The sequence below is a fragment of the Lepidochelys olivacea genome, assembly GCF_965140295.1.
Source record: "Lepidochelys olivacea isolate rLepOli2 genome assembly, chromosome: 5".
Classification (NCBI taxonomy): Eukaryota; Metazoa; Chordata; order Testudines; family Cheloniidae; genus Lepidochelys; species Lepidochelys olivacea.
The window spans coordinates 135,955,324-136,089,092 of record NC_140415.1 but is presented as its reverse complement, the minus strand read 5'-3'; the positions used below and the strand labels follow the sequence as shown (position 1 = coordinate 136,089,092).

The 133,769-nt window shown below is 51.7% G+C and overlaps 1 protein-coding gene across 1 annotated transcript; it reads left to right on the top strand.

Moving 5' to 3' along the window:
• Positions 1-28,107: 28,107 nt before the first annotated feature.
• On the top strand, positions 28,108-92,934 carry B4GALT1 (beta-1,4-galactosyltransferase 1). The gene is made up of 6 exons (XM_084628570.1): positions 28,108-28,467; positions 69,952-70,187; positions 82,776-82,963; positions 84,394-84,516; positions 88,557-88,661; positions 89,403-92,934. The coding sequence occupies exons 1-6, from the start codon at positions 28,203-28,205 to the stop codon at positions 89,536-89,538; spliced, it is 1,053 nt and encodes a 350-aa protein (XP_084484696.1). The 5' UTR covers positions 28,108-28,202; the 3' UTR covers positions 89,539-92,934.
• Positions 92,935-133,769: the final 40,835 nt, after the last annotated feature.

The window sequence follows — 133,769 nt, the reverse complement described above, 5'->3', positions numbered from 1 at the left end:
AGGGGGCGACACCCATCGCCTCAGATGCTCAACTCCGGGGGAGGGAAGCTCCATCACTGCAAGTTATTGTTTATTAGTTATTAAATCTCTGTTCAAAACCCCCACCAATCAGCCAGGCGTGTGTTCTGAGCTGGCAGCAGGAAGTGAGGGGTGAGTCAGGGACTTAGCATTATATGGGCCAGTGAATCCACCACAGTATCACTCTGGGCAGGCAGGGGCTGGGACTATCCCTGTTCACAGAGGAGCACAGAGGAAACCACAAGGGTTATGTTAAAGGAACCAGTGATAGATCCATTAACTGGTCAAACCTGCTGCCTACAGAACTAAAGCACAGATTCAGGACACAGCAATGGGCAGAACAAGCCATTCTGGTACAGCTGGGGAAACATTCTGAACCCACCCTGACTCCTCCACCAAAGTAAACCCCTAGCAACTCCGAGCAACATAAACTCTTTGAATAGTCTGTGAATCCTGGAAACCAGAAGGAACCATTACAAACCTGCAGAGAATGTCGCCTAGTCGTGCCTGTATCCAGCCCATCATTTCTGGTTGAGCTAGAGCAGATTTTTTTTAAAAAATGACAATCCAATCTCCATAAAAAGACACCCAGTGAGGGAGAATCCGCCCCATAGCTAGGTTCCAGTGGTTAGTGACCCTGTGTTAAAAATGGGCACCCTATTTCTAGTCTGGATTTTCCCAGCTTTGACTTCCACCTGTTGGATCTTGTTATGCCTGTTACTGCTAGATTGAGTCCTGGTCTACACGTAAAATTTAGCTCTACCTAACTACATTACTCAGGGGCATGAAAATTTCAACCCCCTGAATGTCACAGTCACACCGACCTAAGGGCCCCATAGATGTGGCTAGGCTGACGGAAGAATGCTTCCATCCCCCTAACTACTGCAGTGCAAAGAGGTGGGTTATCTACATCAGCGTTCAGGTTCGGGTCAGGCTGCAAGGCTCTACCCCCCCGGAGGGGTTTGGTTTCTATTGATAGCCATTCTAGAAATGCCCGTCACCTGTGTATCTAAGTTCTATACTTGGATTACCAAGAACAGTTAGGGCTTAGCAAACACTAAGCCAAAGAACAAGATGAGGCGTGACCTCCTTTGTGCCCGTTGTATTAATTAGGGTGAATTTGTAGGCCCAATTAGCACGACACATCCCCCGCTGATGCGTCTCCAGGTCCTGTGCGTCTGGACTGCCTGAATAGCAAGTGGGTGAGAGTTCTTCTCTTCCTGGCCTGTCTGGGCTGAGAGGAGACAGAGAACTTTGCCTGCCGGGGGGTGGCTAGTGGAAGCAGGTGGGCCTCGTTACCCTGCCAGCCAATTAAAGGATGTTTACATAGGTCTTGCCCTTCTCAGGAGGCTGTACTGCCTAGAAGCTCCAGAGGGGGAAGCATTGCTCTGGGGTGCTCTTTCTGACTTTGGGTCTAAGTGGCTATTAAGCTATATGAAGGGAACTCTGGCCAGAGACTTAGCTGCCTTGTTTTCTTTTTGTTGCAACAGGAACTAAAACCATAAATAACCACAAAACCCACATGAAAATTTTGGTGGATTGGTTTTGTTCAGCTGGGGCTCCCAGGGTCAGGTTCAGCCCCGAGGGAAGCAAGTGGAATTCTACAGAAAATAGTGGGGCTGTAATAGTGGGGAGGAAATAGTTTACACCAGGGCGAAATCTGTACCATAGTGTCCCCAGGATGCTCAGCAAAGGCCTCCCACACAGACCAGAAATGTGTGTTAAGCTTGTTGTGTGATTCTCCGACAATGTATGTGAAACACCTCTGGCCAGCCCCACACTGCCTCCTTTGTTCACAGAGATTCAGCTGACCCCTCAAATCCTGAGCTCATGCTTCTCCACTGTGGCTCTAACATGCAACATTGTTCTTTGAGGGTACAGTGAGCTCAGCACTGTGAGTACCTGACCATCCCCACAAACCTACCATCAGCTGGTACAGCAGATGATGTTAAAACCCCTTCAATAACTCCCCCCCACAACATTGCCAGGAGACAAGGAAACAGACACAGCCAAGAGGAGGTACATTTCCATATGGGTCCCCGTGTGCACAGAACAAGGGAATGTTCCACGCTGCAGGGAAGTCAGTGGAAACAGTCCCATTCATTTCAATTGACTTTGCACAGGCCCAAGACCTGCTCACCTTCCTCGCCGGAGTGCTTTCCCGGCTTGGTGGAACAGTTCAAGTGGGGAAAGCAAGCAGGATTTGGCTCTTTATACCAGAGCCTTCTGCCAAGAGCTACCACTGCTGGTCCTTTGATTCCACACTGTGGCCTTCACCACAAAGTGTGGAGAAACAATTTCACCAAGTTCATGCTCAACAAAGCCCATCTTGAAAATGTCAAGCCCACTGGTCCCTTCAAGGGGCAGGAATCCCTCATGCTGTTGAGAACCCCCAGACTTCTCCAGTCACCAGAGCACCTGTTTTCTCGCTGCACTGATGCGAATAGTGGTTTACCTGTCTACACCAGGAGTTTGAATTAGAGCAGCAAACCTGCAGCTGGCTGCTGATGAGTGAAATTGGGGAAATTTCCAGTGCTGACAAGGCCTAGGAATTCTATATTCACACAGGTTGAATACCCATCATCACCATGCCAAAAAAGTGCTTTGTCTAACCTTTCCCAGAGAGACAAAGGCCTCGCCTTTGTGCAGATCGAGATGAAACAAGCCAACTGTGCTGTCCCTGATGATGTCTTCCAAAACTCAGAGGTGTTTCTTTCCCTCCCACACTAATAATTACCTAAAAAACATCTTAACTATTAAATCTGCAGCTGTAGGAGAGGTTGTTCAAGGTGCTTGCCTACTTTTACAACCTGCTAGGTAATTTTTTCTATCAGCTACCCCCAAGGCTGTTGAGTCACATGGACAGACCAGATTTTAGAGGGGTAGCCGTGTTAGTCTGTATCAGCAAAAAAGAACGAGGAGTCCTTGTGGCACCTTAGAGACTAACAAATTTATTTGGGCATAAGCCTTCATGGGCTATAACCCACTTCATCGGATGCATGCAGTGGAAAATACAGTAGGAAGATATATATATATATATTTTCATGTTCTCTGTGTATATATATATCTTCCTACCAGGGGGAGGGAGAGCTCAGTGGTTTGAGCATTGGCCTGCTAAACCCAGGGTTGTGAGTTCAATCCTTGAGGGGGCCATTTAGGGATCTGGGGTGAAAATTGGGGATTGGCCCTGCTTTGAGCAGGGGGTTGGACTAGATGACCTCCTCAGGTCCCTTCCCACCCTGATATTCTATGATTCTACTGTATTTTCCACTACATGCATCCGATGAAGTGGGTTTTAGCCCACGAAAGCTTAAGCCCAAATAAATTTCTTAGTCTCTAAGGTGCCACAAGGACTCCTGTTCTTTTTATGGACTGACCACTAGCTCTGGCATGGGTGAGACAGGCCAGAGATACAAGTTGGGAAAGTCAGAGTAGCACTCTGTTTGCAGTTACCCAGGCTGAGATCGTGGATTTGACTTGAATAAACAGTGGGTTCAGATCATCCTGAAATACCAGCACTTCCAGACAGCCAGAGGGATCCAGGAAACAGCCCATGCCTCATTAGTTGCTTCAGGCTTTCATTATGGACCAGGAGACTGCTCTGTCTCTGGAGTTTGGTTTCATAGCAGACAACATATTTTCCTCTAAAAAACATATTTTCATAGTTTTATAGAATTGAAGGCTTGAAGAGAACAGCGAATTTTACCAGTGATTCCTGCATGAAGGCCCTACCCTCTAGCTCAGCCAGACGTTATCTGTTACACAGATGTCCAGCCTTGGTGATAGAGAATCCACCCTGTCCCTTGTACCAATAGTGAATCATCCTAGCTGTAAAATGTGCACCTTATTTCTAATCTGGTTGCGTGGGAGACTGCGTAGCTCCTGCTTATGTCAGCCTTCATTGTTCCTGGGCTTGGGGTATTCTCCTTGTCCATTTACAGTCTCTAGCCATCATCAGAGCAGCTCCAAGAAGTCAGAACAGGGGTCAGAGTGGGCCCCAGTCTCCATGAACACAGAGCTGGGACAGTCACCAAAGGGACAGAGAACTGGGGAATGGTTCTGACTTTATCAGTTTTAATCAATAAAAAAAATAATTCTTATTCCTCTTCAGTCTCCTTTCCGACTTTAATTCCTATTTCTATTCATGACTACTGAGTTTTTATGGAGAGATGTACAGAGAAGCAGTCCCACATAAAAGCACATTTCATTACTCAGGAAGTGCCCATTTCCCTTCAACAGAGGTGGGCAGGTGTCTGACTGGGAGTTCAAGCTGTCAACTATGTCTGGTACCGTCATCTATTTCTTGTTTCCTTCTTCACACTCACACTGTCACACTCTCACCTCAGGGCTGAAAACCAACACCCTAGAGAAAAAATGAAGAGACCCAGTTAGCCCAAGTAACCCAGCCAAACAAAGGACATGGGGTAGTTTTATCTGGAGAAGGTTTGAGCCCCAAGCGATGTTTCTTTATGGAACCATATTGCCATAATCCTCCATTCTGGGCTGAATGCTTTCTGCTCGTCCTACAGATAACCCTGTCCTGAGCAATAGTAGCTAGGTGCAAGCATTTCCCGGGCATGTTTTATATGCTCCTGGTGCTAAATCTGGTCTCAGGGGATGGACTGCTGCTCTCAGCGATCAGCAGCAGGAGAGGCAGGCTGGGATACGAGGGTTGAGAGGGAAGGAGAAGTGCTGGTGTGTAAGCTCCTTGGGACAGGGAACACACTTGCTGGAAAGCCTGGAAACCACTTAATACATTATCCCATAAACAAAGAGGGTTGATACATGTGTGGGGCAGTGTCAGATACCACTGATATTGTGGATGTCATATCACTGGCTGGAAACACCTTACACACCAAATATTTGGCAGGTCTATGCACAACAGGAAGTCTGCAGCCTGCAGCTGCAAACTTCCGTACCAGCTTCCCCCTTGGCATCTGTAGCACTGCAGATCCAAACCACAAGGCTATTCTGGGTTGAACATGCCTGCCACCACAGGGAAGCTGCCTGTTGTCTCAGCAGAACATTGTCTGTTGCTATTTCAGCTCCTTGAGGCAGCATGAAGGACAATGAGGCTCCAGCTGGTACAAGAGCAGACCCTTATGGACAGGTTAATTCCTATCCAAGATGAACATTCCCCCCCAAATTCTCCATCATCAAAACAGTCTGGAAAGTCAGACCTGCCCGAAGGAACCACTGGCAAGGCAGGTACGTAGTTTGGTGGTGTGAAGGTTACCCTGAGGGAATTTTGCACCATGGTGCATGTGCAGAATTCATGTTCCTTGCAGATATTTTTTCTCTGCAGAAAATACATTCTGCTGGAGAGGCGCTGCAGTTATGCCTTTCATCCACCAGGTGCTGCTGTGTCACCAGAACAGAGAGGAGCTGGCTCACTGCTCACCAGCAGTAGCAGCCATCTGCGTTCCTCACAGTGGCCTGTCTGCAGGGCCAGGTTAGGAGGCATGGGGTATGGGAGGGGACAGAGTGGAGCACACAAGGTTGCTGGCGGGGGGGGGGGTCACATAGCCTGGGGTTCAGAAGGGCTAATGGAGGGGACAGACTGGGGCAGGGGATGAATGGGAATGGGGGTGCAGGAACACCTGGGGACAAGGGATGCAGGGACACATGGGATTGGGAATTGGGGTTGGCTAAGTGGGGATGCAAGGACACACAGGGACCTGGGCAGATGTGCCTGACTGAATGGGAGAGGCTAGAGGTCAGCCAGGGTCTGTATGGGGGAGGCTCCCCAACTCCCTAACAATCCCTCCCCCCAAAAAAACCTGTTCCATTCTTCTCCCACCCACACCCAACAACCCTCCAGGTTCACTCCCAGGGTCCTTCCCAGCAACTACTTCCCTCTCCCTCAGCTCCTCCATTACCCCCCGACTCCCGTAAGTCTTTGTACTGTTTCTAAGGGGTGCAGGAAATACGGTTCCATATTGTTTAAATGAACTATGTCTCAGATTTCTGTATTAACATGACTGGTAAGGAATTTATTTGTCAAAATCATTTGCTGAATCTTTTTCGTTGTCTACAAAATAATTGAAACTGGTATGATTATATTGTGTGATTTTGACAAATAAAATATTCAAAATTTTGCAGAATTTTAAAATATTGTGCACAGAACTTTTAATTTTGTGGTGCAGAATTCCCCCAGGAGTAGATGGTTATATAGGGTTAATGTATTATTTATAGCTAACCTGTTAGAACGTCTGCCACTCAGGGGACTAGAACGTAGGCTCTGCTGGATCCCTAGGCATAACTAACAGCATGAACCAAAGGCTGTGAATCAGCCTAGGCCTGGCCTTGGCAGAGAAGTGTCACCAATGGCACTGGCTAACCAAGTAAGACATTTCTGACTGGAGAGGATGATAAAAGAACAGCCAGATCTCTCAAGTAACTGCGTAAACACATTCCCAAGAGACAGTACAGGAACACGCCTACCTCCTGTAAGACACGAATGGGATGGTAACAGGGCCGTCCTTAAGCATAAGCAGCATACACAGCTGCATAGGGCACCAGAAAATTTGGGGCACCCCTGGGTCTTAGTGTCCACATCCACACCCCCCTTCTCCCCCCACCCATCCTGGCCTCTTCCTATCCCTGTTCTGACCCTTCCTGCAGGCTCCCACAGCTGGCTGCTGCAGCCTGGTGACTCTTACTCCAGAGAGGATCTAGTAACTTAAAAGAGAAAAAGCCTCCAGCCTGCCAGCCCTATTAGCACAACATTGAAACTGTTAAAGAGCCACTCAAGTGGTAATGGCAATAAATTGGTTAGTCTCTAAGGTGCCAAAAGTACTCCTTTTCTTTTTGCGAATACAGACTAACACGGCTGCTACTCTGAAACCTATCAAGTGGTAATGAAGCCCTTTAACAGGCATTTGCCAACCCCCAGGTATATACTGTCAGTTTCTGAATTTACTGCAAAACAGTTGTGCGTTATTGTAGTGCTTGGATCTTCAGACATATAATTTTTTAAATAAATCCTTCAAAAGACCACCCGCATCTAAAATACACATTTTAATTTTAATTATTATAGTAGAAAAAACTTGCTTCCAAAGTCTTTGTGTCCTTTCTGTCCATCCCTTTCTCCCTTCACCCCCTCCTGCCCTGTTAAAGAGAGCCCTTAAAGGGACAACACCCCTTTCCTTCCAGACAGCTGGACAAAGAGTTTCCCTTTCTTTACTTCTGACTATCTGATGAACTAGTTTTAAGTGAACCCTCCAGCAAAATCAGTTTCTAGTAAGATATAAAATCCTTTGTTATGCCTCAAATCTTTGGAAACATATTTTTTAAAATTGATGAAATTTCTTAAACATGTCTATTGTTATGGAGATCACACAAAGTAAATTAGTGTCCCCTTTTTTTAAAAGCAGTAAACATTGTTACGAACACACTAAACCTCTGTGACTGATTAATTTAAAATAATGTCTTTGTTTCAGTGAGTTCAAGATGTAGTAATCTGGAATGATTACTTTATGAAGGCTTAAGAGTACATTTAAAATATCAAATCAGCTTAGAAATACTGATTAAGAGACATTTTGCCTCCTTGCTGTAGTACATTCTGTCAAATCATGTTTTTCCAGATCATTAAACCTTGGGCCTGGTCTGCACTGCAAAGTTAGGTCAGCATAAGTTGCCTTGTGTCAACATATCTGGGAATGTGCCTACACTAAAATTTGCAGACATAAGCGCCCTATTACAGCAATGCAGTAAAACCACCTTCTTGAATGGTGCAGACCAGTGGTCACCAGCCAGTCGATCACAATCGACGATCCTAGAGGATCTCCCACTTAATCGGCGGCTGCTAAGGCAGACTCCCTACCCCGGCCCCATGCCGCTCCCAGAAGCGGCCAGAGCGGCCCTGCAGGCAGGGGGGCAGGTGCCTCCTTCTGTGTGCTGCTCCTGCCTGCAAGCACCACCCCCATGGCTCCCATTGGGTGGGAGAGCTGCAGGGGCGGTGCTTAAAGAGAGGGGCAGTGGGCGGAACCACCCACCCCCGCAGAGGCGCATAGGCCCCTTCCAGGAGCGGTGCGAAGCCAGGGTTGGCAGGGAGCCGTCTTAGCCTGAGCAGCACCCATCCTGCACCCCAACCCCCAGCCCTGAGCCCCCTCCCAGAGCCAGCACCCCAAACCCCCTCCTGCACCCCAATCCCCAGCCCTGAGCCCCCTCCCAGAGCCAGCACCCCAAACCCCTTCCTGTACCCCAACCCCAGCCCTGAGCCCCCTCCCACAGCCAGCACCCCAAACCCCCTCCTGCACCCCGACCCCAGCCCTGAGCCCCCTCCCACAGCCAGCACCCCAAACCCCCTCCTGCACCCCGACCCCAGCCCTGAGCTCCCTCCCAGAGCCAGCACCCCAAACCCCCTCCTGCACCCCGACCCCAGCCCTGAGCCCCCTCCCAGAGCCAGCACCCCAAACCCCCTCCTGCACCCCGACCCCAGCCCTGAGCTCCCTCCCAGAGCCAGCACCCCAAACCCCCTCCTGCACCCCGACCCCAGCCCTGAGCTCCCTCCCAGAGCCAGCACCCCAAACCCCCTCCTGCACCCCGACCCCCAGCCCTGAGCCCCCTCCCAGAGCCAGCACCCCAAACCCCCTCCTGCACCCCGACCCCCAGCCCTGAGCCCCCTCCCAGAGCCAGCACCCCAAACCCCCTCCTGCACCCCGACCCCCAGCCCTGAGCCCCCTCCCAGAGCCAGCACCCCAAACCCCCTCCTGCACCCCGACCCCAGCCCTGAGCTCCCTCCCAGAGCCAGCACCCCAAACCCCCTCCTGCACCCCGACCCCAGCCCTGAGCTCCCTCCCAGAGCCAGCACCCCAAACCCCCTCCTGCACCCCGACCCCAGCCCTGAGCTCCCTCCCAGAGCCAGCACCCCAAACCCCCTCCTGCACCCCGACCCCAGCCCTGAGCCCCCTCCCAGAGCCAGCACCCCAAACCCCTTCCTGCACCCCGACCCCAGCCCTGAGCCCCCTCCCAGAGCCAGCACCCCAAACCCCCTCCTGCACCCCGACCCCAGCCCTGAGCCCCCTCCCAGAGCCAGCACCCCAAACCCCCTCCTGCACCCCGACCCCAGCCCTGAGCCCCCTCCCACATCGTGAACCCCTCGGCGCCAGCCCAGAGCCCACTCTCTCCCAACCCCCAACCCCCTATCCCAGCCCTGTGAAAGTGAGTGAAGGTGGGGGAGAGCGAGTGACGGAGGTGGGGGGGATGGAGTGAGGAGGGGGGAAGGGGCGGGGCCTCGGGGAAGGGGCGGGGCCTCGGGGAAGATCTGGGATTGATGCAGAAAGTGATCTTGGGCATATAAAGGTTGGAGACCCCTGGTGTAGACCTACTGAGGCTGACACAGTGCACGCGTAGACACTACACGACCTGCGTCAGCACTAACGGTCCTCCGGAAGCTGTCCCACGATGGTCTGCTCCCTGCAACCCTGATCGCTCTGACCGCAATTGTAAACTCCGTCGCTCAGAGGTCACGGAGACTGGAAGCAGCAAAGCGGCAGTAAATGGCTTACTGCTTTGAACCAATGGAGGAATAGGTGATATGCTCTAAACCAGGGGTGGGCAAACTTTTTGGCTTGAGGGCCACATCGGGGTGCAAAACTGTATGGAGGGCCAGGTAGGGAAGGCTGTGCCTTCCCAAACAGCCTGGACCCCGCCCCCTCCCACTTCCCACCCCCTGACTGCCCCCCTCAGAACCCCCAACCCATCCAACCCCCTCTGCTCCTTATCCCCCCTGACCACCCCTTCCTGGACCCCACCCCCTATGCAACCCCCCTGCTCCCTGTCCCCGACCCCTATCCACACCCCCGGGACTCCACTCCCAACCCTCCCCGTTCCCCATCCCCTGACTGCCCCCCCAGAACCTCCAACCCCCCCCCCCCGCTCCCTGACTGCCCCCCGGAACCCCCCACTCCCTGATCATGCTGTTAAGAGCAGCAGGAGCTCGCAGCCCCACAGGAGCCAGCTGCGCTCCCCCCACTGCCCGACAGGAGCCGCGGGCCAGAGCCCTGCCTGCCTGGTGGCGGGGGGACAGCAGGGGAGGGGCCAGGGACGAGCCTCCCCAGCCGGGAGCTCAGGGGCCGGGCAGGATGGTCCCGTGGGCCGGACGTGGCCCGTAGTTTGCCCACCTCTGCTCTAAACATACAAAGATTTTACACTTCACATATTTTTCATGTGTTTTTCTGTGTCTTTCTTTGGAACAGATGTAACATCTTGCTCATTTCTTAGGCTCTGGATTAGTACCCAGCACACTAGATGCTGCTTCCCTCGAAGCCTGAGGCAAGACGGCAATGTTCCTTTCCTGCACCAGTGGTTTCACCATTTCTCTACCCAGGCCCCTGAGAAACATCCATTTCTTACTCAGAGATTTATAATAATAGACTCACGGAATCATAGAGCTGGAAGGGACCTCGAGAGGTATCTAGTCCAGCCCTCCGCACTCACGGCAGGACTAAGTATTATCTAGACCGTCCCTGACAGGTGTTTGTCTAACCTGCTCTTAAACATCTCCAATGACAGAGACTCCACCACCTCCCTAGGCAATTTATTCCAGTGCTTAACTGCTATTATGCCATGTGCGGTTCAACAAAATCCAAACAATCTATGCACTGAGACATGCAGTGAGCAACAGAGTCTGTCAAGTGTGAGCTTGTCAGAAAATGTATCTGACAATTATGGCTTATCCAGAAACTGTTCCTAGCAACCATGAGCTTCCCTGAAAATCAATTTCACAGTGTTATTGTCAAAGATACCCTGTTTGCTGGACAGTTGTGCTGATACATGACGCAAATGTCATCTGGGGTCTTACAGACCCCGCGACACTTTTGGTGCTTTAAAAAAAAAACCCCCACTGAAACTATGATGCTAAAGACCATACTGAAAGATTCATGTGATCCTATCATAACTGCAGCCTCAAAGTAAAAACAATCTGATGCTGGAATACTGCATAATTAATTTGGGGTCTAATTTACCCCATGACCTTTTTAGGGATTTTTTTTTTCTTACACAAAACCCACAACAGGTAGGATGATAAAACTAATGGGGAAAGATTGACTTCATCCTACCTGAGAAGAGGCACGGGTGTTGGCGTAAAACATTTTCTTTACATTGTTGTGAGCATTAGGGTCAGATAGACCAAAAACATTAGAAGGGTTAAATCTGATCACACAGACAGCTTCCAAGTGTACATTATGTGTTGTGGGTGTGACATTATCTTTACTGCATCTGAGTAACACAGCTCTCCGTTCCACAGGATTAGCTGAAAACAGCCACAGTCCAATTTCAGAAGTCAGCTGTCTGTGTTTCTATTTCATTAGTTTCCAGACTCAGTGAAATGAACAGGCAGGACTATGCCATCGGGAAGCATTGGCACTGACTGCAATGGGTACAGGCCTGGGCCCTGAATGCACCACGAACAGCCTCCTTTGCTTTGAGGGAGATAAAGGAAACAGTGCAGAAACGCTGGCTCACCAAAGCACGGCTGCCAGGAGTAAGTGAATGCCCTTTGGACAGAAAACACAGGAGTTGTCAGACCTGCCCATGCCACAGCTCCCCTTGCCTTTGACCATGCCCAGTAGAGGTGCCAAGTTTCAGGGTGGTAGCCATGTTAGTCTCCAAGGTGCCACAAGGACTCCTCGTTTTTCCTGTGTGATCCTTAGACAAGTCAAAAGTGAAGCAAGAGGCACCAATGCTGTCTAAAACTTGTAGAGGATTCCATAAAGTGGAGCTTTGCTACAAAATGACCCCATTTGACTCAGAAAGCCTACATCAATATTGTTTTTGTCACATAAAGCAACTTCCTCCTAAAACAGATACAGAGGGGTAATTTATCATAAGTCATAGGGTCTTGCGAAAGAAGATCAGGCTGAGTAATCTGTTCATATAACTTGTGATGAAAATCTAAGTGTGTAAACATGAAATGCATCAATATCAAGGAGAGAAAATATTGAGAACCTACATGAAGTGAGAATTGTTGAGGCATTTTACAATCACTGGGGCATTGCATGCCATCCATTTTTACCTAAAAATGGAAGGCATAAAATGACTTACTGTTCTGAGCACTGGGTTTTGAATAAAGAACGACCACAGAATCTTAAATCCGCTTTCCCATGGTGGAGCAGGTACTTGAATGTGAATGACTATGAATTGCCACGACGAATGACAGTGAATAGTCATTTGGCTACAGAAGGCATGAGAATCACTCTAGTGCCAGGTAGGTTGGGCACTCCCTTTTTTTTTTCCGGCTAAAACTATTCAGCAGATTCATATCAAATTAACCAATAATTTTCAGCTTGACTGAAACTGCAAGTAAACTGTTCATCCAAAACAAAACAAAAAAAATCACCCAGCTCTAGCTGGGCTGGCGTGCTCAACACAGCTGGTGAAATATTTCAAACAATTATTGTTCTCATTTTTAAGTGATCTTTTTTCTAAAACTGAAATTTTCATGTAAAAAATATTTTTCCAAGAATTTGTTCTTTTAACAAATCCCCAATATTAATAATGTGCAGTTTGTTATTCTGGTTTTCTTTTTCCCCTTTTCCTTCTGTTTCCCCTTTTCAATGGCAAAATGGAAAGAAGAAAGGGGGGACAAAGGGAGAACTGGGGAGAGAGAATTGACACTGGAAAAGTTCTACTTTAAAAAAAATTCATTTTTGAAATTTGTAGACAAAAATAAATTTCAAAATTGTCAAGCTTTATTGCAAACGCCCATTGTCCAGCCAGGTGAGTGCCCTGGTTGCAGAGCTACTCCAAGTGATGAAGAAGGGGTTGGCTTGTTCCAGTAGGAGCTGCATCTGCTCTTCTCACCTGGAAGGAGTCTCTGAGGGTGGGGTGCAAAGACAGAAATATGGGGACTTGGGAGGGGATCCCACAGAAAATGAAATGTCCTGAAGCAGCCATTCGGGAACAAACACCTACAAATTACAGAGCTTAAACAAGTCTACATGAGCTCCAATCTGATCAGACTTGGGGCAAGGACTGTCATTCTGTTCTGGATTTGTGCAGTGCCCAGCACAGTGGGGTCCTGGGCCATGACTAGGGCTCCTAGGTGCTACAATAATAAACAATACAGATCACAATGGTTCCCTTCTGGCTTTGGGGTCTATTACTCTGTATCAGTGGCTCTCAAACTGTGGGTCAGGACCCCAAAGTGAGTCGCAACCCCATTTTAATGGGATCACCAGGGCAGACTTAAACTTGCTGGGGCCTGGGGCCAAAGCCAAAGCCCGAGTCCCACCACCTGGGGCCAAAGCCCAAGGGCTTCAGCCCTGGGCAGCGGGATTCCGGTTACAGGCCTCCTGCCTGATCAGCTTTGTCCCCCACCCCCGAGCAGGGTGGAGGGCTTGGGCAGGCTCAGGCTTCAGACCCCCTTCTGGAGTCTGGTCGTGATATCTGTTGTCTTGGTGCAGTGAAGTCTGAGAACCCCTGCTCTATCTGACCACCTCTCTTCCCCAAAGCACTGCAACCCGCCTCCCACGCTGGCCCCCTTCCTACCACTTCCTGACCTTACTCAGTGCTTTAAGGAAGACACTGCCACTCTTGACCTCTTCTTTGCCCTATTGCTTTAGCCCATCTCCACGCCCTTGTACCCTTTGTTATCTGATTTCCCTGAGCTTTCCCAACTCTCTTTCACCTGCCACTATGTATCCCTGTTCACCTGAAACAACCTCCCCTGTGCGCCCCCGTTTCCTCGACTGCGCGACGGGGACGGCGACGCCGCTCTCCTCCGCGCCCCCATTTCCTCGACTGCACGACGGGGACAGCGACGCCGCTCTATTCCGCGCCCCCGTTTCCTCGACTGCGCCACAGCGACGGGGACGCCGCTCTCCCCCGCGCCCCCGTTTCCTCGACTGCGCCACGGGGACGGGGACGCCGCTCTCCCCCGCGCCCCCGTTTCCTCGACTGCGCCACGGGGACGGGGACGCCGCTCTCCCCCGCGCCCCCGTTTCCCCGACTGCGCCACGGGGACGGCGACGCCGCTCTCCCCCGCGCCCCCGTTTCCTCGACTGCACGACGGGGACGGCGACGCCGCTCTATTCCGCGCCCCCGTTTCCCCGACTGCGCGACGGGGACGGCGACGCCGCTCTCCCCCGCGCCCCCGTTTCCCCGACTGCGCGACGGGGACGGCGACGCCGCTCTCCCCCGCGCCCCCGTTTCCCCGACTGCGCGACGGGGACGGCGACGCCGCTCTCCCCCGCGCCCCCGTTTCCCCGACTGCGCGACGGGGACGGCGACGCCGCTCTCCCCCGCGCCCCCGTTTCCCCGACTGCGCGACGGGGACGGCGACGCCGCTCTCCCCCGCGCCCCCGTTTCCTCGACTGCGCGACGGGGTCGGGGACGTCGCTCTCCCCCGCGCCCCCGTTTCCCCGACTGCGCGACGGGGTCGGGGACGCCGCTCTCCCCCGCGCCCCCGTTTCACGACTGCGCGACGGGGTCGGGGACGCCGCTCTCCCCCGCGCCCCCGTTTCCTCGACTGCGCGACGGGGACGGGGACGCCGCTCTCCCCCGCGCCCCCGTTTCACGACTGCGCGACGGGGTCGGGGACGCCGCTCTCCCCCGCGCCCCCGTTTCCTCGACTGCGCGACGGGGACGGGGACGCCGCTCTCCCCCGCGCCCCCGTTTCCTCGACTGCACGACGGGGACGGGGACGCCGCTCTCCCCCGCGCCCCCGTTTCCTCGACTGCGCGACGGGGACGGGGACGCCGCTCTCCCCCGCGCCCCCGTTTCCTCGACTGCGCGACGGGGACGGGGACGCCGCTCTCCCCCGCGCCCCCGTTTCCTCGACTGCGCGACGGGGACGGTGACGCCGCTCTCCTCCGCGCCCCCGTTTCCTCGACTGCGCGACGGGGACGCCGCTCTCCCCCGCGCCCCCGTTTCCCCGACTGCGCGACGGGGACGGGGACGCCGCTCTCCCCCGCGCCCCCGTTTCCCCGACTGCGCGACGGGGACGGCGACGCCGCTCTCCCCCGCGCCCCCGTTTCCTCGACTGCGCGACGGAGACGGGGACGCCGCTCTCCCCCGCGTCCCCGTTTCCTCGACTGCGCGACGGGGACGGGGACGCCGCTCTCCCCCGCGCCCCCGTTTCCTCGACTGCGCGACGGGGACGGGGACGCCGCTCTCCCCCGCGTCCCCGTTTCCTCGACTGCGCGACGGGGACGGGGACGCCGCTCTCCCCCGCGCCCCCGTTTCCTCGACTGCGCCACGGGGACGGGGACGCCGCTCTCCCCCGCGCCCCCGTTTCCTCGACTGCGCCACGGGGACGGGGACGCCGCTCTCCCCCGCGCCCCCGTTTCCCCGACTGCGCCACGGGGACGGCGACGCCGCTCTCCCCCGCGCCCCCGTTTCCCCGACTGCGCCACGGGGACGGCGACGCCGCTCTCCCCCGCGCCCCCGTTTCCCCGACTGCGCCACGGGGACGGCGACGCCGCTCTCCCCCGCGCCCCCGTTTCCCCGACTGCGCCACGGGGACGGCGACGCCGCTCTCCCCCGCGCCCCCGTTTCCCCGACTGCGCCACGGGGACGGCGACGCCGCTCTCCCCCGCGCCCCCGTTTCCCCGACTGCGCGACGGGGACGGCGACGCCCCTCTCCCCCGCGCCCCCGTTTCCCCGACTGCGCGACGGGGACGGCGACGCCCCTCTCCCCCGCGCCCCCGTTTCCCCGACTGCGCGACGGGGACGGCGACGCCGCTCTCCCCCGCGCCCCCGTTTCCCCGACTGCGCGAGGGGGACGGCGACGCCGCTCTCCCCCGCGCCCCCGTTTCCCCGACTGCGCGACGGGGACGGCGACGCCGCTCTCCCCCGCGCCCCCGTTTCCCCGACTGCGCGACGGGGACGGGGACGTCGCTCTCCCCCGCGCCCCCGTTTCCCCGACTGCGCGACGGGGTCGGGGACGCCGCTCTCCCCCGCGCCCCCGTTTCCCCGACTGCGCGACGGGGTCGGGGACGCCGCTCTCCCCCGCGCCCCCGTTTCCTCGACTGCGCGACGGGGACGGGGACGCCGCTCTCCCCCGCGCCCCCGTTTCCTCGACTGCGCGACGGGGACGGGGACGCCGCTCTCCCCCGCGCCCCCGTTTCCTCGACTGCGCGACGGGGACGGGGACGCCGCTCTCCCCCGCGCCCCCGTTTCCTCGACTGCGCGACGGGGACGCCGCTCTCCTCCGCGCCCCCGTTTCCTCGACTGCGCGACGGGGACGCCGCTCTCCCCCGCGCCCCCGTTTCCTCGACTGCGCGACGGGGACGCCGCTCTCCCCCGCGCCCCCGTTTCCCCGACTGCGCGACGGGGACGGGGACGCCGCTCTCCCCCGCGCCCCCGTTTCCCCGACTGCGCGACGGGGACGGCGACGCCGCTCTCCCCCGCGCCCCCGTTTCCCCGACTGCGCGACGGGGACGGGGACGCCGCTCTCCTCCGCGCCCCCGTTTCCTCGACTGCGCGACGGGGACGGGGACGCCGCTCTCCTCCGCGTCCCCGTTTCCTCGACTGCGCGACGGGGACGGGGACGCCGCTCTCCTCCGCGCCCCCGTTTCCTCGACTGCGCGACGGGGACGGCGACGCCGCTCTCCCCCGCGCCCCCGTTTCCTCGACTGCGCGACGGGGACGGCGACGCCGCTCTCCCCCGCGCCCCCGTTTCCTCGACTGCGCGACGGGGACAGGGACGCCGCTCTCCCCCGCGCCCCCGTTTCCTCGACTGCGCGACGGGGACGGCGACGCCGCTCTCCTCCGCGCCCCCGTTTCCTCGACTGCACTACGGGGACGGCGACGCCGCTCTCCTCCGCGCCCCCGTTTCCTCGACTGCGCGACGGGGACGGCGACGCCGCTCTCCTCCGCGCCCCCGTTTCCTCGACTGCGCGACGGGGACGGCGACGCCGCTCTCCCCCGCGCCCCCGTTTCCTCGACTGCGCGACGGGGACGGCGACGCCGCTCTCCCCCGCGCCCCCGTTTCCTCGACTGCGCCACGGGGACGGGGACGCCGCTCTCCCCCGCGCCCCCGTTTCCCCGACTGCGCCACGGGGACGGGGACGCCGCTCTCCCCCGCGCCCCCGTTTCCCCGACTGCGCCACGGGGACGGGGACGCCGCTCTCCCCCGCGCCCCCGTTTCCCCGACTGCGCCACGGGGACGGGGACGCCGCTCTCCCCCGCGCCCCCGTTTCCCCGACTGCGCCACGGGGACGGGGACGCCGCTCTCCCCCGCGCCCCCGTTTCCCCGACTGCGCCACGGGGACGGGGACGCCGCTCTCCCCCGCGCCCCCGTTTCCCCGACTGCGCCACGGGGACGGGGACGCCGCTCTCCCCCGCGCCCCCGTTTCCCCGACTGCGCCACGGGGACGGCGACGCCGCTCTCCCCCGCGCCCCCGTTTCCCCGACTGCGCCACGGGGACGGCGACGCCGCTCTCCCCCGCGCCCCCGTTTCCCCGACTGCGCCACGGGGACGGCGACGCCGCTCTCCCCCGCGCCCCCGTTTCCCCGACTGCGCCACGGGGACGGCGACGCCGCTCTCCCCCGCGCCCCCGTTTCCCCGACTGCGCCACGGGGACGGCGACGCCGCTCTCCCCCGCGCCCCCGTTTCCCCGACTGCGCCACGGGGACGGCGACGCCGCTCTCCCCCGCGCCCCCGTTTCCCCGACTGCGCCACGGGGACGGCGACGCCCCTCTCCCCCGCGCCCCCGTTTCCCCGACTGCGCGACGGGGACGGCGACGCCCCTCTCCCCCGCGCCCCCGTTTCCCCGACTGCGCGACGGGGACGGCGACGCCGCTCTCCCCCGCGCCCCCGTTTCCCCGACTGCGCGACGGGGACGGCGACGCCGCTCTCCCCCGCGCCCCCGTTTCCCCGACTGCGCGACGGGGACGGCGACGCCGCTCTCCCCCGCGCCCCCGTTTCCCCGACTGCGCGACGGGGACGGCGACGCCGCTCTCCCCGCGCCCCCGTTTCCCCGACTGCGCGACGGGGTCGGCGACGCCGCTCTCCCCCGCGCCCCCGTTTCCCCGACTGCGCGACGGGGTCGGGGACGCCGCTCTCCCCCGCGCCCCCGTTTCCCCGACTGCGCGACGGGGTCGGGGACGCCGCTCTCCCCCGCGCCCCCGTTTCCTCGACTGCGCGACGGGGACGGGGACGCCGCTCTCCCCCGCGCCCCCGTTTCCTCGACTGCGCGACGGGGACGGGGACGTCGCTCTCCCCCGCGCCCCCGTTTCCTCGACTGCGCGACGGGGACGCCGCTCTCCCCCGCGCCCCCGTTTCCTCGTCTGCGCCACGGGGACGCCGCTCTCCTCCGCGCCCCCGTTTCCTCGACTGCGCGACGGGGACGCCGCTCTCCCCCGCGCCCCCGTTTCCCCGACTGCGCGACGGGGACGGGGACGCCGCTCTCCCCCGCGCCCCCGTTTCCCCGACTGCGCGACGGGGACGGGGACGCCGCTCTCCCCCGCGCCCCCATTTCCCCGACTGCGCGACGGGGTCGGGGACGCCGCTCTCCCCCGCGCCCCCGTTTCCCCGACTGCGCGACGGGGTCGGGGACGCCGCTCTCCCCCGCGCCCCCGTTTCCTCGACTGCGCGACGGGGACGGGGACGTCGCTCTCCCCCGCGCCCCCGTTTCCTCGACTGCGCGACGGGGACGCCGCTCTCCCCCGCGCCCCCGTTTCCTCGTCTGCGCCACGGGGACGCCGCTCTCCTCCGCGCCCCCGTTTCCTCGACTGCGCGACGGGGACGCCGCTCTCCCCCGCGCCCCCGTTTCCCCGACTGCGCGACGGGGACGGGGACGCCGCTCTCCCCCGCGCCCCCGTTTCCCCGACTGCGCGACGGGGACGGCGACGCCGCTCTCCCCCGCGCCCCCGTTTCCCCGACTGCGCGACGGGGACGGCGACGCCGCTCTCCTCCGCGCCCCCGTTTCCTCGACTGCGCGACGGGGACGGGGACGCCGCTCTCCTCCGCGCCCCCGTTTCCTCGACTGCGCGACGGGGACGGCGACGCCGCTCTCCCCCGCGCCCCCGTTTCCCCGACTGCGCCACGGGGACGGCGACGCCGCTCTCCCCCGCGCCCCCGTTTCCCCGACTGCGCCACGGGGACGGCGACGCCGCTCTCCCCCGCGCCCCCGTTTCCCCGACTGCGCCACGGGGACGGCGACGCCGCTCTCCCCCGCGCCCCCGTTTCCCCGACTGCGCCACGGGGACGGCGACGCCGCTCTCCCCCGCGCCCCCGTTTCCCCGACTGCGCGACGGGGACGGCGACGCCCCTCTCCCCCGCGCCCCCGTTTCCCCGACTGCGCGACGGGGACGGCGACGCCCCTCTCCCCCGCGCCCCCGTTTCCCCGACTGCGCGACGGGGACGGCGACGCCCCTCTCCCCCGCGCCCCCGTTTCCCCGACTGCGCGACGGGGACGGCGACGCCCCTCTCCCCCGCGCCTCCGTTTCCCCGACTGCGCGACGGGGACGGCGACGCCGCTCTCCCCCGCGCCCCCGTTTCCCCGACTGCGCGACGGGGACGGCGACGCCGCTCTCCCCCGCGCCCCCGTTTCCCCGACTGCGCGACGGGGACGGCGACGCCGCTCTCCCCCGCGCCCCCGTTTCCCCGACTGCGCGACGGGGACGGCGACGCCGCTCTCCCCCGCGCCCCCGTTTCCCCGACTGCGCGACGGGGACGGCGACGCCGCTCTCCCCCGCGCCCCCGTTTCCCCGACTGCGCGACGGGGACGGCGACGCCGCTCTCCCCCGCGCCCCCGTTTCCCCGACTGCGCGACGGGGACGGGGACGTCGCTCTCCCCCGCGCCCCCGTTTCCCCGACTGCGCGACGGGGTCGGGGACGCCGCTCTCCCCCGCGCCCCCGTTTCCCCGACTGCGCGACGGGGTCGGGGACGCCGCTCTCCCCCGCGCCCCCGTTTCCTCGACTGCGCGACGGGGACGGGGACGCCGCTCTCCCCCGCGCCCCCGTTTCCTCGACTGCGCGACGGGGACGGGGACGTCGCTCTCCCCCGCGCCCCCGTTTCCTCGACTGCGCGACGGGGACGCCGCTCTCCCCCGCGCCCCCGTTTCCTCGTCTGCGCCACGGGGACGCCGCTCTCCTCCGCGCCCCCGTTTCCTCGACTGCGCGACGGGGACGCCGCTCTCCCCCGCGCCCCCGTTTCCCCGACTGCGCGACGGGGACGGGGACGCCGCTCTCCCCCGCGCCCCCGTTTCCCCGACTGCGCGACGGGGACGGCGACGCCGCTCTCCCCCGCGCCCCCGTTTCCTCGACTGCGCGACGGGGACGGGGACGCCGCTCTCCCCCGCGTCCCCGTTTCCTCGACTGCGCGACGGGGACGGGGACGCCGCTCTCCCCCGCGTCCCCGTTTCCTCGACTGCGCGACGGGGACGGGGACGCCGCTCTCCCCCGCGCCCCCGTTTCCTCGACTGCGCGACGGGGACGGGGACGCCGCTCTCCCCCGCGTCCCCGTTTCCTCGACTGCGCGACGGGGACGGGGACGCCGCTCTCCCCCGCGTCCCCGTTTCCTCGACTGCGCGACGGGGACGGGGACGCCGCTCTCCCCCGCGCCCCCGTTTCCTCGACTGCGCGACGGGGACGGGGACGCCGCTCTCCCCCGCGTCCCCGTTTCCTCGACTGCGCGACGGGGACGGGGACGCCGCTCTCCCCCGCGTCCCCGTTTCCTCGACTGCGCGACGGGGACGGGGACGCCGCTCTCCCCCGCGTCCCCGTTTCCTCGACTGCGCGACGGGGACGGGGACGCCGCTCTCCCCCGCGTCCCCGTTTCCTCGACTGCGCGACGGGGACGGGGACGCCGCTCTCCCCCGCGCCCCCGTTTCCCCGACTGCGCCACGGGGACGGGGACGCCGCTCTCCCCCGCGCCCCCGTTTCCCCGACTGCGCCACGGGGACGGGGACGCCGCTCTCCCCCGCGCCCCCGTTTCCCCGACTGCGCCACGGGGACGGCGACGCCGCTCTCCCCCGCGCCCCCGTTTCCCCGACTGCGCCACGGGGACGGCGACGCCGCTCTCCCCCGCGCCCCCGTTTCCCCGACTGCGCCACGGGGACGGCGACGCCGCTCTCCCCCGCGCCCCCGTTTCCCCGACTGCGCCACGGGGACGGCGACGCCGCTCTCCCCCGCGCCCCCGTTTCCCCGACTGCGCCACGGGGACGGCGACGCCGCTCTCCCCCGCGCCCCCGTTTCCCCGACTGCGCGACGGGGACGGCGACGCCCCTCTCCCCCGCGCCCCCGTTTCCCCGACTGCGCGACGGGGACGGCGACGCCCCTCTCCCCCGCGCCCCCGTTTCCCCGACTGCGCGACGGGGACGGCGACGCCCCTCTCCCCCGCGCCCCCGTTTCCCCGACTGCGCGACGGGGACGGCGACGCCGCTCTCCCCCGCGCCCCCGTTTCCCCGACTGCGCGAGGGGGACGGCGACGCCGCTCTCCCCCGCGCCCCCGTTTCCCCGACTGCGCGACGGGGACGGCGACGCCGCTCTCCCCCGCGCCCCCGTTTCCCCGACTGCGCGACGGGGACGGGGACGTCGCTCTCCCCCGCGCCCCCGTTTCCCCGACTGCGCGACGGGGTCGGGGACGCCGCTCTCCCCCGCGCCCCCGTTTCCCCGACTGCGCGACGGGGTCGGGGACGCCGCTCTCCCCCGCGCCCCCGTTTCCTCGACTGCGCGACGGGGACGGGGACGCCGCTCTCCCCCGCGCCCCCGTTTCCTCGACTGCGCGACGGGGACGGGGACGCCGCTCTCCCCCGCGCCCCCGTTTCCTCGACTGCGCGACGGGGACGGGGACGCCGCTCTCCCCCGCGCCCCCGTTTCCTCGACTGCGCGACGGGGACGCCGCTCTCCTCCGCGCCCCCGTTTCCTCGACTGCGCGACGGGGACGCCGCTCTCCCCCGCGCCCCCGTTTCCTCGACTGCGCGACGGGGACGCCGCTCTCCCCCGCGCCCCCGTTTCCTCGACTGCGCGACGGGGACGCCGCTCTCCCCCGCGCCCCCGTTTCCCCGACTGCGCGACGGGGACGGGGACGCCGCTCTCCCCCGCGCCCCCGTTTCCCCGACTGCGCGACGGGGACGGCGACGCCGCTCTCCCCCGTGCCCCCGTTTCCCCGACTGCGCGACGGGGACGGGGACGCCGCTCTCCCCCATGCCCCCGTTTCCCCGACTGCGCGACGGGGACGGGGACGCCGCTCTCCTCCGCGCCCCCGTTTCCTCGACTGCGCGACGGGGACGGGGACGCCGCTCTCCTCCGCGTCCCCGTTTCCTCGACTGCGCGACGGGGACGGGGACGCCGCTCTCCCCCGCGTCCCCGTTTCCTCGACTGCGCGACGGGGACGGCGACGCCGCTCTCCCCCGCGCCCCCGTTTCCCCGACTGCGCGACGGGGACGGGGACGTCGCTCTCCCCCGCGCCCCCGTTTCCCCGACTGCGCGACGGGGTCGGGGACGCCGCTCTCCCCCGCGCCCCCGTTTCCCCGACTGCGCGACGGGGTCGGGGACGCCGCTCTCCCCCGCGCCCCCGTTTCCTCGACTGCGCGACGGGGACGGGGACGCCGCTCTCCCCTGCGCCCCCGTTTCCTCGACTGCGCGACGGGGACGGGGACGTCGCTCTCCCCCGCGCCCCCGTTTCCTCGACTGCGCGACGGGGACGCCGCTCTCCCCCGCGCCCCCGTTTCCTCGTCTGCGCCACGGGGACGCCGCTCTCCTCCGCGCCCCCGTTTCCTCGACTGCGCGACGGGGACGCCGCTCTCCCCCGCGCCCCCGTTTCCTCGACTGCGCGACGGGGACGCCGCTCTCCCCCGCGCCCCCGTTTCCCCGACTGCGCGACGGGGACGGGGACGCCGCTCTCCCCCGCGCCCCCGTTTCCCCGACTGCGCGACGGGGACGGCGACGCCGCTCTCCCCCGCGCCCCCGTTTCCTCGACTGCGCAACGGGGACGGGGACGCCGCTCTCCTCCGCGCCCCCGTTTCCTCGACTGCGCGACGGGGACGGCGACGCCGCTCTCCCCCGCGCCCCCGTTTCCTCGACTGCGCGACGGGGACGGCGACGCCGCTCTCCCCCGCGCCCCCGTTTCCTCGACTGCGCGACGGGGACGGAGACGCCGCTCTCCCCCGCGCCCCCGTTTCCTCGACTGCGCGACGGGGACGGCGACGCCGCTCTCCTCCGCACCCCCGTTTCCTCGACTGCACTACGGGGACGGCGACGCCGCTCTCCTCCGCGCCCCCGTTTCCTCGACTGCACTACAGGGACGGCGACGCCGCTCTCCTCCGCGCCCCCGTTTCCTCGACTGCGCAACGGGGACGGCGACGCCGCTCTCCTCCGCGCCCCCGTTTCCTCGACTGCGCGACGGGGACGGCGACGCCGCTCTCCCCCGCGCCCCCGTTTCCTCGACTGCGCGACGGGGACGCCGCTCTCCCCCGCGCCCCCGTTTCCTCGTCTGCGCCACGGGGACGCCGCTCTCCTCCGCGCCCCCGTTTCCTCGACTGCGCGACGGGGACGCCGCTCTCCCCCGCGCCCCCGTTTCCCCGACTGCGCGACGGGGACGGGGACGCCGCTCTCCCCCGCGCCCCCGTTTCCCCGACTGCGCGACGGGGACGGCGACGCCGCTCTCCCCCGCGCCCCCGTTTCCCCGACTGCGCGACGGGGACGGCGACGCCGCTCTCCCCCGCGCCCCCGTTTCCCCGACTGCGCGACGGGGACGGGGACGCCGCTCTCCTCCGCGCCCCCGTTTCCTCGACTGCGCGACAGGGACGGGGACGCCGCTCTCCTCCGCGTCCCCGTTTCCTCGACTGCGCGACGGGGACGGGGACGCCGCTCTCCTCCGCGCCCCCGTTTCCTCGACTGCGCGACCGGGACGGCGACGCCGCTCTCCTCCGCGCCCCCGTTTCCTCGACTGCGCGACGGGGACGGCGACGCCGCTCTCCCCCGCGCCCCCGTTTCCTCGACTGCGCGACGGGGACGGGGACGCCGCTCTCCCCCGCGCCCCCGTTTCCTCGACTGCGCGACGGGGACGGGGACGCCGCTCTCCCCCGCGCCCCCGTTTCCTCGACTGCGCGACGGGGACGGGGACGCCGCTCTCCTCCGCGCCCCCGTTTCCCCGACTGCGCAACGGGGACGGCGACGCCGCTCTCCTCCGCACCCCCGTTTCCTCGACTGCACTACGGGGACGGCGACGCCGCTCTCCTCCGCGCCCCCGTTTCCTCGACTGCACTACAGGGACGGCGACGCCGCTCTCCTCCGCGCCCCCGTTTCCTCGACTGCGCAACGGGGACGGCGACGCCGCTCTCCTCCGCGCCCCCGTTTCCTCGACTGCGCGACGGGGACGGCGACGCTGCTCTCCTCCGCGCCCCCGTTTCCTCGACTGCGCGACGGGGACGGCGACGCCGCTCTCCTCCGCGCCCCCGTTTCCTCGACTGCGCGACGGGGACGCCGCTCTCCCCCGCGCCCCCGTTTCCTTGACTGCGCGACGGGGACGGGGACGCCGCTGTCCCCCGCACCCCCGTTTCCTCGACTGCACGACGGGGACGGCGACGCCGCTCTCCTCCGCGCCCCCGTTTCCCCGACTGCACGACGGGGACGGGGACGCCGCTCTCCTCCGCGCCCCCGTTTCCCCGCCTGCGCGACGGGGACGGCGACGCCGCTCTCCTCCGCGCCCCCGTTTCCCCGACTGCGCGACGGGGACGGCGACGCCGCTCTCCTCCACGCCCCCGTTTCCCCGACTGCGCGACGGGGACGGGGACGCCGCTCTCCTCCGCGCCCCCGTTTCCTCGACTGCGTGACGGGGACGGCGACGCCGCTCTCCCCCGCGCCCCCGTTTCCTCGACTGCGCGACGGGGACGGAGACGCCGCTCTCCCCCGCGCCCCCGTTTCCTCGACTGCGCGACGGGGACGGCGACGCCGCTCTCCTCCGCACCCCCGTTTCCTCGACTGCACTACGGGGACGGCGACGCCGCTCTCCTCCGCGCCCCCGTTTCCTCGACTGCACTACAGGGACGGCGACGCCGCTCTCCTCCGCGCCCCCGTTTCCTCGACTGCGCAACGGGGACGGCGACGCCGCTCTCCTCCGCGCCCCCGTTTCCTCGACTGCGCGACGGGGACGGCGACGCCGCTCTCCCCCGCGCCCCCGTTTCCTCGACTGCGCGACGGGGACGCCGCTCTCCCCCGCGCCCCCGTTTCCTCGTCTGCGCCACGGGGACGCCGCTCTCCTCCGCGCCCCCGTTTCCTCGACTGCGCGACGGGGACGCCGCTCTCCCCCGCGCCCCCGTTTCCCCGACTGCGCGACGGGGACGGGGACGCCGCTCTCCCCCGCGCCCCCGTTTCCCCGACTGCGCGACGGGGACGGCGACGCCGCTCTCCCCCGCGCCCCCGTTTCCCCGACTGCGCGACGGGGACGGCGACGCCGCTCTCCCCCGCGCCCCCGTTTCCCCGACTGCGCGACGGGGACGGGGACGCCGCTCTCCTCCGCGCCCCCGTTTCCTCGACTGCGCGACAGGGACGGGGACGCCGCTCTCCTCCGCGTCCCCGTTTCCTCGACTGCGCGACGGGGACGGGGACGCCGCTCTCCTCCGCGCCCCCGTTTCCTCGACTGCGCGACCGGGACGGCGACGCCGCTCTCCTCCGCGCCCCCGTTTCCTCGACTGCGCGACGGGGACGGCGACGCCGCTCTCCCCCGCGCCCCCGTTTCCTCGACTGCGCGACGGGGACGGGGACGCCGCTCTCCCCCGCGCCCCCGTTTCCTCGACTGCGCGACGGGGACGGGGACGCCGCTCTCCCCCGCGCCCCCGTTTCCTCGACTGCGCGACGGGGACGGGGACGCCGCTCTCCTCCGCGCCCCCGTTTCCCCGACTGCGCAACGGGGACGGCGACGCCGCTCTCCTCCGCACCCCCGTTTCCTCGACTGCACTACGGGGACGGCGACGCCGCTCTCCTCCGCGCCCCCGTTTCCTCGACTGCACTACAGGGACGGCGACGCCGCTCTCCTCCGCGCCCCCGTTTCCTCGACTGCGCAACGGGGACGGCGACGCCGCTCTCCTCCGCGCCCCCGTTTCCTCGACTGCGCGACGGGGACGGCGACGCTGCTCTCCTCCGCGCCCCCGTTTCCTCGACTGCGCGACGGGGACGGCGACGCCGCTCTCCTCCGCGCCCCCGTTTCCTCGACTGCGCGACGGGGACGCCGCTCTCCCCCGCGCCCCCGTTTCCTTGACTGCGCGACGGGGACGGGGACGCCGCTGTCCCCCGCACCCCCGTTTCCTCGACTGCACGACGGGGACGGCGACGCCGCTCTCCTCCGCGCCCCCGTTTCCCCGACTGCACGACGGGGACGGGGACGCCGCTCTCCTCCGCGCCCCCGTTTCCCCGCCTGCGCGACGGGGACGGCGACGCCGCTCTCCTCCGCGCCCCCGTTTCCCCGACTGCGCGACGGGGACGGCGACGCCGCTCTCCTCCACGCCCCCGTTTCCCCGACTGCGCGACGGGGACGGGGACGCCGCTCTCCTCCGCGCCCCCGTTTCCTCGACTGCGTGACGGGGACGGGGACGCCGCTCTCCTCCGCGCCCCCGTTTCCTCGACTGCACGACGGGGACAGCGCCGCCGCTCTCCTCCGCGCCCCCGTTTCCTCGACTGCACGACGGGGACAGCGACGCCGCTCTCCTCCGCGCCCCCGTTTCCTCGACTGTGCGACGGGGACGGCGACGCCGCTCTCCTCCGCGCCCCCGTTTCCCCGACTGCGCAATGGGGACGGGGACGCCGCTCTCCTCCACGCCCCCGTTTCCTCGACTGCGCGACGGGGACAGCGACGCCGCTCTCCTCCGCGCCCCCATTTCCTCGACTGCGCGACGGGGACAGCGACGCCGCTCTCCTCTGTGCAGTGATTTGAGCTGCACTGATGACACGCACTGCGTCAGGGTCAGGCATTATTAATGCAATAAAGACCCTAGGCAAAGCAACTGAGCTCTCTCACCCACCAATACATTTCCAGAAGGGTTTCACTTGCACCCTACTCGTCTGTGTGCAGTGAACGAACTCCTTCCCACCACGGTTGGGGACACTGGCCCATTCCCTCACCCTGGCTGCCTTCATCCCCACGCAGGTGTCCGGCTCTCTGCTGTCCTGGGGTCTCTTACTGCCTCTGCACTGACCATTCGCCTTTCCACAAGGGTCAGCACTCTGCTCTCTCCACTTCTACTTCCCGCCTTCCCCCGCCCAGCCCCCAGCTCTCTGCTTTTCACTGTAACTACCAAATGCCCCTGTTGCCGGCTTCCCGCCGTACCTGTATGTGGATGCCCTAATTGGTGGCTCCACCTCCGTGTCTCAGACTGGGCTGCCCTGCAGATGCTGCAGGACCATAGTGCTTCAGTGCGGGCACCACCGGCGTGGGGGGAGGGGGCCCCGCTGGCCTGGGGAACCCTCCTCCCCAGGGAGCGGCAGCCGGGTTGATGGAAGAATCCGTCCGTCACCCCAGCGCTGCCTACACGGGGGCTTGGGTCAGTTTAACTGTGCTGCTCGGGGGGTGGGTTTTTCACACCCCGGGGCCGAGCTGAGCCAAACTAGTTTTCCAGCGCGGAGCAGGCCTCAGAGGGAACAGTGCACCGCTGGGGCCAGGGGCAAACACAGCTCCACCTCCGACCCTCTCCTCTGCCACTGGCCACATCCTCAGTGCGCTCCTGACCCCCAGCCTCTCGCCTGGAGGCCAGGGGTGGCACAGGCCCCCAGAAGCCCTGGAGGTCATGCCCTGCCTGTCACCATCTCCTCAAGCCTGCTCAGGTTAGGTCCCGCCTTCACCTCTGCCACTGCCTAGCCCCTGCCCCCCCGGACACGGCAGCAGCCCCCCGGAGAGGTCACACCCGGTTCCAGCCCCCCATCGCCGCCAGCACCATTGCAACCCTCCCCCCGGGCGGGGTGGACAGTAGGGGCCGAGCAAGCGGGGAAGGCTCCTCCCGAGACCGGGCCACGGGCACCCCACCCAGCCCCTCCGCATCGGGGCGCGCTGGGTCCCAGGGCCGAGCTCCCACTGGGGGCTGCGGCCGCCCCCGGGCCAGGCGGGGGCCAGGCGCCCAGGGCAGCCCGGCCCGCCGCTCGGCTCGCTCCGCTCCGCTCCGCCCCAGCCCAGCCCCTTCCTCCGCCGCAGGGGCGGAGCCCGGCCCGGCAGGCCCCAGCAGCGGGACTCGCGGGAGGCGGGCCGGAGCGCAGCGCAGCGCAGAGCCGGGGATGCGCCCGCGCGGCTGAGCGCGCCGGGATGAAGGAGGCGCAGGGCGGCGCGGCCCTGCCCGGCACCTCGCTGCAGCGGGCCTGCCGCCTGCTCGTCGTCTTCTGCGCCCTGCACCTCTCGGCCACGCTGCTCTACTACCTGGCGGGCAGCAGCGCCCTGCGCCCGCCGCGCAGCCCCGAGCCGCCGGCGCGCAGCCCCGGGCCGCCGCCGCGCAGCCCCGGGCCGGCCAACCGCTCCCGCGCCCAGCCCGGGCCGCCGCCGCCGGACTGCCCCGACCCGTCCCCGCTGCTGGGTAAGCGCCCCCCGGGGCCCTGCGTGCGCCGCTCGCTGGCCTCGCCCGTCTCCGCCGCCGGTCCCAAGGGAGCGGCTGCCCCCGCGCCCGCCCGGCGCGCCCCGGGATCTGTAGCGCCGGCAGCCCGGCCCGCCTGGGTAACGCGAGGGCGCTGGCCGGGGGCAGCAAGTGCGCGGCGACCCTGGCCGCCAGCTGCCGTGCCCGTTGCAGGGAGCGCGAGGGTCGTGAGCGCTTTTGTCTTCGGAAGCGGGGAAACGTGGGCGGAATCTGCTTTGGAATTAGTCTGATCACCCAGCGCGCCGCTTCCCCCCCATTCCGGTCTCCGCTCCAGACCCCGTCTTGCCGGAGTTCCCCTTTTATACATGCAGGCAGAGCCGGGCGAAGTTCAGCAAACTCCCTAAAGCCCCCCTTGTCCCGGGCGCCCAGCGGGAGAGACGGCCCATGGCCTGTTCCAGGAGGTCTACACGCGTTTTTCACCCGCTGAGAGCCACATTTATTGCCTCTGTTCTCTGAAATTGCCCATGGTACAGCTTGTCCTGTTTATCTCCCGTAATACCCCATCCACCACTCCAGCGCGGCCACGCAAAAACCGAATCGGGGAGCATCAGATCGCCTTCTCCAGTCCTCGGTCTGCGTTTAAAATGTAACATCCCAGAGGCTAAAGTGAGCCTAGCTTGCGTTAAATATTTACTAATGTCAGTAGCGCACAGTGAGACAAATATATGAATCCATATCGAGCTTATGTTGGAAAAACTCCTTAAAATAGGGCTCATGAACATGTATGCAAAGGAATAGATAACCGTGTTAGGCCTTTCACTGTTCCACCCAAACCAAAGTGAACTGCTCGAAACAAAGCCCTGGGTCCTGGGCGCCATCCTGAGCCCAGCTTGTCTGAGTGGCTGCAGCCTATTCCCAAATGTTCCTTCCAGAGCCTGTTCCCACTGTGTCTTCCCTGAAGTTTAGTTGTGACCATTTTAGCTTGCTTCAATTACCTAAACTCATTGAAAGCTGTTTACCCACAGTGGAGATCGTGTTTCTTTCATCTCACTGCAGAAAGGCAGCATATCAGAATATAGATTACTAGGGCTAGTCTAATTTCATATTAAATGCTACCTTGCTTATTTAATTTTCAAATAATAGGAAGTTATGGGTGGTGCTGAGGAGAACTAAAAATTGTTTCCCTGCTTTGCGTGACCCATTTCTTGGTTCTTTACCTTCTGATTAAGAGCTGTCTATGCTACTGAAACAACTGTCGGGCGACCTGGCTCTGACAGGGTTATACCCCTGACCTGCTTACACCATTCTAACCTGTAGTGTAGACAGGGTCTTACCCACTGTCCTGGAAGTTGGGGCCCTTTGTAGTCAGAACAGGACCCCTGATATGGCTGTGTTTATAGGATAAACAGATCCTTAATAGTAACATTTAGAAGGCTGCTGAAAAGCATGTCTGTTTTTCAAGATGGCATTTTATTGAAAACTACAAAAATAGAATAATTTTAGAAAAAGTATTATTTACACATTAGAGAAGTCATTGGCTCCAAATACTCTTTCAGTAACAATTGTGTGCTGCTGAGAAGAGAGCAATTTAAAAAAATTATGAATGACTTATATTTATACATACGTTACCAGGATTCTTCATGGTAGTCTTAATGAGATGCTGGTGAGAGAGAGAGAGACTTTAAAAATAGAGTATTTTTTCCTCTCAGACTTATAAATATTTTACTTAGTCTTGTACTTAGTGTTTCACCATCACACTGCTAGGGTTACTATTCAGTTTCCTATTACAGAGCCACAATTCTTAGGACTGTTGTGGTTTTTTGTTTGGGGACTTGGGTGGGGTGGGGGGGAACGTGGTGGCTTGTTTGTTTGTTTTCCAAAAGAGTGTTATTTCTTGATTGTTCCCTTTCACCAGTTTCAGTAGATTCTAGCTAATTCTCTATCTACTATTCCAGCGGTTCCCAAACTTGTTCCGCCGCTTGTGCAGGGAAAAGCCCCTGGCAGGCCGGGCCGGTTTGTTTACCTGCCGCATCCGCAGTTTCGGCCAATCGCGGCTCCCAGTGGCCGCGATTCGCTGCTCCAGGCCAGAGGGAGCTGTGGGAAGCGGCGCGGGCCGAGGGACATACTGGCCGCCACTTCCAGCAGCTCCCATTGGCCTGGAGCAGCGAACTGCGGCCCCTGGGAGCCGCGATCGGCTGAACCTGCGGACTGGGCAGGTAAACAAACCGGCCCGGCCCGCCAGGGGCTTTCCCTGCACAAGCGGTGGAATAAGTTTGGGAACCACTGTACTAATCCATTAAAAACCTGATAGTTTTCACCAAAAAACAGTGTTCTCACCCAGCTTCTCAGCAAAGATTAAATAGTTCTTGTATGACTATGACTTTGGAACTTCTATAATTGGTGTATTTGTTTGGACAGCATTTACCGCATTGTGGGCAGCATGGAATTCTACAAATACATGTTATGACGTGCTATCATAAATAAATACATTCAGGCAACAATGATCAGAATTCAGAGTAACAGCCGTGTTAGTCTGTGTTCGCAAAAAGAAAAGGAGTACTTGTGGCACCTTAGAGACTAACCAATTTATGAGAGCATGAGCTTTCGTGAGCTACAGCTCACTTCATCGGATGCATATCGTGGAAACTGCAGCAGACTTTATATATACACAGAGAATATGAACCAATACCTCCTCCCACCCCACTGTCCTGCTGGTAATAGCTTATCTAAAGTGATCATCAGGTGGGCCATTTCCAGCACAAATCCAGGTTTTCTCACCCTCCACCCCCCCACACAAATTCACTCTCCTGCTGTTGATAGCCCATCCAAAGTGACAACTCTTTACACAATGTGCATGACAATCAAGTTGGGCCATTTCCTGCACAAATCCAGGTTTTCTCACATTCCCCCCACCCCCATACACACACAGACTCACTCTCCTGCTGGTAATAGCTCATCCAAACTGACCACTCTTCAAGTTTAAATCCAAGTTAAACCAGAACATCTGGGGGGGGGGGGTAGGAAAAAACAAGAGGAAACAGGCTACCTTGCATAATGACTTAGCCACTCCAAGTCTCTATTTAAGCCTAAATTAATAGTATCCAATTTGCAAATGAATTCCAATTCAGCAGTTTCTCGCTGGAGTCTGGATTTGAAGTTTTTTTGTTTTAAGATAGCGACCTTCATGTCTGTGATTGCGTGACCAGAGAGATTGAAGTGTTCTCCGACTGGTTTATGAATGTTATAATTCTTGACATCTGATTTGTGTCCATTTATTCTTTTACGTAGAGACTGTCCAGTTTGACCAATGTACATGGCAGAGGGGCATTGCTGGCACATGATGGCATATATCACATTGGTGGATGTGCAGGTGAACGAGCCTCTGATAGCGTGGCTGATGTTATTAGGCCCTGTGATGGTGTCCCCTGAATAGATATGTGGGCACAATTGGCAACGGGCTTTGTTGCAAGGATAAGTTCCTGGGTTAGTGGTTCTGTTGTGTGGTGTGTGGTTGTTGGTGAGTATTTGCTTCAGGTTGCGGGGCTGTCTGTAGGCAAGGACTGGCCTGTCTCCCAAGATTTGTGAGAGTGTTGGGTCATCCTTTAGGATAGGTTGTAGATCCTTAATAATGCGTTGGAGGGGTTTTAGTTGGGGGCTGAAGGTGACGGCTAGTGGCGTTCTGTTATTTTCTTTGTTAGGCCTGTCCTGTAGTAGGTAACTTCTGGGAACTCTTCTGGCTCTATCAATCTGTTTCTTTACTTCTGCAGGTGGGTACTGTAGTTGTAAGAAAGCTTGACAGAGATCTTGTAGGTGTTTGTCTCTGTCTGAGGGGTTGGAGCAAATGCGGTTGTATCGCAGAGCTTGGCTGTAGATGATGGATCGTGTGGTGTGGTCAGGGTGAAAGCTGGAGGCATGTAGGCAGGAATAGCGGTCAGTAGGTTTCCGGTATAGGGTGGTGTTTATGTGACCATTGTTTATTAGCACTGTAGTGTCCAGGAAGTGGATCTCTTGTGTGGACTGGACCAGGCTGAGGTTGGTGGTGGGATGGAAATTGTTGAAATCATGGTGGAATTCCTCAAGGGCTTCTTTTCCATGGGTCCAGATGATGAAGATGTCATCAATATAGCGCAAGTAGAGTAGGGGCTTTAGGGAACGAGAGCTGAGGAAGCGTTGTTCTAAATCAGCCATAAAAATGTTGGCATACTGTGGGGCCATGCGGGTACCCATAGCAGTGCCGCTGATCTGAAGGTATACATTGTCCCCAAATGTGAAATAGTTATGGGTAAGGAGAAAGTCACAAAGTTCAGCCACCAGGTTAGCCGTGACATTATCGGGGATAGTGTTCTTGACGGCTTGTAGTCCATCTGTGTGTGGAATGTTGGTGTAGAGGGCTTCTACATCCATAGTGGCCAGGATGGTGTTATCAGGAAGATCACCGATGGATTGAAGTTTCCTCAGGAAGTCAGTGGTGTCTCGAAGGTAGCTGGGAGTGCTGGTAGCGTAGGGCCTGAGGAGGGAGTCTACATAGCCAGACAATCCTGCTGTCAGGGTGCCAATGCCTGAGATGATGGGGCATCCAGGATTTCCAGGTTTATGGATCTTGGGTAGTAGATAGAATATCCCAGGTCGGGGTTCCGGGGTGTGTCTGTGTGGATTTGATCTTGTGCTTTTTCAGGAAGTTTCTTGAGCAAATGCATTATTAAGGATCTACAACCTATCCTAAAGGATGACCCAACACTCTCACAAATCTTGGGAGACAGGCCAGTCCTTGCCTACAGACAGCCCCGCAACCTGAAGCAAATACTCACCAACAACCACATACCACACAACAGAACCACTAACCCAGGAACTTATCCTTGCAACAAAGCCCGTTGCCAATTGTGCCCACATATCTATTCAGGGGACACCATCACAGGGCCTAATAACATCAGCCACGCTATCAGAGGCTCGTTCACCTGCACATCCACCAATGTGATATATGCCATCATGTGCCAGCAATGCCCCTCTGCCATGTACATTGGTCAAACTGGACAGTCTCTACGTAAAAGAATAAATGGACACAAATCAGATGTCAAGAATTATAACATTCATAAACCAGTCGGAGAACACTTCAATCTCTCTGGTCACGCAATCACAGACATGAAGGTCGCTATCTTAAAACAAAAAAACTTCAAATCCAGACTCCAGCGAGAAACTGCTGAATTGGAATTCATTTGCAAATTGGATACTATTAATTTAGGCTTAAATAGAGACTTGGAGTGGCTAAGTCATTATGCAAGGTAGCCTGTTTCCTCTTGTTTTTTCCTACCCCCCCCCCCCAGATGTTCTGGTTTAACTTGGATTTAAACTTGAAGAGTGGTCAGTTTGGATGAGCTATTACCAGCAGGAGAGTGAGTCTGTGTGTGTATGGGGGTGGGGGGGATGTGAGAAAACCTGGATTTGTGCAGGAAATGGCCCAACTTGATTGTCATGCACATTGTGTAAAGAGTTGTCACTTTGGATGGGCTATCACCAGCAGGAGAGTGAATTTGTGTGGGGGGGTGGAGGGTGAGAAAACCTGGATTTGTGCTGGAAATGGCCCACCTGATGATCACTTTAGATAAGCTATTACCAGCAGGACAGTGGGGTGGGAGGAGGTATTGGTTCATATTCTCTGTGTATATATAAAGTCTGCTGCAGTTTCCACGATATGCATCTGATGAAGTGAGCTGTAGCTCACGAAAGCTTATGCTCTAATAAATTGGTTAGTCTCTAAGGTGCCACAAGTCCTCCTTTTCTTTTTAATGATCAGAATGAACAGAGTCACACTTGTGAGGCAGTATTAGTGTGCCTCTGACTTAGGGTGACCAGATAGCAAGTGTGAAAAACCAAGACGGAAGGATGGGGGAAGAATAGGTGCCTATATAAGCACCTAAGATCTTGACGTCTGATCACCCTACTCTGACTTCTAATACTGGTTAATCTGCCATAAAGTTGTTTGTGTATCTATAGGTTTGCAGGATTGTGGCCCAGTGATGTTCTAATACATCCCGTTGTTCGGGGACAGCTGTACATCTCCGTTACTTTGCATGTTAGTGTAAGATAAGACAAATTTGAATTCTCTCTGCTATCCTTGGGTTTCTGGCAACTTGTTATTTGTTAACAGCTGCTGCTAGAGGCCAGATACTATTTGAAACTTAAATAATGAAGCTTGATACGTTGACCTTGTAGTGCCTTTTAGATGATTATGTATTACTACTGGGTAACCATAGGCATTTGGGATGAGAAGATTAGAAAGAGAACCTGGCCTGTTACTAGTGCGTTATGTTTACATAAGGGCTCTTTTTAACCAGAGATGTTTTAAAATGCTTTTGAGAAGCTTCATGTGGTTTTCAACATATGCAACTCTCAGGGAAGTTCTGAGCTGACCACTTACTGCTAAGTGAGAGGCTGTTTATGGATCAACACATCTGCATAACAAATGACTGGTTTGGAGGTGGTTTTGAGGTCACTAAAAGGAACTGTGTTCAGTGCTTTGTTTTGTTTTTTGTTGCAGGTCTTTCACTTTCTCTTCATCATTATAGAAACCAGTTGTGTGGCCAGTACTGTGCTGAAGTCCTGTCACCACAAAAAGCACAAATCAGAATCCTTCTGGAAAATGGCTTAACTTTACACTATTTGAACTACATAGCTAAGCATTTTAACCTAGTATGACTATCAGAGCTTTCCATTGCCCCTCGAAGGAGCAGGTCAAATGCGTCAAATCCTGAGACAGGAAAGAGAGTACCTCATGATTCGTTGCACTCTTTTCCCTGCCTGAACCAGGAAGCTGAATTGTCAGCCATTTTAGTCCACTTTTTAAAAATACTAGTTTGTACTCCATATTCATTGCAACTTACTAAATCTGCTTGCTTCCCTCTTAGGAAGTAGCCACTTTGTATATATACAGTGTGGCGGGGCGGTAGGGTGTGTGATGTGAATTGTGGGATTACCTGGAAAGACTTGCCTGGTTGTGACGTACGGGTTATCCGTGCTACAGCTTCACAGTTTTAAGCTGAAGTGTGTGCAATACTGATGTACAATGGCCTGTGGCTGCATGTTTTTAAACTGTTATTTACTACAGGGGTTCTCAAACTGGGGGTTGGGACCCCTTGGGGGTCACGAGGTTATTACATGGGGGGTCGCAAGTTGTCAGCCTCCACCCCAAACCCCGCTTTGCCTCCAGCATTTATAATGGTGTTTAATGTATAAAAAAGTGTTTTTAATTTATAGGGGGGGGGTGTCGCACTCAGAGGCGTGCCATGTGAAAGAGGTCACCAGTACAAAAGTTTGAGAACCACCGCTCTAAAGGCTGTAGTGTAGCCAGGGACAGAGACCAAAGATCCTGGTGGCTCATGGGTGGCTGGAATTCTTCCTACCTGTTTAAATATTAAGAACATAAGAAAGGCCAGACTAGGTCAGACCAAAGGTCCATCCAGCCCCGTATCCTGTCTACCAACAGTGGGCAATGCCAGGTGCCCCAGAGGGAGTGAACCTAACAGGTAATGATCAAGTGATCTCTCTCCTGCCATCCATCTCCACCCTCTGACAAACAGAGGCTAGGGACACCATTCCTTACCCATCCTGGCTAATAGCCGTTAATGGACTTAACCTCCATGAATTTATCCAGTTCTCTTTTAAACCCTGTTATAGTCCTAGCCTTCACAACCTCCTGAGGCAAGGAGTTCCACAGGTGGACTGTGCGCTGAGTGACAAAGAACTTCCTTTTATTTCTTTTAAACCTGCTACCCATTAATTTCATTTGGTGGCCCCTAGTTCTTATATTATGGGAACAAGTAAATAACTTTTTCTTATTCACTTTCTCCACACGACTCATGATTTTATAGACCTCTATCATATCCCCCCGAGTCTCTTCTTTTCCAAGCTAAAAATCCTGGCCTCTTTAATCTCTCCTCATAGGGGACCCGTTCCAAACCCCTCATCATTTTAGTTGCTCTTTTCTGAACCTTTTCTAATGCCAGTATATGTTTTTTGAGATGAGGGAACCACATCTGTACACAGTATTCAAGATGCGTGCGTACCATGGATTTATATAAGGGCAATAAGATATTCTCCGTTTTATTCTCTGTCCCTTTTTAAATGATTCCTAACATCCCGTTTGCTTTTTTGACTGCCACTGCACACTGCATGGACGTCTTCAGAGAACTATCCACGATGACTCCAAGATCTTTCTCCTGATTAGTTGTAGCTAAATTAGCCCTCATCATATTGTATGTATAGTTAGGGTTATTTTTTCCAATGTGCATTACTTTACATTTATCCACATTAAATTTCATTTGCCACAGACTAACATGGCTGCTACTCAGAAATTTGCCATTTTGTTGCCCAATCACTTAGTTTTGTGAGATCTTTTTGAAGTTCTTCACAGTCTGCTTTGGTCTTAACTATCTTGAGCAGTTTAGTATCATCTGCAAACTTTGCCACCTCACTGTTTACCCCCTTCTCCAGATCATTTATGAATAAGTTGAATAGGATTGGTCCTAGGACTGACCCTTGGGCATGGTGGATATGAGTCAGCAGTGTGCCCTTGTTGCCAAGAAAGCCAATGGCATTTTGGGATGTATAAGTAGGGGCATAGCGAGCAGATCGAGGGACGTGATCGTTCCCCTCTATTCGACATTGGTGAGGCCTCATCTGGAGTACTGTGTCCAGCTTTGGGCCCCACACTACAAGAAGAATGTGGAAAAACTGGAAAGCATCAGCGGAGGGCAACAAAAATGATTAGGGGTCTGGATCACGTGACTTATGAGGAGAGGCTGAGGGAACTGGGATTGTTTAGTCTGCAGAAGAGAAGAATGAGGGGGGATTTGATAGCTGCTTTCAACTACCTGAGAGGTGGTTCCAGAGAGGATGGTTCTAGACTATTCTCAGTGGTAGAAGAGGACAGGACAAGGAGTAATGGTCTCAAGTTGCAGTGGGGGAGGTTTCGGTTGGATATTAGGAAAAACTTTTTCACTAAGAGGGTGGTGAAACACTGGAATGCGTTACCTAGGGAGGTGGTAGAATCTCCTTCCTTAGAAGTTTTTAAGGTCAGGCTTGACAAAGCCCTGGCTGGGATGATTTAATTGGGGATTGGTCCTGCTTTGAGCAGGGGGTTGGACTAGATGACCTCCTGAGGTCTCTTCCAACCCTGATATTCTATGATTGGGCAACACCACTAGTTACCCCTCTCCATTCTGAAAATTTACCCTTTGTTCCCTGTCTTTTAACCGGTTCTCAATCCATAAAAGGATCTTCCCTGTTATCCCATGACAACTTAATTTATGTAAGAGCCTTTGGTGAGGGACCTTGTGAAAGGTTTTCTAGAAATCTAAGTACACTATGTCCACTGGATCCTCCTTGTCCACATGTTTGTTGACCCCCTCAAAGAACTCTAATAGATTAGTAAGACATGATCTCCCTTTACAGAAACCATGTTGACTTTTGTGCAACAATTTATGTTCTTCTATGTGTCTGACAATTTTATTCTTTACTATTGTTTCAACTAATATTGGTCACTTGGTAGCAATTAGCCATTGTTCTGTGGTATTTGGAGGAGGGAGGCCAGGGTGAAAAGCTTTCCCTACTTCTTGCTTGTCAAACTTAGGCCATGTTTACACTTTGCTGCAGCATGGACTACCATGTGTGAATTGCAGGGGGGCGGGATCCTTGTGTGAACATAACCTTAGGCTTGGTCTATACAGTTGTACTGACCTAATCCCCAGTGTAGACGGCTCTATGTCGAGGGAGGGCATCTCCCGTTGATATAGCTACTGCCTCTCGTGGAGGTGGAGTACCTGGATGGGAGATGCCCTCCCATCAGTGTAGACGTATCTTCACTGAAGCGGTGCAGCTGTGCCAATGCAGCATGGTCTCCCCTAAGAGAGCCACTCTTGGGTACGCTGTGCAATTCAAACCCCCTGTAGCCCCTGCTGGGGCACTGTCTAAACATAGCTGAAGTCAGGGTTTCTAAACAAATGTTCTGGTGGCCTCCAAACACGACCACCTGCTCTTGCAATGACAGTTTTTCCTGAAATACTTAATTAACTTTAGGAAAAACAAATAAATATGCACATATGCAGGTCCAAATCATTCTGATTTATTTATGTAGGGTTTTTTGTTTTTTTTGCAGATTCAATAATAAAAAATTCTTTACTGGACTGAAACAGAATAGGAACACAAATAAGGTGCTTTGGATGTTCTTGTCTTTTTTGTTTTTTCTTCTGCCTTTTTTTTTTTTTTAGACTTGCTAACTAGTACGTCTGTTGTTGTGAAAAGTGATATTTGTTAATATTACTTTTCACAATAGACTTACACAAGCCTAGGGACAAATTAAGACCTTATGGGGAGGTGGGAAGGGAGGCAATGGGAGTCAGGGGCGGTGGGTGGGTGGGTGGGTGGTGAGTGGCCAAGGGAGTTGGGGGGAGGGGCAAGGGCGATATTGGGGAGAGAGGTGTTAACCTGGGGCAGAGCCCACCGCCATGCAGCTGGGGACCAGGTCCAGAGCCCGAAGGCCTGCAGCTGGTGACTGGAGCCCACCACCACCACATGACCAAAGCTGGGGGCTGGAAGAGGCAGTGGGGGTCGGGGGTGATGCTTTGTGTGTGTGAGTCTGGGGCCAGAGCCGGAAGCCACACAGCCAGGGACCAGGGTCAGAGCCTGAAGCCCTGTGGCCAGAGCCTCCCTTCCTCCCACATGTCATGGCTGAAGCCTAAAGCCTGAGCCCCACCGTCCCCAGGAAAGTGGGGAACTTCACCAGCTGCCTGCTCCTCCAGCTTTTGGGTTGGCGGGGAGCAGGGTACAACCCCCACCCCCGGCAACCCTGGGGGAGAGCCCACTGCTTTGCCCCCCCCCCCCCCCCCGCATCACTTCCCAGGAGGCTGTGGCCACAAAAAAAGACCCTGGTGGCTGCATGCGAGAATCACTGACCTAAATTTGGCAAGCAAGGATTAGGGAAAGCTTTCACTGTGCAGCTGAGTATCACTACAAATTTGCAAAGTTTGGTCACTATAACTGAGAGATAAGCACATCAGCATAAGCGCGACCAGACCTCGATCCAATATAGCCATTTGCAATAATCAGGAAAAACAAATTGCTCTCTGCCAGGGTGGATTTGATTTAAATCATGATTTAAATCACTAGTCAGGAAGACTCGATTTAATCATGGATTTCTACATTAAAGTGTTTTCTTGTTGGTGGTGACAACCTTAATGCATATTCTTCAGAACTCAGAGATGTTAGGTTTTATTTTTAGAAGGTACACACTATACATTTTTAAAGTGATTTATTTTGAAACTTTTCAGCTTAGTTTTACAGCTATATCAGAAAACGAATGATTGTTTGGTTATTTCATTTACCAAAAGTAATTGAAGCAGATATTTGTGAAGTCATTGGGAGGTGAGTGATCTCCAATTCAACAGGTTAATCATTCATATTTGGAGGATTTTCTTGCCATGCTGTATTAGGAGGAGAACATCACCAGACAGACATTTAAATTGTTTTATTTAACTAAAACAACAATGTTATATATTCTGGATTTTTTTCTTCAACGGCAAACATATAATATTTTAACAAAACAAGCATATGAATTTTTGAATTTAGTTAAACATTCAAGTTTTTTAAAATCAGGTTTGTTTTTGTTAAAATTGCTTTGAACTAAAATAGTTACATGAAATATTTAAAAAAAAAAAATGAAATAGACTCTGTCAGCCAGATCTACACGAGAAACTTAAAATGTTGGCTTCTGCAGCTAACTCAGTCATCTTCACCTTCATTTTCCTGTTTGTTCATAATCTGGAAAAGGAAAAAAAGCTTTCCTGTTTTTTCAGGTCCCAAATGATTTCTCAATTTGGAATGAATTAGTACAAAGGAAGAAAATATTTTTTCTACACCAGGAGCAGAAGCTATTGCTGTTAAAAGTGAGATCATCACTTCAACAGTCTCTGCATCCAAGTGCTTAAGTGACTTCCACCAGTTCACATATATTTCTTGAATGGTTCACCCTTAGCTCTGATGTTTATGACAGTTGGCATTATGGAGGGATGGTTGCTGGGTGTCCATGTCATAGCCAACTCCCTTCTTCAGCAGTTAAGGTTTGACCCTGGTACCGAGTATTGAGTAATGATGTTCATTTGCAAGAAAATGAACTGGAGATAGTGCATGTCCCATTCGTTTTTTAATGCTTGTAATTTAACTCTGTCATTGCAGATTTCTCTTTTTAAGATCTCACTCGGTTCCTTGCAGATTTCAACAGCATCAGCAATAAACCAGCGATTTCCCTGCATTTTGTTCGAGGCTACAGAAATAGGCTTCAGGGTACTTAGCGTGTGTTCAACATTTCTCTTAAGCCCAATGTTGAGCACTTTGGCTGTGACAGGGCCATCTGTTTTTTCACGCTTTTGTTCACAAACTGTCATCCGATTAGGCCAGTTCTTGATATAATGTTCAGAACAGTCCACTACTGAGTTCCATCGCACGTCTTGTGGGAGAGTTAGCTTGGTTCCTTCCACTTTTTTCAGAGCAGCTGCTGCTGCAAAGTGATTGTTACGGATGTATTTTGCAATTTCAACAACATTAGCCTTTATTTCTGGAACACTGAAGTCTTTGGCTAGGAGGTACATCAAATGAGCAATGCAACCGTATGTTGTTAGCTTGGGACTCTCTTCTAAATAATTTCCTCTCATCTTGGATACATGTGCAGCATTGTTTGTGACCAAGCTGCGTACTAGACATTTGAATTTTTTTTTCACAGTTTGTTATAGCTTTTACTGCTACTTCTTGTCCGTATTCTGCTGTGTGTGCATTTCCTGTTATAGCAATTGTTTCTGTAAGGAAGACATTTCCTTCTTCTGTTGTCACACAACCACATATAACAGGATCATTGTGGACATTGCTCAACCCATCAAGACTCTGGTTAACAATTTTACCCTCAAGACCTTTTGCACACTGCTCAATTTCTCTTTCATACACTTTATCCAGCGATTTGCCTGCGACATCTGCTCCGTTGGGTGGACTGTATCCTGGTGTTAATGACTGAACCATGTTAATGAAGTGTGGGTTCTCAATCATATGGAAAGGAGAGTTTGTTGCATAAACAAACCGGGCAATTTTTTCATCAATTACCTCTTTTCGTAATCTGCTGGTTCTTATCACAAACTTATCTATGGTTGTTTCTAGATGATGGAGATTTTGTTTTCTTTCTGCTACAGGTGATGCACTGTGGCTATGCGACATACATGATGTGACTGAAACACTGTCATTGGCAGATAACTCTGAAACTATAGAAAATGATGGTGATCTTGAAGGTGGATAGTCTTCAGAATCCTGTATGTTGAGGATGGATTCTCCTAAACAAAATAAGTTAATGCAGTTAATTATTATTACCATACTGCTCATTTAGTATTACTCATTGCATTCACTGACACTCAGCAGTGTTTTAAAGGTGAAATTGTAAAAGGAAGATCTGACGATTTCACCTGTTTATTTTTTATCACAGCTGCATCTGAAATGACAGTACCATAGAGTAACAACTATATTTTTTGGTCAAACATGAGAATTCAAGAATAGTCCGGAAGGAAGACAGGCAGTCCTTAAGAAAGAAGTATGAAATAAAAAAGTTTACCGACTTGAAGATCCTGCATGTTCAGACATGTTCCTTTCATCATCTTCAATGCAGCTTCCTCCTGAGAAGGAACACTTCTCATGATGTTGTTTCATTTGGGCAACGAGGCCTTTTGCGTTTCTTTGTTGCACTGTTTGCATTTTGCACGCATGCCTGTGTTACCCACCGGTAGGGGAACTTCATTAAAATATTCCCAAACTGGGTCTCGTTTACGGCCCGCTGCCATTATAGGTTTTCCTTTCTAGTGAGAGAATGGTATGGTAGATCTCCGATCAATGAAGGCTACACTCACAAAGACCTCAAGACTTCTGGAATATGCTGCTCAAACAGTTTCACTTTTGTTTCTACTGCCTGTCCCTCCCTTCTCACATTTATCTCCAGACTTCTTCTCCTTGTCCAGATCTATTCCGCCCACTACAATCTTCTATTCATTGAACCTTTTGAAACTACACTTTCAGAGAGAGGTAAGGGATTGACTCTGTGTACACAAATTTGCAGAGGGACAATAGGGTTGAGGTCTGTTGTTTCTCACCTCTATATATTATTAATTGATTTATTTAAAAACATTTTTGCTGTTAAAAAGCATGTTATCTCTGGAGACACAAATCCACAGTTTGAGAACTGTGAAATTAAGCATCTCTGATGGTATCTTCTGGACTGAGCACTGAGTCCTATTGGGTAGATAGGAAGATTAACCTAAATAATCTATACAGAAGCCCCTGGAACCCCATAAGATTGGGTCCCTAATCCATGAACTGTTGAACTCATTTACAAAACTTTTCTTAAACGTTACATGAATATATTGTCTCATACTATAGAATTAGAATTTATAATCCCTATTCCATGATGAGATATCTTTGAGCTCTAATGTATCTTAATTAAAACTATCTTTAGAGAAGTTTTTTCCTCCAAAAGCATTTTATCAAAAAAATCCGATTTAAATTAAAAATTCCAACATTTTTTTTTAATCTTTGATTTTTATCCACCCTGCTGTCTCCTCTCCTTCTAGGACTCTTGTGTTTGGATGGTTTGGTGAGATTATTATGAGTTTGTCCTTCCCCACACCCCTCAAGAGAAAGGGGGCAGAGGGGGTGATAAGATCCTTGGGGAGAATAGTCTGTGTTAGGATAACTCATCATAAAATAGACACTTTGTCTTTTGGGGCCAGAAGTCCCTAATGTAGGTTATTCTTTTATATGCTACCGATCTATCCACGACGTAAGCCGTTGATTAAAATAAATAAATGAAAAGCCCTTTAATACAATTACGCACATTAGAAGATCTCTGCCTACTTTGCTTTGGGCATTCTGGTGATTTATGGCTGGCACAATGGAAGTCCTCATTTGCCAAAGTTACTTGTTTTTTTCCGTTGACCAGGAGGTGAAAATTCCTTGTGTCCAAAAATGTGACTTTACTGTGTTTATAATGTAGTGAGGAAGTTGTGTTGGCACCATGGCCCCTTGCTCTAAAATGTTCCTATCTCTGGCTACACCTGCCTTCCAAACTGGGTTTAGAAATGGCGATTGTTCTAGGTTAGTGCTGATAAGTTGCGCTTAGGAGCTGTTTGTTCCACATGGTAAATCAGCTGATAGGAATTCAGTCATTTTTACACCATCAGAAACTGTTACTTTCAGTACATTTCTGTTATAAAGTTATCAGGATGAAAAGAGATTATTTCATTACAAGTCCTAACCCTGCCATGTGCGTTGGAGGAATCCAGGCTGAGATCCAGGAGGAGAGCCATGTTGTGACATAGTTTCTGCTTTGTGTCATGCGTGTGTGGGATTTGTGGTGGCTGCACAAGAGACGATCAGTGACTCATCTTTAGGCTTTGCAATTAAAATAAATAAAAACAACATCAAGGCCCTTGAGTTTGTTTGTGCTGCAGCCGTGGTGGAACTGAAGGCATGCATGTGTACAATGAACTAGTCAGCCAGACTGGATACTGTTATGTAGTGGTGTTCATCATGCTTTTTACTGCACTAGTGCCGAGAGGGGCCAGCTGGGGAGCAGGGCCCGATAGTGCTAGGCGCTATGCGAATACCTGCTGAAAACCCAGGCCATGGCCTGAAGAGCCTGCAGCGGAAGGCCCCGATACTGTAGTGGGTTGTTTCTGTACACACTGGTGTGCCAGGCAGAGCCGCGCTGAGCTCAGTGGGCCTGCAAGTGGGTGCGCTCCGTTACAGAACTGGGGACTAAGAAATGCCAGATGACTCATTCTCTGAGGGCAGCTCTGGCCGCAGTCGTTCAGACCAGGCCTAATTGGGTTCCAGTTTAGAGGGCAGCTGGGATGTTGTCGGTGCTCTGGTGTCTGGCTAACCTGCCAGTGGGTCCTGGCTGAGCTTCCGTTGTTGGAGCCCCGGTGGAACGGCGACAAAAGCCAGTGGCCGGCAGTAGCCATGCTGGTGCTGAGCAGTACGTCTAGGGCAAACCAGCTCTCCAGCCTGTGAAAACAGAAACCATGGTTTTAAGGGTTTAAGAAGGCACTTTTGTTGGGTAAAATACCGACTAAATGGCACCTCTAGCTCACTGGCACGCTGCTTTTTCTTTCAAACAGGACATTGCCTCCGTTCCCCCCTGTCTCTTCCCCCTGTGCACAAGGAGAGCGACAAATTGCAGCGTGTTCCCTTTATGGCAGGGTCAGAGTGGGCCTGCTGGCTGAATATGGGGCTGAGTGAGACTAGGAGGAGGAAGTTAGAAAGGCAGAGGCAACCCAGAGCTGCCATGACTCCTGACACACCCTGTGTGTTAGCTGTTAGAAAAGAGTAAAAGGTAGTCATTGCAAAAGTAGGAATGGCAGAGAAAACCAGCAGTGGGTGTAACAATAAGCGCAAAGACGCTTGGGACCAGTTTCTGCTCTGATTTGTGCCTCTTCGTGGAATTACACAGGTGTAAATCAAGACAGAATTTTGTCCTCAGGGTATATTTCACATTACGCCTTACTCATATGTCTCCCTCCCCCACTCACCATCACCATCGCTAATAGCCCACAACTCTGAAGAGTTAGTCATTTAAGTGGGAGAAAAGGCGTGAGTTCAGCTGGCACCTGCTGTTCGGTGTGTAGCTTTGTTAATGGGACATGTTTTAATTTTAAATCACAGGCTTTAGGAGCAGGCAGTCAGCAAGCCCAGTCAGTGATAAAACATGCAGCCTGGTATAAGTCATTATATCCCTGTAATCTGGTTAAAATAGGAGTCTTGAACAATACAGGTTTCAGAGTAGCAGCCGTGTTAGTCTGTATTCGCAAAAAGAAGAGGAGGACTTGTGGCACCTTAGAGACTCACCAATTTATTTGAGCATGAGCTTTTGTGAGCTGCATCCGATGAAAAGAGCTGTAGCTCACGAAAGCTCATGCTCAAACAAATTGGTTCGTCTCTAAGGTGCCACAAGTCCTCCTTTTCTTTGAACAATGCAAACTATATTTAGACTTGCAAGCGAAAGTGAAAATGTTAGTGTCGGTTCCTAGGGTCCAGCTATTCCTCACACAATACTGCAGACTGTGACCCACAGCAGAGGAAGGAAGGGAAAGTTTTCCATCTCCTATATCTAGTGCTTTGCAATATACTTGTTCTTCTTGCCAGTTTTTATGAGGGAATGGCTGGTTTCTCTGGGCTGCACGCCCAGTTTATGGTTAAAGACAGATGGAGGTTGTGCAGTGTCCCAAATACTGTATCCAGAGACAGGAGACTCTTGATTGATTAAATCCTTGGCTTTTCCTGTTTTCAGACTTCTTTTTCATCCCAGAATGTCCTAATTTGATGATGATTGGCAAGTTACAGGCTTTGTTATTTTCATAATGACCGCCAGCGGGCTGGTTCTGGGGGCATGACTGGGGGTTATTGTCACAATTGGACCTACAAATTTACTCTAATTGTAACTCAGCAGGGGTGGGGGTGGGGGCGGACGGACAAAGTGAAAGTTCATAAACTCAGGTTTCAGAGTAACAGCCGTGTTAGTCTGTATTTGCAAAAAGAAAAGGAGGACTTGTGGCACCTTAGAGACTAACCAATTTATTTGAGCATAAGCTTTCGTGAGCTACAGCTCACTTCATTGGATGCAAGCTGTAGCTCACGAAAGCTTATGCTCAAATAAATTGGTTAGTCTCTAAGGTGCCACAAGTCCTCCTTTTCTTAGTTCATAAACTGTCACCGTAACCTAGAACAAATGGTATTGGGGAAAGGTGCAAAAGGGAGACAGACTAAATGAGTGCAAACAAAAAAAGCCACCTGATCATGCCCAGCAAACAAACAAAACAAGTGTGGGACCGGAAATCGGTGGCCCAAAATTGATGTGTTGGTCTCACTGGTCGACAAAATAATGAGGGGATGCGCTGTTCCATCCATCACTCCCATTCTACAGGCCTTTTTAAAAAGAAGCAAAAGAAAAATAAATGTTAGGGGGAAATGAGTGGAGGAGGATGAAGGCCACTATTTCTGTATTCTCCTGTGACCTTGGGTTCTACCGTAACATATCTGAGTCTTCATCAAGCTGATCTTGAGAGATCTCCTGACCTGAGCGGGCCAGAGAGAGGGACCTAGATAACATCCCCACCTTCACTAGCTCTGGCTAAATCCCAGTTACCACCTGGGATGTGAGACTTTGTCAAAACCTCCTCTTCTCTTCCACTTCCCCCAGGTGCCCTCCTCCTTTCCCACTTCATTTCTTCTTTTTTATCCCTCTTCTTTTTCCTTCTGTCTAATAAAAGTCTGCCTTAGCCAGCCAAGCCTGTTTGCAACAGTGCTGTGAGCCTGTGACCACAAAGAGGCAGCTAAAAGCAACCCCCTAAACAGCCTGATGCTGGTACAAGTTTGCCAGGACTTGGAGGATATGTCTACACTGCAATTAAACACCTGCAACTGGCCCGTGCCAGCTGATTTGGACTGTGGGGCCGTTTCCTTGCACTGTAGACTTCCGGGCTCAGGTTGGAGCCTGGACTCTAGGACCCTGCAAGCTGGAAGGGTCCCAGAGCAGGGGCTGTGCTCTGAGGCCAGAAATCTACGCTGCAGGGAAACAGCCCCATAGCCGGAGCCCTGCAAGCCTCAGTCATCGGGCATGGGCCAGCCACGGAGTTTTAACTGCAGTGTTGCCAGACCTTGATAAGACTGAGTGCTATGCCTGTGTTTTCCCAGCAATGAGGTTGCATGTGTGAGTCAGCACCAGAGACACAAGCTGCATCTTCTTTCTCTCTTTGGAGTTCTTTTCTCTCCCCTTTCCTGTGTTTATCTTTTGTCTTGTAAAAAAATTGAATCAGATTTCAACAGCAGCAGTTCCGGCCCTCCTCAGCTAACTTCTTCTCTTTTCCTTCCAAAGTATACGTATTACCATCCATCATACCATCTCAGAGACTGCCATGTGGGGCTGTGGGGGAGTTCCTTTTAAAACCCTCTTTCCAGTTGCTCAAATGGAAGCTTTATTTAATACTTTACATTCCAAAGGCTTTAACGCTTTCCTTCTTTTCTGTATCGTTCAAAAAGAGCTAAGGGTTGTTTATGGTGTGTGTGCCATGCCGCTAAGCAAGCTGAGGTCTCTGTACGCCAAACCCAGAACCTTGTTTAACGCTGGGTCATTTCAGTGTCATGTGAACTCTAGGCCCCTTTAGTCCATCTAAATTAATACAACCGGGTGCTGCAGAGGTAGCATCTGTGGCAGAGTGGGATGTGCCTGTGTCAAAATGCAAATTCCATCTGGTATTATACGTGGCAATGCTGGGCATGCTGACTGCACAAGCCTCTACACATTGTACTGCTGCATTCCAGACAACTGCCCTGTCCAGAAGGGTGTTTGGGACAATCGCTGAGAAGCCATCAAGACCCCAATCTGGGGCCATGAACTTCAGTTGTCTCTTAACTACTAGTCCAGCCTTGTGGAACAATGGGTTTTCTACACAGGAGCTCACAGGGGGCTAGGAAGGGGCCAGCATGACTAGTGCATGTGGCTCAAAGACGGGGGGGCCCTGTTCAAGAGCAGAGTTCTGCTATATGTGTAGGGGACGAGCCATCGCCACATGCAGAAGGGATCCTGCCCAGTCTGAAACGCTGATGAGCCATGAATACACAGGAGAGGTTAGATCGGACTAGGGGAGGGGGCATCTCAGGACGTGGGCTGTTTTCAAAGATTTGTAACTCTAGAAAGCTTTAAGGGTAAAGTGAATGTGGTTGAGAAATTCTCTATGAAGCCTGTGTGTCTTGCTTTCCTGCCAGAAGGGGTTAAATGAGAAGCCCAGAGTGCCCACAGCCTAGGCGGAGCTCTGGGGAAATGTGTGGAGGGCCTTCAGAGGTCTCACAGTGGCACCCCATGTCCCAGGGAAGAGCATCAGACAAGGTCTGAGGCTGGGAGCACTTCCTGGAGACCCAGAGCTGGAAGATGCAGCTTGTGTCTCTGGTGCTGACTCACACATGCAACCTCATTGCTGGGAAAACACAGGCATAGCACTCAGTCTTATCAAGGTCTGGCAACACTGCAGTTAAAACTCCGTGGCTGGCCCATGCCCAATGACTGAGGCTTGCAGGGCTCCGGCTATGGGGCTGTTTCCCTGCAGCGTAGATTTCTGGCCTCAGACCCATTGACTTGTAAGCACATGGGACCCAGCCACAGAGTCGATTAGTAACACACTGGTGATCCTATGAAGGGGTACAAAGCCAGCTGGGAACAGCATTCCTGGCCCCTTGGCGAGCAGGGCTGTCTGCCAGTCAGCAGAGGCCCCTCCACCCACTTACGGAGTACAGCATTGACCAGCTCTGAAGCCAGGCTCAATCCAGTCCTTATGGCTGCAAGTTGGGAGGTCAGGGAAAGGCAGGGTAAAGTCAGGAAATGCAGTGCATCCTCAGGCCTCCGCAGGGAGAGAATAACTCGTGTTGTGCGCGTCTTCTTCCCTTTTCGGTGTCCTGCACAGCTTCCTGAAGTAGTGCAGAAAAGTATCAAACATGCTTGTTGCAGCGCTAGGCCAGAATCATTTACCCAGGTCTTGCAGAGTACATCTAATCCGCAAAACAAGATCCATGGTAGTGAATCCGGGCTTGTGCTCTGCATCTAAAACAGCCGTATAGATAGATGTTCATGCTTGGGCTCTGACACCCACCCCCTCATCGGACAGGAGCATCTACACAGCTGGTTTTAAACCCGTAGCATAAGCCCTATGAGCCCAGGTCTGCAGACACGGGGACTCACTCTTGTTTGTTTGTTTGTTTGATTTGGGGTTTTTTTTTGCAGTGTGACCAGACCTGCAGTTTGAGGGGGGTGAAATCCCCTTGGGCCTTTCTGATTCTTATGTCTTTGTAGAGAAAATGGGAATGCCAGAACTGGCCTTCACGAGGTGACAGCCACAAGCTTACTTTGAGACCTTGTCTTCACTACAAAAAAAAAGCCATGCTCTGATCTGGAGTCCGCTAACTGGAGATGCAATCCGAGTAGAGACAAGGTAGTTAGTAGTTTTCAGAGTTATCAGGTCTGTACAGCTGGCTGTCACGGATGCACAGCAGCGGCTGCGAGCTCCCTACCGGCTGTCTCTGGCCTGTTTCAATCCCACGGCTGCTCGTGGGACCCCTGAGAGCCGCAGCAGAAGCCCTGGAGCTGCAGTATGTCTACACTGCAGGGGCTACAGCTGAGGTGTAGCAGACACTTGCTACGGTGGGGAAAGGGGTCTTGGTAAGGGCTGTAGTAAACCCAGCCCCTCAAGAGGCAGAAGCTAGGCTGACACAAGAACTGTTCGGATGACCTACCTGCATCTCCTAGCTGCAGGTCGAAGAGGAAACTCTTTTCTTCTCCTGCCAAAAGCGCCGCCTTATAGAAATAACACTGCGGTCAGTATTTCAAGCCCAACTGAACGACATGCCAGTTGCGGGCTTTTTGTTTGAATGGGTGTTTTGTTATTTTTCCATCAACTAATTTTGTGAAACAGCGAAACAGAATATTGACAATTACCCACAATTCATTTTGCTTCTGCCATTTCTGTTTTCCCCACACATTAAATGACTTCCCTCTGTGACGCCTCCTGAATTCAGCCTGCCTGCTGTGAGTCTGCCTTTCAGCAGTTGAGTTTCTCTGCATCTGGTAACAGCCACTCTCCTGTGCAGTAAGGGGGGTTCCCCCCTCTGATTTCCCCCCATGCTCTAGTCCCTGTTACCTGTAAGCCAGCAGTTGTTGCGTTCTAAATTCAGACGCTTCTGAGAACCTCCTATGAACGCTTAACCTAACCTGAAATGATCTAGTCCAAATAAGGCATTCAAATGCACCTGCTGTTTCTGTTTTCTGAAAATGGTTTGACAGGTTTGTCTGCAAGGCTGGTTTACTGACTAATCTGTCAATTCATGGAACAGTTCAGGGTGGACGGGGAGTTATGTGCAAAGATACGTTAGCCACAACTCAGATATACCCTTTTGTTGTTTTTCCACATAGTATGGATTTTCACATTTCCCTGGTGTATTCAGCATTTTTTCCTCTCATTCCCTTATAAGCCACCCCACCTCCCCTAGCCCCTTCGCCAGCAGAGAGCAAACAGCACGCATTCCCACAGGACAACAGCTACGTCTACACTGCGCACCTTACGACGGCCCGGCTGTGCCATTACGGTGTGCCGTTGGAAGGGGTGCAGGATAGTCGCTCTTTGTCGCCGGGAGAGAGCTCTCCTAGAGACAAAATAAAACCACCCCCAGTGCGGGGCGGTGGCCTCGTCGAGGGAGAGCATCTTCCGCCAACGAAGCGCTGTCCGCACCATTTTCGTCATTAAAACTTTTGTCGTTCGGGGGGGGGGCTGTTTTTCACACCTCTGAGCGACAGAAGTTTTAACGATGGAAGGTGCAGTGTAGACGTGGCCTAACACATCATGTGCATTCTCAGCGGAGCGGAGATGTGTATGTATCTATACACATTTTATTGAAGTAGTTATGTAGCTGGCTTAGCGTAGGTTAAACATCAGCAGTCTCACTGCAGCACAAAAAGGGGCTCTTGTGTTAGGCCCTGATCCTGCAACCAGATCTGCAGTGCCCCTGTGGGGGCGGGGATCTAGCTGCAGTATTGGGGCATTACAGCGGGAAGGGTTATCTGTCCAAGCGTGCGCAGTGGGCCTACGTCTGCCAGGCAGGTCAGGTCCCTCCAGCAGGACTTGCCGTACGTGCTGCTTCCTTAGAGGTGAACAGCAAACCAAAGAGGAATCTGATACTTCAGATCTATAAATGAAACCTTCCTTGCATCATCAAGGGCAAGAGCAAGAATTGTGCATCTGCTTCACTGTTTTTGCATTTTACGTCGGCATGAGCCGTTTCTCCCTGAGCCTGGCGAGGGCGTAGGTTAGGGGGCCGTTGGCAGGGAGCCGTGGATGCAGCCCCAGGCGGGAGTCAGTAAGACAGCGAGCCACGGGGATTTCCGTGTCTTGTTGGTGTAACAGGGTTGCTGCTTGCTACTAGTGCACCTCCTTGTGGATGGGTCTGGGAATTAGTTCTGGCTTCGTCTAGAGCCCCCTTGCTGCTTGCTGCTCGCTCTGTGATGATCTTTGTCCAGCCTGGTCTCCCCTTCCGGGGTGAGCAGGTCTGACAGAATCCTTTGGCAGATGCCTTTTCCAGACAGTGTTCAGCCCCAGCTTTGGGCTCTATGCCACTATATCAGTGGGTGGCAGGGAAAGAGAAATGGGAAGCAGAGGGTAGTGAAGGGGGCATTAGGTTCCCAGACTCCTGCTGAATTTCAAGTCATGACAGATTATTGGCCACTTAAATAATGAAACAAAACTACCCTAATTTTCTAAAGAGCTCCTGCAAGTAGCAAACATCTGGGTATCTGAGCAATAAGGGTGGATTGATTTAAATCACCAATTTGAATCAGGATTTAAATTAGGAAATTGTTAATCTTGTATTGCATTTGTACTTTTTAGTTCTTTTTCCTGAAGCAAGGTTGATTCTCATTGGTTGGGAACGATTAAAACAAGTCCCTTTGCGGCTAAGCATAGCTTTGACACTAAATGTTGTACTTTCTTGTGCTAACCAAGAGGATATATTATATCTATACACATTTTATTGAAGTAGTTATGTAGCTTAACATGCCTTTATTCAGATACTCATGTTAGAAAATGATGAACTACACTTTTTTTTATTTACTAGATGATAATCTTTTACTTCAGAGTAGCAGCCGTGTTAGTCTGTATTCGCAAAAAGAAAAGGAGGACTTGTGGCACCTTAGAGACTAACCAATTTATTAGAGCATAAGCTTTCGTGAGCTACAGCTCACTTCCTCAGATGCATATCGTGGAAACTGCAGCAGGCTTTATATATACACAGAGAATATGAAACAATACCTCCTCCCACCCCACTGTCCTGCTGGTAATAGCTTATCTAAAGTGATTTCCAGCACAAATCCAGGTTTTCTCACCCTCCACCCCCCCACACAAATTCACTCTCCTGCTGGTGATAGCCCATCCAAAGTGACAACTCTTTACACAATGTGCATGACAATCAAGCTGGGCTATTTCCTGCATAAATCCAGGTTCTCACATCCCCCCACCCCCATACACACACAAACTCACTCTCCTGCTGGTAATAGCTCATCCAAACTGACCACTCTTCAAGTTAAAATCCAAGTTAAACCAGAACATCTGGGGGGGGGGGGGTAGGAAAAAACAAGAGGAAACAGGCTACCTTGCATAATGACTTAGCCACTCCAAGTCTCTATTTAAGCCTAAATTAATAGTATCCAATTTGCAAATGAATTCCAATTCAGCAGTTTCTCGCTGGAGTCTGGATTTGAAGTTTTTTTGTTTTAAGATAGCGACCTTCATGTCTGTGATCGCGTGACCAGAGAGATTGAAGTGTTCTCCGACTGGTTTATGAATGTTACAATTCTTGACATCTGATTTGTGTCCATTTATTCTTTTACGTAGAGACTGTCCAGTTTGACCAATGTACATGGCAGAGGGGCATTGCTGGCACATGATGGCATATATCACATTGGTGGATGTGCAGGTGAACGAGCCTCTGATAGTGTGGCTGATGTTATTAGGCCCTGTGATGGTGTCCCCTGAATAGATATGTGGGCACAGTTGGCAACGGGCTTTGTTGCAAGGATAAGTTCCTGGGTTAGTGGTTCTGTTGTGTGGTATGTGGTTGTTGGTGAGTATTTGCTTCAGGTTGCGGGGCTGTCTGTAGGCAAGGACTGGCCTGTCTCCCAAGATTTGTGAGAGTGTTGGGTCATCCTTTAGGATAGGTTGTAGATCCTTAATAATGCGTTGGAGGGGTTTTAGTTGGGGGCTGAAGGTGACGGCTAGTGGCGTTCTGTTATTTTCTTTGTTAGGCCTGTCCTGTAGTAGGTAACTTCTGGGAACTCTTCTGGCTCTATCAATCTGTTTCTTTACTTCTGCAGGTGGGTATTGTAGTTGTAAGAAAGCTTGACAGAGATCTTGTAGGTGTTTGTCTCTGTCTGAGGGGTTGGAGCAAATGCGGTTGTATCGCAGAGCTTGGCTGTAGACGATGGATCGTGTGGTGTGGTCAGGGTGAAAGCTGGAGGCATGCAGGTAGGAATAGCGGTCAGTAGGTTTCCGGTATAGGGTGGTGTTTATGTGACCATTGTTTATTAGCACTGTAGTGTCCAGGAAGTGGATCTCTTGTGTGGACTGGACCAGGCTGAGGTTGGTGGTGGGATGGAAATTGTTGAAATCATGGTGGAATTCCTCAAGGGCTTCTTTTCCATGGGTCCAGATGATGATGTCATCAATATAGCGCAAGTAGAGTAGGGGCTTTAGGGGACGAGAGCTGAGGAAGCGTTGTTCTAAATCAGCCATAAAAATGTTGGCATACTGTGGGGCCATGCGGGTACCCATAGCAGTGCCGCTGATCTGAAAGTATACATTGTCCCCAAATGTGAAGTAGTTATGGGTAAGGACAAAGTCACAAAGTTCAGCCACCAGGTTAGCCGTGACATTATCGGGGATAGTGTTCTTGACGGCTTGTAGTCCATCTTTGTGTGGAATGATGGTGTAGAGGGCTTCTACATCCATAGTGGCCAGGATGGTGTTATCAGGAAGATCACCGATGGATTGTAGTTTCCTCAGGAAGTCAGTGGTGTCTCGAAGGTAGCTGGGAGTGCTGGTAGCGTAGGGCCTGAGGAGGGAGTCTACATAGCCAGACAATCCTGCTGTCAGGGTGCCAATGCCTGAGATGATGGGGCGCCCAGGATTTCCAGGTTTATGGATCTTGGGTAGTAGATAGAATATCCCAGGTCGGGGTTCCAGGGGTGTGTCTGTGCGGATTTGATCTTGTGCTTTTTCAGGAAGTTTCTTGAGCAAATGCTGTAGTTGCTTTTGGTAACTCTCAGTGGGATCAGAGGGTAATGGCTTGTAGAAACTCGTGTTGGAGAGCTGCCGAGCAGCCTCTTGTTCATATTCCGACCTATTCATGACGACAACAGCACCTCCTTTGTCAGCCTTTTTGATTATGATGTCAGAGTTGTTTCTGAGGCTGTGGATGGCATTGCGTTCCGCATGGCTGAGGTTATGGGGCAAGTGATGCTGCTTTTCCACTATTTCAGCCCGTGCACGTCGGCGGAAGCACTCTATGTAGAAGTCCAGTCTGCTGTTTCGACCTTCAGGAGGAGTCCACCTAGAATCCCTCTTTCTGTAGTGTTGGTAGGGAGACCTCTGTGGATTAGTATGCTGTTCAGAGGTATTTTGGAAATATTCCTTGAGTCGGAGACGTCGAAAATAGGATTCTAGGTCACCACAGAACTGTATCATGTTCGTGGGGGTGGAGGGGCAGAAGGAGAGGCCCCGAGATAGAACAGCTGCTTCTGCTGGGCTGAGAGTATAGTTGGATAGGTTAACAATATTGCTAGGTGGGTTGAGGGAACCATTGCTGTGGCCCCTTGTAGCATGTAGTAGTTTAGAAAGTTTAGTGTCCTTTTTCTTTTGTAGAGAAGCAAAATGTGCGTTGTAAATGGCTTGTCTAGTTTTAGTAAAATCCAGCCACGAGGAAGTTTGTGTGGAAGGTTGGTTTTTTATGAGAGTATCCATTTTTGAGAGCTCATTCTTAATCTTTCCCTGTTTGCTGTAGAGGATGTTGATCAGGTGATTCCGCAGTTTCTTTGAGAGCGTGTGGCACAAGCTGTCAGCATAGTCTGTGTGGTATGTAGATTGTAATGGATTTTTTACCTTCAGTCCTTTTGGTACGATGTCCATCTGTTTGCATTTGGAAAGGAAGATGATGTCTGTCTGTATCTGTACAAGTTTTTTCATGCAGTTGATAGATTTCCACTCCATACGGCTAAATGCAGTGCCTTGCATAATGACAGGTTTCAGAGTAGCAGCCGTGTTAGTCTGTATTCGCAAAAAGAAAAGGAGGACTTGTGGCACCTTAGAGACTAACCAATTTATTAGAGCATAAGCTTTCGTGAGCTACAGCTCACTTCCTCAGATGCATATCGTGGAAACTGCAGCAGGCTGTAGAAGCAGGATGTAGAAGCCCTCTACACCAACATTCCACACAAAGATGGACTACAAGCCGTCAAGAACACTATCCCCGATAATGTCACGGCTAACCTGGTGGCTGAACTTTGTGACTTTGTCCTTACCCATAACTACTTCACATTTGGGGACAATGTATACTTTCAGATCAGCGGCACTGCTATGGGTACCCGCATGGCCCCACAGTATGCCAACATTTTTATGGCTGATTTAGAACAACGCTTCCTCAGCTCTCGTCCCCTAAAGCCCCTACTCTACTTGCGCTATATTGATGACATCATCATCTGGACCCATGGAAAAGAAGCCCTTGAGGAATTCCACCATGATTTCAACAATTTCCATCCCACCACCAACCTCAGCCTGGTCCAGTCCACACAAGAGATCCACTTCCTGGACACTACAGTGCTAATAAACAATGGTCACATAAACACCACCCTATACCGGAAACCTACTGACCGCTATTCCTACCTGCATGCCTCCAGCTTTCACCCTGACCACACCACACGATCCATCGTCTACAGCCAAGCTCTGCGATACAACCGCATTTGCTCCAACCCCTCAGACAGAGACAAACACCTACAAGATCTCTGTCAAGCTTTCTTACAACTACAATACCCACCTGCAGAAGTAAAGAAACAGATTGATAGAGCCAGAAGAGTTCCCAGAAGTTACCTACTACAGGACAGGCCTAACAAAGAAAATAACAGAACGCCACTAGCCGTCACCTTCAGCCCCCAACTAAAACCCCTCCAACGCATTATTAAGGATCTACAACCTATCCTAAAGGATGACCCAACACTCTCACAAATCTTGGGAGACAGGCCAGTCCTTGCCTACAGACAGCCCCGCAACCTGAAGCAAATACTCACCAACAACCACATACCACACAACAGAACCACTAACCCAGGAACTTATCCTTGCAACAAAGCCCGTTGCCAACTGTGCCCACATATCTATTCAGGGGACACCATCACAGGGCCTAATAACATCAGCCACACTATCAGAGGCTCGTTCACCTGCACATCCACCAATGTGATATATGCCATCATGTGCCAGCAATGCCCCTCTGCCATGTACATTGGTCAAACTGGACAGTCTCTACGTAAAAGAATAAATGGACACAAATCAGATGTCAAGAATTGTAACATTCATAAACCAGTCGGAGAACACTTCAATCTCTCTGGTCACGCGATCACAGACATGAAGGTCGCTATCTTAAAACAAAAAAACTTCAAATCCAGACTCCAGCGAGAAACTGCTGAATTGGAATTCATTTGCAAATTGGATACTATTAATTTAGGCTTAAATAGAGACTTGGAGTGGCTAAGTCATTATGCAAGGTAGCCTGTTTCCTCTTGTTTTTTCCTACCCCCCCCCCCCCAGATGTTCTGGTTTAACTTGGATTTTAACTTGAAGAGTGGTCAGTTTGGATGAGCTATTACCAGCAGGAGAGTGAGTTTGTGTGTGTATGGGGGTGGGGGGATGTGAGAACCTGGATTTATGCAGGAAATAGCCCAGCTTGATTGTCATGCACATTGTGTAAAGAGTTGTCACTTTGGATGGGCTATCACCAGCAGGAGAGTGAATTTGTGTGGGGGGGTGGAGGGTGAGAAAACCTGGATTTGTGCTGGAAATCACTTTAGATAAGCTATTACCAGCAGGACAGTGGGGTGGGAATAGGTATTGTTTCATATTCTCTGTGTATATATAAAGCCTGCTGCAGTTTCCACGATATGCATCTGAGGAAGTGAGCTGTAGCTCACGAAAGCTTATGCTCTAATAAATTGGTTAGTCTCTAAGGTGCCACAAGTCCTCCTTTTCTTTTTGCGAATCTTTTACTTGCGATTTGTGTCAAGTTACATTTGGATAGACACTAGAATTCAATCAAAATACACAAAAACAGCATTTTAAGTTTCTTTTTTATTAAATACAACTACCTTAAATGTGCTGGATAATATAAATAAGTAAAATAAGTAAGTATGAAAACATGTCTTGTATTTAAACTAACTGATTTATTAAACACAGGAGGTATTAACTGTAGTGAATGAATTGAACTGTTTGTTTGGTTCCCATGTCCTCCAAGGTTTTAGAACTAGTTGATCTCATACTCTCACACCATGTTTTATTTCAGAGATTGGAAGTGGAAAACCAGCTTTCCTGCTTTTTCAACTCCCAGTTGGTTTCTCAACTTTGAATGAGAGAGTTGTGGAACTGAACTAGCTGAATAAATAGAAATGAAAATAGCCTCTTCTGCAAGTGCAGAGAGAATACTGCTGTCAAAAGCTGGTTTAGCACTTAAGCATTTGGAACCAGATTGTGCTGAGCCAGTGATGTCCATCAGTTCAGTGTTTTGACTTTCTTTAAAACTTGCTCAGCAAATATGTGCTGCTTGAGTATTATTTTTATTTAAATTATTTTAATAGTTTATAGTAAACCTAGGCCTTAACTTAGGTTGTCATCATTTTAATTTTAAATAGGTTTATTTTTAAAAAGAAAAACGTATTTAATGTAACTTCTAAAATCAGGTTTTTTTAAAGAAGATTGATGGATTTTTATCCATCTTTTGAGCACTAGGGTACAACTAATATACTTAACTTCCTAGACACAAACTATCTTGGGTACTGGAATAAAATATGTAGCTGAAGGTCGCACAACTCTTGACCCTCCTAAACAGGCATTGCCAGTTTTCCTAAATATCGTGGATTTATTTTCCTTGAGGATGGTGGGGGTGGGTAAATGTTTTAAACAACAAAAATAGTTCCAAATTATTCTTCAGAAATAGTATACCAGACTCTTTGCTTTTTCTCATTAGGGTTACAGGTTGTTTTAGTTTGTCCTATAACAATTGTGCTTTTCTTTTTCTGGTTTCCTTGTCTGTAACTTTTGACCATCTTTGCTACATTGGGGCTGATACTTGTACAGTTTACTGTCTAGAAACTACTGCCTTTGAAACGCAACTGAATGGAAAATGACCAAGTGTAAGGTGCAGCAAACAAAAAATGCATTGGGAAGCAATGGAGCATGACTGATTCCCCCAGAGGTCCTAATGACACACGCAAGTGAGTAAAGCACCAGGGCAGGGCTTTGCTGTGTGGCCACTCACACCAAGGCTAGGGTGTAACTTAGACCTGGCACTAATCACCTGGGTTAATGTACCTTAAATTTCTAGTGCTTGCTATCAACAAATGTTAAGAATGTCATAAAGATAATACAAATGGCATGGGTTCTGGGGGAAGGCATTTCCCAGTCTGCTTTAGAACAAGGTCTACACATTATGTAGAGTCCAAACTCCTCTACCTGGGGTTTGGCTTTATAGTACAGACCTGAACAGTAAGAGAACAGAGTTAGCTCAAGCCTCTGCCACCTGCTCTAGGGTTCCTGGCCCAGACCTGCTCAGCCCACATCCTCAACCTCTCATTGCAGACCCATTCCCAGCTCCCTTACACAGGTGAGCAGTTCATGCCACCTGCTTTGGGTCAGCACAGCACACTTAGGGCTTCTCTACACTGCTCCACAGTGAGGAACTACCAGGGTGAGAATTGCACACTGACTGCCCATGTGGACACTGCTGGCATGAACTAAAAGGTTGGAAAGAGGACTACATTAATGCATGCTAGGTATCCCTTAGTTCACACCAGCACCATCCACGCTGGGCAGGCAGAACACAGTTCTTTGGTGTGTGCTGCAATTCACAACCCCCCCTGCACACTCTCCCTGTAGACACCAGCTGTATTTTGCAAAGTGCATCTCAGCCACTATGTCTCTGTTCTTTTGCACAAGCCTCACCTTTCACCCTATTTGAAAAGTCACTTCCTGTTGCTCAGCAACTAGTACAACCAAACCAGCTCTTCAGACCACATCTGCTCCTGTCTGGCTTCCTCACGGCGTTTTAATGTGATTCGTTCATGTCAAGCGGTATCCTTTTCTGCAGCTCTTGTAAACACCGCGTTTGTTGCATTTTACAGAGTATAATTCTCAGTATATTGACAAGTTAACATGAAGCCTCGTATAATGTTGAGAGTCCCAGCACGTGAGTTCTGTTGAACCGGAAGAGATGCCTGCACAGAGTCTCTGGGCAATACAGGAATATAGAGCCCAGGCATCACTGACCTTGGGAGCTTTCTGCTCCCCTGCATGGTCTGGAGGAGGGAGCCTCTCGGAAGAGGGGTGTGGCTTCTCTGCCTTGCTGGGTGATGCAAAGGGAGAAGCTGGCTCATTCTTAGCAGCCTAAGAGATCGAAGTCTTTAGCTAAATATCTGAATATCTGAAAAATGGAACTGGGAATCACTGAAAATTCCCTAGTCGGAAAGATGCCCAGGAGAAGTCTCTGGGGGGATTTAGGTCTCAGCATGGCAGTTGGTAAGACTTCCTAGACCAGGGGTCTCAAACTCAAATGATCACAAGGGCCGCGTGAGAACGAGTACATTGGCCCGAGGGCTGCATCACTGATGTCCCCCCGCGCTGCCCCCAGCCCCGTGCCCACTCCACCCCTTCCATGAGGCCCTGCCCCGCCTCTTCCAACCCCTTCCCCGAACGCGTGGAGGGGATGTGCCTCCACTCCTGATGGGGCCTCTCTTCTCAGGTTTGTTTCCTGCATTGCCTTGCGGCTTGGCCAGACTGTCTGTGAGGCGAGCACAGATGTATATGGGGATGGCTGTGCTGCCTTTGAAAGCCCGCGGCTGGCCCAGGCTGCAGGGCTATGTAACTGCAGTGCAGAAGTTCGGGCCCAGGCTCAATCCTGAGCATCTGCACCGCACTTCAACAGCCTGCTAGCCCAAGCCCCACAAGCCCAAGTCGGCTGGCCCGGGCCAGCCACGAGTGTTTGATCACATACCCTAAAAGCCTTGGACTGTACAGAAGGGTTTGGAGGGTTTTGAAATGGCACTTATCCAGTGTTTCCTCTAATTTTTTATGTCCATGTGCAGAATGAATTTTGTTCTGTGCACCAATATGGAGGTGAGGTGTGATACGTGACCTTCATATCCGTGCACAGAACAAAATTCATGTGGTGGGGGTGGGGCCAAGGGGTTCAGAGTGTGGGGCAGAGGGTTGGGGAGTGAGGGCTCTGGCTGAGGGTGCAGGCTCTGGGGTGGGGTGATGAGGGTTCGGGCTGTGGGAGGGGGCTCAGGGCTGGGGAAGAGAGTTGGGTGCAGGGGGGTGAGGGCTCCAGCTAGGGGTGAAGGCTCTGGGGTGGGGCTGAGGATGGGAGGTTCAGGGTGTGGGAGGGAGCTCAGGGCTGGGGCAGAGGGTTGGGGTGCAGGGTCTGGGGTGGGGCCAGGAATGAGGGGTTTGGGGGGCAGGCTGCGGTGGGGAGAGAGGACTCCCCCCAGCCCTCTCACCCACGGTGGGGCTGGGCTGGGCCAAAGGAGGGGCTCCTCTCCCCTGTGCACGGCAAGTCCGGGGCACATCCGCACTGGGGCTGGCGTCCGGTGGAGAGGGGTGCGTCTCCCCACCGCGGCAGGTCTGGGCTGGGGGAGGGGCGTCTCTTCCCGCTGCAGCCCTGAGCCCCTGCACGGGGCGTAATTGGCAGATGTGCAGCTTACAGGGAACTTAGCCCTTGCCAGGTGTTAAGACCCAGGTATGATATCAGTCCACTAAGAAATCAGGGTGGCCCTTAAAATGCATACGGACGTTTACATGATGAGGCTGATTTGTTTGTATCTTAAACATATTTTCTGTATGAGCAGTGGGCGGCTGTTCCTGTGTATTCACATGTAAGGCCCCAGTCCTGCAAACACCATGTGTGTGTTTAGTTTTACATTTGGACTTCATGGGTTTGCAGAGCTGGGGCGTATGCGGTTACCTCTAATAAAAGTGCTGGTGGTGAGGACAATGATCTTCTGTGGCCTGTGATGAGACCTAGCAGCAGGCCGTATGCTGTGGGGATTCGCAATGACAGGGGATCCCAGTTACAACTCCTGGAGCGTCACAGCATTAGGGCCACCCAAACACCGAGGAAAGACGCAGTGCAGCATTGATTCTTGGGGTGGAGTGGGTGGGTTAAGTGGCTTTGTTTTATCTCCCCTCCCCACCTTCTTCCAAATGTCTGGATGAACTGTAGCCTGCTATACCACCTAGTTTTAAGTGAAAATAGCTGGGTATTTCCTTAGTATCGACCTTGTGATTGCTTTATTTCTCCGCATTTCATCCGAGTGGAGTAGGTGAATCCATGAGAGCAACCCTGAAAACGCCCACTAAGAGTAGTGTGTGAGAAAGGGAAGTGGTTGGGCCCTGGCTGAGGTGGATTCTGCATCTATGCTAGTCAGATGGGGAGGGAGGGTGAGAGAGAGAGAATGAATCATGTATGAAATGGTTTCTATGTAACACTGAATGAAAGAGTTCAAATAAACTATGCAGAAGAGATTGGAGGCAGAAGCTATTCTGAGAATGCAGTCAGTATGAGAAGATTGTACTAGAATTCTCCTTTTCCCCTACCCCTAGGCTTAGCTGCGCATTGTGGCTGATGTCACAAAAGGAAATGTAGCTGCCAATTAAGCAATACAGCCACTTCTGGGTAAGTGTTATCTGGGTATTTTGCATGCATCGAGTATGTGAGGGTACACGTTGTTTAGAGACTGGGCGTGAATGACTATGAGCATATGGAGAGACAGTTTACCCAGGAGAGGTGCAGTAGAATACAAGGTGACTCCTGTCCAAGATGTCACTGAGTCACCCATGGGTATTGTCATGTATTGACACAAACTTGCCATGTAGCCACCTGCTCTCCTTCTTCCTGCTTCTCCTGTTGGGGGTGGATTCTTTAACTCTTGTTACAAGCTGCTTTTCATTCTAGAAGCTTAACTATAAACCAGCCCAAGTCTGCAGGCTCCACTCATGCTCAAGGAGTTTGCTTCAGCAGTATGTACTGGAGAAACTGGGTGATAGAGAGGCAAACTGAACAGAGGTGTGAAAAGAATGGGAGAAATTCATAAGAAAATCCTCAAATAGCCAAAGTAAGATGAGTCTTAAAATATTGAAAGCTTAATCATTAATTGCTTTGTCTCAGAGTCCACAGTGCAGTCCAGACCAGTGAGATGTTGTCACCTCTTGCCCTGCAGCCCTGAGTGGCTCACAATGCAATGCTCATGTAGCAGACGGCCTGGGACACTCCCTGCCAGCTGACCAGCGTGCAGGTCATGAGTGTCTGTGTGCTCGTCAGCCCTGGTTCAGCAGCTCTGACCCCAGCAGTCTGTCTACAGCCTCACTCTGGCTTCCACCAGCAGGGTGATCCCAACACACTCCCAGTCCCGAATTTCCTCAGAACTGTGTGACCTGGAGTGTCCAGCCCTGGACAGCTAGAGAAAAATAAAGTTTGTTACTCCTTTAAAGAGACAAAGGTACATTACAGATTATTAACTTAGCGGAGGTAAATACACCCGTCCCTGCAAACACTGCACGGAGCTCGTATATAGTAAAAATAAAACAAATGGATTAGCAGTAAGACACAGGTTAAGTGGTGCCAAGTAAAAACAAAGTTAGAAAGGGTCACAAGGAAACAGAAGTGAACGCATGCATCTAACCTTTAGGGCAGGTCTACACTTAAAAACGCTGCACCCGTGCAGCCGCCGCGCTTTCATGACGATGCTCTAAGCTCTCTCCCGTTGCCAAAGTTAATCCACCTGCCTGTGAGGCAGTAGTTATGTTGGAGGGAGAAGCTCTCCCGTTGACGTAGGGCTGTCTACACCGAGGGTTAGGTCAGTATAACTATGTCATTCGGGGGGGTAGATTTTCCTCACCCCTGAATGACATAGTAATACTGATGTAAGTCTGTAGTGTAGACCAGATCTCAATCTAGCAAGGTACAGTAGACTTTGTTCAAGATGATTTCTCTCACCAATCTTCCTTCTTCCCAGCCATGGCTGACTTTCCCTCAGTCGGGACCACCCACAGAAGTACGAGGTGCTGGTTTCCCTTTTCTTCCAAGGTGAAAGATCTTTGCCTAAGCTGGTTTCTCACCTATATTCAGTTTTCAGAGATTGACTCCACCCGAACCCTTCCATCCCTTGGTTGAAAGACCCATCTTTCTCAGCTTGCAAGAGCTCTGTACCCTTGTTTCTATCTAGTGAGGGATGCCGAAGATGGCTTCTGTCCTTGTGTATATCTTCCAAAGTTCAGTGACCTTGTTACAAGAGACAGGATGATGTCATGCTATTCTTCCCCTCCTGTGGACTTCCCATCCCCCTGCTGATTCATATGTAAATAGGGCTTCCCTTGTTTTTGGTCACTCTTTGCTTAATTTCATTGGAGGTAGTTGCCTTCTCCTTGTCTGGGGGAAAGCCTGTTTCTCCCTGTGTTTGGTCATAGACTGCAACGCCTAATACCAGTGAGTATCCGTAATTCCTCAGGCAGTGTTTAAATAAAGACATTTCACACTGCTATCCCAGTGTGTGATGGGCTTTCACAAATCGCCTCGCTCAATACACTTGGTGTACAATATTAGTGCCTGACAAATCAACTGACTCAATTGCTTAGTACTTGAGGTTCAGCTGCCCTGTCTTGATAGATCAGGAAACCTTTGCAATGGATTCTTTGAAAAGTAAAACTCAGACCAAGCTTCTCTCTACTGCTGAGTGTAGACGCCATGGTCCCCCATTTGTTAACTCGATAGCTTTTGGTTTACCTAAGTGGACCTTTATTGTCTTTGCCTGGTGACTAGGCTAGTCAGAGGAGCAAACATGTTCCTTTGTCTAGGGCAGACCTGTTGACCAACTCCCTGACGTGCCTGGCTTAAACACGCTTTAGTCGTCATTCCAGCGTATGTCCATAACTCTTAACACACACACACCATGTACGTATATCACACAAGAATATTGAAGGTCAGTGCGTTATTAGTTTTTCTAGTTACATACTACATGACACCTTTTTAAATTCAGATTATAGTCCTAGTGAGTTGGGGTACCCTGAATTGGTCAGGCCAGCTGAGACGCACTACCTGATACCAGTGAGCCCTTTGGTACTGACATGCTCTTAGAATCACACACTTAAACCTGGAAAACTAACTGGAGGAGGTATTGTTTCATATTCTCTGTGTGTATATAAAGTCTGCTGCAGTTTCCACGGCATGCATCCGATGAAGTGAACTGTAGCTCACGAAAGCTCATGCTCAAATAAATGGGTTCGTCTCTAAGGTGCCACAAGTCCTCCTCTCCTCCCAGACATTTTAGGGAAACGCAAGGAAAAACATCAAGCCGTGCCTGTGTGTCATGTTCTATTAAACACAACGATACAGAATGGGGTTTGGGTAGAGGACCGGTTTTGATTCTTGCAGACGAACAGGTGAGGACAGGTGAAGCCTGCTGGTGTTTTCTGTGTGGGAAGCTCTGGTGATATAACAATTAGCCGCACTTGGAATTCGGAGACCCATTGTAAATGACTGGACTTGGTGAACTAGAGCGTAAGAGAACAGGCACAAAAAGCAAAGTTAGACCATCACAACAGAGGCAATATGGGGGGTCCTCCCAGATTTCTGCCAGTGTTTGCTGGCCCCCCTCAGTCATATGTTGGGGCCGGGCCCTCTCTCTGTGCTGCAGCTGTTGGAGCCCCCGAGCTGCGCCCTGTGGATAGAGGCAGGAGCAACAGCTGGGAGCTGCAGGGAGGGGCCGCTGCTTTCTGGGAGGGGAAGCTGAGGGGAAGGGGGGAGGATCTAATGGGGGTGTGTGTGTGTGTGAGACTTGTTCTGGGGCTGGCTGAACCTTTAAATTGTGCCCCCCGCCCTCCCATTGTCAGCAGGTCATCTCTAGTCACAACATGCTCTTCACTAAACGGTTTACTTTAGTTATATACCGTGCTTCACAGTGTTCTAGTCGTTGGTCGGTAGTATCTTTTGTAAAGGTAAGTGACATCTCGCTAATAGGAGACTGTAGAGGGGCCAGCTGCCTCCTGGGTGGAGGTCACTCTGTGGTGCCCTGTTCCAGTTTCTCACCTCTTCTGGGTCCCTTAACTTTCAGTCCACAGTAATTACAACTTTGCCCTCCTGGGCTCCCAGGGATTGAGTATTTGCACACTGGCCCTCCAGGCCACAACCCAGTTCAGTCACTCTCTCCCTTTACTTGGGGGCACCCCAGACCTAGGTCCCAGTTCAAAATCTCTCAGGCTTTATCTGGCTGAAGCTCTGCCTTCTTCGGCCCTCTGGTCCACAGCCCTTGCAGGCCCAGCCCCTTCTCTCAGGGCAGGTCTGCACGATTAATGCTGCATCAGCACAGCACTTTGATGAAGACACTGGAAGCTGATAGGGGAGCTCCATGAGAGGCTTAGCTACTGTCTTTCGTGGAGGTGGAGTAACTATATCAGCGGGAAAAGCCCTCCCGCCAACATAGCACTGTCTGCATGACGCGTTAGGTCGATGTAAGTACGTTGCTTGGGGGGTGGATTTTTCACAGCACTGAGCGAGGAGGTAGGTACACCGAGGTAGATGCGTAGCATAGGCCTGACTTCAGTCAGGGTCTCTAACAGGAACCTCCTATTGACTGCAGCCCCTCTCTCAGAGCTCTCTTGGTCTCAGGGTCTTCCTGCAGGAACCTTTCACACTCCGTAGTCTCTCTACCATTTCCTGAGCTTCCCCGCTGCATTGCAGCCTCCTGCTGCAGGGGCGAGCAGTGGTCCCCAAACTTTCTACCTCACGTCCCCCTTGCTCCTGTTTGTGCCCCCCTCCCTCCAGAACTGGGGCCGGGAGCAGGGCTGTGGCTCCAGGATGGGATGTGTGATGGGTTGGACCCCCCTTCCAGAGTGTCACCTGATGTACTTGGAATTCACTGAGCCTGCCTGCTCCACCAGCCTGGACTCCCTCGCTCTGTTTTGCTGAATCAGGCTCTCCAGCCTCTGGCAACACACCCACAGGTAGGGACACACCAGCCCTAGAATCACACAGTCTGCAAACAGCCCTCTATGCGAAGACTCAGCTAGGAAATTGCCCAGCACTCAAATGCAGCTCCCCCTCTGGGAAGTACACCCAAAACAATATTGTCTTGCACTGTAGAGAAATCTATGCAACTTAAGCTCATAAATTCACCCCCACCCTCAATGTGGAGGAAGATATGCAGAACTTCTTGCCCCCCCCCCCCCGTTATAAATTGCACAAACTGGATTTTATAATAAACAAAAACAAGTTTTTATTAACTATAAAAGGCAGATTTTAAGTGATTATAAGGGATAACAAACAGAACAAAACAACATACTAAGCTTACGATGTTAAACAGACTAGTTTCAAAAAGTAATTTCTCACCCTAAATGTTGTTTTTGGGCAGGTTGCAGAAATTTTTGAAGGTTAGCTACCCTGCTTGCAGCTTAAATCTTCAGACACCATATTCACAGACCAGATCCCTTTTCCAGCCTGCCCCCCCCCCCCGTGTCTTTGTTTCTCAGATCTTTCCATCTTGGATGGGGATTCAGTGAAGAGTGAACCAAGATCAACTCCCCAGCCTTAAATAGAATTTACATAAGGCGGGAACCTTTTTATTTCCCAGTCTTGACCTCCCCATCCTTATAGTAGAAAATCACTAGAAGTCCAAGATGGTGTTTAGTACCAGGTGACATGACCACATGACCTTCTAGTATCAAAGCAACATCCCAGGATGCTTTTCAGGAAGGAGAGAGATTAGTATCTTCAAAGTCTTATTGTTTCTCTCTAATGGCCCATCGAGGCTGATGGCCTGCTATCTGGTGGGTGTTCCCCAAGTACACACACAGTAGTTGTTGTTGTTGTTACATAGCCAATATTCCCAATTTTAGATACAGAAAGGATACATGCGTACAAATTAGATAAACACATTCAGTAAATCATAACCTTTCCAATGATATCTCACATGACCCATATTACCTAAAACATATCTTAGTTATGCCATATTCATATCATAACAATATTTCTATGAAGAATATGGAGTGTAACGTCACACAGGGGCAGGGGTAAGGAGGCCAAGGCTGTGGCCACAGCTGGGGGTGGGGGCAAGTGCGGGGCTGGCAGCCAGGGCCAAGAGCAGATCTAGGTGGTGCTCCCTCCCTGCCCCCCATGGGGGCTGGCCTGGGCCCCAGATACGCCCCCCTGAACATACATGCCCTCCTATGGGTGCACACCCCACAGTTTGGGGACCTCTGTTATAGGGCAGTGCCCTGCTCTCTCCCAGGTGTGGCTCACTGTATAATGAGAGTTGGCTACCCCAGCCCTGAAGGGGTGAGATGCCCTATTACAGAGACCTTGCTGGCTAATGGAGAGTATTGACAATCCCCACCCTGACCCCATCACCCCTTCCATGGCACTGGATGTAGGAGTATAGCCTGAAGCAGAAGTAACTCCTTCTAGTTCAATAAGCAAGAAAAAGGCCACAGGCCAGAAGTAAAGTCATATTGTGATGATATCACTATACATGAATGGTGCATTAATGTAAAGATAGACAAAACTCACTCTAACAGCTACTTATCTGTATTTATCTCTTAAAACTACGCCCTTCCTCCTTACCAGTCATGCTCTATACATCTAATGAAGATGCTTTGTGAGGATGAGCTTTGGTCTGTAGTAATTTCCCCAGCTGTGCACACGCTGAGGGCTTTCCCCTGTGGCAGCACGTGCTGGTGAGCGTGGGCATGGAGCTCTCACTTATTAAATTAAATCTTGGGATGAAAAAGGGGTGGGTGTGTGTGTACATAGGTCTGGTATTATGCTCATCCAAATGTGAATTGAAACTAACATCTCTCCAAAAAAACCTATGTGCTTTGGATGAAGTGCAGATGGCCTTTAAATGATTAAATTGAAGGACATGCCAGTAGTGTTTAGCTAAAGCTGAGCCCCATTCCGCGGTGTGTTTACACTGTCCGACGGAAGAGCTGACATTTTCCGAATTCTTCCTTTAACTCAAACACCCCACTGACACTCAGAGCACAGTGCTCTGTGCTTTAGTTTAGGACTGCCAGGTGCTCCTGTCAAAGAACACCGCTCTGAGGGTTCCAGGGCAGCCCCCAAGAGACTTTGGCCTCTGTTCCCAGGGGCTCCCACGCCCTGGGCTGCTCTCACGCTTTTGAGAGGTTCCCGGATTTCCCCTGCATCTGTTTTTGACTGGGCAGGACTGTCTCAGAGCAGAGAGCTGCTACTGAGAAACCGCCTGATGAAAAATAATCCATGCTTCTCCAGTATGCGGCTGCAGACTTGGCTGGTGCCCCCACCCCATCGTTTTGATGACACCGTTGCTGTGTTGCATGTCTGAGGCCTTGTCTGGGCTCAGGTGTAGCCCAGACTTGGCTGCACGTTAGGGTGTAACTGGCATAACACTGAACATGATGGGTCCTTTCCTGCGCTGGCTGCAATGTCTTGGTGAGCAGCATTCTGGCAAACCCAATGGTTCAAAATCCTGCTGGACTATGGTAACGTCACAGCGCAGAAAAGGACAGGCCAGGGTCTGCAGCAGTTGAGCTGACGGAGTTTTCCCCAGCACTGAGGGGTCAGCCCCAGCCTCAGTCCCAGGACGGGCCTCTGTGCTGAGGAGGGCACAACACCCTGGCAAGGGGTGACTGGCAGAGCCTGCAGCCTGGCTTTTGTCGTCGGGATACTTTTCTTCATTAGCGATTACCCAGTCTCAGTCATGTGTCTCTCTCTCCCCCCCACACACACACTCGCTTTCATTCAAAGCCCTTGACCAACCCCTGCCGTGGGCGTCATGCCCTCTGTGACTGGCTTGTTCCCATGGGGTTCAGCTTGCGCCATAGTGGGGTTCAGCTGCCATTCTGAGCCATGTGTGGCCTTATTTGAAGCAATGCTAATACGATAGCCATGTTTGCCTATGAGCCTCTCGGTTTGAAAGCCCTGCTTCAGGGCAGACTACCATGGCACTTTCCAAACCTATTCCACTGAAACCATGCGCTGGAGTTGCCAGCCTGAATGCAAATATGGCTTTGTTTAATGTTTCTAGAACAGGAACTTTAAAGGTGGGTTTACTTTCAGTTGCTCTGTGGGCATTCTAAGCTAAAAGGGGGTTTTGTTAGTTTTGCATATGGTTAGTCCTTGGAGTAAGGAGATTATTTTTAAATCATGTAAGACCCGCACTGGGGTAGCGATTAAGTGGAGTGTTGCAGAGTGCATGCTGGGTTGTTACTCCATGCAGGAGCCAGTGACCTATGGTAGGTCTGAGGACTTTCAGACCCAGTAAATATTAGATACAAATTTGAGGCCTGATCCAAAGCACATTGAAGTGTGAGTCTTCCCTGAGTGGGGCTGGGTCTCACACTGCTCCTGTATTGTGCAGCTGGTTTTGATGTGCTTGGTTAAGGGGGCAGTTTTTCATGTCCATAGGATTTTATTCAGATCCAAACCCAACCATGTCCCCATCCTTGGTTATAAAAGCACTGTGTTTCTTCAAACCTTTACAGGGAATTGTGTGGGCCTTTTGGAATCTGCAAACTCACTGTCTGTCCTGGTCCTTTCCAGGTGGTGCACTGCGTGTGGAATTTTCCCAGCCTGTGAATCTTGAGGAAGTTGAGAAGATAAACCCTGAAGTGAGAGAAGGAGGCCGGTATGTTCCAAAAGACTGTAAAGCACTTCAGAAAGTAGCAATTATCATACCATTCAGGAACCGTGATGAGCATCTGAAGTACTGGCTGTATTATCTCCACCCAATCCTTCAAAGGCAACAGCTTGACTATGGCGTGTATGTCATCAATCAGGTAAGGACTTGGGACATGCATACATTTGCAGAATAATGGCTACAGTACTCCCGTGCAAAGGTGCAGTTGGCTTATACCCAGTAACCAGCTTGCTGGTTGAGATTAATGCGCAAAATGAAAGAGTGAAGAGTCAGGAACCTTCACTGCATAATCTGCGAACAAATCCAAACACTTGTGCTAGTTACTTTTATAGCTTTAGTAAAATTCTTCTCCATGGTGAACTGAGATCCACTTCTCAAGTTAGGCAAATGCCTTGTGAGTAACTTCTGCTTAAGTAGACTCTTTGAGGGGAACTTTCAGTAATACAGCCTCATCTTATTTCCACCAGGACACACTTATCGCCAGCTTGTGCAGGACTTTCAGCCTTAGATTCCAAGGCCAGAAGGGATCATTAGATCCCTAGTCTGACTGCCTGTATGATGCAAGCCAGATACCCAGATAACCTCCAGTAACAGTAATAGGAACAGTGAACTAACTGTCCTGCATGTGGCTAGAACATAGATCTCTTATAGATGTAGACAAATAATTGTCCATTTCAAGTAAATGGAATAGAAAAAAATTACTGGTGTTACTTCCAATATATTTGCCTTTTAGCCCTGCCTATGTCCCTCTCCAAACAACACGACTGGCTTGAGCATATGCCATGATTCCAAAATAGATTGGCTATCGTGCACACATTGAAAAGCTTAAAGAAGTTGAGAAAAATGCATTAGTTGTGATGAAAGGGCACCTCTCTCGCGCCGAAGGGTGCCAGTGAAGTGTCTCTGAGATCTGGCACATAGATATTAACACGGCGTCTCTGTCTAGTTTTTGATCCCAGCCCTGTGCGATGCTGAAAGGCAGCACACTCCCTGGAGCATAACTGTTTCTAGAGTCAAGAGAGACAAGGTGGGTGAAGCATCAGAGGGCGTCGCTGTGTTAGTTTGGATCTCTAAAGCGGCAAAGAGTCCTGGGGTACCATATAGACTAACAGACGTATTGGAGCATAAGCTTTCATCTTTTGCTGGATCAGCTTTACCTCACTCACCTTGTCTCTCTAATACTCTGGGACCAACCTGGCTACAACAACACTGCAAGAAACAATGGATGATATCTAAAGTCAACATCAGTTGGTGTGTGCAGGTGCAGCAGAAAGGTTTGAACTTTTCTCCATGCCTCAAGCAATGGATTGCTGTGCATTTGAAATAAGGATAGATACTGACCTAAGGAGTGTTAATACTTACCTGCTGGGCTTGCTATGACTTTGTTCATGTTTCTGTGATGGCAGAGCGTTCTATTTACAGCTGCTATGCAACTGCAAATAACAGATTATGATCCAAGCTAAAATAATGAACTGTCATTAATTCCCCTCAAATCATTTTTGTATATATATGTAACATGCTTGAAAATCAGACCATACTGGTGACTGAGTCAGCTTTTCTACAACCAGTAATAACATGCTCAACTAACTATACTAAATGTTATCCCTGAAGTTGCTCTGCAGATCCCCTTTGCAGTATAGCATAAATGGCAGTTTAGAGTGCAGCTCTCCAGACTGAGCCGTGCAAGACCACACGCCTCTCACAAATGGTGGCGTAAATACCCAGCCATCCCTAGCTCGTGAAGTTGGTATTTTATTGCACTAAGGATGCACTGCGTACATGCATATATTTTGTTTGCCCATATAGTGATACTAGTGTTCTGGTTAAATCCGCATTGAAAACACACGTGTTGGGGTGGGGATGAAGCTGGTTGCCTCTGCATTATGTACTTTCATCAGCCAGAATGCTCCTTTCATCAACTTGTTAGTTTCACAAGTTGGGTGCATTTGCATAACTTGGAAAGTCATAAGTTAGTGGTGTGTGGTCGTTTCTAATAAATGGTCATGGGTTGCTCTAAGCTTCATATGTTAATTTATCTTTTGTATTAGCGTGTTCAGTATCTTGTTTAAAATATGGGATTTCAGTCCTACGCACATAGCAGTGGTTACTGCTCATTGTAATTATCTTATATCACATAATAGCTTTTCAGAGGCCTTTGAAAAATGACTTGTGGTCTTGGGCTAGTTGCTAGTGAGCAGATATCCACATCACAGTGATGATAGCACCACTGGAGCTAATCTCCAATGGTTAGTGTCCCTGGCAACGAAGGCGAGCACTGCCCGGTCATGGGGACTGAACTATACCATAGGGCATTTCACATATGCTCTAAAATTAACCTGCACATAAATTAGCTAGTTTAAAATATGCCCCCTTCGCGAAGAGTTAAACAGACATCGTGCCAATATACTGAGTATACAAACCCGAGAGAGGTGCAGTTCATGCTCTGCAAGTCTCTCCTTTACAGCAGGGCAGTGATTAGCGGTAGTAACTGACGTGACCTAATTTGCAGCTAAAATGCTTGCCTTCTCCTGTGCTGAAGTCTAAACGTGAACAAGTCTCAACATGATCTGCACGTCTCTGAACCATTGTGCCCATAACACAGAGAACTGTCTGTGGCACTACGCCACGAGGGGGCGAGGGGAAAGCGGTGTCGGGGGCGGTTACAGAAATGTGGGTGCTTTGACAGAAGTAGAGGAGGAAAAAACGTTCTTATTTCTCTGCTGTCTTGACAATTGCTTTTCTCTCTTTCTTGTCTGTCCTTCCCTTTGCATCCATCCTTCCTTTTTTTTTTTTTTCTTCTTTTTTTTTTCCTTCTAGTGAGGAAATTTTATCTTTACTTGTTAATCGTGTCTATAGCAAAGCAGTCACTGAAGCAAGGAAAATTACTGTGTGATCTGCTTCTTGCACTCCAGCTACGTGCTCTTCTGTACTCTGCATCTCATAGAAAGAGAGAGGAGCGCTGACCCTTACTGCTGCTGCACTGGTAATGTCAAACTTCTTCCTTTCAGTGCAATGCAATTCAGGCATGAATCCATTGCATCTTCACCATTCAATTCTTGGCTGTCTGAAATGCACCAGATTAATGTTGGACTGAAGTCAGAAAAACGGTATTTGTAAAGTGTCTGGGGTATAACCAGAGCCAGTGGAAAACTGGAGCGGGGATGGAAAATGCAGAGCAGCAGTTTTATGGTCTATTGTTTTTTTTAAATCTCGTCTTTTTTTAAACTGCTCCCAATGTAAATGGATACATTTTGCCAATCCCAGTTAATGAGGCAATTACCTGTCTTCAGTGGAACATATACCATCAACACACTTGTGACCCTGACCTTTGGCCTGTTCACCTCAATGAAGTGTGAACTTAATTTGGGCCATCCACATGCCAACATCTATTAAAATGGATAAATAAACGTGCAGCTGTGCCTTGCCTGTGGGAGATAAAAAAGATCTTACAATGAACAATTGATTAGGAGAGCTGGAGCTTGCAAGGTCCGTCTGATGTTTTGCATCTACACACAACAGTCATGCCATGTAATCTACAAGCACTGGTCATAGTGTGTTGCAACACCTGGGGTGAAGTCTTCAGGTCAGGTCTACCTGACCTAGCCCAATCAACAATGGAAGCCACATGTGTCATTACCCCACCAGCTTATCTGGTTCTCCAAACTACATCCCACAATGCCATACCTCATGTTTAGAAAGCCCCGGGGCATTATGGGGTAGGCACTCCAGGAGTTGTAGAATGCACCAGTAGGCCTGTGAGTGAGATGACCATCCGTTTCATGTAACCCCCTGAAAGCACTTTCCTCCTTTGGTGCCCACATTCCTGGGATTAGGCAGTCTTTAAAAACACTGGGGCAAATTCTTTGCAGGTAAAACTCAAGTGACCAGTTTGGGTGTCACCTCAGTCACTCTCTCCAGGATGGGAAGTCTGCATACTTGTTCCATATGTAATTCTCCTGCCCCACTACTTGGCTCCTCCCAGTCAGTATACTCAGTTTATCCCCCCTCCGGGAGGAAGGGCAGTACTGTTATCCCCATTGCTATAGATGAGGAACTTCCCTGTGGTCACACTAGGAGTGTGTGGCAGAGCAGGGGATTGAAGCTGGGTCTCCTGAGTCCCAGGTTAGCACCTCAGCCACTGAACCAGCCTTCGCCTCCTAGAGCCCTCACTTGACTTGGCTGCTGAGTGTAACTACAGCCACCGTTACCTCTTGTTGCTGCTTTACTGAGCTAACACATTCACCCTAAAGTGGGTAGAGGGATTGGGGAGGATTAGAAAATTCCCTGCAAATTTAAGTTGTTTTTCCAGCAATTTCCCACTGACTCTGGCTATGTCCTGTGACTGCATGTGTGGTACATTGTGTGATATCTGACTCTGCTCGTGTGTGGGTGTTGTGTTTTTACATGTTATCTCATAGGGCAGGATGGAGCTGCTGGGCTATTTTAGAAAGAATCAATAGAAATGCTGCCTAGCTCCTGTTTGCCAGTTTGCTGGGTCACTCTGCTTGTGGGTTAGTGTACAGCAGAGGCAGATGCTGTTGTGAAAAGGAGCTTTCTGTTCTCTCCTATGGGTACCGAGAAGAAAAATAATGAAGAGACTCTTCTGTGAGGAGGCTGCTCAGAACAGCCCTCACCTGTTGTTGGGAGCAACAGCAATTTCTCTCCTTTGAATGTGTGCTGGAAGGCAGTTGTGCAAGGCACCCACGGCAGTTGGTTATTCCAGTTTAACTGAGTTTATCTTCTGACCTTCGATGTGGAAAGCAGCTGACAACTGTGTGGCCTGTACGTGTCCACGGCACTCCGTTCCCTGCATCCTGCCGATGGTGCGCTCAGCTGCTAGTCAAATAATGGACATTTCTGTGCCACGCTCTGTTCCTGGTGTTTTTCTGTTAAGGAATCTATTTTACTCACTGCAGCAATGTTGTGGCTGCTGCTGGCTGCATGGCACCAAGGGCTGAGGAGATGATATTCCTAGTGAGTAACATATGGTGTGGACTAGAAACACGCTGGATGCTGCAGTACTCCTAGAGAAATAATCAAATACATGTAGATTTAGACTGGGGCTTCCAAAGAAGTGTCTGGGAGTCACTGTGGATAGTTCTCTGAAAACATCAGCTCAGTGTGCAGCGGTAGTCAACAAAGTGAACAGAATGATGGGAATCATTAAGAAAGGAATAGATAATAAGACAGAAAATATCATATTCCCTCTATATAGATCCACGGTACGCCCACACCTTGAATACTGCATGCAGATGTGGTCACCCCATCTCAACAAAGGTATACTGGAACTGGAAAAGGTTCAGGAATGGGAATCAACAGAAATGATTAAGGATATGGAACAGCTTCCGTATGAGGAGAGATTAAATAGACTGGGACCGTTCAGTTTAGAAAACAGACAGCTAAGCGGGGGATATGACAGAGGTCTGTAAAATCATGACTGGTGTGGAGAAAGTGAATAGAAAATGTTATTTACCCCTTCACTTAACACAAGAACTAGGGGTCACCCAATGAAATTAATTAGCAGCAGATTTAAAACAAACAGAAGGAAGTATTTCTTCACACAACGCACAGTCAACCTCCGGAACTCGTTGCCAGAGGATGTTATGAAAGCCAAGACTATAAGAGAGTTCAGAAAAGAACTAGATCAGTTCATGGAGGATAGGTCCATCAATGGCTATTAGCCAGGATTGGCAGGGACACAACTCCATGCTGTGGGTGTCCCTAGCCTCTGACTGCCAGAAGCTGGGAATGGGCAACGGGATGGATCACTTAATGATTCCCTGTCTGTTCATTCCCTCTGGGGCACCTGGCACCAGCCACTGTTGGTAGACAGGAGACTGGGCTGGATGGGCTATTGGTCTGACCCAGTGTGGCCGTTCTTATGTCTCTTTGGGAGTTAGGCTACCTGAGCATTAACGCCTTGATCCCACAGAAGCTTACACGCAAGCAGGCCTGTCACAGTCCGGTCCAAAATGTCTCTCCCTATGCGGCTGGTGAAGAAGCACCCTTGGTAACGTGGCGATCATGCTGCTTCAGTGTTCAGGGGCGAGAGTATCCTGCACTCCCCAGGCTGACACCTCAGGCTTGGAGCGATGAGAAGGGAGCAGTAGGTGTAGTGTATGTTAGCCTTACCCCTCTGAAACCTGCCTCCAAACCCAAAGGAGGTGGGTTTCAGATGTGTTTGGAGGCTTCCACTGGTCCCTTCGTGTGAGGAGTAAGCTGCTGCGTGGGGGGGTCTATGGATCCTGCCAGGTGCTCCTGGGGAGTCAGCAGAGATGGTAGGCTGGATTTCCAGAGGTGCCAAAGGGGCTAGGCGTCCAAACGCCACAGATGGCCAGTGGGATTGGATGTCCAAATCCCCAAGACTTCTCTAAACCCCCCAACGTTAATGTTTAACACAGGCAAGCCCCCCGGAACCCTGAGGGGGTCTCTCACCCCTGCAGTAAGCCCGGTGCCCAGAGCCTTACCCTCTCCCAGAGGCGCTGCCATCTCGGAGCTCTAGAGCACGTCTACACTGCACAGCTCTTGTGTTTCCAAGCCTGCACTTGAGCCACCGCACTGCATTGCAGAGCTGCATTTACAGTTGCTAGACCCAGGTCTCTCAGTTGTGCAGCCCTTCTGACTCAGGTCTGCAGCTTGAGCTGTGTCCAAGCTGCAAAAGCACAGGGCTTGGACCCAAATCACAGCAGTCCTCGGGCACTGACGCCCCTGCCCCTCCCCAGCAGGGTTCTAGGACTTGGGTCTTGAGTGCTTGCTGACCTGAGTCAGACTGATTGGTGTGTGGACGGAAGTCGGGGCCTGGGCTCAAACCTGAGTCAGAACCTGGGCATAGTGTCTAGTGTAGACGTACCCCAGAAGGGGGTTCTGTGCAGAAACTTGAACCTGGATGTACATATGCTTCCTACTTTCAGTAGACATCAGAAGACATCAGACATCAGAATTATGCCTCAGTTCGCTTCCCACAGGGGGGGGTTGCTGGTTCCTTCCCAGGGTCTGATGGCTCTGCATACTTTCAGTGCCGCTGCTGGCCGGTGTCACGGGCAGTCGGCATCTCCTGGCTTAGAAGAGGTTTTTCTAAACAAAATGAAGCCTCCTGTTGCTTTCCTCCGAAGGCTCCCGCCAGGCTGGCAGTTGGCAACAGCCTTCGGAGCCTGTGGGACAGAGGCTGGCCTCCCTGCCCTTGGGCCCCTCCAGGAGCTTCAGATCACAGCTTGCCTCTGAGATGTTCAGAGCAGGTCACTCCAGTTTCTCCAGCAGAGCTGCTCCCTTGGAACGCTACCGGGCTGAGTCTAGTCTGACTACGCTCTCCTCTCCGAGCTAGATAGGCTTCCAACCTGCCGCTGAGCAGGGAAGAGGAGTTTTCTGGGGACTCCTTTCCTTCCCTCTGCTGTGACAGGGATGGCAGAGTTGCCCACATTAATTACAGGGTGCTCTTCTTCCTGAAGTGACAAAGAAGCGAAGGTGTTCTCTGGACATCTACAGGGCCCTTAGGGTCTATCTACACTTGCCCCTTCCTCAGCGAGAGCTTACTGCTGCTCCTGTGTTAGTGGTCTCCATGTAGAAGGTAGAGCCTCAACGGTTGTGGTAGACTAATGCACATGGTCCAGTTGGGCCATATTTCCTTCCCAGTAAAAGCGCCAGGTTCTCTTCTGGCATGGTGTCTCCAGCCTAGTGCCTGCACAGGAGGCATGTGTGTTGCTGTGGAAGTTAGCTATTTGGCAGGCCCCACAGGATTAGCATTCCAGCCTCCACAGGTGAGACAAATGGCTACAGATCCTTCAGTGCAGTCTCTATAAGCCACAGCTAGATCAAGTGTCAAGCGGTTTGTCTGGGGGTAGCTGAGTCACAGAAGCAAAAGGGATTTCTTCTCGAACTCTTCTGTTTGTGGCCTCAGTCCCCACCATGTGAATGACCACTCTACCGTCTGAGGGATTCTCTTGGTACAGATTTGCCTCTCTCGTGTTAATTGACAGGCCATTAACACGGACAGCACTTCTTATTCAGTTTGGCTGGGCAAGTTCTAAGTCCTAGGGTGATGAAGAAGGGGAAGTCTTTATTTGCATAAGGCTGCCAGCTTTCTGCCCTGTATAGGAAGGGTTACCACCTGCCTGGCTGTGAATCTGCCTTGTGTGCTGCTGAGACCCGCTGGGATGGTCCGTTCACTCATGCAGGGAAAAGGGGAAAGACAATCCCCTTGAGGTTTGCATGGTGACACATTCTGCACGGGTGTTCACTGCCTGTCGTTCTTCGGACCTGAAGGGGTTTGCATACCCAGAGGACAGGCAAATAAATAAGCAAAAATGGTAACGTTAGCAAGAGTGCCATCTGTTTGCCACCTGCTGAAACGTCAGAAGTAATGGACCGTGCTACGGCTGGAAGCGAGATCTCAGTGGGGCTAACGGAGCCCCACACAGACACGTTGCAAACACACCGTGCGTGGAAGCTAGCTACACAGCAGCACCTGGCTGAGCCCAGGGCACAGTAGCATTCCCCTGGGGGGAGGTTTCTTTTGCCAGGAGGAAGAGGATATTATTTATTCATTTAGTACAGATTCAGGGCCCAGCTTTGGTAGCCTTTGTTACACTGAATGGTACCATTGAAGCCAACGAGAGCACTCCTAGAGCAAGGGGATACTAAACCAGAGAAAGGGTATTAGAATCTGGCCCTGTTTTTTTTATTATTATTCTGCTTTTACCAAGCCTCGTCCCACCACCATCACCAAAAATAAATCAGGAGAGAGAGTACAAAACTCAGTGAATTTCCTACTTCTGTATTTTTCCTTTTGAAAGCGTTGGGATTAGTTTGAGGCTAAACCCTTCAGCAGCTCATGGGATACTGGGAAATTTAAATCTGTTACTTCAGCCCTGACGGTGCTTCTAAATTGTCACCAGTTAAGAAACGCACAGCCCTTTTTAACAACAAATAAACAAAAAACCTCTGTGTACTCCTTCCTGTTCTGATCGCAGCTGTATCGCCCTGGCTGTGTCCTTGCTGGGGCAGGGGTTCAGAAGCTTTTCCATAGCAGGGATCGTGTCTTGGGAACAGCTTCCCCTCCCATTGATGCTCACACAGCCCCCCTTCCATTCGCAGTCATACAACGTCCTTGTGGCAAGTACAGCAGTTGCCTATGGGAGGGACCCATCCCACCAGGAAAGGGCTGGGTAGATTTTAGCCACTGGAAACGAGGACCCAGCACCATGTGCCTAGAGAACTCTCCATGGACCATGTATAAGTGCATTTTAGCCTTCTAGGGCTCTGTGGATCACAGCCTGCGCGTGCTGCCGCAAGGACCCCTGCAGTCCTCCAAGCTGCAGCAAAGCCAAGGGCTGTGTCTGAGTTGGAGGAGTCTGGCTGTAATAACAGTCTCATCAGAGAAACCGCCACTGCCTCTAGGGTCCACAGACCCGTCTGAATCGACATGGAGAGGGTCTAGGCATAAAGCATAGACGGAAAACACCAAATGGATTAAATGCTTGTTGTCTGTGTCCTGGGCATGGATGTGCTTGTCCAGCTGAGCAGATGGCAGTTCAAGCTTGCAGTGGTGAGGGTGGTCTGACCCGGTTGAGAACTTCTGTGTCCCAGCCAGGCAGCAATCTCTGTTTTCAGTTCAATCAACAGCTTGTTTCCTAAACCCTTACTCTGGAGAGTGACTTAAAAAACACCCTGAGTTGATAAGGGTCCTAAATCTAACTCAAAAGGCCTCGAACTGGACTGCCATGTAAGAGTTGCAGGAAGTTGGAGGTTGGTGGTTGAAGTTGCTCCTAAAAATAAAGGCTTAGGGAGCATAAATCCGAGTGAGAGGCCTTCTTCACCTAGTTCATTACTGGAACAGTGAAGAAAGTGTAGGAAAAATGGAGTTCTCCATCTATGACATAACCATCAGAAACAGCTTGAGCAATGATAAGCTGGCCCCCGAGATGGGAGTGGTTTTTAGGCATTTTATCCTGCAGCGATCCTAAGCAACTCCTTGCACAGCACTGGAGTGACAGCCTCCTGGCAAATACACAGCCCTCTGAACTGGTGTCTGACTCTCACCTGGCCAGGCAGTCCCTCTTTAAGAGGATGTCTGCGTCTGTGGCTAGAGCTCAGCCCTTCCATTTATTTGGATTCCATTTCCTATTTGTATCTGATTTGTTTTTAATCTCTAAATTAGATTACAGAAGTACCTCACTGCTGCTAAATGCACTTCTCTACCCTTCCCCTACCCCATCCCACCCTCCACGCTCAGTTCACTTTCTGTTGCTCAAGGATCGGCAGAACCACTTTTGCATGGTTGGGGTCTCCCTGTTAGGCCTTGTCTTCGTGAGAAAATTGCATTTAACTAACCTGGCTTAGAAACAAACTTTGTGAAATCAGTGAAACCGGCAGCTGGTATTTCAGGTTCAGGAAGCCTCCCGTTGACTTAGCTTGAGTTGGCTCCTCAGCGAAGTTGATGGTAACGGCTCCCACGGCAGTCACGCAAGCCAGTGCTCGCCGTTGACTTTAGGGGGAGCTCAGAGAGGCCAATGCTTGTGAAAAACCCAGGCCTGTACCTGTGTAACTGTCCTTCAGTTTTGCACGACTAAAGTAGCTGCAGGATTTAGTGAATGAAACATGGTTCCTAAGAGCCAGATCCATTATCCCGTTTGGATTAATGATTTACCGGGCAGATTATTTATTAGCCAAGCAGAGGGGCCAATCGGAGAGTAAACTGGGAACCTTTAAGCTTCCGTTCCTTGTTCCTCAGCACAGGCTCAACCTGCGTTCCAGACGTGCTGCTCTGTGGTTGATGCTTGCTGCCCTGTAGATGGAGGTAAATGACTTTCAGCAAAGCTGCAGATGCCTTTAGCTTTGCAGTAATAGCCAAGTGCACGGGGGAATTCACTGGAACCCAGGAGAGAAGGGGGTGGGGTGTGGCCACTCTCTGGACCTCCTTGACTGATAGTATTCTAAGGGTCCAAGGCTCTTTCCAGAATGGCAAAACTTTCAGTCGTCTTCAGGGGTGGGTCACTTCTGCCGCCCATTGCTCCTTTTACCTGTTCCCCTTACAGGTTTTGGGCTCCAAGCCAGTGGTGCAGGATCAGGCCCTTTATGAGGAACAACAAACCTTAGCCTCAAACAGGGGATATGTAAGAATGGTGCATAATAGTTTCAAAAGTGTCTAAGTGACTTAGGAACCAAGTCCCAGTTTCTGAGTCACTTTTGTTCTTGTGGAAGTGATGCTTGTGTGTGTAGCCAAGCAGTCGTCTCCCCAGACTCTGAGATGGATGGAGGTAACGTGTGGGGCAGCGCCAGAGGCTCCCACCCCAGCTGGTGTCCAGGTTTAGACCCCAGCTGAAGGAGCTGTCTGCTGTATTGTACAGGCTTTTGCCAGGTGCGAATTGCCATCGTGCCAAGCGCTGGTGGTATTCTCCTGACGGTGCCCCTGAGCGGCACTGTCAGGAGATACTTTGCTGGTCCCCTCGATAGGGTGTGCTTGCTAAGGCCAGCTCTACGCTACCGACTCCTGCCAGCACACATCCATTGGTCAGGGATGTGAAGGGGAGTGATCCCTGGCCAGCAGAAGCCCCATGTGCAGACACAGTTATACCGGCAAACCAGCATAGCTTGTTTGGCTTTTGCCATAACCAGTACAAAAGTAGCTTTGCCGGTATAGCTGTCTCCACGCTAGGGGCACTTGGCCAGCACAGCATACCGGTATTCCTAGGCTGGCAGCACGCTCCTTGTGTAGACACGGCCTGTCAGCCCCACGTCACACAGCACTTACGAATGTGCTGACCCCTCCCATCCCTCTCCAGCAGAGCACTTCGCTTTACGCGCATGGCTCACTCTCATCAAGCCCATGTGTGTGCTCAGAGGTAGCACGTGAATAAGTGCTTGGCTGAGTTGGCTTTGGGGATGTGCCCAGGGTCCCATAGGGCAGAACCAGGAGAGAACCCAGTGTCTTCACCACAAAGCCATCCTTCCTCTCACCCCCTTTGGTCACCCAGTCTTCACCAGAGGGCAGAAGCACCTCCAAGGCCTGGGGAGAGGTTTCACACCCTAGTAGCTATCTAGGTAGGTTGTTCTTTCATGTGCTTCTAGAACCACTAGCCTTTTCCCAAGACACCTCCTCCCACTCAAACCAAGAGGAGCTTTTCTGAGATTCTGCCCAAACTTCTCCCCTGAGGAGGGTTTTTAGCACAAGCTGCACCTCAGAAAGGAAGGTCACTTGTTTAATTTGAGATACCACAAGATACCTCTGCTGGGTGACATTCTGTACATGAAGGCAGTGTCCGGTGCAGAGCTAGGGAGATTTCATAGATCACCTTCCCTCTAATACCCACACAAGGTTGATGGGGTTCACCTATGCGATGGGATGGTGTAGAGAGTGAAGTGGGGATGACCTGTGCTTCTAGGAGCTCATGTATCAGTAACTGGTAGGACGAATGGAGTGTTGTCCAACTCTGGTTATTCTGTTGTCTACCATTTCAGCTTTCCCTCATGTCTGTGAACTGCTACACTTAGATTCAGCTGCCCAGAAAATACAGTATTTGGGCAAAGAAGTTTTGGGGCATCAGTGTCCAGCTCCATAGATGGATTGTAGCGCTAGTCATATTCCATCAACCACGCTGTGAGGGCTCAGGGGGACTTTGACTCTGTTGGTGGCGGTGGAGGTCCAGTGTGACGCTTTGGTAACAGGTAAGAAATGGACAGTGTATACTAACCGCCTTAAGGTGCTTAATTGTTTTTATTTGTTTTAAATTAGGATGGAGAAGAAACCTTTAATCGTGCTAAACTTCTGAACGTAGGCTTTGAAGAAGCTTTGAAAGAATATGACTATGATTGCTTTGTATTTAGTGATGTAGACCTAATTCCAATGGACGACAGGAACATCTACAAGTGTTACAGCCAGCCACGGCACCTTTCTGTATCGATGGATAAGTTTGGATTTCGGTGAGCGCTCTTTTCAATGGACCGTTTGTTACTCATCTGTATTTTAGCCTTCCATGCCTGTGGCAGAGTGGCACCATCTCCAGTATAAACCTCATATTGAAGGCCTGGAAAAATCACTCCTGGCTGCAATTTGTCACGGTGTAGGTGGAACAAAAGGTTTGTCTGCAGGAGAGATTAGGTAACTGTTCTTAAAAGTTTTCAAATATCAGTCACTGGAGTAGAAAAAATAGAAGGTGATCTTTTTCAGATTTTTTTGTACTCATCCGGTAGCTGCTGATCTTATCCCGTATCAATTAAAGCAACCAGTAAACACCAGTCTGCCTCCATTTAAGGCAGTGGGATTGCTCCTGCCTAAGTCCCGGGTGAATTTGGCCCTCTGTATTTAGCATTGTGGTAGCAAAGTTTGTCAGGATTTCTGGGCCAGGAGGTTTTCCAGAATGGCTACCCCTGGGATATTGGAAAATCTCAGTAACACTCTGCTGTGAGGAGAGTGTGTTCGTCGCAGGCCAACAGTCACCATGCCTGCTCTTGGGGACAAGGATCTGATCATCTTGGCCATATCAGCTTATTCATCATGACCTGTGTGGCAGGGAAGCCCTGTGGATATTTGCACCTAGAAATGGCTGCATGGTAGAATTTTCAGGCGTTAACATATGGGCTGAGGCGTTGTGGTTATGGTGGGTGAGATCAGGGAAGACGGCACCAAAAAAGAAACGCTAAATTTGTCTGTGCTCCACCTAATGCATGAACACACACACACCCAGCCCTGCTAGTCATTCCAGTGACAGCCCCCATCCCCTCCCCTCCCCAGTCCAGTCCTGCTAGTCATTCCAGGGATATGCCTCTTCCTAGCCACCATCACCCCGGCCGTCTGCTTATTCGCCCTGCAGGGAGAATGTGCCTTTTAGCAGACCTTGTTAGGAAACGGGCAAAGTCTCGTTTTTAAATACTGCCCTTGGAAGCCTGTTCTAAACTTGGTTATAACAAGCCCATTTGGAGCCCTGCCCCTGGGCCCTAGAGGACATTGCTTTTGACTGGGCTACGCTGTACAAACGCTGCCAATATACCCTTCATGGGCTCTTGCACCTTTTCTCCAGATCCATAGGAGTGAGCCAGGCTACTCAGCCACTGACTGCTCCCTGGAGCAGGGGGGATAGGGCCGTGACCCCCCACAGCCTGACTCACTGGCCAGGGTGGTCGAGTGAGGGCTAGGCATGGGGTAGTAACTTACTGCTGATCCAGGCCAGCATCATCACTAGCCCTACCCTGGGAAACCAAGCAGAAGCTGGGAGTCACAGTGTCTGTGGGAGTAGGTCGAGCGGTGCCGTGTATGCACCCCTTTGCTCAGGGCTGTGTCTGATGGCACCGTCTGGCCCTGGCTTCTCAGTAACAAGCCTGGTGCACTAACAAAGCTCTTTTCCCCCTTGCAGTTTACCCTACAATCAGTATTTTGGAGGTGTGTCTGCTTTAAGCAAGGAGCAATTCATAAAAATCAATGGATTTCCTAATAATTACTGGGGCTGGGGTGGCGAAGATGACGACATTTATAACAGGTAAGACCCAAGCTGGAACGTGCTTGGCCAGATTTCCTGCCACTGTTGCTGTGCAGCTAGAAGCCTCTGCTAGCCTTGGCCCTCAGTGCTGTTCTCCCTGTCTGTGTGGGACTTATGACCCCCTCGAGCAATGCTTAAAGCCGCTGGCTTTTGCCGGCGCTGTCTGCAGCCCGGCATGCTAGAGCTTTCCCTCTTCTCTCACTCTGTGGGCAGGGCCTCGCCAGAGGTGCATTGGAGTGGCCAGAGAGGAGTGTGTCTGCTGTAAATAGCACTTCCAGCGGAAGAGCTCTTCAGGAATCCTCCTGGGGAGACGCTAGCTGGGAGCATCCGTCCATTCCAGCTCCCGTGTCCTATGGTTGGGGTGGGTTGAGGGGCTGCACGGAGCTCCTTACTGGCTAGGGCTGTGTTTGCTGCCCACCACAGCCATTAGGGCTCTTCGCCATCTCTGCCCCTGCAGCACAGCCCTCGTAGGGAAGTGGAGGTGGTGATGGAGTCTCCCCTCTGGCGCAGGGTTCTGATTTCACAGCAAGTCGGAGAAGGTGAGCTGGGAGCTGGAGCTGCCCTTCATGCACACACCCAGATAGCCGCGCTGACGGTGCCCGTGTTCATTTCCCCTCCTCATCCAGAGGAACTGTCACGGTGCAGGCTGATACAAATGCAGAGCTCCAACCTGGTGCTGTGTGGGTCTGCAGCCAAGGGAGGCCCTGGAGCACGGGGCGCCCTGCTCGCTGTTTGTGCTGGCTCCCAGCCAAAGCAAGCTGGGGCAGGGAGGAGCAGCCAGCACCCAGTGGCAGAGGGGTGCTCTGAGCTCTCTGAGCAGTTTGCTGGTGGTGCTGATCTCGGTGTGAGGCCTGAGAGAGGCCAGGGCCATGGGTTCAGCAGCAGCAAGATTCCTTCTGTCTTCCAGAATCTGTTTTCTCCTCACTTGCTATGTTCGGTGATTCCTACCCAGCGCTGGGGACAGGGGAGCTGGGAAGGCCAGGCTTCCTGCAGAGAGGCACCTCAATCCAACCCCCAAGTCACTCGGTCAGGAAACTCTCTACAGCTCAAGGTGGGGTGGGGAGAAGAGCTGCAGGGCACTGGCTTGGGGGGTCTGTTCAGCATGCCATGGCAAGTTCTCTGCATGTGGGAGAAGTGAGGAACCTCACCTGCATGATAGGAACACAGTCGATCTGAAACCCGGCCCAGTGTGGAATCTTGCAGTTCCAGTTCACAGGGAACGGTGTCTGTCAGCAAAATGTAAGCAGCTGCAAAATAGTAAAGTGTAAAATAGAACCCTAAAAATTCCAGGAATGAGCGTAAAATACCCTGGAAACCAGCCCAGGGAGCTATTTGCACAGTGCAGCTTGTGCTTATTTTTTACAATTTTTTTCCACGCTGAGAGCAGACCAGTAGGGTTTGGAAATCTCCGGTGTTTTGATTTTTCAGTTCATACATGAAAGGTTTTGCTAATCTCTGTTTAATCTGAAATGTTTCTCTACCCCTTGGCCTTGTAATAGGCTTTTATACTTTCCCTGAGTTTATGAAACAACTTCACACACGTGTTGGCTGAGACATCTGTAAATGTTAGGGTTTACCTGTTTAAAAAAAGCAAAACCAACTTTGCATGATGTCACCTGCTTAAAGGAAAATTATATTCCCTTTGTAAAATGCTCTGACATCTGTGGCTGGAACCTGTTACAGAAGAGCTAGAGAGCATTAGAAAAGGGAGAGGGAGGCAGTGGTATAAAATCTGAAATCATAGAATCATGGAAACATTGGGCCGGAAGGGACCTCAGGAGGTCACCAAATCCAGTCCCTGCACTGAGGCAGGACCAACCCTGAGAGGTGTTTGTCCAGCCTGTTCTTAAACACTTCCAGTGCTGGGGATTCCACCACCTCCCTCTGAAGCCTGTTCCAGAGCTGAACTACCCTGAGAGTTAAAATTTTCTGTAGCTTTTGACTCTATGTAGGAACAGCAAAGAGAACACAGGAAAGGGCCAGCTGACCAGTGTTAGAAAAGCTTGCTCTAGGGTCACATTTCGTGAGTGGCAAGAGCCCTGTCTGGTTTCAGAGTAACAGCCGTGTTAGTCTGTATTCACAAAAAGAAAAGGAGGACTTGTGGCACTTAGAGACTAACCAATTTATCTGAGCATAAATAAATTCATTTGAGCCCTGTCTGTCACATTCAATGGTATCCGAGTAAAGGTGAGCTGCATTTAGGCTACACTGGTAATACTTAGGTTGCCAGAACACTTTACAGCTTGAAAGCACTTTCCCACCATTTTGATAGGAGCACAGAATATCTTCCACCAGAAGGTGTAAAACTATATCTACGTATTGCACATAGTGTCTAACCACAAAACTTCCCCCAGCCCCCAAGGATGGGCAGAAACAGACCCAGCTTTAGTCCCACGCTCCGATTTCGTAAGATGCAGAGTTAAAGGCTGGAGCACTAGTTCTGGCAGTTTCAAACAATCACAGCACACTCCCGATTATTCGAGCAGCACGGGGGACTCCAATTTTATTCAGGTAATTGGGAGTTTGGATAATGGAAAGGGCATGAGCAGCAGGGAGCCCCTCTGCAGTCACGGCCCTGCTCACTCCTTCCCATGAGAGCGGGGCTGAGTGGCCGCAAGAATCATTCTTCAGCAGCGTGGCCTCCCCCACAGCCAGGGTCTCTGCTCCGTTCTCCGGATGTGCATTGTTCCCCGCTGGGGACCGAAGATGGGATTCAGATAACGCAATGGCGTTCTGTTCAGATGGCAGTTGGGTTTTGGCAAATCGGGAGCATCCTGTAGGTGTGTGTGTGTACGGAATAGTACGGGTGGAACAGACAAGTGAGAGACTGCTGTGGGAAGGTAATGGAGAGCAGTTAAGGTGGGAAGAAATGGAGACGGGTGGATCCTATGGGGTGCTGAGCATCCCCAACTTCCTCTGGAGTCTGTGGGAGCTGACAGCACTTGGCACCCTACAGGATTGAACCCGTAGGCGTTAGCTGGGTGTAGGAGTTCAGAATAGGAGGCCAGAGGGTAAGAGCAGAGTTCCAGTACTGACCGCCTGGGGCAGTTCTGCAGAGATGCTGTTGCACCATCTGGACGGGGAGTAGTTTTGACAGCTAAGAAGGCAGTTGTCAGTGGGTGGCCCAAACTAAAGAATAGTGTGGCTGCCGACCCTGCTAAATGGCATTTAAGGACCCCCCACACACACACACACACCACAATTTAACTTTCTTCTGCAAGGAGAGAGACGGTATCATTAACCCCATACTGCAAATTCGTCTTCTGCGCGAATCTAGCAGGCAGTACTGCAGCTTGGTTCAAACCTTTCTGCTTTCTCACGGCGTTGCCTGATGGCAGAGGTGGAAGTGACCTGGGCCGTTGCTTTGGCTCAGGAAGCTTTACCATTGGATCAGCAGAGCTGTGCGGACGATGGAGTTTTTCAGTTCACTGCCAGTTCCAAAAAACTGGGGGAAAAAATTGTTTTGGGTCAACCCAAAACCAACATTTTTTGGAATTTTAAGTGAATCAGTCAGAAGACCTTGTATTGGGTCACACAAAGTGTTTAATTTCAAACAAGGAGAGGGAGGGAATATCTTTTATTGGATCAGCTTCTGTTGGGGGGAGACAAGCCTTCGAGTCACACAGAGCTCCTCTTCAGATCTGGGAAAGGTACTCAGAGGGCACATCTACACAGCAACTAGACACCCGTGGCTGGCCCGTGTCAGCCGACTCAGGCTCGTGGGGCTCAGGCTGCGGGGCTCTTTCATTGCTGGGTAGATTCTGGCCTCGGGCTGGAGCCTGGGCTCAAGGACACTGTGGGGCTTTAGGGTCTCTCTCTCTCACCCAGTGACCATTTATGACATTCATTTTGACATTTCCAGAACTGTTTTTCTTTTTCTCTGACTGAAACAATTGGCACAAATTTGTGAAATGTGTTGGTTGCCCTGAATCTGCATTTTTGGGCCAAAAAAAGAAAGCTTTAGGTAGAAGTGGCTTTAACTGGGTACTCAGGTACTTATTAAGAATAATAGCAGCCTCTTGATTTGTTTACTTTCACAGGCTGGTTTTTAAAGGTATGAGAATATCTCGCCCAGATGCTGTAATTGGGAAGTGCCGAATGATTCGCCATTCAAGAGACCATAAAAATGAACCCAACCCTCAGAGGTGTGTCCATCTCACTTCACCTTCTTGACACGTTAGACATGCTCTCAAGGCTGATAGTTCCGGATTATCCCACTTTCCCCTTACTATGTAGAGGTCTGATCACATAAGTTACTTTACTCAGTGGGCCGAGTGTTCACACAGTTATTGTACCTAACCTGATGGAACGTGCTGGGCTATCCAGATGCAGGATTAACTTTGTACACTTTGATTATTTCAATCCAGGGGTGGCCAAACTTACTGACCCTCCAAGCCGCATATGACATCTTCAGAAATTCGAGTGCCGGGATGCACCTGCCAGCTCGGGGCTTCACCCCTGTGGGAAGGAGAGGGTCTGGGGCTTCAGTCCTACAGAAAGGTCCTGCCAGGGCTCAGGGTTTCAGCCCTGCTCCTGCTGAAGCCCTGAGCCATGGCAGGCGTGCCCAGCGGGGCTGAAGCCCTGAGACCCCTCTCCCCACTGGGCAGAAGCCTCTAGCCCCACCACAGCAGGGCAGAAGCCCCAAGCTTTCCCTCCCCCAGTCTGGTAGGTGGAGAATGGGGTGAGGGGGCATAGGGGACGCTGTGAGCTGCACTTTAATTCTAAAAGAGCTGCATGTGGCTCGCAAGCCATAAAGTTTGGTCACCCCTGTTTTAATCCTTTCTTGTGGCCATTGAGCTGTGATGCGGGTGGGTGCAATATACTGCTTGCAGTTCAAAGTCATTACAACGTTAATATTACAATGTTGCATCCTTTTATTTTCACAGGTTTGACAGAATTGCTCACACAAGGGAGACCATGAATTCTGATGGCTTAAATACGCTGTCATACAAGGTAGTGAAAACAGATAAATACCCACTGTATACAAAAATCACAGTGGATGTTGGCTCACCAAAGAAATAGTGTTGAAGAGGCAGATGTGAAGACTTAGAAGCTACCAGGGATATCTGATCCGTAGGATTTTTATATGTACTGTTTTTTACTACAGTCAGAATGAACAAGAAGGCCGCATTCAGCTATGCAAAGTTTTTCCCAGTCTGCTGGACAAGTGAGACTTCTTAATCCCAAACTTGGCTTTACACAACTTTCTAGCTCTACGGTATTTTTGTAAGTTTGGAAACTGTAAATAAGAGTTGTAAATATTTACATTGCCAGAAAACGCTGGATATTATGTATTCGCTGCAGTGCTCCCCACACAAATATTTTATTCAAATGTTATTGTTCACAAACAAATGATGAATCAGCAATTACTACCCGTATTATTTCTTCCATATGTTAAATTAGGTAGACGAGAACACCGCGTTAAATTCTTCGCTGTTGTTACTTTATGAAGGACTGGAAAATGCTGCTAAAATTGTACACGTTCATACTTCGTCTTCGACTTTTTGTTAGTGGAGGCCAGTATCGTTTAGTCTTGTCTCATGTCAACCAAAACAAACACTTTTTTCTTTAATTTTATGCAGAGCAAGTTTTGGAAAAATTGATCTTACAAAATCTGTAACAGCAACAGCTTTTATTACTTCAGAGGAGATTTTAATAAGGCCCCAGCCCTCCAGCGAGCGCTGTATAGACAGGACATTTAGGCTTGGTGGGAGCTGCCCAGGATGGTGTAAATATGATGATTGGTGCAAGAAGTGCTGTCTCCAGGTGACCTGCACGGAAAGATGTCTCTTGCTTGATAGAGCAGTGCCAGATGCATTCTATTTTTAATAAAGGCAAATTGGTTGTAATTATGGGCTGAAACTATAGTCTTTTTAATTAAAATTTACTGACATTTGTTTACTTTCGTAAGAGCTTTTCGCACCATTTAAATACCATATAAATTTCACAAAAACAAAATGCATTTTTCTTACTGTTGTACATAAAACTTGAATTCACTGTTCCTTTTGTTTTGTGATATTTTAAGATGCAGTGAGAGAAATTTGGTTTTTAAAAGAGACGTATGTTAATACCTTGATTAAACTAGGATGTAGCATAATTGTTAAATGAGGCTTAAAAATAGTCTGTTATCACAATGACAGGTTCTTATGGTGCTTCATGATGTGTGAGCCATGGATTAAGTTTGCGCTACGTATTTGTCCATGAAATCTCTTGCGTTCTTTAATGCTTTAATACTGACAGGACAGTAAAGATCAGGCTTACTTTGCTGATCTGAAGCCTATGCTAAAAGTGTGTCTAAGATGTGAGAAAGTGTTCCAGGTCCCTACTCGTTTGTAACTTCCGCAGCCACTGAGGAGTGTACACTTTCTTGTTCACAGCATTTTTAAACTGCAGATAGGCAACAGTGCCATCCTATATACCTTGCCTTTCCGCTTTATGACATGATGAAAACCCCTTCAGCATTATGGCATTTAGAGCAGGTCAGAATTTCACCTCAAAGCATGGACATCTCAGCAGTGGTTGTGAACTTTTTGCCACCTTTCCGCCAGCTCAATCTAAAATGACTTATGCTAATTGGGCCTGATCCAAAACTCCCAGGAGTCAGTGCGAGGGTTAGTAGGAGCTCTGGATCAGGCCTGCGGGGTTACTCCTGCATCTAGGTGTGTTTACCTGGAGAGTAGAAGTGGAGCTTAAGTCCCATTTGTTTTACACAGGGAAGGAAGGGGCTGATCTAAAGATGGGGGGGAGGGCTGTTTTATTTAAATGTGCTTTTTGGCCACTGGCTATGGCTGAAGTCATGGACGGAAGCCCCAGTAACCCCATGGGGTGCCTGGGGGGGGGGTGCCTGCCCTCAGTCAGATTTGTAAGGGCTTGTCTACCAACACAAGTTAAAGTGAAGCCAGTGTGGACACTCTCTTACCTGTTTGGAACTGGCTCTGTTGGTTTAGTTTACACCTGTACACCTACCAACACAAGCCAAACCTATGTGAGAGTGTCCACACACCAAGGTGCACCAAATCTGTATACAATCACACCTTTAGTTAACCAGGACAGCTCTGGCTTCTGATCAGTACGAGGGAGAACCACTTCTTGGCAGCATTGTTTGGGACTAGGACCTGATCTGCCATTACAGGATCCTCACCTAAGAGCCAGCCTGCAAACACCTGCTCTTGGGTGTAATTGTACTCATGCTAGGAATTGCATTACAAAGTAATTACAAATTACTGATGTCTTGGCAGAGATGCAGTAGCATGTAGCTTAGATCCCTTCCAGAATCTGGGTTAATTTTCTCTCTGCAAAACCCACACACATGCAGCAGCATTGATTAGTAGCCAAACGTGGCCTGGGATTTTCAGAGGAGTCTAAGGAGTGTGGCCCCCAGCTCCCACTGAATGCCAGGGTAGTATGGGAACCAAACTCAGCTGAGGCTCTTTGGAAAATCCCAGAATCTTTGTGCGTCTCTCTCCCCGCCCCCCACACACACACCCCATCTGCCCCCTTCTCCTGTCAACTGAAACATCTGAATCTTCAGAGATTTGTTTAATCCTCTAGCTGCCCAACCTTTGCAAAGACACAATATATTTCATTTGATTGTTTTGCCTTACTAATATATGAAGATCAGGAAAATTTCTATAGAAAGCTTTCATATTTTAAATCTCAAAGAATGGAATTAATATAAGTAGTAACGTTCTGACTGTTAGCATTAGAGATTTCTACAAATGTGCCTTAAAAGGAAAAGGGGAAGGAAACCTTGAACAAACAGAACAGCATGTATCATATCAGACACTTAAGAGTTCCCATGGGCTGCTGATTTACTTTTCCTTTACTAATATTTAAAACGGTAAACTATTTAAGAAAAGTTTTTTAAAAGACAGAATCTTCCCCCCCTTTCTTAATATGTGTAACCCTGTGGTGCTGGGCCAGGATTTCACCAGGGTGAGTTCTCATGCAAAGTACATCTATCTAACTGTGAAATTTCTTCTCAATTTGACCAGTCCATGAAATCCAGCCATTATTCTCTCTAGGATTTTCAGGGACCTTAGCAGTAAACAAATATGTAACTCGGAAATGAATTTTGACTGAATCTTAGTTTGTGGTGGGTCCTATTCAGACGTCGATGGTAACGCTCACTGAAGTGATCATCTGTAAAATGGGCAAAATTTAAAACACATAACTGGATGTAAAACAAATGCAGATACCTAATTTCATCATAACAATTGTTTTTTAGAATACTAAGCATTCTGGTATGTGGCCTTTTATCATGTGGCCTTTGCTCATTTGCTGGACTGTGTAGAGGTTTTCAGAATGTTTTCCATAAATGATTTTGCTTTGCACTTTTATCACTCATATTATTTCCACATGTAAAAGCTGAGGTCCCTATGTTCATGTTCACGTCAAATAAAGTATTTTCAGTCTTTACAGGTAGTGATATTACTTGAAGAAATGTATTTTGTCTGTCTCTTCCATAGCTACTCTGTCCAGTTGCAGGCCACCCCGGGTTTCCAGTTTAAACTCCTCTGCACAGGTTCTACCCCCTTCCTCCTGCCAACGGTAATGGACTGAGTGAGGGATGGGCCTTGCAGCCTTCAGCACCCTATTGTGGGCTCTGTTGGGCCCATAAGCAGGGTCTTCCACTGAGGAGGTTTGGGAGTCAGAATTAGGGTTGTCAAGCGATTAAACAAAAATTAATCGTGCAATTAAACAATAATAGATACCATTTATTTAAATATTTTGGATATTTTCTACCTTTTCAAATATATTGATTTCAATGACAACACAGAATACAAAGTGTACAGTGCTCACTTTATATTTTTATTACAAATATTTGCACTGTAAAAAACAAAAGAAATAATATTTTTCAATTCACCTCAAACAAGTACTGTAGGGCAATCTCTTTATCATGAAAGCTGAACTTACAAATGTAGAATTATGTACAAAAAACCCTGCATTCAAAAATAAAACGATATAAAACTTTAGAGCCTGCAAGTCCACTCAGTCCTACTTCGTGGTCAGCCAATCGCTCAGATAAACAAGTTTCTTTACATTTGCAGAAGATAATGCTGCCTGCTTCTTGATTACTTCACCTGAAAGTGAGAACAGGTGTTTGCATGGCACTGTTGTAGCCAGTGTTGCAAGATATTTGCATGCCAGATGCGCTAAAGATTCATACGTCCCTTCATGCTTCAACCACCATTCCAGAGGACATGCTTCTATGCTGATGACGGGTTCTGCTTGGTAATGATCCAAAGCAGTGCGGACCAACGCAGGTTCATTTTCATCATCTGAGTCAGATGCCACCAGCAGAAGCTTGATTTTTCTTTTTCAGCGGTTTGGGTTCTGTAGTTTCCGCATTAGAGTCTTGCTCTTTTAAGATTTCTGAAAGCATGCTTCACACCTCGTCCCTCTCAGATTTTGGAAGGCACTTCAGATTCTTAAACCTTGGGCGAGTGCAGTAGCTATCTTACAAATTTCACATTGGTATCTTCTTTGAATTTTGTCAAATTTGCAGTGAAAGTGTTCTTAAAACAAACAACATGTGCTGGGTCATCATCAGAGACTGCTATAACATGAAATACATGGCAGAATGCGGGCAAAACAGCCGGGGACAGATAATTCCCCCCCCCCCCCCAAGGAGTTCAGTCACAAATTTAATGAATGTGTTATTTCCATACTTACGTTGCTTGTTAAAAAAATATGTCCTCTGGAACAATGGATGAAGTATGAAGAGGCATATGAATCTTTAGCATATCTAGCATGTAAATATCTTGTGACTCTAGCTACAACAGTGCCATGTGAACGCCTGTTCTTGCTTTCAGGTGCATTGTAATTCAGAAGCAGGCAGGATTATCTTCTGCAAATGTAAACAAACTTGTTTATCTGAGCGACTGGCTGAACAAGATGTAGGACTGAGCGGACTTGTGGGCTTGAAAGTTTTACATTGGTTTGTTTTTGAGTGCAGTTATGTAACAAAAATACCTACATTTGTAATCTGCACTTTCATGATAGAGATTGCACTCCAGTACTTGTATGAGGTGAATTGAAAAATACTATTTCTTTTGTTTATCACTTTTACAGTGAAAATATTTGTAATCATAAATTCTATAAAGTGAGCAGCATACACTTTGTATTCTGTGTTATAACTGAAATCGATATATTTGAAAAGGTAGAAAAAAATCCAAAAATATTTAATAAATGTTAATTGGTATGCTATTAGTTAACAGTGTGATTAATTGCAATTAAATTTTTTAAATCGTGATATTTTTAAGTTAATCATGAGAGTTGACTGCGATTAATTGACAGCCCTAAACAGAATGCTGGGCCTGGTAGTTCAAGTATCCTACATGCCCTAGGGGAGAGGTACGTTCTCCTGCAGCCAGGATCCTAGCTGTGTAGGGTTTCACAGATCAGTTAAAACATCTGATTGCACCAAGGAGAGAACCATAGGACTGGAAGGGAACTCGAGAGGTCATCTAGTCCAGTCCCCTGCACTCTTGGCGGGACTAAGTATTATCTAGACCATCCCTGGTGTTTGTCCAACCTGCTCTTAAAAACCTCCGGTGATGGAGATTTCACAACCTCCCTAGGCAATTTATTCCAGTGCTTAACCACCCTAACAGGAAGTTTTTTTCTAATGTCCAATCTAAACCTCCCTTGCTGCGATTTAAGCCCATTGCTTCTTGTACTATCCTCAGAGTTGAGAACAATTTTTCTCCCTCCTCCTTGTAACAACTTTTTATGTACTTGAAAACGGTTATCCTGTCCCCCCTCAGTGTTCTCTTCTCCAGATTAAACAAATCCAATTTTTTCAATCTTCCCTCATCGGTCATGATTTCTGGACCTTTAATCATTTTTGTTGCTCTTCTTTGGACTTTCTCCGATTTGTTCACATCTTTCCTGAAATGTGGCACCCAGAAGTGGACACAATACTCCAGCTGAGGCCTAATCAGCACTGAGTAGAGCGGAATAATTACTTCTCATGTCTTGCTTACAATGCGTCTGCTAATACATCCCAGAATAATGTTTGCTTTTTCTTGCAATAGTGTTCCACTATTTAGTTTGTGATCCACTATGACCCCCAGATCCCTTTCCACTGTACTCCTTCCTAGGCAGTCATTTCTGATCCAGGCAAATAGCACTTCCAGTTAATGAAGCTGTTCTGGAACCTGCTAGAGCAGTCTGGCATACACCCGTCACATACGTCCCCTATCCCAAGAGAGCAGAGAAATGCTATTTTGTTCCAGCCAAGGGAGCAGAATTTCTTTTTACCGATCCCACACCGCTCTCTTTCTGATTGTCCAGATTGCCACGGAGAGATCTAGACAACAACCATCAAAATCCACCCTTTCTGACAAGACTTGTTTGGAAGAAAGGTCTTCACATCCACGAGCTTTCAGTTATGTATGACGACCGATCAAGCGCTGTTGGCTAAGTACAATTATCTGAACTATTCCAAGTTCACCAATTTTTGTAGACGTGCTGCCACAGCAAGACAGCCCAATTCCAAGCTCTCATTGAAGGTAACCTGCTAGCCAGAACAGCAGTTCAATCAGCTGTTGATGCAGCGGACGCATAATCAAGATCAATGGCAATGGCCATTGTAATGCACCATAAGTCATGGCTACATGCTTCAGGGTTTCCCATGGCGGTCCAAAACCCATAGAGGACTTATGAAGCTCATCTTTTCAGTGAGTGGACAGATGAGTTCTTACACATTCTGAAGGACTCCAGCTACCCTCCACTCCTTGGGAATATATACACTGCTACCAGCTGTCACATGTTCCTCCCCTTCCTGGGGTGAGGGCTCATTCTCCAAGAGCACAAGCGACATCAGGGGCATTGCTTCAGGAAGTACCTCTACTTGACATTTGCAAGGCAGCTAAGTGGCGTTCCAACCGGACATGCATAGAGTCATAGAAGATTAGGGTTGAAAGAGACCTCAAGAGGTCATCTAGTCCAACCCCCTGCTCAAAGCAGGACCAACCCCAACTAAATCATCCCAGCCAGGGCTTTGTCAAGCCAGGGCTTAAAAACCTCTCAGGATGGAGTTCCACCACCTCCCCAGGTAACCCATTCCAGTGCTTCACCACCCTCCTAGTGAAATAGTGTTTCCTAATATCCAACCTAGACCTCCCCACTGCAACTTGAGACCATTGCTTCTTGTTCTGTCATCTCCCACCACTGAGAACAGCCGAGCTCCATCCTCTTTGGAACCCCCTTTCAGGTAGTTGAAAGCAGCTATCAAATCTCTCCTCACTCTTCTCTTCTGCAGACTAAATAAGCCCAGTTCCCTCAGCCTCTCCACATAAGTCATGTGCCCCAGCCCCCTAATAATTTTTGTTGCCCTCCGCTGGACACTCTACATTTTGTCCACATCCTTTCCGTAGTGGCGGGACCAAACTGGATGCAGTACTCCAGATGTGGGCTTACCAGTGCCTAATAGAGGGGAATAATCACTTCCCTTGATCTGCTGGCAATGCTCCTACTAATGCAGCCCCATATGTCATTAGTCTTCTTGGCAAAAAGGGCACACTGTTGACTTATATCCAGCTTCTCATCCACTGTAATCCCCAGGTCCTTTTCTGCAGAACTGCCTGGGATTCTTCCGTCTTAAGTGCAGGACCTTGCACTTGTCCTTGTTGAACCTCATCAGATTTCTTTTGGCCCAATCCTCCAATTTGTCTAGGTCACTCTGGACCCTATCCCTACCCTCCAGCGTATCTACCTCTCCCCCCAGCTTAGTGTCATGCACAAACTTGCTGAGGGTGCAATCCAGCTCATCATCCAGATCATTAATGAAGATGTTGAACAAAAACAGCCCCAGAACCGACCTCTGGGGTACTCCACTTGATACCGGCTGCCAACTAGACATTGAGCCATTGACACTACCTGTTGAGCCCAACGATCTAGCGAGCTTTCTATCCACTGTGATGGGGCAAGCCCAGATGGCTATAGAAAAGTAGTGGGAGACAGATATATTAGCCCCAGGTTAAAAAAATCCCTGTTACCAGGATAAGTAAATGGCAGCTACTCCAGGTCAATTAAGACACCTGGGGCCAATTAAGATCTTTACCGAAGGCAGGGAAAATAGCTAGGTTCATTGGGACACCTGAAGCCAATTAGGGGCTGGCTGAAACTAGTTAAAAGCCTCCCAGTTAGTCAGTTGGGTGCGTGTGTCAGGAGCTGTAGGAGGAAGTTGCGCTGTTGGAGGAACTAAGCAGTTTAAACCATATCAGGCGAAAGAAAGGAGGCCCTGAGGTAACGGTGAAGGAGATATTGAGTGGGGGCTGCTGTGGGGAAGTGGTCCAGGTAATTGTACACGTTCTATTTCCAAAAAGTTAACTACCATAGCTGCTACTATTAGGGTTCCTGGGCTGGAGCCCGGAGTAGAGGGCGGGCCCAGGCTCCCCCCTCCCCTCCCCAATTAATCACTGAGACTCAGAGAGAACAGAGACTGTGTGAGGGAGGGTGGCTTCTCCTCACCTCCCTTGCTGGCTTATGATGAAATTGGCTCAGTAGGCTGTGACCCTTGCCTCTCGAGAGAGAAGGGTTACGTGGAGAGTCACAGTGAGCCTCTGAGGCTAGTGAAATCTGCCAGGAAGCATGGGACACACTGAGACAAGGACAGAGCTTTGTCACAACTGGTGTCAGGAGTGGGATCATCATTCACAGCATGGTGGAAGAAAGAGGTTTGAAAAATAAAAGTGCACTGGGGTTTTGGGTTTTTTGTTTGTTTTGTACCACAATGAAGGAGGTGGTCAGAGCTCTGGTACAAGCCACGGCAGCCCAGCAGGAGGCCACCCGGGTTCAGGCAATGGCGCAACAGGAGTCTATGCGGCTACACCAGGAAACCAATCAATTATTAATGGGCCAGGTGACCCAAGACTGTGCCCTCTTGCAAGAAGTAGTGGATCAGCTAAAGATCCTCACCACCCAGGCCCAGGGGTCTGAAGGGACGCGAACTCTGAGGGCCACTGGTTGTCTGCCAAAGATGACGTCAGAAGATGACGTAGAGGCATATCTCCTCTAATTCAAAAGGACTGCTCAGCATGAGGCGTGGCCCCAGGAGCAGTGGGCCAGCATTCTCGCCCCTTTTTTGTGCAGAGAGGCCCAGAAGGCCTACTTTGACTTGCCTGCCACAGATGCCATTGACTATACCCGGCTGAAGGGAGAGATTCTAGCACGATCAGGGGTGACGGCAGTGTTACGGGCCCAGAGGTTTCATGAGTGGAAATACCAGGAGAACAAACCCCCAAGGTCCCAGCTATTCGACCTCATACACCTTGCACAAAAGTGGTTACAGTCCGAGGCATGCTGTCCGGAGGAGATTTTGGAGATGCTGGTCATAGACCGTTACATGCGGGGACTGCCACCAGATCTCCATAAATGGGTAGGCCAGAACGATCCATCCACCTACGATGAGATGATCATGCTGGTAGAAAGACAGATGACAGCCAGGGAACTGACCCGACTACCCAAGGAAGGCCCCTTTCAAAGCAAGCACCTGATCCCAACCCTGGAAGGTTGGGCAGCCAAACCCCCAGGGAGTCCTAGGTGGAAGGGGGGGTGAAAACCAGCAGGGACCCCAGAAGGAAGGGATTGGCCTGAGTAGGGGGAACCCTGGGACTAAACCCCCTAACCCTCGGGATAGGGGAGTGATTAGAAGCAATTATAGATGTTATGCATGTGGGCAGTGGGGACACATAGCAGCACAGTGTCCCAGCACCGAGGAGCCTATGCAATGTAACTTGGGGGATTGGGAGGTCCCGTGCTCCCTTATCCACCTCGCGGGGGTCACTTTAGCCCCGCATAATTACACCAGGCTAGTGAGGATAAACGGAGCAGAGACTACAGTGCTTGTGGACTCTGGGAGTGCTATCACCCTCATATCGGGTAAGCTGGTAAAAAGTAGTCAGCTGCTACAAGCCAAACGCGTAGCGGTGACGTGTGTGCATGGGGCCGTGAGCCATTACCCCACCATCCCAGTGGAACCCCATTGAGGTGACCGTGGACGTAGTTCCTAAACTCCCATATCCTGTAGTCATTGGGACTATCCAGGGTTTGATAATTTACTCCCCTCGGAGAGGCTAAAGGGAGGTGGGGACTCTGAGGACAGCGAATCATCACCGGGGGAATGTCAACCCCCAATGTTCGCTGAGATTTCTCAGGATCTGTTCTCAGCCCCCCAAAAGACCCAGAAGACAAAAAAAGAGAGGAAGGCCGTGAAGGCCTTGGGAACTCGGATCCTGACCCAGGGTCAGAAGACTGCCCTAGTAAGCAGATGGACGCAAGCAGCCAACAGAGAAACTTCCACCCCAGAAGGTGAGCCGGAGGCCATCCCCAGCTGTGACGGCAGCGAGCCATTGGAAGAAGCACAAGCCAGCTTCTGGGAGCTCGGGCAGGTTAGTCCCAGGAGAGAGACTTTCGGGTGGGACCTTTTGAATGCATAGCCATGGACCTGGTAGGGCCCCTAGAGAAGACGCTCAGGGCCCCCAACATGTGCTTGTTGTACTGGACTATGCAACCCAGTACCCGGAAGACGTTCCCCTACGCAACACAGCTTCCAAGACAATAGCTAAGGAGCTAGTACAGATCTTTGCCGGGTTGGATTACTCAAGGAGATATTGACTGATCAAGGGACACCTTTAGTGTCCAAGTTGATGAAAGATCTCTGTTCATGGCTCCATGTACAAGCCCTACGGACCTCAGTATACCACCCGCAAACAGACGGCCTTGTGGAAAGGTTCAATAGGACCCTCAAGGGCATGATCAGGAAAGTGGTGAGCCAGGATGGGAAAGATTGGGATACCCTATTGCCTTACCCCATGTTCACCATCCAGGAGGTTCCGCAAGCCTCCACGAGTTTCTCTCCATTCGAACTCCTATACAGGCGCCACCCCCGGGGCATATTGGATATAGCTGGAGAAGCATAGGAAGAGGAGCCAAATCCCAGAAGGAACATAGTCAAGCATGTACTGCAGATGAGGGATTGGATAGCCCGAGTTACGGCCACTGTATGGGAACACTTGGAGAAGGCACAGGAGACCCAACAAACCCATTATAACCACCAAGCAAAGCTTCGACAGGTCGAACCAGGGGATCGGGTGATGGTCCTGGTGCCCACAGCAGAAAGTAAACTGTTGGCCCAGTGACAAGGACCCTACGAAGTGATCGAAGCCGTGGGAGAGGTGAACTATAAGGTGCAGCAGCGAGGCTGCCGGAAACCGGAGCAAATTTACCACATCAATCTTCTACAACCTTGGCACAATGGAGAGGCATGCTTAGTCATGCAGGAGACCCTTCCCCAGGAGGATAACTTACACGAGCAAGTGAGGATATCATCCGACTTGACGCCGATCCAAAGATTGAGGCAGACGACATGATTAATCACAACCGAGATGTGTTCTCTACAAAACCGGGGCGGATGACTGAGACCTATCACCATATCCACACGATCCCCGGAGCCAAGGTAACATTGAGACCCTACCGAATCCCAGCAGCCAAAAGAGAAGAAATCAAGGCCGAAGTAAAGAAAACGTTAGAATTAGGGGTTACTGAAGAATCTTCTAGTCCATGGTCCAGTCCAATCATTCTAGTGCCTAAACCTGACGGTACCACGAGATTCTGCAATGACTTTCGCCGACTGAATGACGTATCCCCATTCAATGCGTACCCCATACCGCGCATCGATGAACAGAGCGGTATAGGTGGCTGAGGGATTGGTTAGGTGGCTACCGTGCAGGGCAGGGCTTGTGCAGACATGAGCGTTTCATGTGTGAGGTGATGCAGGGAGTGTGCGGCTCCTGGTACATGAACCCAGGATTCACGTCCAGACTGCTCTTTGGGCAGGGGCCTGCACAAGACCTGTGTGCCATGTGATTCCTTTTAGCCTTAGTAGCCCCCAGACAGACCCAACACCCCCCAGCTGCTTTGGTACCCCCGCCCCAGATCCAACATTCTCCTAGCTGCCTTGGTACCTCCCATAGATCCAACCCCCCTGCAGCAGCTATGACTTAGTGATGCCGATACCCCCCCCCCCCACACCCAGGCTTAGGCCCCTAGGTACACCTTACATAATGACAGGTTTCAGAGTAGCAGCCATGTTAGTCTGTATCCACAAAAAGAAAAGGAGGACTTTTGGCACCTCAGAGACTAACAAATGTATTTGAGCATAAGCTTTGGTGAGCTACAGCTCACTTCATCTGATGCATAAAAGTGGAAAATACAGTAGGGGGATTTTATATACATTGAGAACATGAAACAATGGGTGTTACCATACACACTGTAATGAGAGTGATCAGGTAAGGTGAGCTATTACCAGCAGGAGAGGAGAAAAAAAAAACTTTGGTAGTGATAATCAAGGTGGGCCATTTCCAGCAGTTGACAAGAACGTGTGAGGAACAGTGGGGGGGGGGGAATAAACACAGGTAAATAGTTTTACTTTGTGTAATGATACATCCACTCCCAGACCACACCAACCGATCTATTGTCTACAGCCAAGCTCTACGATACAATCGCATTTGCTCCAACCCCTCAGACAGAGACAAACACCTACAAGATCTCTATCAAGCGTTCTTACAACTACAATACCCCCTGCGGAAGTGAAGAAACAGATTGACAGAGCCAGAAGAGTACCCAGAAGTCACCTACTACAGGACAGGCCCAACAAAGAAAGAAACAGAACGCCACTAGCCATCACCTTCAGCCCCCAACTAAAACCTCTCCAATGCATCATCAAGGATCTACAACCTATCCTGAAGGACGACTCATCACTCTCACAGATCTTGGGAGACAGGCCAATCCTTGCCTACAGACAGCCCCCCAACCTGAAGCAAATACTCACCAGCAACCACATACCACACACCAGAACGACTAACCCAGGAACCTATCCTTGCAACAAAGCCTGTTGCCAACTGTGTCCACATATCTATTCAGGGGCCACCATCATAGGGCCTAATCACATCAGCCACACTATCAGAGGCTCATTCACCTGCACGTCTACCAATGTGATCTATGCCATCATGTGCCAGCAATGCCCCTCTGCCATGTACATTGGCCAAACTGGACAGTCTCTACGTAAAAGAATAAATGGACACAAATCAGATGTCAAGAATTATAACATTCAAAAACCAGTCAGAGAACACTTCAATCTCTCTGGTCACTCAATTACAGACCTAAAAGTCGCAATATTACAACAAAAAACCTTCAAAAACAGGCTCCAACGAGAGACTGCTGAATTGGAGTTAATTTGCAAACTGGATACAATTAACTTAGGCTTGAATAAAGACTGGGAGTGGATGAGTTATTACAAAAAGTAAAACTATTTCCCCATGTTTATTTTCCCCCCTACTGTTCCACACATGTTCTTGTCAACTGCTGGAAATGGCCCATCTTGATTATCACTACAAAATGTTTTTTTTTTCTTTCCTGCTGGCAATAGCTCACCTTACCTGATCACTCTCATTACAGTGTTCTCTCTCTGTGTGTGTGTGTGTGTGTGTGTGTATATATATATATATATACCCACACACAATCTTCCTACTGTATTTTCCACTACATGCATCTGATGAAGTGAGCTGTAGCTCACGAAAGCTCATGCTCAAATAAATTTGTTAGTCTCTAAGGTGCCACAAGTCCTCCTTTTCTTTTTGTAGCCTGGTACCTCCATAATAATAATAACCCCTAATAACCCCTATTCAGCTACCCCACAGAAGTCCTGTTAGCTCCCAGAGAGCCCCACACCAGCTGTCCAGCTACCCTCTCCCCCAGCAACCCTGATAGCCGCCGACACAGGACAGCAAGGGAGGGCAAGCCAAGGTCAGGCATGGGCCTGTGGGGAGGGTTGCACTCAATGAAAGGAGAGACTGGTCATGTGCACAGGTTGGCCTCTGCTGTGGGCGGGTTGGTAGTGCAGATAACGATGTTTGTTTTGGCAGTGGCATGGCTGGGGGGGAGCAGTGCTGGGTTGGAGTTGGGTGTCAAAAGGGGAAGGGAGGCTGCAAAAAAAAAAAAAAAAACCCACCCTGAAAAATGTCTGAGGGTCTGGGGAAGGTGTTCAAAGATCAAAACTCTGTAAATTTCCAGCCCACTGTAAAGTTGGTTTGGGGAGATTGTGACAATTTTGCCCCCAAAAAATCCCATTTCTTTTTGAATTTCTAAATGTTAAAATTCTGAAATTTTAAAAATTGTGGCCAGTTCTGATTCTAACCAGAGAAGGGGTTCAAACCAGTCCCCCAGTTCAGGGCAGCCCTGGCCTCCAGCATTCAAATACTGCAGCCTGGGCGGATCTCCCCTCGTAAGAATTATTAGTAATTAAGTGCTGTTAGCAATTGTTGTCACGACAAACCCACAGCCAGCCAATGCCTAGTACCGGGCCAGCAGGCTGCGTGGCTGGCGCCCTCCACAGGCAGCTGTTCTGTCAGTGGAGTGGCACCGGCATGGAACTGGAGCAGCACAGTGGTGATCTCCCCCTACCCCTCTTGGCATCTATTTGTCCGTGTCCACTCTGGGGAAGGAGCTGGCTGTCACTGGGGGCAGCTCGGTTAGGCTGGGCTGGAGAATACTCCCGCGAATGTTCTAATGTCTTCACATCAATCAACAATACGGCCTTGGCTGGGGATTGTGTGCAGCACTGCTTGGGCACCCCTTCTCCACAGTGCAGAGTTAGAGGGGGTCAGAGAGGGGTGACGGATCAAGGGCCTGGACACGCTCCCCTATGAAGAGAGATTGAACAAACCGCACTCCTGCTCCTTTATTTAACCCCCAAGTGTTCGTTCAGTGTCCATTAGAGGATACATTTTGTGAGAAATCTACCAGGCAAACCACTGGGCCACTCTATGCAGCACTAGCCATTGTTTTGCAGTTTACTGTAGATGAGTATCTAGGGGTATGTCTACGAAATTAGGTTGATTTTTTAGAATTCAATTTTATACAGACAATGGTGTGTGTCCCTACTAAGCGAATTAAGTCGGCAGAGTGTGTCCTCACTACTGTGGCTAGCATCGACTTAAGGAGTGGTGCACTGTGGGTAGCTATCCCACAGTTCCCGCAGTCTCTGCTGCCCATTGGAATTCTGGGTTAAGCTCCCAATGCCTGATAGGGCAAAAACATTGTCGCAGGTGGTTTTGGGTACATGTTGTCAGGCCCCCCTCCCTCCTTCCTTCCATGAAAGCACCAGCAGACAGTCATTTCGTGCCTTTTTTCTTGGGTTACCTGTGCAAATGACATATCACGGCAAGCATGGAGCCCGCTCAGCTCACCGTACACCTCCTGGGTGGTGCTGGCAGACACGGTACTGCATTGCTACACAGCAGCAGCTCCTTGCCTTCACGGCAGACAGTGCAGTAGGACTGATAGCTGTTGTACGTCTCCTGGGTGCTCCTGGCAGACCTCGGTGAGGTCGATCAGGGGCACCTGGACAGACATGGCTATCCTCCTCTTAGAGCACCAAATGGGAGCTAGAGACTCCAGGTCATTCTCTTCTTTAAGTTTCGTCTCATGGAGATTCAGGCCCGCCTGGAATATCTTGTGAGCTGGAGGCTTCTGCCTCAGGATGCTCTCCCAGCCGGCAGCACCACGTGGTCGCACCTACCCCAGCCTACCCCTTGCTCCCACGGCTCATGAAGCCTGGACAGTAGTGAGGAGCAGTTCAACTATAGGCTGACAGCCTTGTGATGCGTGGGCCATCCTCTGGAGTGGAGTGGCTGGGTGCTGGGAGCCTCCCCCGTGACGCTTTCTTGGACTATGGAACATGGGGAGGAGGGTAGGCAGTTATACGGTGGATAGAGCAGGGGTCTGTGCTCTTGTTGGCTTTCCTGCATCTCCAACACACGCTTCGTCATGTCCCTTTGCTCCCCCATTAGCCTCAGCATCGTGTCCTGCCTCCGCTTTTTGCGCTCACTTAATTTTTTCCTTGGCCTCTGCCACTGAATGCCTCCATGCTTTAAGCTGTGCCCTATCAGTGCGGGAGGACTGCATGAGCTCGGAAAACATGTCATCGCGAGTGCGTTTTTTCCACCTTGTAATCTGCGATAACCTCAGAGACAGAGATGATAGGGGGAGCCTAGAAACATTCTACGTGCTACGATTCTTGGGGGACGGCATGGTCACCTGTGCTGCTGAGCTCACCATGCTGACCAAACAGGAGATGAAATTCAAAAGTTCCTGGGGCTTTTCCTGTGTACCTGGCTAGTGCATTGGAGTTCAAAGTGCTGTCCAGAGCGGTCACAATGGAGCACTCTGGGATAGCTCCCGGAGGCCAATACCATCGATTTGCGTCCGCACTACCTCAAATTTGACCCAGCAAGATCGATTTAGTGCTACTCCCCTCGTACTCGGGGAGGAGTTCAGAAGTCAGTTTTAAGAGCCCTATAGGTCAATGGAATGGAGTTGGTTGTGTGGACGCAGTCATTTTTAAATCGACCTAAGATGGCTAAATTCGACGTAACCCCATAGAGTAGACCAGGCCTAGGTCAGATCCCCCTGGACTGCAACTGTGGGATCCTTAACAACTATTTCATACATTCAGAGTTGCTACCAGCACTGCTTCCCTCCCACAGTTAAGAACAAAACTTTTCCTGTCTCCCATGCCTAACCCAGAGGGCTGAACTCTTCCAGACCCCAGGAGTGGTAATGCAGATCTCAGTTAGCTCCTGTCCACATGCTGGGTTCCTGGCCCCTCAAACATTTTTATGACCTGTTAATCCATCAGTGTTTACAGCTCTCTTAAGATCTTGGTTGGCCTTTTCCACAGGGATGAGAGGTGCCCGCCCCCAATGATGCAATATCCTCATCCCTAGCGCCAATCACCTGCTCCCACTGACCCAAACAAGAGCTTTGCCTGGGCCCAGTCTGTTCGGGTTCTTACACTGTGCCCATCACCTTAGTAGCTGAATGCCTTCCAGGGTCCATTGCAAATCCCATTGCAACGGGACTTGCCCTCCTCCCCCGCACCAAGCTCCCCCTGCTCCAATGCACCCAACCAGATTGCTGGTGCTGCTGCTTCTGGCTCCAGGCGTGTTGCCATTGATGCTCCCTGTAGCCTCTCGTTGCTCTCGGTGCAGGGCTCTGGCCCTTTCCCCCTGGGCCCTTGCACTGCTCACTGGCAGGCCCAAGAGGCAGGCTCCCCTCTGCTGTGATGCATGTCTCTGGGGCTGGCAATGCTGGTCAGGGCTAAGATTCCAAACTCAGCATTCGGTGTGTGTGCGGCTTGGTTACACAAGTGGTGTGGGAATCTTTCCTCTTGCTTTCATAAGTTCTGTATGGCAGCATGTCCTGGGAGGAGAGGGAGGGCGTGCACACGCAGGTGGGATATGTTCTACCTTCAGACAGAACGAATGATTCGAGTAGCAGCGCTCTAGGCTTGTCATGGCACACAGCAGGAACCTTATTTGCCCAGTTGCACACGATCAGCATTTGCAAAAGTCGCAGAGCACTTGCCAGCGAATCCACAAATGGAAATGTAGGTGCAAGGTCTCACTAATCACATTTTCCAGCACACAAGTTGGCAGGGACTCAGTAGGCTTTGGTGCCAGCTGCCTATATATCTTACCTAGCACGAACTAAGCCCATGAGCCTTTTGGCAAAGTCATGGGGATCTTTGGCCAAGGAGTAAATGAAAGCACATTTCTGGCAGATCAAAGTACATTTCTAATTTCCTGTTCAGAAGTGACTGGGCCAGCATGTTTCCCATGTTTATTCCAACTTCTCAGTGTGTGGGTGTCACACTTGCCAACTTTCTAATTGCACAAAACCAAACACCCTAGCCCTGCCCCTTCCCCAAGGCCCGCCCCCCCCCACTACAGTCCACCTCCCTCAGTGGCTTGCTCTCCCCTACCCTCACTCACTTTCACTGGGCTGGGGCAGGGTGTGGGAGGGAGGGAGGGCTCTAAGTGGGGGTACGGACTCCGGGATGGGGCCAGAAATGAGGGTTTCAGGGCTGGCCAGAGGTGAAAGTAAGCCAGTACACCTCGGTACGGCGTACCGGCAAGAGCCGGTGTGCCGTACCGGGGTGGATCGGCTTCCCCCGGTGCTATTTAAAGGGCCTGTGGCTCCCAGCAGCAGCTGGAACCCCCGGCCCTTTAAGTTGCTGCCAGAGCCCTGGGGTAGCGGCAGCGGGGCTGGGGAGGCGATTTAAAGGGCCCAGGGTGGAAGTGGTGGCTGAGCCCTGGGCCCTTTAAATCGTCCCCGCAGCCCCGCCCCTGCTTCCCCAGGGCTCCAGGAGGCTCCAGGGACGATTTAAAGGGCCCATGGCAGCCGGAGCCCTGGAGAAGCGGCGGTGGGGCTCCGAGGACGATTTAAAGGGCCCAGGGGTCCGGCCGCCGCAACAGCCCCAGGCCCTTTAAACTGCTGCCAGAGCCCCCGGCTGCCGCTGTTACCTCAGTGGGGGGAGGAGGGGAGGGAGAAGGAGGCACTTACCAGTACAGGGTGAGCCGGGGATGGCTCTGACCCCCCCCAGCCCCGCCCCTTCTGCCTGAGGCCCCACCCCTTTCCAGGGCCAGAGCCAGCCCCAGCCCAGCCCCGTACCGGTAAATCCCTAGACTTACGTTCACCCCTGGGGCTGGCGGTGCGGGCTCTGTGCGGGCTCTGGGGTGGGGCTGGGGCTGAGGGGTTTGGGGTGCAGGAGGGAATGAGGGCTCTGGGCTGGGAGTCGCACTCGGCTCTCACCCGCAGGCACCACCTCCCTGCCGCACCCCCTCCACCCCCCACGCCCCATTGGCCGGGAACCGGTGCAGAGCCAGTGCTTGGGGCAGGGCAGCGCGCAGAGCCCTGTGGGCTCCACCCACCACCCCACCCCCTGCCTAGGGGCCGGACCTGCTGGCCATTTCCAGGGCGCAGCGCGGTCTCAGAATAGGTAGGGATTAGCCAGTCCTAGCTGAGCAGCACCACCGACTGACCAGAGCCACCAGGGTCCCTTTTCGACCAGGTGTGCCGGTCGAAAACCGGACACCTGGTCATCCTGTCACTCCATCTGTCTTGTATGTTGCTTTGTCTGCATGACCACTCTTCTCCGCGTTTCTTAGACATTCATGCAAGATCAAAGAAAATACAAACACCAGCCAATACAACCTGAGTCACTAATCTGTGTTTGTAAAAGAGCTTGGATTGTGTAATACACTGTGGCAGAACTGTCCAGCTATGTAAACAGGCCAATGTAGGGTGTGACAAAGCTCTGTCCTTGCCTCTGTGGGTCCCGCGTTTCCTGGCAGATTTCGCTAGCCTCAGAGGCTCACTATGAGCCTCCACAAAAAGAAAAGGAGTACTTGTGGCACCTTAGAGACTAACCAATTTATTTGAGCATAAGCTTTCGTGAGCTACAGCTCACTTCATCGGGGTGAGCTGTAGCTCACGAAAGCTCATGCTCAATTAAATTGGTTAATCTCTAAGGTGCCACAAGTACTCCTTTTCTTTTTGCGAATACAGACTAACACGGCTGTTACTCTGAAACCTGTGACCCTCCACGTAACCCTCCTTTCTCTAGAGACAAGGGTCACAGTTTACTGAGCCATTTTCATCATAAGCCAGCAAGGGAGATGAGGAGAAGTTATCCTTCCTTGCACAGTCTCTGTTGTCTCCCAGTCTCAGTGATTAATCAGGGGGCAAAGGTCAGGGGGGGAGCCCAGACCCACCCTCTACTCCAGGCTCCAGCCCAGGGATCCTAATAGTATCAGCTATGGTAGCTGACCTTTTAAAAACATGACATGTACAATTCCCTGGGGTACTTCCCCCACAGCAGCCCTCACTTCCTCAAGCTCCACTTCACCCTTACCTCAGGGCCTCCTTCCTTGTGCCTGATATGGTGTGTGCTACTCAGCCTCTCCAACAGCGCAACTTCCTCCCACAGCTCCTGACATGCACCCTCACCTGACTGACTGGCAGGCTTTTAACTAATTTCAGACAGCCCCTGATTGGCTTCAGGTGTCCCAATCAACCTAGCCTTCTCCCTGCCTTCTGGAAAGTTCTTAATTGGTCCCAGGTGTCTTAATTGACCTGGAGCAGCTGCCATTTCACTTATCCTGGTACCAGGGATTTGTTTAGCCTGGAGCTAATATATCTATCTCCCACTATTCTTCCATAGCCATCTGGCCTTGCCCCGGCACAAAGGTTATATCAATATCAGCCATTTATTTATTTTGCTAATTTATTTTAGATTTATTTTAGTGACTAGTGCCTGCTTAGGCAATTTACACAGTTTGAAAACAGACATATCACCTTGGATTGGGATTTCATCAGTTTATATAAGAGAAGCAGGCATTAGTCTGATCGTGGCCAGAGTAAAGCACACGGACTATAGGCCCATGGCTTGGACCCCAAATCTTGCAGTCATGGGGTTATGTCAGAATCCTAGTGTTCAACTAAAAAAAGTCCATTCCTTGCCCTCATGACTGTGAAGAAAGGCTGAAAAATGTGAGTCTGCAGAGAGCCTTAGCTTGTTACGCTTGTGGCAGTCCCCCCTCTCAGAGTAACTGTCTCAGGGTCTCTGCAGACTCAGGCAGGCATTGCTATACTGATTACACTTGGGGCAGTTCCCCCCCTCTCTGAGCAACTGACTCAGCTCTCTGCAGTCTCAGGCAGTATCCTTGTATTGGTTACACCTGGAGCAGCACTTCCTTATCTTCCAGGGGTGTGTGAGGAGAAGAACTTTAAAGATTGTGAGATGCTCAGACAGTCCAGTGATGGGGCTAGGTAAGGTTTCAGAGTAGCAGCCGTGTTAGTCTGTATTCGCAAAAAGAAAAGGAGTACTTGTGGCACCTTAGAGACTAACCAATTTATTTGAGCATAAGCTTTCGTGAGCTAAAGCTCACTTCATCAGATGCATAAAACTGGAAAATGCAGTGAGGATGTTTTTATACACACAGATCATGAAAAAATGGGCGTTTATCACTTCAAAAGGTTTTCTCTTCCCCCACCCCACTCTCCTGCTGGTAATAGCTTATCTAAAGTGATCACTCTCCTTACCATGTGTATGATAATCAAGGTGGGCCATTTCCAGCACAAATCCAGGGTTTAACAAGAACGTCTGAGGAATGGGGGTGGGGGGTTAGGAAAAAACAAGGGGAAATAGGTTACCTTGCATAATGACTTAGCCACTCCCAGTCTCTATTCAAGCCTAAGTTAATTGTATCCAATTTGCAAATGAATTCCAATTCAGCAGTCTCTCGCTGGAGTCTGGTTTTGAAGTTTTTCTGTTGTAATATCGCAACTTTCATGTCTGTAATCGCATGACCAGAGAGATTGAAGTGTTCTCCGACTGGTTTATGAATGTTATAATTCTTGACATCTGATTTGTGTCCATTTATTCTTTTAAGTAGAGACTGTCCAGTTTGACCAATGTACATGACAGAGGGGCATTGCTGGCACATGATGGCATAGATCACATTGGTGGATGTGCCCGTGAACGAGCCTCTGATAGTGTGGCTGATGTTATTAGGCCCTGTGATGGTGGCCCCTGAATAGATATGTGGACACAGTTGGCAACGGGCTTTGTTGCAAGGATAGGTTCCTGGGTTAGTGGTTCTGTTGTGTGGTATGTAGTTGCTGGTGAGTATTTGCTTCAGGTTGGGGGACTGTCTGTAAGCAAGGACTGGCCTGTCTCCCAAGATCTGTGAGAGTGATGGGTGGTCCTTCAGGATAGGTTGTAGATTCTTGATGATGCGTTGGAGAGGTTTTAGTTGGGGCTGAAGGTGATGGCTAGTGGCGTTCTGTTATTTTCTTTCTTGGGCCTGTCCTGTAGTAGGTGACTTCTGGGTACTCTTCTGGCTCTGTCAATCTGTTTCTTCAATTCAGCAGGTGGGTATTGTAGTTGTAAGAATGCTTGATAGAGATCTTGTAGGTGTTTGTCTCTGTCTGAGGGGTTGGAGCAAATGCGATTGTATCGTAGAGCTTGGCTGTAGACAATGGATCATGTGGTGTGGTCTGGGTGAAAGCTGGAGGCATGTAGGTAGGAATAGCTGTCAGTAGGTTTCTGGTATAGGGTGGTGTTTATGTGACCATCGCTTATTAGCACGGTAGTGTCCAGGAAGGAGATCTCTTGTGTGGACTGGTCCAGGCTGAGGTTGATGGTGGGATGGAAATTGTTGAAATCATGGTGGAATTCCTCAAGAGCTTCTTTTCCATAGAATCATAGAATACCAGAGTTGGAAGGGACCTCTGGAGGTCATCTAGTCCAACCCCCTGCCCAGAGCAGGACCAATCCCAACTAAATCATCCCAGCCAGGGCTTTTACAAGCCTGACCTTAAAAACCTCAAAGGAAGGAGATTCCACCACCTCCCTAGGTAACGCATTCCAGTGTTTCACTACCCTCCTAGTGAAAAAGTTTTTCCTAATATCCAACCTAAATCTCCCCCACTTCAACTTGAGACCATTACTCCTTGTCCTGTCATCTGCTATCACTGAGAATAGTCTAGCTCCATCCTCTTTGGATCCACCTTTCAGGTAGTTAAAAGCATCTATCAAATCCCCCCTCATTCTTCTCTTCCGTACACTAAACAATCCCAGTTCCCTCAGCCTCTTCTCATAAGTCATGTGTTCCAGACCCCTAATCATTTTTGTTGCCCTTCGCTGGACTCTCTCCAATTTATCCACATCCGTCTTGTATTGTGGAGCCCAAAACTGGACGCAGTACTCCAGATGAGGCCTCACCAATGTCGAATATCTGCTGGCAATGCCCCTACTTATACACCCCAAAATGCCATTGGCCTTCTTGGCAACAAGGGCACACTGCTGACTCATATCCAGCTTCTCGTCCACTGTCACCCCTAGGTCCTTTTCCACAGAACTGCTGCTGAGCCATTCGGTCCCTAGTCTGTAGCGGTGCATGGGATTCTTCCGTCCTAAGTGCAGGACTTTGTTGAACCTCATCAGATTTCTTTTGGCCCAATCCTCCAATTTGTCTAGGTCCCTCTGTATCCTATCCATACCCTCCAGCGTATCTACCACTCCTCCCAGTTTAGTGTCATCCGCAAACTTGCTGAGGATGCAATCCACACCATCCTCCAGATCATTAATGAAGATATTGAACGAAACCAGCCCCAGGATCAACCCTTGGGGCACTCCGCTAGATACCGGCTGCCAACTAGACATGGAGCCATTGATCACTACCCGTTGAGCCCGACAATCTAGCCAACTTTCTACCCACCTTACAGTGCATCCATCCAGCCCATACTTCTTTAACTTGCTGACAAGAATACCATGGGTCCAGATGATGAAGATGTCATCAATATAGCGCAAGTAGAGTAGGGCTATTAGGGGACAAGAGCTGAGGAAATGTTGTTCTAAGTCAGCCATAAAAATGTTGGCATACTGTGGGGCCATGCGGGTACCCATAGCAGTGCCGCTGATTTGAAGGTATACATTGTCTCCAAATGTGAAATAGTTAAGGGTGAGGAGAAAGTCACAAAGTTCAGCCACCAGGTTTGCCGTGGCTTTATCGGGGATACTGTTCCTGACGGCTTTTAGTCCATCTTTGTGTGGAATGTTGGTGTAGAGAGCTTCTACATCCATAGTGGCCAGGGTGGTAAGTATATAGAGTGGAGGGACAGTCCCTTTAGGAGATGATGATGGCTGCACAAGCTGCAGGGAATCAAGCTCAAGCAGTTCACCTAACTACAGCAAGAAGAAGAGCAAGCTGGAAATGGCTGGATGCTATCAAAAGGGAAGAATTTGCAGAAGCAAAACGATTGATGGTGTTTTATTAACCCTCTCTTCCACTTTTCAAAGGAGCCAAGGCACTACTTACCTCTAGCCACAGAGACAGACTGCCTGCTCCCAAGTGTCAAATGCAGGAGGAGTGACAAATCTTTCCACAGACAGAACAAAATTATTCACATTTGGTGAAAAAACAAAACAAACAAACAAAATACTCCCACCCAAGCCCTCTCTAAGAGCAGTTTTTTGGAGAGTGTGAAGAAGCTGAAGTAGCCACTGCCATGGGGGTGCTGCTGGGGATCTGCTCGCTGCTGCCAAACAGACACCACCGCCACCACCCCCGACCGCTGGAACCACTTGACATTTATCAACCAAAATTTTCATGCTGAAAAACGACGTTTCAGCAAAAACAAAATTTCTCATGGGCGAGTGATGTTTCTGTGTCAGGTCGGGGGAGGGTGTTGAAAGGAAGTTTCGACACTGATTTTTCCCCTTCTTCTCCCTTTACTTACTATTGGTGACCTGGTCTGCTAGAAGAAAAAGTGGCAGGGGAGACCAAAATAGCTGATTTTTCTCCCTTTTCTCCTTTCCCCCATTTTACAATAGCAATAAGCAGGGGAGGGTACAAGATAGAACCAGGAGGGAAAATAACCCAGAAATCCCCGCCCCCAAGTATTAAACAAAAATTCAAAACTAAATGAAAAGAAAAAATAGTTTAATTTTGTTTCACATTTTTCATGAATTTATTTAAATCTTTCTTGAGAAAATCTGTGGGGGTTTTTGACCAGCTCTCACGCCAGGTGTTTGCCTTGAGCAGCATGAGGAGCAATGTGCCTTGGAAGCCAGGACTAGTGAGCTCAGGTACCAGAGAGCCCCAGTCACGAGATGTGGACTGAGTCCCAGCTGGTTTCAGTACATGCCAGGATGCAATTCTAGCTCTAACAAGGCTGCCGTCCCTTAGGTAACAAAAACAGGGCATCTGGGATGATCCTGCACCCATTAAACTAGACAACTGGCGGTGTGCACTGAGCACCCTTACGGCGTTCCCAGGGCAGCTCCTTCAAAAAAGAGACGCTCCTGGGAAAACCTGGACAGGCAGCAACCCCAAGCTCTACCCTTACCTGGTTGGGCTGTGTAGTCTCTGTCAGTTGGGGATATTTATTTCATTTGTTTAGGTTCCCCTTTCAATTTAGAATGAGAACTTTTCAGCGAGTATATCAGTCTGGCTAGTGCCTGTGCAGCAATGGTCCCTCTGCAGACGGCACAGTGGCACGGACAAGTTAGCCTGACTGGGACAAGGACCACAGTGGCTCTCCCGAGAAACCTGCGCAAGTGCATTGCCCAAGTTCTGGATGAGACCTTTGAAGAGATCACTTAGGCCGATTACCGCGATGTGAGAGAGCACGTCAACGACCTATTCCACATCTAGGCATGCATGCAGCCCTAACTGTCCTTCCCCAAGAGCCCGCACTGAATAACTTCCTTCCCAAAATAAAAGCCACTTACTGGGAACCTCCTCTGGTGTTTGTCCTTCCCCAAGCACTGGCCACCGCAACTGGCTACCTTCCTCCTGGCTTGAGAACAGCTCCTGGCTGCATGCATCTAGGGATGCCGGGGTGTCTTTCTGTGCTGGATTACCCTCGCTCCCGCTTTGCTGCTCCTCCTCCTCCTCCCGCCTTGCTGAACTGGGCTCTGAAGTGTCCATGGTGATACTCGGCATGGAGGTGGGGTTGCCCCCAAGTATCGCGTCCAGCTCTTTGTAGAAACGGCAGGTCGCGGGGGCAGCACCGGAGTGGCTGTTTGCCTCGTGGGCTTTGCGGTAGGCATTCCGCAGCTCCTTCACTTTAACCCTGCACTGCAGTGCGTCCCGGTCATGGCCCCTTTCCATCATGTCCCTCGATATCTGCCCAAAGGTATCGTAATTCCTACGGCTGGAGAGCAGCTGGGACTGGACAGCTTCCTCCCCCCAAACACTGATGAGGTCCAGCACCTCGCCGTTGCTCCATACTGGGGATTGCCTGGCGCGTGGAGGCATGGTCACCTGGAAAGATTCGCTGAGAGCACTCCACGCATGGCTGAGCAAACAGGAAGGGGATTTTCAGAATTCCCAGAGAATTTAAAGGGCGGGTCTGATGGTTGGTCACCTGAGGGCAGGGCAGAGGAGTTCAAAGTTAGGACCAGAGTGGCTAGACCAGGCATTGTGGGACACGTCTGGAGGCCGATCAGAGCGCGTTAACCGACCAGGGCGTCCTCACTGGCGCCATGGCGCTCCAGCGGGGGTGCACCAAACGTTATTCCACTTGGCGAGGGGGAATACCAGGAGCGCTCCAGCCGCGGAGTCAGAGCTCTCTACATGCCTTGCCAGTGGGAACAGGTCATGAGCTAGAGCACGCTGGGCTGCTTTAATGTGCTCTAACTCACAGGTGTACCCATGCCCTAAAAGTCCAGCGGATGGCAACGAAAACAATTATGGGACTGGGGCACATGATTTAGGAGAAGATACTGAGGGAACTGGGGTTATTTAGTCTGCAGAAGAGAAGAGTGAGGGGGGATTTGATAGCAGCCTTCAACTACCTGAAGGGGGGGTCCAAAGAGGATGGAGCTCAGCTGTTCTCAGTGGTAGCTGATGACAGAACAAGGAGCAATGGTCTCAAGTTGCAGTGGGGGAGGTTTAGGTTGGATATTAGGAAACACTATTTCACTAGGAGGGTGGTGAAGCACTGGAATGCATTACCTCGAGAAGTGGTAAAATCTCCATCCTTAAAAACCTCTAAGGTCAGGCTTGACAAAGCCCTGGATGGGATGATTTAGTGGGTGTTGGTCCTGCTTTGAGCAGGGGGTTGGACTGGATGACCTCCTGAGGTCTCTTCCAACCCTAATCTTCTATGATTCTAAGAGGTGCACAGTCTGCTCTGACGGACTCCCGTGGACGCACTGGGGGCAATTCCGATAGGGTTCGTCTCAGTGTTAGATGCCACAGGGCCATGGTTCCAAGGTACGCAGGCACCTAACGATACACATAGACACCCAGTGGGCTTTTCAAAAGCACCTAAGGAAATTAGGGGCCTGAATTCCATTGGCATTGGCATTCAATGGGATTTCAATGGGAGTTAAGCACCTAGCCTGCTTAGGCACTTGTGTAAATCCCAGTAGGTGCCTATCTGCATCTTTAGGTATCTAAATATCTTGGTAGATCTGGGCCCTATCCAAGGTCAAGTGCAACGTTATACAGTAACAGAGAGTCCTTGCCCACCTGCGCTGTGCTCTTCTGTCAGCAGGGCAGGTCTCACCGCATGCTGAGGAAGTGCTGAGTGCCAGCACAGAGTACACAGGGGAACTGCAGGGTTTGGGGGAGACTGGGAGAGAGCAGAGAGCTGATCCCCGATTCCAGTGGAGACTGGAGAAGCGCCCACCTGGTGACTTTCTGCCCAGAATCCAGCTTCGCAGCCAGCACCTCTTCCACTCTGGGCCCAGCAGAGTAGAACAATACCAGCCCAGACCCAACCTCAGTGCCATTGCCACACTTTGCTCCCCGCTGTGACCATGCCCAGGGTGTCCGGGATTCCTGCTAAGCTCCTTATGGCCCTCAGACTCCTCATCGCCCCTTCCAGGCCGGCCACAGCATAGAAGATCCTTCCCAATCTGTGCTTGGCTCTTTACCCCCCTGCACCTTCTTCTCTGTCCTGGCAGACATGTTTGTGTGGACACACACCAGCACCCCATGGGATAAGGAGAGTTTTACACTGCAAGATTAGTGTGTGGAGCAGGCCGCACATGCTCATGAAGCTGCCTCCGGTGTGTCCTGTTCTCCTCCTCCCCCACTATCTGCCCTATGCCCACAATTCCCTCTGCAGGGCTGTGCGAGCCTCCTGGGCGCTCTCCAGCTGGGGTGTGAAAGACCATGTACCCAGTGGTGCTGCATAATGAAAGAGAATCACTTCCAATGACAAACTGCCTGTGGAAGATCATTAATCTCCTCCAGGGAAGAAAGGTGCTGTTCTAACAACACCCAGGAGACCAGCAGCCCAGGCCTTAAAGAACAGAACTTGGAGTCTTTGGGCTGAAAACTGTCCCAACAAGTGAAGACGGGGGATTTTGAGATTGCATTAGAGTGCCCTACCCTCATGGGGCAAAGTGGGCAGTTCTGAGCAGAACAAGGCTCATCATTGTCATCTCAGCACAGAATGAATTACAATCAAACCCTGAGGGGCCATTCTGGCCCGGGACGGTAGGCAGAGAATGGGCACAGACGTCTGCCTGGAGGGGAGGTCACTGTCAGCATTAAACAGAGAGGCTGGACCAGCCCGGACAAACTGCTCTTGCCCTGCGACATGGCAGGCTGCTCAACAGACCTCAGAGCAGGCTTTGTTCAGGCTCACTGGGAGCCACAGAGCAACCTGATTATTGTGGCCGGGGCGGCGAGTTCTATCTCCACGTGGTGCCTTAGCACCAGCAATATTCAGAGCCCAGGGGCCCGGCCCCACCCATATTTGGGGCCGTGTGTCCCCCCCGGCCCCACCGGCCACCCCCCCGCGCCTCCCCCGAGTGTCCCCCGGCCCCCTCTTGCTGCTTCTGCTCCTGCCCCATGCTGGGCAAGGGGCAGCCCCATCCCTCGCCCCCAGTGAGGCTACAGGCAGGGGCAACAGCAGGGGAGGAGGCGAATGCAGCTCCCCCCGGCACCCACCACAGGGGAGGGGAGGGAGATTCCTGGGCCTGAGAGGGGCCCTAGGAGCACATGCAGTGACAGTGGTGGGGGGGAGTGTGCTGCTCGGGGGGGCAGGAAAGGGGGGCTCCTCCCCCAGAGCTCACTGCTACCGGCAGGGAAAGGGCTGGGGGAAGTCCTCCTCTCTGGCCCCTGTCAAGGAGCAGCCTGCCTGCACCCCAAACTCATCCGCAGCCCTGCCCCACCCCAGAGCCCACACCGCCAGCCAGAGCTTTCAACCCCCCACATATCCTTAACCCTCTACCCTAGCCCTGAGCCCCTCCAACACCCCAAACCCCTCATGCCCAGCCCCAGACAGAGCCCTCACCCCCTACACCCCTACTCTCACCCTGAGCCCTGAGCCCCCTCCAACATCACAAACCCCTCATCTCCAGCCCCAGCCAGAGCCCTCATCCCCCTGCACTCCACCCCTCTGCCCCAGCCCTGAGCCTCTCTAAGCCCCAAACCCTCCAGCTCCAGACAGAGCCCTCACTCCCCACACTCCTACTCTCACCCTGAGCCCCTCCCACACCCAAACCCCTCATCTGCAGCCACACCCACAGCCATCACCCCTGTACCCCCTCCCATCCTCAAACTCCCTCCCAGAACCTGCACCCCAATTCCCTGCCGCAGCCTAGGGCCTGCACCCCAGACCTCCTCCCCCACCCAAACTCCCTCCCAGAGCCTTGGGCGGGGGGGGGCGGAGTTTGGGTGGGGGTGGGTTCTGGGCACCACCAAAATTTCTACAAACCTGCCACCCCTGATTTTGGCCATCTATTCTGGGTGCCCCACATGCAAGCAAATACCACACAGCTCCTCACACAGCCCAGGGACTTTTTAACTCCACTTTGGCTCCTTGAAATCTGTCTGACTCATGATAGCTATCAGCCTTCACTGCTTTGCCAAAACGCGGTGGATTTTTCAGCCACGTCTGCACTGCAGCTGCCAACATCTGTAACGCAACGTGGGGCGGGAGGGTGTCTCCAAACTGCAAAAACCGTAGGATAGCTGGATCAGTTGCTGGGCCCTTTCTCTCTATTCCAGCCCCTTTCCCCCACCCCTCAACACACAGCTCAGAGCTACCAGTTCATGGAGAGGAGGAGGGGACGAGGGACCAAAGGGTCCTTTTGAAAGCAACAAGGGCTTGAGTACTAGAGAAGAGCCCTGTGTGCGGGCTCTGGTGCCAGGGGGTACCCATGACTGCAATTCATCATAAATGCTCGCTCACCCATAAGCGTGTGTAACCCTTCTGCCCGTCAGAGTTGGCAGCAACAAGGGCCGGGTTCAATATCTAGGGGTTCCATTCCAATAACACAATGCAAACCGGCTCGAGCCCCCACCCAGTGACCTGGGACAAATATATACCACCCCCGCTGGGCGCCTCCAAGAGGCAATACTTCCCCTCTCACAAGCACAGAGTCTGAGTGTAGCAAAAGCCTTTTAATAATAGAGAGAAAGAATGTGGCATTATGTTGGGGAAACACCACCAACCGGATTCATAACACAACCCATGAGCAAAAACCTGCCCAAGCAAATTGGGCCGTGTCCTTTCCCTTTGGTTCTTGAGTCCAGCAACCCCAAATCACCCAATGACCCAAAAGTCTCTGTCCCTGGTCAGGGCAGCCCCAGAGTTCGAAAGTTTATCTGCAGAGTTTTACCTCTCACCCAGGGTGGAGATGGGGGCGGGGGGAGAGAGAGGTAAGGGGCATCTTACATGATCTGAAGCTGACCACCCCGCAGCTCCATAGGCCTTCGCTCCGCTCTGCCAGCCACCCCACGAACTGCTTCGTTTGGCTCCGCTCTGCAGCCCACAAGCAGCTCCCACCATCCCACGAACTGCTCCGCTCCACATCCCGCAAGCAGCTCCCTCCATCCTATGAACTGCTCCACCAGCCTCTCCAGCCATCTCACAAACTGCTCTACCATATCTCTTCAGGCTCCCCCGCTACTTAACACAACGCTCAGTGATTTCAGCTCTTAGTAGGGGAGCCTCAGTGCCGGTACACCACTAGCCCAAAGTGAGCTCAGCAGCCTGTCACTAGACTCCTAATAGAGTCAGAATTAGCTCTGATATTCCACAGTGGAGAGAAAAGAAAGTGCAATTAACATATAAGGCCCTCACCAAGGGGCCCATGCCACCAAGTATTATTACTTGTCCCCAACCTCTCTCAATTCACAGAGTTTTGGAACCCATGACCCTTGCCTAGCGAGCGCTACTTAGTTGATGGTGAGTCCCTCCAGCATAACAAAAGGCCAAGTACCTTGATTCCCATAATCAGGGTAATAACAATTTATTCTTCCTGCCCCAATAACAGAGACACTGGGGATCCCACAGCAGCCAAAGTGACCATTTGAGCAGCTATGGCCTCATTCTAGGCGGGGTGGGTGTGTCTATGCAAATGAGATCGGCCCCTGAAGTTCTTTTCCACAACTTGCCACACCTCACCACCAGATGTCAGGGTGGAGCTCATCCTGACTCTGCTTACACGTGCATACGGGGTGTGCTGCTTGTGGCCAGGCACACCGTAATGCAGGGGCGGGCAAGCTCGTCCTGCCCAGCCCACCTGAGCTCCCCGCGGCCCCGCCCCGCCTTCCCCCATCCCCCGGCGCCTCAGCGCACTGGGCCCAGGAGCAGCCGTGGGCAGCGCCCTGTATGTTACCCCCTTTTAATTTTAAAATATGGATCGGTTCGTTGTTAAGAAAAGGAGCAGACAAGCTGTTCACGTGAAAGAGCCTTTTTGAAACTAGCACATGTAAAAAACAAACTAAGAAGTAGAAAGTCCCAACAGCGCCTCGACTCACTCATTGAACATGAATTGGCTTCGTTGGTTAATTACAATGATGTGATTGAGGAATTTAAATCCATAACACCTGGTGAGCAACGTCTCATTTGCTAGGACAGAAAGATGAAGAAACCTTAATCTGTTTTGGTCAATCTGGGTTAGCTCATTATCTGGTTAAAGATAGAGATCATGAAAATTGACTATATCTTTGTATACGCCTGGTTATCACTACAGCAAAAATTTGGTATTTTGTGTCTCATTTTTTAAATAAAGTTTAGTTGTTAACTTAAAAAAAATTAAGTTTAGTTAAGTTTTAGTTTCTTTAGTTAGTTTGATGAATAAAAACAATGACCTTTATGACTGAGTATTCAATAAATGTTCGCCTTTAGAAAAGAAAAATGCCCTGGGTGCACCCCTAATGAAATGTGCCGAGCACGCCTATGCTCTCACCCGTTGTGTTTACATGCCCTGTGGTATTGTATTTTTATTAATCATGTTTATTTCGGTAGTGGCTACGGACCAGCCAAGAATGGGGTCCCAATGTGCAAGGGCCTGTACAAACACCAACTAGCAAACAGGGCCTGGCCCAAAAAGCTTATCGTGGAACTGGCAGTGCTTGGCTTTTACTCGTTCTGTGGTGTCAGCTGCTACATCGTCCTGCAGCATGGATCCCTGGTGACACTCTATGAGCCTTCAAATTATGGTGTTATAGCATCATTCTGAAAATATCATGGCTAGACTGCGTAACCCATGAAAAAATATTGGAGATGATTGGAACGCAGCAAAGGCTAGTCAGAGATCTTATGAACAAAGAGAGTGGATTTGCCGGGCACATTTTAAGAGGTTCAGAGGGCCCGTCTTTTCAGGCACTGGAATTGAACACTGAGAGCAGAAGAACACGAAGTAGAAGAACAAGATCTTGGATGGACACTGGGGTGCCCTGGGTGGAGCGAAAGGACTGTTTATCCACAAGAAGATAAGCAGAGGACCATGCAGAAGTGGCTACCGTGGCCACAGACCTCCAGTACTGGAGATTCCACATACTAAGAAGAAAGCAAGGCAGGGGTTGTTCAATACATGAATGTTCATGAACTGACTGATGCCCCAGGTCGGGCCATTCAGGCAGGGTGCACTTGCCATGCTTCGCCTGGCTACAAGTGGGTGTGTGGGGCTGGCACATGCCTTTTACTCCATGGCCGCATGTTGCTGGGTATGTGTGCGAAAGGCACATAGCCCAAGGGCTGTGTCCTGGCGGGGGGGTGTGTGTGTGTGTGGGGGGGGGGGTGTTTGTGCAGCATGTGCATGTATGTGTGTGTGTGCACGTGTGTATTTGTGCACATGAAGATGTGACACAAAAGCCCATTGGGACCAGCTGGCAAAGGATTCACTGCTCTATAACACCAATCCTCTGAGGCCTGACAAGCTCACTACCTTTAGCCCTCTCCTTTCATAGTGTTTAGCCACAGAGCGTCAAGGGAGGTATCTAGTCAAAGCTTAAGGCATCCTGAGTCTCCCAAGCGGTGTGAGAGGTACATGCATACGATGTGTAAGGAGATGCGCATATGCACAGAAAACAGGATTTACATTCTGTGTTCCGGGCAGAGTGGACAAACAGGTTTGGCCAGAGAAAGGGCTGTAGCTTCACCTCTCTGCCTTGGGTCACGACTGTGCATTCTAAGTCAACCCAAAGGGAGCCCTGTTTTCCATATGGAGTCAATCAATGGCAGCTTGGAGCCAGCACACCAGGAAGGGAACCATGGCAGTCACCCTGACTCTGGGTACAAAACAGTGAACTTTGGAAAATAGAAGGTGTCAGGGTTCCCTTCCCACTCTGAACTCTAGGGTACAGATGTGGGGACCCGCATGAAAGACCCCCTAAGCTTATTTCTACCAGCTTAGGTTAAAACTTCCCCAAGGCACAAATTCTTTGCCCTTGAACAGTATGCTGCCACCACCAAGTGATTTAGACAAAGAATCAAGGAAAGAACCACTTGGAGTTCCTCTTCCCCCAAAATATCCCCCCAAGCCCTTACACCCCCTTTCCTGGGGAGGCTTGAGAATAATATCCAAACCAGTTGGTTACAAAAAGTGATCACAGACCCAAACCCCTGGGTCTTAGGACAACAGAGAAATCAGTCAGGTTCTTAAAAGAAGGGTTTTATTTTAAAAAAAGGTAAAAAATCACCTCTGTAAAATCCGGATGGAAAATAACTTTACAGGGTATCAAAAACACAGCAGAACTTCCTCTAGGCTTAGTTTCAAAGTTACAAAAAACAGGAATAAACCTCCCTCCAGCAAAGGAAAAATTCACAAACAGAACAAAAGATAATCTAACATGCCTTGCCTGGCTTTTCCTTACAATTTTTGTAATATGAGAGACTTTTAAGATGGTTTATAGGAGAAGGAGTTTTCTGACCTGTTGCTTCTCTGCTTCCCAAAAGAACACACAAAACAAAATCTTCTCCCCTCTGCAAGATTTGAAAGTATCTTCTTTCCCCCATTGGTCCTTTTGGTCAGGTGCCAATCAGGTTATTTGAGCTTCTTAACCCTTTACAGGTAAGGAGGAATTCTAGGCTACCCTTAGCTGTATGGTTAAGACAGAAGGAGAAGAAGAAGACGTTATAATTTAATCACTGAGGGCAGGTCTACGCTACCACTAAGTCAATATAACTTACATCGCTCGGGGGGGGGGAGTGTGAAAAAGCCACCCCCTTGAGCGACGCAAGTTACAGCAACCTAAGTGCTGTCCACACTGGTGCTATGTCTCCCACCAACATAGCTTCTTCCTCTCATGGAGGTGGAGTAATTACGCCAACAGGAGAGAGCTCTTCCGTCAGCATAGAGCATCTTCATCAGACATGCTAATAGTTTAGACCAGCCCTGAGGCAGCCCCATGAGGAGCACCGCAGAGGGGGTTCATGAATTCTTAGAGGCTGGTCTTACTGAAAACCAGCTAGCTCTGCAAAACACTGAATCCTTAGGGGGGAAATTACTTTGTTATATAGGAGAAGTAATTGTTGATAAGTGTAGACCCACTTTGCGTTTTATGATTTTGTTTTATAAATATCCATTTCTGTTTCCATTAGCCTTATTCACTGTCTCTTATTCACTGTCTCTTTGACAATAAATATAATTATTTTCACTTTAGATATATCTCAGTGCAGGGATGTTTTGTTGCAATGAACCTCAGCTGAAGCAAACAGGCTGGTGTGTGTGCACTGTTCCTTTCCTTTCCTTTCCTTTTTGTAGTGATAATCAAGGTGGGCCATTTCCAGCAGTTGACAAGAACATCTGAGGAACCATGAGGGGTGGAGGGGAGAGGGAATAAACATGGGGAAATAGTTTTACTTTGTGTAATGACCCATCCACTGCCAGTCTCTATTCAAGCCTAAGTTAATTGTATCCAGTTTGCAAATTAATTCCAATTCAGCAGTCTCTTGTTGGAGTCTGTTTTTGAAGGCTTTTTGTTGAAGAATTGCCACTTTTAGGTCTGCAAAGTGTTCTCGGACTGGTTTTTGAATGTTATAATTCTTGACATCTGATTTGTGTCCATTTATTCTTTTACGTAGAGACTATCCGGTTTGCCCAATGTACATGGCAGAGGGGCATTGCTGGCACATGATGGCATAGATCACATTGGTAGACGTGCAGGTGAACGAGCCTCTGATAGTGTGGCTGATGTGATTAGGCCCTATGATGGTGGCCCCTGAATAGATATGTGGACACAGTTGGCAACGGGCTTTGTTGCAAGGATAGGTTCCTGGGTTAGTCGTTCTGGTGTGTGGTATGTGGTTGCTGGTGAGAATTTGCTTAAGGTTGGGGGGCTGTCTGTAACCAAGGACTGGCCTGTCTCCCAAGATCTGTGAGAGTGATGAGTCATCCTTCAGGATAGGTTGTAGATCCTTGATGATGCGTTGGAGAGGTTTTAGTTGGGGGCTGAAGGTGACGGCTAGTGGCGTTCTGTTATTTTCTTTCTTGGGCCTGTCCTGTAGTAGGTGACTTCTGGGTACTCTTCTGGCTCTGTCAGTCTGTTTCTTCACTTCAGCAGGTGGGTATTGTAGTTGTAAAAATGCTTGAGAGAGATCCTGTAGGTGTTTGTCTCTGTCTGAGGGATTGGAGCAAATGCGATTGTATCGTAGAGCTTGGCTGTAAACAATGGATTGTGTGGTGTGGTCTGGATGAAAGCTGGAGGCATGTAGGTAGGAATAGCAGTCAGTAGGTTTCCGGTATAGGGCGGTGTTTAAGTGACCATCACTTATTAGCACTGTAGTGTCCAGGAAGTGGATCTCTTGTGTGGACTGGTCCAGGCTGAGGTTGATGGTGGGATGGAAGTTGTTGAAATCATGGTGGAATTCCTCAAGGGCTTCTTTTCCATGGGTCCAGATGATGAAGATGTCATCAATATAGCGCAAGTAGAGTAGGGGACGAGAGCTGAGGAAGCGTTGTTCTAAGTCAGCCATAAACATGTTGGCATATTGTGTGGCCATGTGGGTACCCATAGCAGTGCAGCTGATTTGAAGGTATACGTTATCCCCAAATGTAAAATAGTTATGGGTGAGGAGAAAGTCACAAAGTTCAGCCACCAGGTTAGCCGTGACATTATCAGGGATAGTGTTCTTGACGGCTTGTAGTCCATCTTTGTGTGGAATGATGGTGTAGAGGGCTTCTACATCCATAGTGGCCAGGATGGTGTTTTCAGGAAGATCACCGATGGATTGTAGTTTCCTCAGGAAGTCAGTGGTGTCTCGAAGGTAGCTGGGAGTGCTGGTAGTGTAGGGCCTGAGAAGGGAGTCTACATAGCCAGACAATCCTGCTGTCAGGGTGCCAATGCCTGAGATGATGGGGCGCCCAGGATTTCCAGGTTTATGGATCTTGGGTAGTAGGTAGAATATCCCAGGTCGGGGTTCCAGGGGTGTGTCTGTGCGGATTTGTTCTTGTGCTTTTTCAAAGGGTTTGTCTACACTGGCAAGTTTCTGCGCAACAAGTTATACCACTTTTATTAAAACGCTGGAATTAAACTGCTGTGCATGTCCACACTGCGCTCCATGTGACGGGGGAGCGCATCCACATTAGCGACTGTTGCAACGGCACAGACAGCAGCGCGCTGCGGGTAGCGAATCCCACTGTGCAGCTGGCCGCAGGGCGCTTTGGGAAGGGTTTGCAGTGCCTCACGGGGCACGCACAGCGTCACATATATGCAGGTTTCCCAATCCCCTTGTTTCCATGGGCACCCCACTGCATTGCCAGCTGCTTTTCAACTGAAGTGGGGGGGAGTGTGTGACAGGGAGAGAGTGTGTGTGTGTATGGGGGGGAGACAGTGTGTTTTGGGGGACAGAGAGTATGTTAGCATGCTGTCTTGTAAGTTCAGACCACGGCAGGAAGCAACCAGTCCTGAGGCAGGGGGAGGGGGAAACCCCGACATCAGCCCCTGCCTTCCTCCCTTGGCTCTCTGCACAGCAGTCTCTTTCTCTCTCACAGGGCAGAGGTACAGCGCCGGCAGTTACAGCGCTGCTCGGAGAGCGCCCAAGGGAAACCGCTGTTGTGTGTTCACACTGACAGCTGCCTGCGCAATAGTGTGTTCACACTCGTGGTGCTATTCGGAGCGGTGCACTCTGGGCAGCTGTCCCACAGAGCACCTCTTTCTCTTTTGCCGCTAAGACTGGTGGGAAGGCAGAAGGAGTCGCGGGGAATCCTGGGTCCTGTCCCAATGCCCTGTGATGCATTGCTTTTCACCCCAGCAATCCCTGTGCTTACGTCCACATTTGGCGCCATCTTTCAACGGTTTGTGTACCGCATGCCGTGCCCTGCTTTGCCTCTTTCTGGGCAACGTGCGTGACATCGTGGCTGGCTTTGCACAAATGGGCTTCCCTAACTGCAGAGGGGCGATAGATGGCACGCACATTCCAATTCTGGCACCAGACCCTCTAGCCACCGAGTACATTAATCGCAAGGGGTATTTCTCGATGGTTCTCCAGGTGCTTGGGGATCACCGTGGGCGTTTCACGGACATTAACGCAGGCCGGTCCGGAAAGGTGCATAACGCACACATCTTTCAGAACACTGGCCTCTTCAAGAAGCTGCAAGCCGGGACTTTCTTCCCAGACCAGAAGATCACCGTAGGGGAAGTCGAAATGCCCATTGTGATCCTGGGAGACCCTGCCTACCCCTTAATGCTGTGGCTCATGAAGCCATACATGGGGCAACCTGACAACAGCAAGGAGCAGTTCAACAACAGGCTGAGCAAGTGCAGAATGACTGTGAAGTGTGCATTTGGCTGTTTAAAAGCCCGCGGGCGATGCCTGTATGGGAAGCTGGACCTGGCTGATGACAATATTCCTATGCTTATAGCCGAGTGCTGTATGCTTCATAATATTTGTGCAGGGAAGGGTGAAAAACTCAGGGCTGGACCACAGAGTCTCAGCACCTGGAGGCTGAATTTGAACAGCTGGAGACCAGGGCTATAAGAGGGGCACAACGCAGGGCCATAAGGATCAGGGATGCTTTGAGGCAGCAGTTTGGAGCTGAAAGCCACTAATATTTGTTGCTATGCTCAGGATTGCAGTGCTTGTAATGCTAAGAGATGGATGGTGCACATGATACAAGAAGGGGCCTTAACATAATTGTATGTTGCTTTGCAAGGCTCTTTTTGCTTTCACTTAATAGAATGAAGATTGCTTTCAAACAAACACAATTCTTTTATTGAAAGACAACAAAGGGAGGAGAGTATCAGAGGGGTAGCCGTGTTAGTCTGGATCTACAAAAGTGGCAAAGAGTCCTGTGGTACCTTATAGACTAACTGACGTATTGGAGCATAAGCTTTCATAGGTGAATACCCTGGCCCCTATGCGGCTCGCCTGTGTGCAGCAATGGGCCCCCCCATCCTCCCCATGACAGCACAGTGGCGCGGGAAAGGTACCGTTCATGGGGCAAGACACAAAGCAGCTCTGCCGAGGAACCTGTGGCAGCGGATTGCCCCGCGTCTCCGTGAGCGTTTCCTGGAGATCTCGGAGGGAGATTCCCGTGAAGTGAGGGAGTCAATCACCAGCCTGTTCCGCGGCTCAGACTCGGCATGCGGCGGGAGACAAGCCTGCTTTCTGCAGCCCTCCTGCCCCCAGCACCTTGCTTCAGCGAGTCCCAAAATCAGATCCACTTACCAGGGGCCTCCTCTCCGGTTTGCGCTTCGCCAAGCTCCGACTGCTGTGACTGGCTCGGCTCCTCCGGGGTAGAGAAGAGCTCCTGGCCGCCTGCATCTCTGGCCTCCGCGTCATCCTCTGCCTCTGGGTCCCCCTCCCCCCCTTCGTCCAAGATTGCCTCCTCCTGGCTCGGCCCCCTCTCGACTGGCACGCGAGCCACCGAAGTATCCACAGGGGCTGTCGCCGTGGAGGGGGGTCACCACCGAGTACCGCGTCCAGCTCTTTGTAGAAGCGGCAGCTCGTGGGCGCAGCACCGGAGCGGTGGTTTGCCTCCCGCGCCTTGTGGTAGGCGCTCCGCAGCCCCTTCCCTTTGACCCCGCGCTGCCGGGTGTCCCGGCCACGGCCCCTTTCTGTCATGCGTCGAGAAGCCTGTCCATAGGCGCCATAATTCCCACGGCCGGAGCGCAGCTGGGGCTGCACCGCCTCCTCTCCCCAAAGGCCAGTCAGGGCCAGCAGCTCGGCTCTGCCCAAGCGGGGGACCGCCTGGTGCGTGGAGCAGGCCTGGCCGCCTGGAAAGATGCGCTGAGACCCTGCACGCAGCACCGAGCAAACAGGAAGGGGACTTCCAAATTTGCAAAGGAATGTGTGGGGTGGGGCTGACGGCCGGTCACCGGAGGGCAGGGCAGTAGAGTTCAAAGCGATGGGCAGAGAGGCGAGAACAGGCATCGTGGGACACCTCCCGGAGGCCAATCGCAGCACCGTAATCACCACGGTGTAGAGCAGAAATCTCGACGCCTCTCATCGGGGTGGTTTTCTTAGAGCTCTGCCACTGTGCAGTCTCTGCTCACTCGGTGGCTTGGCCGTGTGTGCACCTTGGGAGCTCCAGCGCTCGCTCACACACGCACACGCACGCGCACGCGCATGCACACGCACACACACGCACGCACACGCACACACGCACATGCACACGCACGCACACGCACGCACACGCACATGCGCACACACACGCACGCGCACACATGCACGTGCACACACACGCACACACGCACACATGCACACGCGCACGCACATGCACGCACACGCACACCCACACGCACACACGTACACACGAACACACGCACGCACCACGCACGCACACACGCGCACACACGCATATGCACACACACGTACACACACGCACGCACACGCACACGCACGCACACATGCACACACACGCACACACGCACACGCACACACATGCACACACGTACACACACGCACGTGCACGCGCACACACGCACGCGCCCCCCTCTGTGTTCAACAGCATGCACGTTCCGCGTGGATGTTTGCTTTGTGCCCCGGAGCAGATCAGCGCAGCACGCAAAGGCTGTCAGAAACAGAGCTTTGACAGGGGAGGGGCAGCCACGTTGGAACCAAGGAGCAGGGCGGTCGCTCGGGGCGTTATGGGGCAGCTCTGGAGGCCAGTCACAGCACAGAGAGTCGACACTGGCAGGGGAGCGCTGGAGCCTCTGCATGGGCAGCCTCCCGACGCTCCGTGAGGTGGCTTTTTTGCAGCGTGGCCGCTGAGGAGTTTCTGCGCATGAAGTGGCTTGGCGGCGTGTACACGTCCGCAGCTTGAGTGCAAAAAGCTGCTTTCCTGCGCAGAAACTTGCCAGTGTCGACAAGCCCTAGGTTTGTCTGTTATGGAGATGGAGGGCTAAGGCCCCAGTTCTGCCTTTGGGTCCACCCAGCACAGGGCCTCCCTGATTCCTGAGGGATTCACATCACCTACATTTTCAGCCAGGCCTCTGGCTAGCCTCCCGTGCTGTCAGAACAAGCTTCCACGCACACACCTGTGGGCTGCACTTCAGAAATGCACACGCCCGCCCACGCTGTCAGGGTCGTAACACTGTACGTGCAAGGGGAGAATTTGCATCCGCAAATCTCAGTGGCCCTAATATATATTGCAGCTGCAAACTCTAACACAGGGCTGCCAACTTTCTGATCAAACCGAACACCCTTGCCCTGCCCCCTGCCCAGCCCCTTCCCCAAGTCCCCACCCCTGCCCTGCCCATTCTCCGAGGCCCCGCCCTTGCTCACTCCATCCCCCTCGCTCTGTCACTCGCTCTCCCCCACCCTCACTCATTTTCACCAGGCTGGAGAAGGGGGTTGGGATACAGGAGGGGGTGAGGGCTCCAGCTGTGGGTGCAGGCTCTGGGGTGGAGCTGAGGATGAGGGGTTTGGGTGCTGGAGGGGGCTCAGGGCTGGGGGTTGGGTTTGAGGGGTATGGAGTATGAGAGGGGGCTCCTGGCAGGGGCAGGGGATTGGGGTGCAAGAGGGTTGAGGGCTCCGACTGGGGGTACAGAATCTGGTGTGGGGCTGGGGTGAGGGGTTTGGGGTGCAGGACAGGTCTCTGGGCTGGGGCAGGGGGTTGGGGTGCAGGAGGGGATGAGGGGTGCAGGCTCCAGGCAGCGCTTACCTCGGGAGGCTCCCAGAAGCGGCTGGCACATCCCCTCTCCAGCTTCTAGGCAGAGGTGTGGCCAGGCTCCTTGCCTGCCCTGGCTCTACATGGCTCCGTGCACTGTCCACGTCCGCAGGTGCCATCCCTGCAGCTCCCATTGGCCGCAGTTCCCGGCCAGTGGGAGCTGCGAAGCCAGCACTTGGGGTGATGGCAACATGCGAAGCCTCCATGGCCGCCCCGCACTTAGGAGCCGGACATCCCGGCTGCTTCTGGGAGCCATGCGGAGCCAGGGCAGGCAGGGAGCTGCCAGCCCCGCTGCGCTGCCGACCAGTCTTTTAACGGCCCAGTCAGCGGTGCTGACTGGAGCCACCAGGGTCCTTTTTCGACCCGGCGTTCTGGTCAAAAAATGGATGACTGGTTCCCATCGATCACAGTCTGATTGTGCGTCTCGCCATGGTCGGTGTTTCTCTTAAAGGCCCAGCTGCTAGACCCGAGTGCTTGGAGAAGAATTTCAGCTTCCATTTGACAAGGCCAGTTCCCAGTCCTCGTGGCTGCAGGGCAAAGTTTGAGAATGTGAAGTGTGTGTGACCAAACAGCTCAGCAACCAGCAGGCAAAGACAAAGAACTGGAAAGGTATTAATCTTGGCAAATCTTGTCATTCTTTAGCCAGTCTTATGATGTTCTGAGGCCAGATTCCTGAGCGTTGATTACTCGGGGTTGGTAATGCCGCAGCTGTCGCTCTGGTTCCAGGATCAGCCACTCATGGGGGTCTACTGCTGGCGGGGCCTGGCCTCAATCTCTGGCGATGACGCGAGAATGATTGTGACTCTGGCACCTGCAAAGTACAGCCACCAATGTGCGTGTGTGCCTAAGGGAGGCTGGCTCTGGAACGCAGGCCCGGATATCTAGTCTAGTCCTCCTCTTAGGATTGTGTGGCTGGATTTTCCCTTTGTTTGCCATGTTACTGCACCCATGTGATGTCCTTCTTTCCTCCAACAGAATAATACACAGCTCATGCTCTAACAAATTGGTTAGTCTCTACGGTGCCACAGGTCCTCCTGTTCTTTTTACCGATACAGACTAACACGGCTGCTCCTCTGAAACCAAAGAATAATACACGTGTAAGGTCCAAAATATATATTTGTCCCTCTCTTCAGGATTTCCACGGATTACCCCGTATGGTCCAGGTTTGGCTATTGAATTTTAGGGTGATCTCAAAAGAGACAGGCTAGACAGGCACTACGGCCTATGGCCTGTCCCTTGCTGCCGGGTCTAAGCAGACAGGATGGTGCTCTCCCTGCTATCTGTAACAGACACAAGGGGATAAGGATGATATCACTGGAGCAGCAGTTCTGGTGAAGAGGAAGGAGCACTTCCTGGTTTAGCTGCTCCCTCTGCTTGTTGGGAACGGGGTCGGTGATTCCTCCTATACCAGCTAACGAGCGGCTTCAGCCTTGACAGGAGCTGTTCCACTTTAAGCCATTTTTTTCCGCCCCTCTGACTTTCCCAGCACAGTGCAGATGGGGTGGAAATCGTTCCAGGTAGGGCTTGTCCACACTGGCAATTTACAGCACTGCAACTTTCTCACTCACGGGGGTGAAAACACCCCCTGAGCACAGCAAGGGCCAGCGCTGTAAATTGCCAGTGTAGACAGTGCCCCAGCGCTGGGAGCTGCGCCCCTCATGGAGGTGGGCTTTTTAGCGGGCCGGGAGAGGGCTAGCTCAGTGGTTTGAGCATTGGCCTGCTAAACCCAGGGTTGTGAGTTCAATCCTTGAGGGGGCCATTTGGGATCTGGGGCAAAAATTGGGGATTGGTCCTGCTTTGAGCGGGGGGTTGGACTAGATGATCTCCCGAGGTCCCCTCCAACCCTGAGATTCTCTGATTCTCTGAGAGCTCTCCCCAGCTTTGTGCCGCGACCCCACAAGGCACGTTAAAGCACTGCTGTGGCAGCCCTTAGTCTCAGCCCAGAGCTACAAGATGGGTGAGGGAATATCTTTTATTGGACCAGCTTCTGTGGGTGAGAGAGAGAAGCTTCCACGCAACACAGAGCTCTTCTGCAGGTCTGGGACAGGAACTTCCAGGGTCACAGCTAAATGCCAGGTGGAACAGACTGTTTGGAGTGAGTAGTTAGCACATATTCTAAGGGACCATTTAAGGTGAAGTGGCCCATTAACACCTCTGCAGCCACAGGACAGAAGGGGCGGGTTACAGGGTTACAGGTTCGCAAAAAGAAAAGGAGTACTTGTGGCACCTTAGAGACTAACCAATTTATTTGAGCATGAGCTTTCGTGAGCTACAGCTCACTTCATCGGATGCATGCCGTGGAAACTGCAGCAGACTTTATACACAGAGAATATGAAAAAATACCTCCTCCCACCCCACTGTCCTGCTGGTAATAGCTTATCTAAAGTGATCATCAGGTTGGGCCATTTCCAGCACAAATCCAGGTTTTCTCACCCTCCACCCCCCCCCCCACACACACACAAATTCACTCTCCTGCTGGTGATAGCCCATCCAAAGTGACAACTCTTTACACAATGTGCATGATAATCAAGTTGGGCTATTTCCTGCACAAATCCAGGTTTTCTCACATCCCCCCCACCCCCATACACACACAAACTCACTCTCCTGCTGGTAATAGCTCATCCAAACTGACCACTCTCCAAGTTTAAATCCAAGTTAAACCAGAACATCTGGGGGGGGGGGGGTAGGAAAAAACAAGAGGAAATAGGCTACCTTGCATAATGACTTAGCCACTCCCAGTCTCTATTTAAGCCTAAATTAATAGTATCCAATTTGCAAATGAATTCCAATTCAGCAGTTTCTCGCTGGAGTCTGGATTTGAAGTTTTTTTGTTGTAATATCGCAACTTTCATGTCTGTAATCGCGTGACCAGAGAGATTGAAGTGTTCTCCGACTGGTTTATGAATGTTATAATTCTTGACATCTGATTTGTGTCCATTTATTCTTTTACGTAGAGACTGTCCAGTTTGACCAATGTACATGGCAGAGGGGCATTGCTGGCACATGATGGCATAGATCACATTGGTGGATGTGCAGGTGAACGAGCCTCTGATAGTGTGGCTGATGTTATTAGGCCCTGTGATGGTGTCCCCTGAATAGATATGTGGGCACAATTGGCAACGGGCTTTGTTGCAAGGATAAGTTCCTGGGTTAGTGGTTCTGTTGTGTGGTATGTGGTTGTTGGAGAGTATTTGCTTCAGGTTGCAGGGCTGTCTGTAGGCAAGGACTGGCCTGTCTCCCAAGATTTGTGAGAGTGTTGGGTCATCCTTTAGGATAGGTTGTAGATCCTTGATAATGTGTTGGAGGGGTTTTAGTTGGGGGCTGAAGGTGACGGCTAGTGGCGTTCTGTTATTTTCTTTGTTAGGCCTGTCCTGTAATAGGTAACTTCTGGGAACTCTTCTGGCTCTATCAATCTGTTTCTTTACTTCTGCAGGTGGGTATTGTAGTTGTAAGAAAGCTTGACAGAGATCTTGTAGGTGTTTGTCTCTGTCTGAGGGGTTGGAGCAAATGCGGTTGTATCGCAGAGCTT

What these genes read in the sequence shown, in the direction of transcription:
- B4GALT1 (XM_084628570.1), top strand. Translation starts at nt 28,203, where the DNA reads ATGAAGGAGGCGCAGGGCGGCGCGGCCCTGCCCGGCACCTCGCTGCAG. An exon ending in ATGGATAAGTTTGGATTTCG is followed by an intron (nt 82,964 to 84,393) that starts GTGAGCGCTCTT and finishes TCCCCCTTGCAG; the next exon opens with TTTACCCTACAATCAGTATT. An exon ending in AATGAACCCAACCCTCAGAG is followed by an intron (nt 88,662 to 89,402) that starts GTGTGTCCATCT and finishes TTATTTTCACAG; the next exon opens with GTTTGACAGAATTGCTCACA.